Below are 144,179 nucleotides of genomic sequence, written 5' to 3'. Positions count from 1 at the left end.
ATTCATTAATGTTCTCAACCCCTGAGACTTCCGTCTTCAGTCTGCTTCAGTGACACAAAGGGTGGTACCACCTTAGACCTCAACCTCATCTGAAGTTGTTCCACCTTCAAGACCCAGTACTCTGAAATTTCCTTCTCTGGTCATCCTCCTGACCTCCCATAGCTGCACTCCTAAACCTGCTCTCTACTCTCATTGTGACGTCCAGCGTCTCAATCAATCCCTCACTATTCTCTCAGTCCATTAGTCCAGTTCTGGCTTTTAATCAGACTGAATTGTTAGATAGCTCATGATCTCATCCTCCCCTCTCCTGTCTGAATCAATCATGCCTGGAACACATTCCCTCCCAATCTTTCCTTTCCTTCAAGGCCCAACTCTGCTGCTACCACCTCCATGAACCTTTTCTTGATTCTACAGCCAAAAATGACCTGTCCCTTCTCGTGTTTTCTTGGATCTCTTCTTTGTCTCTGTCTACCTAATGCTCATTTGTATACGTGTTGTTTCACCTGTAGTAAACTGTAAGGTTTTTGAGGGCAGGGGCTATGTCATTTTCCATCTTTGTATTCCCAGCATACTTGTAGGAGCTTAATAAATGTTGTTGTATTATTTTTGCTTTATTTCCCTACAAATTCTAAGTAAAAGGGTGCCCAAGAGGAGACCCTCATCTGTGTCTTCCTTCTGCATAGGTAGTATATAGTGTTTTCCCATCATCATATGACTTTTGTTTCTCCTTGCATTGATCTTTCCCAAAATTTTCTCCAAAATGCTGTTTCCCTCTGGTTCTCAGAGTTCTTCACATGAGTATATTTTCTTAATCTAAAAACAATGCTGCTCCACTGTCCCTGTTGTATATTCTGTCCCTTTTGAATAAGACATACCCATTCAGTTATTTTCCAGTCACAGATCCCATCCTACCAAGTCTCAGGTTGTTTTGTTTTGGTTTTTACCCTATGTTTATTAATCTGAACAATTGCTACAGAATTCCACAACTGTTTCTACTTAGTTTTCTAAGCCAATTATTTTCTTCAGGAACAGTGTGATGGGCGAGATATTGTGAAATGATATTGTTTTCTTGATGGATCAGGGGAGGAGAGAATTACTGATGAAAAACAGTAGGGAAAATGGAATGGAAAACTAATGTCCCTGTAGCTCTCAGTAAGGGGGGAAAATAGTTGATGGAGAGCTAGTCTGGGACTGAGAAGTGTCTCTCAGTATTTATACCAGTTTAGCTCCCTTACATCCCAAACCCCAGTGAACCATTGCTTAGCAACTAGGACTAGTCCCTGCTCCTACTGCCCAGTAAGAGGAGGGGCAGAAAAGAAAGAGTCCCAAAATCTTGTTCCTAAATTCATTTTTACCATATAAGAGCCTGGATGTTCAGAAATTGTGTGATCCTGGAACTATTCTGCCATTCAGTAATACAGAAATAGTAGAATCTGGGTTAAAAGAATCCTAAGAGGTTATCTATTCCAACCTCGTAACACATGAATCTCCTTCTTAGTATTTCCAACAATAATTCATCCTGCCTCTACTTACTTATAATGATAGGGAATGCCCTCCTCCCCCAGGGCGTTCCATCTCCCACCAAAGCAGCTGCTTCCACTGTTGGCCAGCTCTTGTGGCTCACTAAATTTCAGAGTTGGAAGGGACGTCATTGGTTCGGTGAGTCTAACACTTATGTGAAAAGAAGACCCACTGTAACCATAAGTTCTTCCCTATATTGAATTGAAATCTGCTTCCCTACGGGCAGCTAGGTGGCACAGTGGATAGAGCACTGGCCCTGAAGTCAGGAGGACCTGAGTTCAAATCCGGCCTCAGACCAAACACTTGACACTTACTGGCTGTGTGACCCTGGGTAAGTCACTTAACCCCGATTGCCTAAAAATTAAAAAAATAAAAAGAAATGCAAAAAGAAAAAAGAAAGAAAGAAAGAAATCTGCTTCCCTGTTGGGGGCTATCTTCAGTTGTCCTGATCTTTATCTTGCCGCTGGACCCAGATGGCTCTGGAGGAGAAAGTGAGGCTGGTGACTTTGCACAGCCCTTCCTCACTTAAAATCCAACTCACTTGCAAGTCATGGCATCACCTTCCTGATGTCATGGTCCTCTTCGAGAAAGAAGGACAAAAAACAACAACAAGCTTCCGTATTATTTCCTCTTGTTGGTCCTAGACAGAGCTCTCCCTTGGGGCTACATAGAATGAGTTTAATCCCTCTTCTCATGATAGCCCTTCAGATGCTTGAAGAGATTGATCAGGTCCCACTTAGTCTTCTTTTCTACAGAAGAGGAAAGAAAAAAGACACCACCTTTGAAACTGAGAAATGAAACTGCTTATTTGTTCTAAGACAGATTGTCTCTTATAGGCAGCAAGTCCTCTTCAGCATTGCAGTTAGTTCTAATTATACTCATATATCCCCTGCCTTCTGTACCTTTAAATCTTTTTTCTAATGTGATTTTTTCATTCAGATACATACTAATGGCTTGTTTTTTCTGTTTATAGAACAGATGTGAGTAAGCGACTCTGTGCGCCCAATGGGGGAGAGAGAGATCAATTGATTTTGTCTAAGTGTGCGCAGTAGTATAGGCTTTTACACTCTCATCAGGGACTTCAGAAACTGCAGAGACAACATGATTTTGAAAAGAGCCTGAAAGACCCCAAACTCCTGGAGGGCCTTAGCATCCATTAGGGCTCCTGAAACGCCTCTACTGAGGATATACCCTCCTGAGGACTTGAGCCATCCAGCAGCCTTGAAACGTTTTATCAAAAGCAAAAGCTGCAGGCCTTTTAAATAAGCAAGGAAAAACAGAATTATAAAAAGCCTTCGGTCCCATCTAGGCCACTGATGAGGTGACTGACATACAGTCTCCTTGCTCTACTTGTAGCTTTTAAGGGTTCCAACCCTACTTTTCCCTGGACCTCAGCCTTCCTGAACCCTGGCCTTCTGACCTGATCTCTCAGATCAGACCCATGGGGCCTATACTTCATCATCTCTTGTCCTTCACCTACCAATTAAGTATCTCTCCATCCTAGCAAAGAGAACATGACACTGGGACCAGTGTTTTACTTATGAACAAGACAGCTTCTTATCTGTTCAGAGTCATAGAATCTTAGAATATTAAAATTAGAAGGGACATTATGCATAATATTAGCAAACCACCTCATTTTACACAAGAGGAAACTGAGACCTTTGGAGGTAAAGTATAAGCCAAAGGGAATGTCAGAGTCCCAAAACCTCTAACCCAGGTATAGCCCAGAGAACATGAGGATTCAAACAATCAACAAGCATTTATTAAATATTTTTATTAATTAAAATTTTGAATTAATCTATTAAATATCTACTCAGTGCCCATTCTGTGCTTGGCACTGGGGATACAAAGAAAAAAATTCAAAAGATGCTATTAAAGAGGAAGTTTTTGCTAACCTTATGATACAGTATGATTGCTGCCCAAAGGTTGCGTTCTCTTCATTCCAGACCTTAGGCAGCTCATGGTATGCCTAAGCTTACAAGATGTCTCCAGGAATACACAAAATGCAGAAGAACACAGACACATAGGAGGAAAAACAATCCAGAAACAACAGAGCCATACTCTGCCCTCTCCTCTCTCCTTTCTTGTCCTTTTCTCTTCTCTCTTCATCAGCCAAACAATCTACTTTTACCTGCTTTTGCCTCAGAAATGAAAAGAGGTTAATGCAGTCTTCAAGCCTCTTCCCCACAGCTTCTAATCAACATCCGTCATTATAGTGACCAGATTTTAAATACCCCCATGACGGTATGACTTACTATGGGAAGATAAGCCTGATGGATCTTTTGTCTGCAACTCTATAGAGATCTTCCAGGTGTCCAGAGGAGAAAGTGAGGCTGGTGACTTTGCCAGGGGTGAAGAGTTAGGGTGAGAGTTGGACTATTCAACCTAGAAAATGGGGGCGGGGCAATAAGGGTGGAAGAATGATGATAAACTTGGGTAAAGAAGGTAGTGTCAATTCAGAAAGGTGTATGGGGCTAACAGTAACATTCCTTTAAATCAGGGCATCTTAAACTTTTTCCACTCATGACCCCTTTTTACCAGAGAAAATTTTACGTGACCCAGAGTATGTAGGTATATAAAATAGGTATACAAATCAAACATTTACTGATAAAATCTTCAACATTTTTCAGAGTTGACTGACATTTTGATTTTATAATCATCAGTGCTGAGAATGCCACTTTGCATAAATACGTAGCACAAAATGGCAGAAATATGTTTAGGGTCATTTAAGAAATTGTTGGAAATTCTGTCCTAATTCCAAGCCAAAATCCATTTAATGATTTTGTACGTACAGTAAAAACACTGCAATTCACAACATATAATAGTCTCAAATCTGAGCCAAGGTATTTCTGGCAGCATTTGTTGGCATTGCGTGGTGTGACAGCATGCAGAGTGCACATGCTGTGTGTTCAGAACCAAAGCTGCAGTGAAGTTGCGTGATGCAGTACGGGCAAGCACTGCCAGAAACACCTTGAATTCATTACGTGTTTGATTTTGAATTAATTTTTGGTTATTGTGCATTCAGAAACCTTTTACTGTTACCAACTATTTCACAACCCCCACATTCATTTACACGACCCCTATATGCGGTCGCAACCCACAGTTTAAGAAGCACTGCTTTAGTTGATATGTAAGAGTTGTAGTTTAGAAAATAAAATTGGTTTTATTGGTAAAGAAAACCAGGAAGAGGTAAAAGTATGTCAATGAATGATAAGAAATCACAATCTGAAACTTTCTCCCCGCTCCCTTCAACCCCATACGGTATGCCTGCATTAGGGATACCCTTAGGGACAACTAGATGGCGCAGTGGATAGAGCACCAACCCTTAAGTCAGGAGGACCTGAGTTTGAATGTGGCCTTAGACCAAACACTTGACACTTACTAGCTGTGTGACCCTGGGCAAGTCACTTAACCCCAATTGGCAAAAAAAAAAAAAAAAGATACCGTTAGACAAGCTAGTAAAGACATTCTTCCACCATACCTTTTTCATCGGTGTTCAAGTGTCCCTCACGCAATGTTCACTGCAGAAAAACATTCATGTTTGCCTTTCCTAAGTAAGGAGAGAGGGAAGAAAACAAGCATTTATATAGAGCCTACTTTGTATCAGACACTATGCTAAGCACTTTTTGCAAATATTATTTCATTTGATCCTCATAATAAAATAACCCTGTGAGGTAAGTGTTATTGTCTCCATTTTGCAGTTGAGGAAACTGAGGTGAACAGCAGTTAGGTAAGTTGCTCAGAGTTATATAGTGAGTAAGTGTTTAAGGTCATATTTGGACTTAAGTATTCCTGGCTTCAGGCCCAGCCCTCTATCATCCACTGTGCCACCTAACTGCCTCTAAGTAATACTCTAGCTCTGAAACTTTCTCTCCTACCTTTTTTATCCAAATTCTTTTTTTTTAATAGGTAATTGGGGTTAAGTGACTTGCCCAGGGTCACATAGCTAGTAAGTGTTAAGTGTTTGGTCTGAGGTCAGATATGAATTCAGGTCCTCCTGACTTAAGGGCCGGTGTATCTAAATTCTTGTTCCCATGTGAAGATTAAAGAAACTTGAGGAGTCTTATATGAACTGTTTCAAAGTGATATAAGCAGAACTGAGAGAATAATATATGCAATAACAATATAATAAAGGAAAATAACACTAAAAGATATCAGAAAACAGATTAATGCATTGACCAATCTTGCCTCCAGAGGATCATACTTTTCTCTTCTAAATAGAGAAGTGATAGACTGTGTTGGAGAAAAAAATTTTAATACTAGTACTGTAACATTTAGGTAACATTTATAGGAATCTTGAATGAGGAAAAGATCCCTTTTTTTTAAAAAAATGCAATATAGATTAACATTCCGAAATTCGTTGAGTAACCAAGTCAGCATCCCATTCCCTCCTGAACTACTCACCTCATTCCTGGAGTTAAGGGACCTCCTCCGTTCCATAGATAACTTAATTTTTTTCTCAATAGAGAAGGGTGAATTCTATCACCCATCACTTCAGATGGATGAAGACACAATGAGAGAAGTAGACTAGAGATATTCTTTTTTATTACCTTTCAGCCTTTTCCCTAAGAAAAGAATTTCTTTCCTCAACCTATCACTCATTTTTCCAAGGGACTTTTCCTAACATCTTGGAAGGAGTTTTTTAGAGAAAAATATTACTTCTTAATATTTTCAGTTTTACTAAAAAGGATTTTTAATGTCTTTCTGCAACTACAAAATGCGGATTGAATAATATACTCTCAGACATGATAAATGTGCTGGTTTCTTTTGATTAATTATACTTCTTTGTTACAAGCAAGGATTCTTTTGGAGCAGGGGGCTGGGTACTGGCAAGTGACCAAAATATTTAAAAGTCAGTATCAATAAAATATTTTTAAAATTCTTATTCCCTCACCACCCTAATTTAGGTTTTCATCACTTTCACCTGAACTATTTCAGTAGCCTTACTGATTCCAGCTTCTCCAATCTATCCTCTGCTCAGCTGTCAAAATAGGCTTTCCATAGTGTAGGAGAGGTACGTCTTGTTGTTCATTCACTTCAGTTATGTTAGACTCTTTGTGATCCAATTTGGGGTTTTCTTGGTAAAGGTACTGGAGTAGTTTGCCATTTCCTTCTCCAGCTGATTTTTACAGATGAGGAAACTGAGGCAAATAGAGTTAAGTGACTTGTCCAGGGTCACATAGCTAAGAAGTGTCTGAGGCTGGATTTGAACTCAGGTCTTCCTGACTTCAGGCTTAGAACTGTGTACACTGTGCCACCTAGCTGCCCAGGAGAGGTAGCGTGGTGGCATTAATGGGAGAGACCTGTTCTTATAGTCAGGAAGACGTAAATTCATGTCTTGCCTCTAATGGATGCTGGTTGGGTGACCTCTTAGTGCCTCGGGCAACTTTCAGACTAGAAATCGCAGAAGTAGTGCCAGTCTCTTTGTAGAAGGAATTTCTAGCTACGCCAGTGAAATCACAGATTAAGTTCCCACCTTCTTCCCCCCTCTCTCTAATGCTTGTGTGACCAAAGGTTTCTCACCTTTTCAAGAATCCTTGGTGCCTTCCTGTTTCCTCAGTAATAAAATACAAACTGCTCAGATGGGTACATAAAATCTTAGACAGCCCAGCTCCTGGGTTCCTTTCCAGACTCATTTCACATTTCTCCCCTTTACACACTATTCCAGATTAACTTGCCCACTTGCTGTTCCCCTAACTTGATATTCCATCTCTTGCCTCTCTGCTTTTTTACTGGCTGTCCCCTGTGACTATAACACTCCCTCAGTCAATAAGCATTTATTAAGTGCCAAGTGCTGTGTTAAGATCAGGGGATACAAAAAAGAGGCAAAAGACAGCCCCCTGCCCTCAAAGAACTTATAATGGAAGGAACAACATGCAAACTAATATTTATAAATAAACTATATACAGAATAAATAGAAAGTAATCAACAGAAGAAAGGCACATGAAATTAAGAGGGTTGGGGAAGGCTTCCTGTAGAAAGTAGGATTTTAATTGGGACTTAAAGGAAGCCAGGGAGGTCTGTGGTTGGAATGAAGGAGGTAGAGTATTCCAGGCATGGGGAACAGCCAGAGAAGATGCCTTCAACTGAGAGATGGAGTGTGGTTTTTTTTGGAAACAGCCAGATGGCTTCCTTACTTAACACCTTTTAAAATCCTTAACTTTCTTCAAGACTCAGCTTACAAGCTACTTCATCCAGAAAATCTTTCCTGATCCCCCAGGTGTTAATACTGTCTGCCTTATTCAATGATCCTGCATTTGTTCATCTGTTTCCCTGTAATGTTACCCAACAGAATGTAAGCTCTTTGAAGTGAGGAACTGTTTTTGTTTGTCTTTATCCCTAATACCTAGTATAGTGTCTTGTATATAGTAGGCACCTGATGCTTGTTGAATTTAAGGGACTCAGTGTCCTGATCTTAGCTTGCTATATTAGAAGCCAACTGATAAACCAGTTCACACTAGGATATGTTATATTTTTTAAAACTCCACACTGGGATATTCTATTTATATATTTAAAACTTAGAGGTCATTGCTTTTGTACCAATGAATGTATTTCTAGTGGTAAAATTTCAGATACTGGGGATTGGGGAGGGGGAGGTGGATCCTTCTCCGTATCCAGCAAATCAGACTATGCAGGCATGAGGCCAGTCCTCTCCGGTCACTTTGCATCATCTCTTCCTCAGTTAAGGCTTATGTTTCTAGACTCAACAACACTATCTGCATGACATTTTGTCTTTGTCAGTCCAGGGAGTACTAAACCAGGGGAGCTCAGACTTGGGAGAGATTCCCAAGATGATCTAATTCAGCCTGCCATCTCCCACACAGCCTTCCTTTACAGCATAGCATCCCTGATGGATGGATACAAAGGCCAAAGTGGCCACACACATACTCTCTCTCTCCTCTCTCTCCCTCTCTCTCTCTCTCTCTCTCTCTCTCTCTCTCTCTCTCCCCCCCTCTCCCTCTCCCTCTCTCTCCATCCATCCATCTCTTGGCCCAGTGCCTTTGTACTGGCTCTATCCTCCCCCTTCAATGTGTTTTCTCCTTACTTCTGCCCCATAGCATCCCTTTCTTCTGTCTTCTCCTTGGAGTCTTTCCTGATCCTCTCATACTCTTTTGTATTTGGCTGCTAAATACAGAATAAACAGGAAATAATTAAAAGAGGAAAAGCATTGGCCTTAAGAGGGTTAGGGAAGGCATCCTGTAGAAGGTAAGATTTTAGTTGGGACTTAATGGAAGCCCAGGTAAATAATCAAAGCAGAGAAGGGAGAGCTTTCCAGGCCTGGGGAACAGCCTGAGAAAATGCCCCAAGGCAAGAAATGTCTTGTTTGTGGAATAACCAAGAGAGCAGTGTTACTGGATCAAAAAGTACATATTGGGGAGTAAGGTATAAGAAGACTGGAAAGGGAAGAGGGGTCTAGATTATGAAGGGCTTTGAATGCCAAATAGAGTGTTTTGTATTTGCCCTTGAGAGGAAAGAGGAAGGCTAAAGGGGAGAGATGGGGGGTGGGGGGGAATCAGTGCTTTTGGAAAATCACTTAAGTGACTATGGAATCATCCATGGATGAACGGATTGGAATGGGGAGAGACTTGGGGTAGGCAGACCCACCAGCAGGCTACTTGTAGTAATTGAGGCATGAGTCGAGGCTATAAGAGCCTGCACTAGAGTGGTAGCAGTGTCAGAAGAGAGGAGGGGGCTTATTGGAGAGTTGTTGCAAAGGTGAAATTGACAGTTTAGATATAGTGATAGACTATAGAGATAATGAGGAACCTAGTATGACTCCTAGGTTATGAGACTGAGTAACTGGGAGAATGGTGTTGCCCTCTATAGTAAGAGGGAAGGTCAGAGGTAGGGAAGGTTTATGGGAAATAATAATAAGTTCTGTTTTGGACCTAATGAGTTTAAGATGTCTACTGGATGTCCAGTTTGAGATGTCTGAAAAGCAGTTGGATTTGCAAGATTGGAGGTCAGCAAAGATATTGAGGCCAGAAAGGTAGATTTGAGAATCATCAGCATAGAGAATGTAATTAAATCCATGGGAGCAGATGAGATCACCAAGTGAAGTGGTACGTAAGGAGAAGAGAAGGCCTATGACAGAACCCAAAGGGGTGCCTGTGGTGAGAGGCCCTGATCTGGAAAAGGGTCCAGCAAAGAGGACAGAGAAGAAGTGGCTAGATAGGTAAGGGGAAAACCAGGAGAGAGTGGTATTCTGAAAACATAAAGGGAATTAAATATCGAGGAGGAGAGTGATCAATAGTATCAAAGGCTGTGTCTTATTTGTACATAGTTTTTGCATGTTGTTCCCCTGCCCCATGGTTAGACTGTGAACTCCTTAAGAGCAGGGACTGTTTTTTGCCTTTCTTTATTTCTACAGCACTTAGCACATCTGTCACGTGCTAGTTGACTGACTGACCTTCCCTGGAGGTTTTCAGACAAAGGCTGGTTGACCATTTGTTGAGTGTGTGATAATGGGTATTCCTCTCAAGTATAGGTTGGACTAGGTGGTTGCCAAGGAATCTTCCAACTCTCAAAATTCTGTGATTCTGTAATTTAACTTAGTAGGTTTGGGGTAAGCTGAGATACCTTCATCAATATTCCTGAAGTATAGGCTTAGGCCACCAAAACTGAGGCTTGAAATTGATATTTCTAAAACTTTTATCGGTGGGGAGACTTGGGAGAAAATATGTACCAAAAGGTATGTAATATACACTCATTCATTTTAATTATGAATATTGCTTATATAACCATGAGTAATTGCAAATGGCTTTATAAAAGCTGTCTTTTAAGCAAATGAGTACAGTAAACTAGTGTTTGGTAAATCCAAAGATTCCATCTATTGGGACAAGAGCTCACTATTTGGCAAAAACTGTTGGAAAAACTGAAAAGTAGTCTGGCAGAAGCTAGTCATAAACTAACATTTCATACCGTATACCAAGATAAGCTCAAAATGGGTACATGATTTAGACATTATAAACAAATTATTGGAATATAAAAGAAATTAGCTGTGGGTAGGTATGGATCTAAGAGTAGAGGAAGAGTTCGTGATCAAACAAGAGGTAGAAAAGTCCATGGGAGGTAAAATGGATAATTTTGATTACATAAAATTAAAGAGTTATTGCATAAACAAAACCAATGCTGACAAAATTAAAAGAAAAGCAAGAAACAGAGGAGAAATTTTACAGCAAGTCTCTCTGATAAAGATACAGGAAACTGAACCAAATTTATAAGAATAAGAGCCATTCCCCAATTGATAAATGATCAAGGGATATGAACAGGCAGTTTTCAGAAGAAGAAATCAAAACTATCAATAGTCATATGGAAAAAATGTTCTAAATCACTAATAATTAGAGAAATAAATATTAAAACAACTCTGAGGTACCACCTCACATCTATCAGATTGGCTAACTTGAATGAAAAAGAAAAGAACAAATGCTGGAGGGAATGTGGGAAAATAGGTACACTTGTACACTATTGGTAGAACTGTTATTAACTAGTTCAGCCATTCTGGACAGCAAATTGGAACTATGCCCCAAAAGCTACAAAACTGTGCACATTTGATGCAGCAATACTACTACTAGGTCTATACCCTGAGGTGATCAAAGCAAAATAAAAAAAAAAAAGGACCCATATGTCATATGTACGAAAGTATTTATAGCAGTTCTTTTTGTGGCAGAAGTTGGAAACTGAGGGGATGCCTGCAAATTAAGGAACGACTGAACAAGTTTTGCTATACAGATGTCATGGAATTCTATTGTGCTGTAAGAAGTTTTGAAGGGTACAGTCTCAGTAAAACCTGAGAGATGTATATGAATTTGTACCAGAACCAGGGGAGTATTTTCCACCATAACAAGCAATATTGTAAAGATAATCAATAATGAAAGACTTAGTAACTCTGATGAATACAGTGGTCTACCACAGTTCCAAAGAACTCGTGATGAAAAATACTATCTACATACGGATAGAGAACTGAGGGACTCAGAGTACAAATTGAAGCCTATTTTTTTCTCTTTCTTTTTTTCTTGTTTTTTTTGGGGGGGGGTGGCTAATATGGAAATATGATTTGCATGATTTTATCTGTATAATAAGTATCATATTTCTTGCCTTTTCAGTGGGTGGAAGAAAGGGTAGAGGCAGGAAGAGAATTTAGAATTGAAAATAAAATTGAATTAAAAAAAGAAAAAATAGGTTAAAAAGTTTTCTTTGTCATAATTATAAACAGTCATTTAGAAAAAAGGTAATATTCTGTTAAAGTAAGAAAATTTAAGAGTTACAGAGATGACAGTGGGTAAAGGGACAGTTTACTGTCTGCACCAATGTTATTATTAAGGTATGCTTAATTCTCTCTTTAAGGATAGACAATAGCTGTGTCAGTTTGTATTCACTGTATTCTTTACTATAAGTATATAATAATCATAAAGAGAGAATATAATAAAGACCCTGAAATGAGAAAGGATTGCAGAGGAATGAACAATTAACCCAAATAAATCAATGCAAATATGAAGTCTATTGAACTTGCTGGTAAAAAGGTAAACCATTCCCAGTTTTCCTTACAAATTAAGTCAAAGCTGAGATCACAGTGGAAGTTGCTGTCTCAGGAGAATAAAGGAAAGTTCTTTGGAATTTTCTCAAAGGCTTTTCAAAAATACTGTGTCATGTTTTAAAGTCAGGCACAGGCTAGTATCAAAAGGAATAACAATTGGATTTTGTTAATGATCCTCTGGAGAACACATTTTACTTTCTTAGTGTCATCATCTTTAAGATGCTTTTTTCAGGAGATGGCCAAAATGAAGATTCCTGTTTCCATGAGGAGAAACTAAAATAAAGAATGCTAAAGGGGCTTTCCTTGTTGTTTTTGTTTGTTTGTTTGTTTTTGGTGTTGATTTTTTTCATTTAATAGTATTTTATTTTTTTCCAATTACATGTAAAGATAATTTTTGTAAGATTTTTGAGTTCCAAATTTTTCTCCCTCCCTCTCTGATTCCCTCTCTGATCTCCCCCCTCCCCAAGACAGCAAACAATATGATACAGATTTTACATGTCCAGTCATGTTAAACATATTTCCACATTAGTCATGTTGTAAAAGAAGAATCTGAATGAAAGGGAAACACGATGAGAAAGAAAAAACAAAAACCAAAAAAAAAAGTGAAAATAGTAGGCTTTAATCTGCATTCAGACTCCATAGTTCTTTTTTTGGATGTGGATAGCATTTTCTATCATGAGTCTTTTGAAATTGTCTTAGATCATTGTATTGCTGAGAAGAGCTAAGTCTATCATAGTTGATCACCGCACAATGTTGTTGTGACTGTGTACAACGTTCTCCAGGTTCTGCTCACTTCACTCAGCATCAGTTCGTATAAGTCTTCCCAGGTTTTTCTGAAATCTGCCTGCTCATCATTTCTTATAGAACAATAGTATTTCATTACATTCATATGCCACAATTTGTTCAGCCCTTCCTCAATTGATGGGCTTTCCCTCAATTTCCAATTCTTGGCCACCACAAAAAGCTGCTATAAATATTTTTGTACTTGTGGGTCCTTTTCCCTTTTTTATGCTCTTTTTGGGATACAGACCTAGTAGTGGTATTGCTAGATCAAAGGGTATGCACAGTTTGATGGCCCTTTGGGTATAGTTTCATATTGCTCTCCTGAATGGTTGGATCAGTTCACAACTCTACCGAAAGTTCTTTAATAAATTCCAATTTTCCCACATCTTCTACATTTATCATTTTCTTTTTTTGTCATATTAGCCAATCTTATAGGTGTGATGTGGTACCTCAGACTTGTTTTAATTTGCATTTCTCTAATCAGTAGTAGTTTAGAGCATTTTTTCACATGACTCTAGATAGCTTTAATTTCTTTGTCTGAAAACTGCCTGTTCATATCCTTTGCCCATTTATCAATTGGGATAAAGGGGCTTCCTTTGAATTGGACAAGGAATTGCCTATCTTCATGGAATCATAGAACATGAGACTACAAGTGGTCATCATCATTGCCAATAACAGTTTCAATAAAATTTGTTGAGTCTACTCAGTAGGCTCAGTGCTAAGCACTTAAGAGGATCCAAAGAGGTAGGTATAAGATAGATCCTGCCCTCAAGGAGCTTACAACCAGCTAACTGCATCCTTGCTTTGCTAATGAATCCTAATTATAATAGAGAATGCCTTTCATAGGCACAAGCTGAGCCAACAAAGCCTAGACTTGTAACCCATCAAAAACAAATTATCTCATTAATCCCCAGGTATGTCATCTACCTATTCCAGCTATCCACTGACAGACAAAAGACCACTGGAATGTCTCCAAGGCATCTGCACTCTCCCAGAAAGAACCAACACTTTGAGGTCTGAATCTTATTGGGAAAAATCTCAGGGAGCTCTGCCTCCATGATAAACATCCAAATGATAATACAGTATGTTCTGGCTCTCTTAGAATAATTAGACCTATTTCAGAGATCTGCATTACTAAAACTCTGATGCTTTCTTTTAGAAGATGCTTTCAGTCAATTCCCTGAAGCTATAAAGGCTGGGCATGTTCACTGAGCAAATCCCAGACTGCTGACCTGTGTTCTTCCTGTTCTTGCATTTTCACTTACTGAGTTAGCTGATTGATCTCTGATGTTGTCATGGGTCCATGGCTACCTACCCCTTTTCTTCACAGAGTTATACCCAAGCAGCTAACATGGTCTACTTGATTGGAATTAGAGGTGGCTTGAATTTTTAGTAGTGGGCCACGTGATCAGAATTCCATTTGTCTGGAGGCTACATAGTGGTCCCAGCAGGCAGATGGTTAAGCCTTACTGGTTCTATTAATGTTATATATGCTAGCTTTTTCATTACATTAAAACATCTATTGGGGGATGGGAAGGGAAGAGGACATCATTGATTAGAGTATAACCTTCACTGATAGAGGTCACAAACGCTCAATAGTAGACAGTTTCATGAATTGCTGTAGTCAAGAAAGAAAATACTTCCCTAATAGCCAGCCTCTTAAGCTAAATTTGTCCTTGGACAACAGAAACACAGTCCATTACTGTGGACTGATAATTCAAAGTTTTTCCAGTCTGACCTGCCAGAGCTTGTACTGTATTGATAGAATCTTTAAGAACTCAGGATCAACAATGTATGGCCTTTATTGAAAGGCATCATTGCTAATTATATAAAAAGATTTTTGTTTAAGTTCTTTCAGGCAAGCCTCGAACACTTACTAGCTGTATGAACGACATATAATAAATCAAACTGTCAAGCAGTTTTCACACTTCAACTACATAAAAAATTAATAAACAGAAACACTGAGTAAATATAATGGGCAATTTTGGGTTTACCTTTATTAAAATTAATATACATAACCATTATTTCGTTTAGCATCTGGTAAATAATAGGGATACAGTTCCATAAACAACCATTTGTAACCACTTTTTATGTTGCTTTGTATAATAGTTTATGGAGTTTGGCTGTTTTTGTTTGTTGTTGTTGCCTGTTCTTTGGGTTTGTTAGGGAGAATTAAGTTCTTGTAAAGACAAAAGTATCAGGCAAACTATAACCCTGTTTCAAGTAGCCTTCATTGAGTCGTTTTTTGTTGTTCAGTCGTGTCCAGTTCTTCATGACCCCATATGGTGGTTTTCTTGGCAAAGAAACTGGAGTGGTTTGCCATTTCCTTCTCCAGCGTATTAAGGGCTTACTGTGTGCCAAGAACTGTGTTAGGCATTTGAGAAACAAAAACAAAAAACAGTCCCTTTCCTCAAGAAGCTTCCATGCTACTGGAGAGTATGGAAGAAGCAAGCAACGTGTACACAGAAAAGTAAATAGAAAATATATGTAAAGTAATTTTAGGGAGGAGACACTAAGAGCAGAGGATGGAAGAAAAAGTGTAGGAGATGAAGTGGAATTGAACCTTGAAGAGAGATGGAAAGAGCAAAAGGACCATATGTACAAAATATTTATAGTAGCTCTGTGTGGTGACAAAGAACTGGAAACTAAGGAGGTGCTGATCACTTGTGGAGTGACCGAGTACATATATTTCTTCATACCCCAGTTTGTTATACATGAATGGAATACTGTTGTTAAGAGATGATGAAGGAGGGGCAGCTAAGTGGTGCAGTGGATAGAGCACTGGCTCTGGATTCAGGCGAACCTGAGTTCAAATCCGGCCTCAGACACATAACACTCACTAGCTGTGTGACTTTGGCCAAGTCACTTAACCCCAGTTGCCTCACAAAAAAAAACAAAGAAACAAAAAAAAGAAATGATGAAGGAAATAGTTTCAGAGAACCCTGCAAAAGCATATATGAACTGATGAAAAAGGAAATGATCAGGACCAAGGAAACAATTTGTACTGTATAGATAGCATTGTGAAGACTAACAACTTTGAAAGACATAAGAACAGTGGTGAATGCAGTGACCAACCACAATTGTAGCAGACCAGTGATGAAACCTACTGCCCACCTCCTGACAGAGAGGTTATGGACTCAGGGTTCAGAATGAGACATCATTTTCTTACATAGTGCAAGAATTTGTTTTGCTTGTATATGCATGTGTGTTAACAAGGGTTTTGTTTTCCTATTTTCTTTCCTATAGGGAGGGGTGGTAAGATAAAGTCGTATTTTTTTTTTAATTGAAAAAAATTTTATTTTTTTTAAAGAGCCAGGGGTTCCAGCAGGCAGAAGGAGAATCATTATAGGATTGGGGTCAGCCTGTGTAGAAGCATGTGGCCAGAGGTAGAATGTTGTCTACAGGAGCAGCAAGAAGGGCAGGTTAGCTAGAGTATGGATTGTGAAGAGAAAGAATGTGAAATAAGCCTGTGAAGATGGATTAAAATAAGATTGTGAATGTGCTCTAAATGCCAAATACAGGTGTTTGTACATTATTCTAAGGGCAGTAAGGAGCCACCAGTGCTTTAGGAATATAAATTTGGAGAGGGGAAGTGAGGAGGGATGACAGTATGAGTAAAGATATGGAGATGAGGATGAGAGACGTTGAGGAGTTATTAACCTCCATTGGTTAGGGTATATGAGAGAAGAGTTGGGGATGGCTCTAGGGTTGTGAATCTTACTAAAACATTGGTGGTACCCTCAACAAAAATAGGGAGTTGGGGGGAAAGAGGGTTTAGTGGAGAATGATAAAGAATTCTGTTTTAAGACATGAGTTTGAGATACCTATGGGATATCCAGGTGGAGATGCCCATCTGGCAGTTATGATCTGATCAGAACTTGGGAGAAATATTGAGGCATACATAGATCCTGGAGTTATCTACATAGAGCATACCATTGAGCTCATGGGATCTCACGAAATCTCCAAGACACAACATAGAAGAAAATAAGACCATGACAGAACCTTAAGACATACCCATGTAGAAAGAAGCAGGACATGGATGATGATCCAGGAAGAAGCTTGAGAAGAACCAAGAGAGACAAATGTCACCAAAACCCAGGCAGGAGAGAGTGTCTTAGAAGGAGTAGTTAACATTGTTAGATGAGTAAAAATAAATTTTTTTTTAAATGTTAAATGAGGCCTAAAGGGTTTGGACTTTTTCCATGTAACTCCAGAATCTAGAACTTAGAAGAATGCATAGAAGGTTCAGAGAGGCACTGTTTAGCTCAGTGAACTAAAAGAACTTTGTAACATTTAGGATTGTCCAAACATAGCATGAGTTTAATAATGAAGAAATGGGTTTTTCATCATTTCTAGTATTCAGGAAGAGGCTGAAAGACCACTTCTTGAGACTGTTGTAGAAGGTATTCATATATCAGGTAAGGGTTTCTTCAGATCCCTTACAACTGTGAAATTCAATACAGTTAATCTCAAGGTACAGTCGTATTCTGTTACATTCTCTTTCCCTGGTAGTTCAGAATCCATCAGCCTCTAAGTATTTGAATTATTTTTCCTCAAGTGTAAATTTTACACTTAACCATGTTCTTACCATGATTTAAAATTCTCTACCAGTTTTTTAAAAAAAAAAAGACTCCTGAAAGACAAAATGTAATTTACATGACATAAGGGAAGACAAGTATTTCATAGAATCATAGGGTAGGAGGATAATTTTAAGAAGTTATCTTCCTCATCTGCCTGTCTTTAGGCAGGACTACATTGTCCCTGTCAGGTGAAAACTGATCTGTTTTTTAAGGTCCTTTAGACAAGGAGATTCTTATAACATGCCATGAAGACTCCCATTTGCAAAGGAAGGATAAAGAAACCAGTGTCCCAGGCACATAGTAAACTTTTTGTTTCCATATCCAGCATTCCCCAGGTGTGCAGCCTGCAGATGTGGAGGAAGTAGCCAAGAAGGGGGTCCAAACCCTGGTAATTGGCCGTGGAATGAGTGAAGCATTGAAGGTGTGTATCGGACATGGTGACGTGCCTCATGGCAGGCATCTCCAGGACCCTACTTTTCCCCCCTTGTTTTCTATTACTGTGGAGTATGTAGCTTTGTGAATTCTCTATCTCAGGGCTCCTGAACTAATACAGGACTTGCGTTAGGTGCACAGGGTATCAGAAAAAGGCCCAGTGCCTGTATCCTCTCCCTTCCATTGTACTATTCCATCTCTGGGTCTTTGATTTCTTTTCTTCCAGGAAGGGTCTAGTGGCGGTATTCCTGAACAACCTTGGCTATAAGCACTTTCTTGGCTATATATAATTGGCTTGTGTGTGTGTGTGTGTGTGTGTGTGTGTGTGTGTGTGTGTGTGCACATTACTTGGCTATATATACTATATATATATATATATACACACACACACTATATATATATATGTGTATGTATATATATGTGTGTGTGTGTGTATGTGTGTGTATATATATATATATATATATATATATATATATATAAATAAAATTGGCATATATATGCACATTACTTGGCTATAAGCACTCTCATAGAACTTTTTGTACAGGTACTTGTAATGCTTCACTCGAAACCTTCCCCAGAAAGGCATAGCCAGGAAGAGTGGAGGAAGCAGGGGAGAAAATTCACATCTATAAAGAAGTTACACCCAGTTTCTCTTTTTAAATAATCTTCAAAACACTATTAAAAGGAACATTGAGGCAACTATTATCCCAGTTGTCCAACAGTAGGAAATGGCTCCCATTTCTATAGCACTTTTTTTCTCACTAAAAAAGTAATTGGTAAGTGTTTTCATCCCCATTTTACTGATGAGAAAACTGAGGCTTAGAGAAGTTAAGTGACCTGTCCACAGTCACATAGCTGGGAAGTTTCAGATCAATAACTAGCCTTTTTACACATCAGTGCTCTTTTCCATGCTGTGCTGTTCATCTTTTATACCATAAATATATCTAGTGAGTCACCCAGTGCAAGCCACAGGCAAAAGACAAATAAAAAACTATTGATTGTGACTCATTTTTTCATACATTGGCTCAATGAGAACCGAATATAAGATCTGAGCTTATTTTCTCACACAAGCGAAATTTCTAGAAAACTGAAGTTTAGCCCCTTTAATTTTTAAATTGTAACTATTTTTGATGTTCTCCAGCATGTTCTTCACAGCCAGAGCCTAAACCAGTGGAGCACACCATCTGGCAGGTCCTGCCAGCCTGAAAGTCCTGAAGATAAAATATCACATGCCTGTTGTCAGAAGACCAGTCTAACCAAATGCATGCAGTTGGCCACTAAAGGGAGAATTGCATTTTGGCCACAGTAATTTATAAGACCATTTGCAAAAATATTTAAGATTTGTGATGCACATTTGTGGAGGAACTGCCCCTTCCAGTGAAGGCAGAGATGTATAGAAGCACTGGATGGAAGCTTTCTTTATGGTTAACGCAGTTCCCTGTCTTATTAAATATAGTAAATTGAATAGAACCAAATCCCTTCCTGATGACTTGGGATTATTGTTGACATTAATCTTTTTCCAGCTTGATAATATATTGCTACTCTCAGAGCTGAGACTGCCCCTGTACTAAGATACATTTAGATATTTGAGGGTTTTCTAGTTTTTGTTTGTTATGTTTTGTTTTTTTCTGTGTCTGCTGTTTATATCATTTAGCTTTTCTGGCTCTTCTCTCCCTGGCATGTTATCAGTTGTCACTTTTTATTGTTCTCAGGGTGTTTTTGTGTAGCTTGATAGTGCTCTCTGATTTACAGCTTCTAATCTGCTGCAGACTGGAAACTGAGATTAACAATCGATGTTAGAATTAATTTTAAAATAAGAATAAACATATAGGCTTGGAGCAGGGGCCTCTTATGAAGAGAGTTTTGATGCATAGACTTCATGACATCTATTTTAGCTGTTCAGACACCCTTTATACTTCCTTCTGGGTTTTCAGCTGTATTCCAAATAGTCAAAGTTGCTAGATAAGTGATGTTCCCATGAATGAGATGTTACCGTCATCAATGTTGTTGAGTAATGCCCTTATGTTTCCTAATGGTAATGAGAAAGGGGCCATTAACAGTAGCTGGGTCTTTAGGCTCAAGCTTTACTATCTTGTTTATCTCTTTCCCAGGTGCCAGCATCTACTGTGGACTACCTTAAGAGACAAGGGATAAATGTCCTGGTCCTCCAGACAGAACAGGCTGTGAAAGAATACAATGCTCTAGCTGCTCAAGGAGTCAAAGTGGGAGGTGTCTTCCACTCTACCTGCTGATGGCACCTTCCAAGTTTAGAGAAAAATAAAACAATGATTCATGAATGTGACTTATCACTTATACCCTCTCCTTTCACCCCAGTCAGTCATTAAACATTTATTAAGCACCAACTATGTCCCAACCAATGTGCTAAATGCTGCAGATTACAAATATGAAAAAGACATTCCTTGTCCACAAGAAGCTTAGTCTAACGGGAGAAGACAACACACAAAGGGAAAAGGGGATAGGAAGGGAAGATGTCTGGTGAGGGGTCATAATGGAGAAATCTCAAGCAGTGCAGCCAGGTGTGAAATGCAGAAATGGCTGGCCTAGACACAAGGGAGGGAGGGGCCCAAAGGCAGGACTGAGTGCCAGGGCTGATGGGATCTTCCAGAATGGTGAGGTTCCTGGGGTGCAAGGGAGAAGTCCAAAGGCGTGCAGTTGGTTGGGAAATGAAAAGGTCTCAGTAAGTCTAACTCAGGCTAAGTAAGAGCCTGGAGAATGAGGGACAGAGGAAAAATTTCACAACAGGACATTATTAGCAAGGTTTGATGATCTTTTTGTCAATGCTTGACCTCTTGGGCTTTTCTGTACCATTTCACACTTCTGACTCTTGAACAGTGTCTCTTCCTGTAATCACCATAAGACTGCTTTTTCCTACCTGTCTGACCACTCTGGTCCTACATAACTTTGCCTAGCATCCTCCAAAGCTTTGTCCTCTTTCAACACGCTTTCTGGATGGTGATTTTTCCATTCTAAAGACTTCATTTAACACCTGCCTTATTAAAGACAGTCTGCTATATGTAACGATACTAAATGACTTAAGGGTCATATTGTTATTCACAATATTATTATTCACCTCAATTATTACCCTGTCCCACAATCCAGCAGCACTCTCGGGCTACGTCTGTATTGAAGGATGTCTGTGTGGACTAAATGGCCTCAGGCTGACTCTTAACTTTTTATATGTCAGCCCCAATCTCTTCCCTTTACATCTCCCACTTATTATCCTGTTGGGACCTCAAGCTTGACCTTCCAAAACTGAACTTATCATTTTCCCTTAAATTAGCATCTCCTCCCAACTTCCATAATCTTATCAGTCACCAAGAATAGAAATGTTGTCTTTCTTCATCCTCACCCTCTCACCCCATTCAAGTCTTCCTCTATCAGTTTCATTCATCTCCTTTCCTCTCCACATTGCCAGTTCAGGGCTGTATCATCTTTCACCTGAACTATAAGAATAGTCCCCTAACTTATTTCTTCACCTATATTCTCTTCCCCATTTCAGTTCATCTTTCCCACACCTGCCAAAATAATCTTCCTAACATCTAGGCGTGACTCCCACTCCGAGACTTATAGTGGATCCTCATTGCGCGGGAGATAGGTGACTTACCTGACTTAAAAACTACTTTTCTAGCCTTCAGATCACTCCTCATATGCTCTCTGGTCAAATTAACATACTATTTATTTCCCAAACTGGATTCACCTGCTCTCTCAATAATATGGCTTCCAACCTCATTGCTGAACTGAAATGCCCTCTTCAAAGTTATTAGTGATCTCTTAATTGCCAAGTCTAATGGCCTTTACTAAGACCTCTGTAGCATTTTACATGATTAATCACCTTCTCCTGGATACTCTCTTATCTACAGGTTTTTGTAGCACTGCTCCCTCCTGGTTTTCCTATCTGTTTAATTACTAAATTCTCCTATGTTGGTTCTTCATCCATGTCATATGTACTGACAGTAGGTGTCCCCAGAGGCTCTTTCCTGGCCCTCATTCCCTTTTCATTTTATACTATTTCATTGGGTGATTACACCAAGGACCTGTGGGGTCATTTAACCTTTCTATGCAGATGATTCCTATATATCCAGCCCCAGCCTCTCACCTGAGCTAAAGTCATCTATTACCAACTGCCTTTTAGACATGTCAAATTCCCTAGAACTCAATATGTTACCCCTCAGTCCTCTTCTCTCCCAAACTTACCTATTACTGCTGTGGATACTGCCATCTTCTTAGTCACCTAAGGCCAGAACTTTGATGTCATCCTTACTCCCCTACTCTCACCCCACTTATCCAATCAGCTGTCAAATCTGTCGTTTCTACCCTCACATCATCTTTATGTCACCTCTACTTACACAGTCGCCACCCTAGTTCATGCCCTCATCACTTCTTACTTAGACTATTGCAACAGCCTTCTAATTAGTGCCCCAATCTCAAGTCTCTCTCCACACTAATCCATCTTCTGCTCAGCTGTCAAGATGATTTTCTTAAAGCCCAAGTTTGCCCATGTAACCCTCCTGCTCACAGAGCTCGAGGGATTCTGTATATCACTGCCAAGATCAAATATAAATTCCTCTGACATTTAAAGCTCTTCATATTCTGGCCTCTTGCTACCTTTTTAGTCTTAGTTTACTCCCTTCTATAAACTCTAAAATCTAGCTACACTGATCTGCTTGCTAATCCTATTGCATTCCCATATGCCTTTGCATAGTCTGTCCCCCCCGGACATGGAATGCTCTGCACCTTCACCTCTGTCTTTTAGTTTCCCTAGCTTTCTTGAAGACTCAGCTCAGTTTCTATTTTCTATAAGAAGCCTTCCCCAATCCCTCCAACTGCTAGTGCCTTCCCTTTTGAGATTACCTTCCATCAACTTTGTATATATTTCCTATGTTATATACATATTGGCTGTCCCATTAAATGTGCCAGGCAAGGAGGTGAAAGCCTATAATCCCAGTCTCAAGGGAGGCTTGAGGCTCTCTTGAGCTCAGGAGTTATTAGCTTCAGTGGGTTTAGACAATCAGATGTCAGAAATAGATTCAACATTAAGAAGGTAAGCCCTCATCTTGGGAGTGGGGAACCACCATATTGACTAAAGAGAGGCAAACCAGCCCAGGTCAGAAACAGAGTAAGTCAAAGCTCCCACGCCAGTAAGTAAGGGGATTAGGCCTGTAAGTTATCTCTGCCCTTCCAGCCTATGAAAGATGGAGGAGATCCAGTGTTTCATTTATTTTAATATTCATATAAATGTATATATATATACACATTATACATATATACATATATGTATATACATATATGTGTATATACAATCTCTCCATTAGGGAAGGAACTGTTTTTACTTTTCTTTTTATCTCCAGCACTTAATATAGTGCCCAGCATATAATGTTTAATAACTTTGTTGACATTTCTTCTTTAATGTTGCTTCCACTGATAAAACTATATCCATGTCTGATGTTGAACCATTTGGAAATGCCAAGCATTTCATTAATCAGAAAATTAACCACCCCTATCCTTGTTTTGAGTAACTGACTGTTGAGAAGGCAGGGCCTGTAGCCCATGCAGAAGCAGTTGCTAGGTTGCATCTCTGCAAAGTTTTATTCTCATATTGAGAACTGCAGAGGTTGGATTGGAATTAGGGCCAGCAATTTCTACCACACTGCTATTCCTAGGGCTGTGGGCTGTCTCCATCAGATTCTGTGGTAATCATTTTGACCCTCCACACTGGAAAATCAAAGTGGATTAAAATACATGTTGTTCAACTAGGAATGTTCAGCATGGAGAAGAGCACAGTCAGGCAAGTATGAGAGTTGGCTTTAAGTATGTGGAAAGGGGGTTGGACTTGTTCTTCGTATCAGAGGGCAGAACTAGAAGCAATGAAAGAAGATCCAAAGAGGCAAAATTAGGATAAACACAAGGAGAGCTATCCAAAAATGGAGCTATCCTCACTGAAGGTAATGATAGGGTTGGTATTCCCTCAATGGATGTCTTTGAGCAAGACCGTACGTCAGATATAGTTACTCCTTCTTCTCTGGGTTCCACTTAGGACTCTCTAGGCTTCTTTCTCTTATCATGACCCAGAAAAACTCACCGGGAAGATCACTCCTCCCCTATGGCTTCTTCAGTTCCATCCATAACTTCCATTTTAAGGAAAGTACCCCTGGCCAGTCACGTTCACTTCTTCATTCCTCTCTGGGATCCACGCCTCACTTTGAACTTTTATCTCCACTAGGCTTTCTCACAGGTACCTTCTCCTTTGCTTTTCCTGATCCCCAAGTTTTTCAGCTTCCTTTTATGTGATGTCTTACTTTATTAGGATGTAAGCTCCTTGAGGGCTATTTGTTTTTGCTTGTATTTATATTCCCAGAGGTTAGCACAATAAATGCTTGATAAAAGCTTGTTGACTGGATGTAGGGAGGATTCTTATTACGACAGAGGCAGGATTGTGCTGGAACCAGCTCTTGGATTGTTACATTTTTCAGTGAGCATTTATACCTCAAAAATAAAGCAAATGCTGTATATTAGGGCTAAATTTATTGTTTTGTTGATTATCTGAATTTTTAAAAGTGGAGAAAATGTTAATAATGTGGGTAAACCTTAAAGATGTGTTGTGTGTACATTTCCTCCCACTTGCACCCTGAGATTCTGGTGTTAAACATTTACCAGTATACCACTGGTTAGAAGCTGTACTAGATGGCCTCTTAGTTCCTGTCCAGCTCTATGATTCTGTGATTCTGGGAATTGAATTAATTTATGTATTTCCCACACAGGCATAGCAAATGGACAGCTGGATCCAGAATTAAATACGGGGAGGAAGTAAGTCTGGATTGCATTTGGGAAGTATAAAAATTATCTGATCCTAAACTGATCACAATTGTAAGAGCTCATGTCTAACACCAGGTGCTTTCAAAGATATAGATATAGATATATACATACATATATGTATCTGTATGTCTCATATATGCCTCAAATGTATATTGTATATATATATGTAATATTTCAAAGATACAGATACACACACAGCATCACTGTATGAATGTGAATCATGAAATACTGCAATCTTCCATTTATGCCAATTGCAACTCCTCAGCAGCTTTTCTTCCTTTGAGATTCTTGTCCCTATCTTTCTTTGAATCCTCCAGGGAAGCATAGAGAATTAACTAAACATCTTCAATGTCTCCCCCAATTCTTTTTTTTTTAAGTCTCATGTGTACTTGTACAGAAATAAAGCTATCCAGCTGCTCTATCTCATTCTAGTTCCATGACCAGTTCACCTTCTTGGTTATATATGTCCTTGAGGAGGTCTTTTGAGCCACTTTAAAACAAATAATTGTTAATAATGTGCTATAGCTTATTTACATCTACCACGTATCATCCATTCTATGATTCACATTTATACAAGTAATCATGTATTATCCTCATTTCACATGTGAAGAAATTTAGATTCATAAGATTTAAATGATTTACCCAAGGTTATACCATGAGGCTCACACCCAGTGCTTGCCAAGCCCAAACACTACATTGCCTCTTGAACATTTGCAAAAGAAAATAAAAATTTGCAAAATGCAAATGTACATTTGTAACAGGACTCTGAGGTAGACTCATTGTGCAGAGCCTAACTGTAAATCCTGGGCAGTAGTCCCTTGCTGCCATAGAGAGACTGAGGATATCATGAGCTCTGAGCCCAGGTGAGTGTCCTCCATGCTGGGGCTTTTAAAGCTGAATTGAATAAAGTAAAAAGTTTTGGAGAGAGATGGATGAAAGAAAACTGATGGAAGAGGAGGAGAAAGCAAGCAATTCAGATGAGTAGATCACAGGTATTTTGAATGGGGAATAAGACCAAACTTTTGGAAGTCAAACTATCTCTGCCCAGAAAAATCTCTGGCTGAGAGGTCCAGGAGACTGAGATAACTGGAAAAGTGCTTCAATTACCCTTTACCTCTACTACAGGTTGCAGATAGCAAGCATTTATCCAGAGTGTCTATTATTTGAGTCTGTTTATAACTCGATTTAATTCATGCCTTTAAAAGCATCCTACCCTTTACATAAAATTATGATCAATCTTAATAGCTTTATGATGCATGTATAGACATGCATAATTAATATATATTAATTATATGCAGGGAAAAGTGCAATGGAGGATTAGCTTGATTTACACACACACACACACACACATGCACACAGTCAGAGGATTTGACCTCTGGCCAGAATGCTAGGGGTTCCTGACTGGAGTGGTGGGAGGAGCAAGAAGGGCAACTTGATCATGAAAAAAGGTCATGATATTGAAAATTTTATTACCTCCTTCATAGCAGGGATAGATGACTCCTGTGAACTGGAATTGTTTCTCCCCTAAGCTAAAATAAGTCAATGTCATAAACAGAGCTACACGTGGCTTAAAACATGAGTGCCTCAGGGAAAAACTTCATCCTTTGACATAGAAGGGTGTGTAGTAGAGAAGGAAAGTCGTGCTTCTGGGGCTTCCTATTGAGAGAACTAGGAGGTTCAGAAGGAATCTATCCTGCCCCTCCTGCTATCCAGTGGGAGGAGGGACTAAGAACAAGTGCCTTTAAAAAATAAAATAGGGGCAGCTAGGTGGCGCAGTGGATGGAGCACCAGCCCCTGGAGTCAGGAGGACCTGAGTTCAAATCCAGCCTCAAACACTTGACACTTAGTAGCTGTGTGACCCTGGGCAAGTCACTTAACTCCATTGCCTAAAAAAACAAAATAAAAAAAAAAACCTAAAATAAAATTGGTTTCCCTGATACAAGGAAGAGAAGGAAGGGAATAAGCATTTATCTAACACCTACTATATATTAGGCATTGTGCTAAGTACTTTATTTTTTAAACTAATGAGGATCATTTGATCCTCACAACAACCCTGAAAAGTAGGTTTTTTATAGTTGAGGAAACTGAGGCAAACAGGTTAAGTGACTTGCCCAGAATCACAAAGCTACTAAATACCTGAGGCTGGATTTGAACTCATGTTTTCTGACTCCAGGCCTAGCACTTTGTGCACTGTACCACCAGCTGCCTCATACAGCCAAACTGCCTCACAGAAATACCTATTCATTATAGATGGGACTTATATCTGGGATATATGTACACTTTTACCTTAGTGTTTTGGGAATTGGTATTCTAATTTTTCTTTTTGTTTCTCTTGTGTAGCATTTTTTGGGCTACATTTGTTTTACTATAATTTTCATTTCTACTTTGTGAATTTAAAAAAAATTTTATGATAATTGACTTTTCTTTTATAGCTTGAATTTGAAGTTGAATTTAGCCCAACAGTTGCTACTTTTGAGGAAGATTATTGATTACTGAATTTTCTCTTTTATTTAATTCTAAATTTGAAATTTTTTTTCTATTTTTCTCAATTTTGATATGCAATTTTTTAAAAATAATTTTTATTTCCTTTTGTGATATTTTCTATCTCACTAAAGTTATCAGATGGATTATTTTTAATTTTGAATATGTTTTGGATTTGGTTGTTTTCTAATTTATTTTTTAGTGGCTTCCCTCCCCCCATCCACCTTTTCTATACATCTACCTTCCATTGTATTGAATCTATGCCTTGATATGTTGCAACTGAATATTAATGCTCATTATTTGGTGGTGCCAAAATGACTATTCTATATAACTTCTTATTGATGTGCAAGTTGAATACCTTTTCTATAATTTTTATTTTCATATTTTCCTTGCTGGTAATCTGCTGATAATTGATATATTGCTGATACTTGCTATTGCTATTATTGCTGCTGATTTGCATACTGCTAGGTATCTATAATCTTGGAGTTTGGCAATATTTTTGGTCATTTAGCGAAATTATCCATTTGGTAATTGGCTAAATATAAGCATTTTGAAACAATATTGTAAAAATGTGAATGGATACTTAGAGAATAGTGGCATTTTATGAATATTAACATTCAAAAGAAATTACTGACATTTGGAGTAAATCCTGTGTGCAGCTAAAGATATTATAAAAGTCTTGAAGGGGAAAGGAAGAATTTCTTTTTGTTGTTGTTATGGAGTCATTTTTCAGTCATGTCTGACTCTTTGTGACCCTATTTGGGATTTTCTAAGCAAAGATACTGGAATGGTTTGCCATTTCCTTCTCTAGTTCATTTTACAGATGAGAAACTGAGGCAAACGGGGCTAAGTGACTTGCCCAAGCTGTCCATCAATTGGGGAATGGCTGAACAAGCTGTGGTATATGATTGTAATATGTTATAATATGTAATAATAATATAATTGTGGTATATTATTGTGCTATAAGAAATGACAAGCAGAGATTAGAGAAAAGCCTGGAAAGACTTACATAAACTGATGCATAGTGAAGTGAACAGAACCAGGAGAATGTTGTACACAATAACAGCAATATTGTATGATGAAGAACTGTGAATAACTTAACTATTCTCAGCAACACAATGATCCAAGACAATCTTAAAGGACTAATGATGAAGCATACTACCTGCCTCTAGAGAAAGATCCAACATTGTTTGAATACAGACGGAAGCATGCTATTTTTCATTTTCTTTCTTTCATTCTTTTCCTTTTATGTGAGTCTTTTTGTACAAAATGACTAATATGGAAACATTTTACATAATTGCACATGTATAACCTATATCTGATTGCCTACCATCTCAGGGAGGAGGAGGAGAAGGAAGGAGGGACAGAATTTGGAACTCATATGAACTGATCCAATCATTCTGGAGAGCAATTTGTAACTATGCCCATAGAGCTATAAAAATGTGCATACATACCCTTTAATCCAGCAATACCACTACTAGGTCTCAAAGAGGTCATAAAAAAGAGAAAAGGACCCACAAGTACAAAAATATTCATAGCAGCTCTTTTTGTGGTGGCCAAGAATTGGAAATTGAGGGGATGCTCATCAATTGGGGAATGGCTGAACAAGTTGTCGTATATGAATGTAATGGAATACTATTTATCCATAAGACATGACGAGGAGGCAGATTTCAGAAAAACCTAGAAAGACTTACATGAACGAATGTTGAGTGAAGTGAGCAGAACCAGGAAAACATTGTACACAGTAACAGCAACATTGTGCGATGACCAACTTGGATAGACTTAGCTCTTCTCAGCAATGCAATGATCCAAGACAATTCCAAAAGACACATGATGGAAAATGCTATCCATATCCAGAGAAAGAACTATGGAGTCTGAATGCAGATCAAAGCATACTATTTTTTCTCTTTTTTTTCTTTCTCATGATTTTTTCCCTTTTGTTCTGATTCTTCTTTCACAACATGACTGGAAATATGTTTAACATGATTACACATGTATAGCCTATATCAGATTGCATGCCATTTTGGGGAAAGGGGAGAAGAAGGAGGGGTAAAATTTAGAACTCAAAATCTTATAAAAGTGAATGTTGAAAACTAAAAATAGATAAATTAAAAAATATTCTGTTCTAAAAAAAAGAATTTGGAATTCAAAACTTTAAATAAAAATGTTAATTTAAAAAAAAAGAGAGATGGGTCTAGAGTACAAGGTTACCCCAAGTCCAAACATTATATGTAATGGAAAATAATTAGGAGCCTTTCCAATTAGATCAGTGGTAAAGCAATGATTCCCATTATCATCACTAGTATTTAATATATTGCTAGCAATCCTAGCTATAGCTACAAGATAGGAAAAAAAATTCAAGAAATAAGTATAAGCAAAAAGAAAGTGAAATTATTGCCACCTGCAGATGGTAATACAGTGTTCTTTGAGAAAGCTAAAGAATCAACTAAAAATTAATTACAATAATTAATAATCACAGCAAAACTGTAAGATCTAAGATAAATCCATACCAAATAATTGGCATTCTCACATATGACCAATAAAACCCAGCAAGCAGAGCTAGAAAGAGAAATTTGATTCAAAATATCTACAGAAGCTATACAATACTTGAAAATGTTTCTTCCAAGGAAAGATCTAAATAATTGGAGAAATACCAACTGATTACGGGAAGGTCGACAATATAATAAAATGACAATATTATCTAAATTAGTTTGCTTGCTTGGTGCTATACCAACCCAACTCCCAAAAGAGACTTTCATAGTGCTAGAAAAAATGATTCAATTCATGTAGAAGAACAAAAGATAAAGAATCTCAAAGATGATGAAAAAAAATTGGGAAGAAAGAAATCAGTACCAGATCTCAAACTCTACCACAAAGCAATAATCATTAAACCAATTTGGTACTGGTTTAAAAAAAAAAGAGAAGTCAATAAGGGAACAGATTAGTCATACAACATACAGATGCAAACAAACAGTAGCATAGAGTTTAATAAAGCCAATGACCCCAGATACTTGGGGGAACACACACTATTAACAAAAAAATACTAGGAAAACTGAATAGCAGTCTGGCAGAGATCGGTTTGAGAGCAACTCCTCACACCATACACCAAGATAAGCTCCACATGGATAAAATGGCCTAGATATAAAGGGTCACATCATAAACAAACTAGAGGAGGATGAAATTACCTTTCAGCTCTACAGTTAGGGAAGAATTCTCAACTAAAAAAGGGATAGAAGATAAAGATAAAATGGACCATTTTGATTATATAAAATGAAAGGTTTTGCACCCTGAAGTCTAATGTAAAAATTAGAAGGGAAACAAATAAGCAACTGGAGAAAAGTCTTTGCAACAAGTTTCTCTATATTAGTTTCATATCAAAGATATATAAGGAACATATTCAAATATCTAAGAGCCATTCCTCTATAGAAAAATGGTCAAAGAATATGAACACACAGTTTTCAAAGAACTATTTACAGCCATATGAAAAAAATTCTCTAAATCAGTACTCTCTGCTCCTCTGATTGGAGGGTGGAGCCATAAAACTTCTCTGTTTAAGGACAGACATCTCTTTAAACATCTTATTTCAGCTACACTCATTTTGGATCTCTTTGTCTCCTTTGGCAGTACTCATTTTGAACTTCTTTGATTTCTCCAACATGACTATTCTAGGAGTACCTCCCCTCACTCCACCCACTTTTCAGTTATCTTTTACGTGTTGTCTTTCTATTAGATTGTAATGCTCCTTGACAGAAGGGATTCTTTTCCCTTCTTTTTTTTTCTTTTTTTTGTATTTGTATCTCCATCACTCAGCAGAGTACCTAGCACATAGTAGGTACTTAATAAATATGTATCGATTAAATCACCAACATTTATTTTTAAAGTTAATTATATTCTATTTTCCTCAATTAGCAAACATCTGTTCTCTCCTTCCCACTCCAACCTTTCCCCCAATTGAGAACAAAAGAAATCGAAACCCCTGTTATAAACATATATAGTCAAGAAAACAAATTTCTAAACCGGCCACATCCCAGACATTCTTCACCTATAAGGAGGTGGGTAGCACGTTTCATCATTAATCCTCTGGAATTGTAGTTGGTCATAATAATGATCGGAGTTCCTAATTCTATACAAGTTGATTCTCTTTACCATATTGTTGTCATTGTATAAATTGTTCTCTTCATTCTGCGTACTTCATTCTACATCAGCTAATATAAATCATTCCAGGTTTCTCTGAAGCCATCTTTGTTATCTTGCTTGGTTTACAGCATAATAGTATTTATTCCATGACATTCCCAACTAGTTTCAATGCTTTTGGGTTTCTTTGGACCTCTCCGGCATGCCTTCCTTCCCCAAGAAACACATCGTTGGGATATCTCATTATCCTGTTAGATTAAATCTGCCTGATACTCAAATCTCATCAATACCTTCTGCCTCTGACTGGAGAGCAGGACCATGGGCTCCAGGGCCTCTATTTAAAGAGGGGCTCACCACAATTTAATCCCCATCTTCCATCACACCAGCTACACCTCCTTTAGACTTCTTTGGACACCCTCCCCACCATACCTTCTTTTCAGCTACCTTATATGTATTGTCTTCCCCCATTAAATTGGAAGATCCTTGAGGCCAGGGACTGTCTGTTTTTATTTGTATTTGTATCCCCATCTCTTAGCACAGTGCCTGGCACTTAGTAAACAATAAACGTTTACTGACTACTGACTATTTACAACTTGTTCAGCCATTCTCCAAACTACTGTGGCACCCCTTCAGATTCTCATTCTTTGCCACCTCAAAGAGACCCATAAATATTTCTGCACATCCACAGTAAAAAATTTGTTTTGCTTGGGAATAATTTCTCCTTTAATGTTCCCTCTAATTCTCCCTTCCCCCTCCACTTTTTCCCTCTTATTTGCCTATTGGATGAAATGTATTTATATACCCAACTGTGCATGTGGGTGTGGGTGTATGTGTATTCTTCCCTCCTTTGACTGGTTCAGATGAAAGTGACATACAGTTGCTTCTCCCTCCACCCTCCTCCTTGTTTATACAGATGTCTCCTTGCACACCATGATTATATAAGAAACATTTCCCTAACCTTCTTTTCCTTTTAAAAATCATTAATATTTAGAGAAATGAAAAGTGAAGCAACTTTAAGGTGCCACCTATCAAACTGGCAAGAACAACAAAAGGGGAAAATGATAAATAATGATGGAAGGGGTGTGAGCAAACAGGTTGATTAGTGGGGGGAGCTGTGAATGTGTCCAACTACAATCTGGAACTATGCCCAGAAAGTTATTGAACTAAGCCTACCCTTTGACCCATCTATCCCACCTCTAGATCTACACTCCAGAGAAACTGTAAATGTACAAAAATATTTATAGTGGCTCTTTTTGTAGTGACAAAGGAAACACTAAAGGGGTGTTCAGTTGGGGAATAGGACAGCTAGGTGGTACAGTGGATACAATGCTGGGCCTGTAGTCAGGAAGACCTGAGTTCAAATCTGACCTCAGGCACTTACTAGCTGTGTGAGCCTGGGCAAGTCACTTAACTCTGCCTCAGTTTCCCCATCTGTAAAATGAGCAGAAGGAAATGACAAACCACTCCAGTATCCTTGCCAAGAAAACCCCAAATGGGGTCACAAAGAATCAGACATGACTGAAATGACCGAACAACAAAACGGATAGAGGCTCCACTGGAACCAAGATTATTTTACCTTGAGGCTAAATTGAAACTTTGTTGTAACCAAAGCCAGGCATGACTTAGAATAAGGGTGCCTTGGGAAAACTTCAGCTTCAGATATGAAGATGGTGGAACAGAGTGTAAAACAAAGGAAAATCATTCCTCTGAGGCCACTAGTGGAAGAAGAAAAATGTAATTCAAAAGGAGAAGCATATGTTCCCCTCTCCTGCCTCACTTTTTTTCCTTTTGAGGGCGCTTACATAGAAGCCAAACCTTGCCTCACAGCGACACCTGGTGGTTCCCTGTGTAAATGAACTTGTGAAAATTACACAGACTGAGCATAATGCCGCAGCTTCATAGATTCCCATATCTTCCCTCTTCATCCTCCTTGTAACTGTCTTCATTGCACTCCTTTTATTCATTAACTAGGTGTAGGAAGAGAATAGCATTAGTCTGGGAGGAAGAAGGATGTAGGTTGTTCTAATCCCGGCCCCACAAAGAACTCACTGTGGACAAATCACCCTGGACAAATCACTTCTTTCTGGCACAGAAAGTGGTGTATTATGGTGAAAAGGGCTGTGTTTGGAATCAGAGGACACAGGTTCAAATCAAGGCTCTGCCACTTTTTGCTTGTAAGGGCCTCAGTTTCCCATCTATGAAGTGAAAATATTAGACTGGATCTTAGGGTTGAAAATCTTACACTGAAAGGAAACTTAGAGATCATTGGTAGAGTCCCTTTGTTTTACACAGGAGGAGAATGAGACAGAAGTATAATGATTTATCCAAGGCCACATATGTAGTGGCACAGCTGGCATCACTCTTTCCCTTGGCTCCCCACAATCCTATGAGTCTATTAGATGGTCTCATGGGTCTCTTCTAGCACAGCTTGGAAACTCAAGCTCCTGTCCAAGAGATGATCACAGCCAGAATCTGTGCTGGCAGATGCACTCTTTCTTGTGGTCCGATATATTAGTAGTTCTAAGCCAATTTTCATGAACCCCAAACTCTAGCAAAGAGAGGTCAAGATTTAGACTCCCTGGGCAGCATAATCCCACTGGGATCTCCTGACTTCCCAGTGCAGGGGCCTTTGTATGTCACAAAGGAAGCTCATCTGGGACAAATTACAGATTGTCAGAACTCAGACCTCGCAGACCACCTAGTCTGAACACCCTCATTTTACAGGATTTCAAATTGAGGGTAAGAGAGATGGACGGTGTGGTGTGTGAGAAACCCCCTGGATTTAGTGTGCGAGAACCAGGTTTCTATCCCACTTCTGATACTTACTACATGTGTAACCCTGGTCCTTCATACCCTCATCAGTAAGGACTGGACTCTATGACTGTAAGATCTCTTAGAACAATGCTGAATATATATGACCCTACGATCTGCCCAAGGTCATACAGCTTATTCTCAGGAGGTAGCTAAGGCTTTAACATAAAAGACAAACTCCTTTGGTTGACATTAAAAGCCCTTCCCTATAGACTGGTCTAGGCTATCTTTTCAGACCGATTAACCTGTAAGGATGGCAATGCCCTCCAGAAATAAGAAATCTGAAGGGGGGTGGTAAGGGAAGGGAATGGTTGGGGATAAATATTATTTTGGACATGTAGCATTTTAGATACCTATAGGACATCCAAGTAGAGGTCTCCAGTTGACAGCTGATTATACAACAGAGCTTAAGTCTGGCTACATAGATCTGACAGTCATCTCAGAGGCGATTATTGGAACTATAGGAGCTAACAGGATCACCAAAGGAAAAAAGTGTAGAGAAAAGGCCTTGGCACATCCAAGCTTTGTGGGTAGGAGCAAAATGACAAAACTTTAAAAGAGACTGTCAGACAAGTAGGAAAAGTAAAAGAGCCAATGGAGGTGGTATATGAGGGCTTCAACAATGTCAAGAGTTATGGAGACATCAAGTGTAAGGGCTGAAGAAAAGCCATTGGACTGACATCATGGGTAACCTTGGAGAGGTTTCAGTCAAACAATGGATTAGGAAACCAGACTGCAAAGCACTGAAGGTGAGGAAACAGAGTCAGAGTGTAAGCTTTTTGGGGAGTTTGGCTCCAAGAGACGTGATCTAGGACACTAGCTTGAAGTGATTGTATGATCAAATGAAGGCCTTTAAAGAACAGGGAATGGAGCCACTGGATAGGGAGACTAAAGATTAAGAGTGAATGATTAAGGGGAAAAGCTGCTGGAGGAGACAAAAGGGCATCGGATGAATGTGAGTGGAGAGGTTGGCTTTAACAAGGCTACTTGTTCATCAGACTGGAACAAAGGAGAGAATGGGAAATGATGAAGAGAGGTTTCCAAGTATGGAGGACAGGAAGCTTGAGATAAACACCTCCATTTTTTTTTTTAAGTAATGTAGGAGGCAAAGTCCTCTGTTCAGAGGGAGAAAGGAAGTGGTGATTTAAGAGGTCTGAAACAGGTGCTTGGGATAGTCATTGTAGAGTTGTAGAGCCGAAGTGAAGCAGGGCCCAGGTGAGATTACATAACATAAATTCTTAGTCAATCTAATCAGTCCTGTGGACTTTCTCCTGAAGCACTCCAGTTAAGAGCAGAGAAGGTAGATGGAGGGGCGGGAGAGGGAAGAGATAACCCAGGGTTTGAGGGGTACAGAGGAACTGGTGATTGATAGGAGAAAAGATGGGATCCAAGGCTGAATTGGTAAACCACTGGGAAAAGAGTGAGACCAGAGCAGGGGGGTGAATTACATTAGAAGAGGGATGGGCAGAGATAAAGATGAACAATCAGTTTAGAAGCGAGGCAGAGGGATACCCTGAAGGACAGGAAGTTGTGGTTAGAGGATGATTTATGTAGGGAAATTTCCAGCTGTGACGAAGACCCTGGCTGTGTACACTTGGGCACATCATATATCCATCCCTGTGACCAACCTCCTCAAAGGCTAGATTCTGGGGCTTAGCAGAGTGTTGCACAGAGTGAGAACCCAGCCAATTTCCTCCCTCCCTTTCCCTTCTCTCTGGAGGGAGGATGGAGATAGGAAGACCCCACTTCAAATTCTCAGACACACACTTGCTGTGTGATATCCCTTGCCTGCCTCAGTTTCCTCAACAGTAAAATGGGGATAGTAATAGCACCCACCTCCAAGGGTTGTCGTGAGGATCAAATGAGAACTGTAAAGTGCTTAGCTCTGTGCCTGGCACTTTGCACTTTACAGGTGCTTGTTCGTCTCTCCTCTATCTACCCGCCTAACCATCATCTCTATCTACCTGGTGATTGTTATCTATGGACCCCCAACCTTAACTTTTCTACTCCATCTCAACTGCACACAGGGATGGCCCTACCTTTATCCTGCCATCACCCACAAATGTTCCACTTCCATGATCAAGAATGCTGGAATTCTTTTGTCCGATCATAACCTCCTATCATTCCAACCCTTTCATTCCCAGAACTAATGCCCTAGGCCCCACTGTCCTAGTGGGCATGTCAGTCCCTAATCTTTGGACTTCTTACCAACTCCCATTCCTGTACCCACCTCTACAGTTAAGGAGCCATGGTCAAATGAATTCTGACGTTGCTCCTGGAAGGGGTGCAGCAGTCTACTTCCCTCTGACGCTACTCACTGCTCCTGTAACTCATGAGACCGAAGTGGTCCTCTTCTGGACATTCCTCTTCTACACTGTGCTCCCTCTAAGCTTGTCGTTCAGTCTCGTCGACATTCTCCCTGTACTTGAGCCCTCTTGTGTACGTTTCTAAATGTTAAAACGTGAGCTCTTTGATGGCACAATTTGCCATCTTTTTCTACTGGCACCTCCAGTGCTTGGCACACTGTAAGGACTTATGTGCCTTTTCATTCATTCATTGTCCTAAGGCCAAATCCCAACCCTAGATTATTCCCACAATCCATCTCCTAGGCTCCCATGCTGACAATCAGTCAGTGAGGCCTTCTAGGTACTCCTCATACACAGCCCCCCATTTCCTGACTTCATGCCTTTGGCTGATTCCCCAACCAGAATGTATGCCCTCACCTCCAGCTCGGCATCCCTTATTTCCTTCAAGACTCAAGTACAAGCTTCTGCGTGAAACCTTTCCTGATTCTGTAGCTGCTGGTAGACCTGGTACATTTTGTCAGGTGTAGAAGTAGCATCTCTGAAAAAAATCCAAGTTCCTCAATGCCTGGCACAGAGTGGGACATAGCAGGACTTAATAAATGCTCAATTGATTCCCCTATTTTTTGGTTCATTTTCATAATATACATTACCTCAACCAATTAAATCACAGGTCCCCATAAACAGGCAAGCAAACATATGTAAAGCAAACGCATGGCAAAACTAACCAATTCTTGTCAGGAAGAGATTGGAGGGTAGATTAAAAAAAAAAAATGGGTTTTATGCTGAATATCTGAGGAAAGCAAACATTTTCTAATGTGAATGCAAATCCCTACAAACACAGAATTACGTTTTTAAGACAAAAACAGATTTGAGATTTTCTCAATATTTATTATAAAAAAAAGTAGACTTGAAATTTTTTGGTTGTTTTAATGTAAAATTATTTACCCTGTGCTTTGAACTGGGCAAAACAAGAGTCTTAGTGCACCAGTCCTTGAGGAAAACTATAACAATCCAGCCTTAGTGTATGGGAACTTCTGGCTGCTGCTAACCCTGGGAGTCCCATGGCATCCCTGTCCATTCACTGCAGCGAGGTGGTCAGCCTATCCTGAGCATACAGCAACACAAGTCTGAATTAGCCAGGTATAATAACACGGGCTGCTGCTCAGTGACAGAATTAAGAAAAGGTCACCTCTCCGCCCAGAGAGGTGAAGGACAGGGCGGCCAGAGTCAATCTCCTGGTAGCCCTGGGATGCTGCTTTACACAGGAAGAGCTCAGAGATGGGGAGAGTTCAGCGTCGAGCTGGTTTAGGCATGATATAAACCTTGACAGGTTTGCTAAAAGGGATGGTTCCTTCAATACTGTTCTCTACCAGCGGCAAGGCTTCTGCGCTGTCCAAACAAGCAGGTCTGGAGATTCGGGTAGAGGAATCATAGGCCAACAGCAGTCTCACTTCAATCTGACATGGCTCTGAAAAGAAGAGAGAGACAGCCCTTGTGAATTTAAGGCCCTCCACACAGTAAGATACTTAATTGAGCAGCTTTGGGAAATCTGAATGAAATATCAAGACAAATCAATTGCAAAAATGCACTTTAGGAACAAATTTCATTTCTCCATTGTTGCTGTTCAGTCGTTTCAGTCATGTCTGACTCTTCCTGACCCCATTTGGGGTTTTCTTGGCAGAGATCTTACAATGGTTTGCAACTTCCTTCTCTACCTCATTTTACAAATGAGGAAACTGAGGCAAACAGGGTTAAGTGACTTGCAGGGTCACCCAGCTAAGTAAGTGTCTGAGGCCAGATTTGAACTCAGGAAGATGAGTCTTCCTGACGGCAGACGCAGCACTCTATCCACTTGGCCACCTAGCTGCCCATTTCTGGATTAGTCTGTAGTGTTAACTTACTGGGGATACAAAAAGGGGCAAAAGACAGTCCCTGCCCTCCAGGAACTCACAATCTAAGCGGGAGACAATAAGCAAATGAATACTACAAACAAGTATTTTACATAATGCTTTCTTTAACACAACTCTAAAAGGAAAGCAGTGTAAACATCATTATCCCAATTTTTACACATTTAGACCTTTGAGGCTTCAGAGAGCTTAAGTGATTTAAATTCCAGTGAAAGCTGGGATTTAAATCTAGGTCCCTAGACTCTAAGGTGCAGAGGCTCTTATCTCTGTCCTGGGCTCTCTTGGAATCTGGGGATCTGAGGTGCCCAGATTTATTTATTAAATCTGTAAAATTTTAGTACTGAGCACTCCTTGTAGAGCTTCAATTTAAAAGGACAAGAAATAAGATATAAGAAAAAGAGATTGACTTTGTCAAGATCAGTGCAAAACCTGGTTCTAGAACCCAGGCCTCCTGACTTTCTAGCTCTATCTGCTCTAAATGTCTTTTCCACTAAAAATACCTTCAACAATTACAGGCTACTTGAAAGGTAGTGGTTGTGTCAAATACAACCTACTAGGAAATGGGCAACAGTCACAAAGCCCCAAACTTAAGAGCCCAGACTGAGCCCCATGAAAGCATCAGCTTTCCACTCCTCCTCCTGCTTCTTTTCCCCAGCCTCCAGAAGAGCTTCTGTCTCTGCAGGACTGAGCAGGAGCTGGCTGCTTTTCAACCAGGCTTCCTACACCTCAGGGAGGCTTTGGGAAAAAGGGAAGAGACTCAGTCTGGCACTGAGGAAAATAGAATTTGTGGGCCATGCACCCTCAGCATACTGATGACCCTGAGGCTCTGGATGTCTTGCTCTCCTGCATGGTGCACATGCACGCACACGCACACACGTGCACACACACACACACACACACACAGGTGGGGGGTGGGAAAGCAAAACACTTAGGCCTTGCAAAGCTTCCTGGGAGGGTAATAACTCATCAAGGCTCTCAGAATCCCTTACTTGAGAAATGCACAGATCTCTTGCAGAACAATTCACTTATCCCTGCCAAATACAACAGCTGAGTCATCAACTCAAGGAAGATTAAGGGAAAAAAATGGGCTCTGATCTTCAGGAAAATTGCAACCACCACCCACTCCATTCACCAAGGCAACCTTCTCCAACAAAATTTCCTCTAGTCTCTTTTTCCAGGGAACTCTCAGCATTCCAGCCCTAACCCCTGCCCACAGTGGTTCACTTCCCAACCGTGAGGGCCACCATCCCCCAGTGAAGCCAGTGATAGGCTGGTGTGCTGCCTTTAATCCTCACTGGGTCTCCTAGCTTGTCTTGTCACCATAGCTACCAGGCAGATAATCCCCAAAGGCAATGGATACAGGGGGCAAAAGAGGCCTCCCAGGGTAGGCATAGCCAGACAGGGATATGGGATAACCAAGAGGACCATTCTTTTACACAATGTTGAGTCTCAATATTTTATTTAGGAAGGTTATTTTAAGGCTCAAATGAGAAAATGTCGTACTCTGGCATAGCAGTGCAGTACTTATTTGTGCTGCTAAAGGATAAGGGACTGGATTGGTACAGGGAAGTTCCAAGCAAATAAATTCCCCCTAGCAATGCAGGTTGTAACCTTCTCTATGACTGATACTGTAAATGACAGGGTATGGGCCCAAGCCGAGACCATAGCCCTTTATTCCCAAAAGAATTTGGGTCCCATTTGTCTACAGGCCCTAGAAAACCCCACCGTGGACTCTGCTTGAACTCTCCCACTTGGTCAAGGTTCACCTGAGGCTATAATCCTATCAACTGGCCTTTCATCATCACCTCCACCTAATCTCTCAATTCTGTTACCCTTAACCTAGCCTAGCCCTCCATTGTCTGTTATCCAGCTACTTCCCACCCTTGATCCTATCTAGACACAGTTCTATCTCCTAGTGACTCCCATCAAGATCCTCCCTAGACCCCTCCTACAATCTCCCCAAATTACTGGGCCACTCCTAGATCCCCCCCACAGTCTTTCTGTATATAAGGTCCAGCTGGCCTCCATTAAAATGCTCAGATTCTTAGAATCTAGCCAATGGCTGAGATTTACTCTAGACAGCTTGCCAATACTAGCATCACAAATTTCAATATGGCAGATCTTTAATACACCTTGTCTTTGGCTGAAAGAAGGCTTGGGTTGAATTCATTTGGGCAGGACCTGCGTGTCGCTATTTCGCAGTCCCAAAACCCCTAAACCTCAACACATGGTTCCCCGAACCTCAACATAAAGAGTCTAGAGCATTGTAAGAAGTCAAGTGACTTGCCCAGGGTCACAGCGCCAGGAGATACAAGAGGGCAGGCTTGAACCCAGGTTTTCTCTACCCACTATGCCCTGCTGCCTCTCTGTGGATAAATCATATAGCATCAATATTTACTATTGTTACTGCCATTACATAAGACCTTTTCTACTGTTATTTTCCTTCTATTTTTAAAAACAAAAACGATACCTTATGGTGGCAGACCTGTGTAAGAGAACAGTACAAATATCTACTGGTTATTTTGGGAACATGAAGTTCAGTCTCTAGCAGAGAAAAAGAAGCCTTGAAAAGAGAAAATGAGAAGGAATATATCTTCTAATCTCTTTCTAACAGATAGTTCTGGGGAGGAGGGCCCATAGTCCTTTCAGCTGACCCCACAGAAGAGAGTGAGGCCCAAGGAGAGCTGGGCAGGGAGTGGGATAAGGGTAGGGGTGTATCCACAGAGTGCTGGGTTTATACTTAGGAGACTCACATTGGAGTTTGTACCTGGTCATTTACTAGGTATTACCCTGGGCAAAGCTCTTCTTGTCTCTGAACCTCAGTTCATCTCTAAAGTGAGAAGGCTGGACTTCATCCTTATCTAAGGCTCCTTCGACCTCTAAATCCTATGATCCTATGATTTTGAAGGGAACGAAGGACTCTGAAACAATCAGAACTCTCAAAAACTGAGCTACCCTGGGAAGTAGAGAGTTCTTGGTCACTAGTATTCAAGCACTGTCTAGACGGCCATTTGTCACGAATGTGGTAGAAGGCGTCCTTGCTTCTGGGAGAGGCTGGATTCTGAGGGGGTCTCTGCTGTCACTTCCAGTTCTGAGACTGGGAGATTCCACCCTTAATTCTTCTACTGTGCATAAAGGCAAATCCCTGGGAGAGGCAGGAAATTAGCTCCATCAGAAAATTTTCTTATTTTGGAAGCACCATATTTCCCTTGCACACTCTCCCCTCACCTGAGGATTGAGGGACCCAAGAGTGCCCAGGAAGCCAGACTCACGGTTCCTCACCTGTCCAGGCACCATGGGAGAGGTAAACCTGAGTTATCAGCCTGTGTCTTCCAGGCCCAGGATTTCGGAAGTCTGAAGGTTTGGGATGGATTATCTGGGCCTGACCATCAGGATATAATACCTAAGAAGAGAAACAAATCAGGAATGTAAGGAAGCAAACACCACTTTTGGCATGAAATGTACTTGTCCAGAATATTCTAATTTCATCTTCAAGGATTAATAATACCATCCATGTGGGTACCTTAGGAGAAAATTTCATGAGTTGTAGAGATAAAAAAAAAAAATCAATCTCTTGGTATCCAATTCTTTGGTAATGAGGTTTCCACTCTTCACCAGGCGGGTGCCTGAGATGATGGACATGAGACAGTCATGACCAGGCCTTTACTCAAGTTCTTCCAGCTTGGAAACAACAGTCAAGACTGTGCTCCACTGAGATGGCTTTTTGAGAAGCCAAGGTCACTCTATGCCAAGAGGAGATATTGAAAAAAAAGAGGAGATGGCCTTTGAAAAGGCAAGGTCACTCTATGCCAAGAGGAGATATTACAGTGGAAGTCACTGTAAGACAATTAGTTTCACCCATCTGATGTTGATATTTAAACAAAACAGAGAAAAGACACAGATTCTGAATCAAGGAAGCTGCTGGTATTTCTGCCAATTTTATCTGTAAAGCCACTCCCTCTGCATCTATCACTCTGCAGTACCCAGAAAGAGCCAGGCAAACACAACTTATCTTTTGATTCATTAGAGGCAGTGTGAACAATACAGAAGAAATGGTGGGACTAAACAAGAGAGATGAGATAGGGAAAAGAGGAAGAGATGGCATATGGAGTCAAGACACCTTGTCCAGCTTTGCAACTAAATCACTGTATGACCTTGGGTAAACCAACTAACTTCTCTACATGTCCTTCAAGTTTCTCATTTATAAAATGGGCATAATAAACTTGCACTACCTCCCTCATAACGTGGTTGTAAGGAAGGTTTTCGGTCAACCTTACAACTACATAAATGTGAAATGTTCTTATTGTTATGATGATGATGAGAAGCAGCATGGCCCAGGGGATAGAGGTCTGCTCACATAGTCATAAGTCCCAGGCTCAAGCCCCACCTCTGACCCCCTACTGGGCTGTGTGTCTCCAGACCAAGCCCCTTTATCTTTCAGAGCTCCAGGGAACCCTTTCAAGACTTGAATTTGCAGAAGAGATGCCAATCTGCATTGCAAGAGGGAGTTTCCCACACCAGTGAAATTATGGTGGGGCCAAAAGAAATTCTTATGCTTCAAAATCATAGCAAGGTGAAAAACAGAACAACCCTATAGGTCCTTCCCCAGGGTAAGACTTCTAACAATTTAGACTTGTATTGGGCCTTACTGCTGGGGCACTAATGATGGACGCCTAAAATGCCCTGGTCTTTCCCACAAGGCCCTGGCCCAGGTCCCTGGTGTTGGGCCTGGGGCACCTAGCCCTTCCCAGTACCAATTCTGTTACCACTAACCCAGTCCAGCCCTCATTGTCTGCACCTGGCTCCACCCTAGACCACCACTCCTTGATTCCATCTAGACCCGGCTCCAGGACCACTGTATACAAGGATCCATTTTGCCCCTATTAAATCACTCAGATTCCTTAAGAGTCTGGCCCTGTTGTATTCCCATGACAAATGCTCAGATTCTTAAAATCTGAGTTTTATTATAAAGCAGTATTTTAATAAACTGTGTCTCTCACTGAAAGAAGGCTTGAGTCAAATTCTTTTGAGGCAGAACCCATGTCTTCTGCCCTTGAATTTCGGGGTTTACAGCACCCCTACACCTCAACATTACCAACGACAAAGCACTTACATATCCATTATCTCATCTGATCCCCACTACAGCCCCATCAAGAGATTATTAGGAGCAGGGATTATCATTTCTATTTACTGATGAAGAAACTAAGGCCCACAAGAGTTTAAATGACTCAGAATCACAGAATTTTTGTTCCAAATGCCTAATTTTATAGACTAAAAAAAAAAAATGAGGTCAAAAGAGACTAAGTGATTTGTTCAAGGTCACAAAGGAAAAAAAAAAAAGGCAAAGTCAGAACTCGAACAGAGATCAGTAGCCTCTGCCCACTTCAGGTAAGTGAACTGAAGACAGGTAATATGCCTTTCACTTTTTGGTACCTCCAGAACACTCAGCACATAGTATCCCCATGACTGCATTCATATGAGACCTGTTCAGACCACAACATGGATGGCAGTGGTGGCCAATGTAATGAGCTGCTGGGGCCATCCCAGTCTGTTTCTTGGCTTGCCCTGGCAGCATTTCTGTCTTTGAAGCACTTGCCAGCACTTTAAGCTTAAGCTCTGCAGGCAAAGCTTTAAAAAATGCAAAGAAAAGCCTTTAGGAGACATGCAAATACACGCTGAATTGACTGGCTACAGGCTGTCTTCCTTACCTAACTCAGAACCCAGATTTCTTATAACATCTCATAGCCTTCATACTGCCTTTCTCTCAATGGAAGGGAGGGAATACAAGCATTCTCAGTCCCATTTTACAAAGAGGAAATTTTGGCTCAGATGGGTTGAATGACTTGTCTCAGGTCACAAATGTATCATGAATGAGGTCTTTTGCTTTTGTTCCCACAACCCTGTTTTGGCTCAGTTCTGGAGGGATATTTCAACCGTGATTCTAGTTTTAAACGTCAAACCCATTAAACTTCAGCTTCCCATTGTAATGGTGATGAAAATCACCCCCTCCTTTCTATCATTTCATGTTCTTTATGAAGAGTTTAAAAAGAAATCAAGGCTACTGTTGTGGTGCAAAGTCTCTGAGGTAATCATCATCATTCAAGAATAACAACTTATATTAGTATAATGCTTAGAGATCTGAATTCTTCACAACAACCGTATTTGGTAGGCAGTGACATGAACCCCATTTTACAGAGAAGTAAACTGAAGCGCCGAGAAGGTTACTTGTGCATGGTCAGAACTATTAAGTAACCTAGATCTCCTGCCTCCAATGGCAGTACTCATCCCACTCTGCTCTGCTGCCTCAGCATTTGTCTCTAATAACGATTTCTTTTACTGAGAAAGCAGCAATTGGGGAATGGCTAAGCATGTCGTGGTATATGATTGTGATGGAATACTACTGCACTGTAAGAAATAAAGAGCAGGATGTTCTCAGAAAAACCTGGAAGACTTAAATGAATTGCTGCAAAGTGAAGTAAGCAGAACCAGAAGAACATTGTATACAGTAACAGCAATACTGTACTATGATCAACTGTGAATGACTTAGCTATTCTCAGCAATACAATGATTCAAAATGATTTTGAAGGACTCATGATGAAAAAATGCAATTCACCTCTAGGGAAAGAATTGATAAGAGTCTGAATGCAGATCAAAGCATACTTTTTTGACTTTATTTTTCATGTGTGTGTGTGTTCGTGTGTGTGTGCGTTCTCTTTAGCAACGTGGCTAATATGGAAATATGTTTTGCATGACTGCACACGTATAATCTATATCAAAGTGCTTGCCTTCTCAAGAACAGTGGAGAAGGGAAGGAAGAAGGGAAGTTAGAACTCAAAAATTATAAAACAAGAATGTTAAAAAATTTTACATGTAACTGAGAAAAAATAAATAAAAACATTCTTTAAAAAGAAAGAAGCAACAGCAAATGTGGTATTTGTCAGCAGAGGAACAAACATTTTTTAAATTTATGTGACTTGGAAGCATCCACAGTGAAGGTTTTTTTCCTTCCCTTAATATGTTCATTTGTGAATTTCCAGAGGGCTCCAAAATAGTAACTCTTTAGCTTCCTCACATGCATGCCTCTGTACTCATGACCTGCAATTAGGATCTTAGCGATCCTCCAAAGGCAGGGTAAATGTAAAAATTGTGCTACAAAGGTTCTTACCCCACCCCAGAATGCCTGTTGGCCACACTCACACTTCCAAGTTTGTTTGCCACCTAATACCAGTGTTTTCTAACATCTTTCCTATCACTTTATCAAATACGTAAACAATCACCTAGAATCATCTCCAAAACTTCTGTATGAAAATTACCAAGGCAGGGTCTGTGTCCATCTGCCCAGACTTTCCTCTTACCATGTGTCCTCCATGGCACAGTTCAGCCCCAAAAGGGATTCATGTGTAGTTAACTATAACACTCATATGGAGGAAATTTTATGTGATTGTTGGAAAGCTGTGAGTGTTTTCCCTCTCCCTGAAATTACTGTGCATTTACCCCGTAGATATTTTGTATTTACTTCTCTGTGTACATACTGTTTCCTACTAAAGGATATAAGCTCTCCAAGGAAACGGACTGTTCCATTTGTGTCTTGGCATCTACAATGCTTGGCATACAGTAGATGCTCAATAAAGGCTTCCTGAATTGAATAATGTTATATTTTTAAAAAATCTGATCAGTGAAAATCTCTTTAAAATATTAACTGCAGAGATTAAAACTCACCCCAGAATTCACTTCCTAAAATGGAATATGCCTAATTAAACTATTTCTAAAGAATTATGAATATACAAAATTTGTTCTATAAACTACAGTTTTCAGATAGGCAATAATGGATTCTCAACCATACTTGTACTTTTGTCTATGAACAGACTCATTACATGACTAAATCACAGGAGTCCCAAGTAGCATTCTGACTAAATCTGAGTTACCCCAAACACACTCAAATCATTTTAGACCTTAGTCTCGTAAATACTTCACGTGGACAGACCTGCACTTTGACAATGGTCTGAGGATCCTGTACATGCTCCAGTGTTGCGTCAACGTCCAGTGCCACCACCAGCCCAGAGGTAAACCTCAGAGGGTTGTCTGACTCACCAGCCGGCTCAATAATTGTGGCCGACGCTCTGTGGATCTGCAGGGCAGAGAAGCACACAGTGATGGAAGGGACAAAATGGCCTTGGGAAGTAAAGGATGGTACAAGAGATACAAGTACAAACAAGGAAAATCTTCACAATGAGCTTATATCCCAGGGCCTGTATGCTTAGTTTAATGAGATTCCCCATTCCAACCACTACAATTATTCATGGGCCAAATATATATAATATATATAATATACATATTAATATATATAATAATATAATAATAATACTCCATGTTTTTAAACAGCTTTAAGTCTTAACAAGCTCTGGCAGCCAGCTAGTATATGAGTTATACTTTCTTTCCACTTTACAAATAAGGGAATTGTGGTCCAGAGGCAGGAAAATGACCTGCTTATTGAGTTATTTATATATTATTATTAAGTTCAACATTTTTCTCACTCTTTCATGTTGTTGAAGTTATAGGCGAACGAGGGCAGTACTGAAATGTCTGGATTTCTCTGGTTCACTTGTTCCTATTACTACCAAATATTTCATCTGTGTACACTTACCCACCCCCCTGATTTTAGTCTCTTGTTCCCCAAACCGTATGGCTGACAGTACCAGATATAGCTTCCTAAAAGTCCTGTTCTGACCACATGACTCTCCTGCTCCAAACTTTTCATATCTCCCCATGACCTACAGGACTCAAAGATATGCCTCCTTCTACAAGGCACCCTGTACACCGCGCTCTCGCTCCCCCTACTCTGCTCCTAAAGTTCCCTTCACCACCCCCAGCTCCACTTATCCCTAGTGCTCTTTTCCTTCAAGCCCAGATCCAATGCCACACCCTCAATGAAGCCTTTTCTAATTCCTCCAGCCCACAGCGAACTCATCTCTGAAATCTCAACTTTTTGTCGGTACTGATAGGGTTGGGATCCAGACCCCAAAAAGGAAAAACTCTGGACTTTCCCACTTGTCCAGATCTCTGGCATTTGCCTGAGGCTATAATCCCATCAACTGGCCTTTCATTGTGACTACACCCAATCTCCCAATTCTGTGGCCTTTAACCTAGCCTGGCCTTCGTTTTACCTCCCAATGTATGGCCCCTGGCCATTTCCCACCTTTAATCCTAGCTAGGCTCCATTCTCCCTTGGCCACAAGGTCCAGGTCCCAGGAGTTCCTTTCACCCCAGCTTACTGGCCACTCCTAGGTCCCTTCCACAGTCTTTCTGTATATAAGGTCCATCTTGTCTCCATTAAGATGCTCAGATTCTTATAATCTAGCCAATACCTTACTAATGTTCAGACTCCTTAAGAGTCTGCCCTTATGATGGATGTTCTAATAAACCTTGTCTTTGGCTGAAAGAAGGCTTGGGTCGAATTCTTTTGGGCAGGACCCACGTATTGTGATTTTGGGGTCATAGTACCCCTGAACCCCTAACCCGCATCAGTACCTCTTTCAAAGGCACTTCCATATTACAGTGTGTGCTGATATCTCCTTTCGTGTGTATCAGCCGATAGCTCCTCAAGGGCAGAGACTATGTCTGGCTGGCAGTCTTTGCCTTCCTCCCCACCAAGCACAAGCTTTACACACAACACTCAGCAAATATCCACTGAATTGTTGACCATGCACACGGAAACAGACCTGATCTGGCAGAGGAAGGTGAAGGAAAGTACTCTGTCGAAGAGTGGCCTGCAGAATCTTTACTACTTCTGAAGGTTTGGAAGTCATCAGTCGAGGCATGAGATCTAGAAGTTTGTCCACAAAGCTGTCCTGCAAGTGAGGCAACTCGGTGATGAAACATCTGATTGGGAAGACACACATGGAAATCACTGACCATGCAGCTGTTGTTCACAATATTCCTAGAAATCACTCACACCTTTTTAATGCTGGGATAATAACTACTTCTATCAAACTCAGAGCTAACAAAGCCCCCAACTACCTTGTCTGATCCTTACAAAAACCTTTTTTTTTTTTTTTTTTTGGTTAGGCAATGGGGTTCGGTGACTTGCCCAGGGTCACAAAGCTAGTTATGTGTCTGAGGCTGGATTTGAACTCAGGTCCTCCTGAATCCAGGGCCAGTGCTCTATCCATTGTGCCACCTAGCTGCTAAAAATCTTGTAAGAAAGGTGGTGCAATCCAGAAAAAGAACCATGGAGTCTGAATGCAGATCAAAGTATATTATTTGCTCTTTTTCTTTTTTTGTTTGTTTTCTTCTTTCTCGTGGTTTCTCCCATTGGTTCTGATTCTTCTTTACAACACAACTTATGTGAAAATAGGTTCAATATGAATGCATATGTAGAGCCTATATCAAATTGCACACCATCTTGGGGTGGGGGAGGGAAGAAAATTTGGAATTCAAAATCTTATGGAAGTGAATGCTGAAAACTAAAAGCAAACAAATAAATAAATAAATAAATGAAGGGTGGTACAAATGTTATTGCACTTTTTTCATTTTTTTTTTTTTATTTTTGGGCAATTAGGGTTAAGTGACTTGCCCAGGGTCACTCAGCTAGTACGTGTTAAGCGTTTGGTCTGAGGCTGGATTTGAACTCAGGTCCTCCTGACTTCAGGGCCGTGCTCTATCAACTGCGCCACCAAGCTGCCCCTATTGTACTTTTAATAGGGGATGAAACCATGCCTCAGAAAAGTAACTAGAGTGACCAGCTGGGAATAAACTGCATCTTCTGATTAATTCTCTGTGCTATATCATACTATTTCATGTTTTAGATCACCTAAATCCAGTGTTTATTCTGGGAATCACTCCAAAAACTACTTAAAATTGTCATGAAAGTATAGAATTTCAAACTTACAGATTTCTATGTACAAAAATAGGCATTAATTCCTTAACTGATCCAAATCAATAAATTTCAGGAATTCTGGACTAAAATACATAATGTCTGGTGAAGCACGATGGCATGGCATAGCTTCATAAGAAGTTGCAAACATTCAGCAAAATGGGGAAGAAGAACTAGTTCTGGGAACTGTGTCAAAAAGGAGGCGGTTAACGCTGTGGTATAGTACACAGGGCATTAAATTTGGAAGACTAGATTTTGAATCTCGGCTCTGCCCCTGACCAGCCTGCCCAACATATCCTACCTAAGGATAGGTCACAATTTCTTTCGAGCCTCAGTTGTCTCAGGTGTAATAATATTTATGTTGCCAACTTCACTAGATTATTGTAGGACATTAAGAGCACTACGTTAGTGTTACATCTGATATTTAGGACTAGACCTGTGATGTGATTGGCACAGGGAACTCCCAGTGAAGAAATTTCCTCTACCTATGAAGATCAGCATCTAGTCTTGGAGAGCTGCTCACAGCACTAAGAAGTGACGCTCCCAGGGTCACAAGGCCAATAGAGGGACTTGAATTCAGGTCTTCCCAATCCCAGGGCCAGCTCTTAAATGCTACCTAAATGATACCTCTCAAGGTATCACATAAATGTAAGATACTACTAGGCATGGGGATGACGACAAGAATCAACAGCAGTAATGGAAACCACGGTACTATGAAGGAACACGCATAAGGAGCCCCAGAACGATGATATGTACGTGACAGAAGGTCAAAGAAGGGCTTGCCTGGAGCTGCGCAGGCAGGCCCTGGTAGACAGCAGGCACTTAACCCAGGACACCCTTCCTGAGGGCCTCCTCAGAGATGCTACACGCGCCCAATCTATTCAACAAATGGTTTTCCTTTTCAGTGGAGCCATGCTCCTTGTCCCAACGCAGATGCTAGCCTTCCCACACCTGCCTGCCCATCTTGTGGGATTCCTAGCCACTTCTTCCTATAAACCCTTAATAGAGGAAGCATGCAACATGCTGGAGGCTGCTTCTAGGTCTTTGAGCATCTCCAGAATACCAATGGAGTTGTCGGGTGCAACCAGCCACTGTCTTGTCTTCTTGTCACTTCACCAGCTTTTCCTGATCAGAAATGTCCTTGCTGATGGTTCAAAGCACTTCTCCTAAGCATTTAATTGATGGTACTATGTGGCAACCTTATGTCCACCATAAGCCTTTACACTACTCTTGGAGCAAATAGTAATTTCAGTTTTGAGACATTACAGTGTTTCTGACTTGCTGCCCTACAGCATCAAAAGGAGCTAATACTGTTAGAGAAGCTTTGGGGGAAATGAGCAGTTTGGCACCACTGAAAATACTGCACAATTTCCCAAATAAAATAACCTGATTTTTTTCCAATTCAATTTTAGGCCCACTTTATTGTCCAGCTATAGATCTGTGCTACTCATTCAAATCTCATTCATTCCTTTATCTCTCTACTCATCTATCTGCCCAGGTGCTGCACTGATGCCCACAAATATTAAAAGACTAATCAAACAGGCTGCCCACCTAGCTGTACATCATGTCTAGGCAACATGCATTTTTCATTCACTTTGTTCTTCCAATGTGTTTAGATCTTCAGTTGCTGTCGATTTCCCTGAGGAAACCTGTAATGTTCAATATAATTAGCAGAATGTTATCCGTGGATGAGGCAGTCCGAGAAATTTGGTTTCAATAGGAAATCTATTTCTTTGGATGCTACACAGAACACAGTATCATAACATCAGAAGACAGAAGGGATTTCAGACATCATCCAGGACTTCATTTAGCAATCAAGGAATCCCAGGAGGTAAAATAACACATAGGTTGTTAATGGTATAACAGGGCACTGATGAATGCTTGGGTCATACCCAAATTTATGGCAATTCTCAGCACGTCCCTGAACATGGTCCTTTCTATAACTGCCATGTGTCAGAGGCTTATCTGCAAAAGCCTGGCTGTTCCCTTCCAAGCTTTTCATCAAGGATGTGCAGATCATTCTCAATGATTTTATAAAAATGAGAGATCAAGTAGAGAGATCAACTCAGGAGTTGATGTTGGCCTCTCCCTTGCTAAAGTACCCCTCAGTGATCTTCTGTCCTCTTCTGAATTCCCTGGAGCCCTTTGAGCTATGCTGACAACCATCCAAGTACTGCTATAAACTGGGTCATCTCCAGCCTGGGTTTTCTTCTGGGCCCTTCTGGTCAGGGTCAGCTGCTCTTCCTTGACCTCATCTTAAGAGCCATCTTCTTCATGCAATATACTGGATACCTCAGGGGTAGGATCCAAACGTGGAGGTCTTAGCATAGCTAATAAAAATAGGTCAGTGGTAACAACATGGGCAGGCCCGTCCCAGTTTCCCTCTGTTAGCTGGCTTAGGTGATCTCAGACCAAGCTGCCTACAAGGTTACTTCTCCAGTGTGCCCATGCTGTTTTGTGACGATACCACTACGATCCTCCTCTGCAACCTTCTACAGATGAGCCTCTGCCTTACATTCAGGGGTGCCTTGAGGTAGAGACTGTGTGCAGGGAGAGGTAAGAGATCCCCAGTTGTGGGATGTGGGCTCCTCGGGGGTGGAGCTCCTCTCCTGGCTGGGGAAGAAGACCGATGTCTTCTACTTTACTTTTTGGTGTAGTCCCTGATGTCTACTATACACACGCTAGAACCATACGTACTGTCATGCCAAGAAATAAGCCTAACAGAACAATTAACAGCAACATCGCACTAGCATTCTAGGTGGAAGAGTTAGAGTTACAGGACTCAACCTGGTCTTCTGTGTAGGCTAATAGGCAGTGTCAGAGGAAGCAGAGAAAATCCCCTCCACTTGATAGTATTTTATTTTTTCCAATTACATGTAAAGATAGTTTTCAACATTCTTTTTTTTTTTTTGAGGTAATCGGAGTTAAATGACTTGTTCAGGGTCACAGAGCTTGTAAGTATCTAAGGTTAGATTGTAACTCAGGTCCTCCTGACTCCATGGTGAGTGCTGTAACCACTGTGCTACTTAGCTGTCTCTCAACATTCATTTTTGCAAGATTTTGAGTTCCAAATTTTTCTCCCTCCCTCCCTTACCTCCGCCCTCCCCTAGACAGCAAGCAATCTGATATAGGTTATACATATTTCCACGTTAGTCATGTTGTGAAAAAAGAATCAGAACAAAAGCGGAAAACCATGAGAAAGACAAAATTAAAAAAAAAAAACACATGAAAATAGGATGCCTTGATGTACATTCAGACTCCAAAGTTCTTTCTCTGGATGTGAATAGTATTTCCATCATAAGTCTTTTGGAATTGTCTTGGATCGCTGTATTGCTGAAAAGAGCTAAGTCTATCATAGTTGATCACTGTACAATGTTGCTGTTTCTGTGTACAATGTTCTGGTTCTGCTCATTCACTCAGCATCAGTTCACATAAGTCTTTCCAGATTTTTCTGAAATTCGCCTACTCATCATTTAAAAAAAATTTTTTTTAATTAATTAACTTACTTTTAGTTTTGAACATTCACTTCCATAAGCTGTTGAGTTTAAATTTTCCCCTCCTCCCTCCGCAAGATGGTGTGCAATCTGATATAGGCTCTACATATACATTCCTATTAAACATATTTTCACATTAGTCATGTTTTAAAGAAGAATTAGAAGCAATAGGAGAAACCATAAGAAAGAAGAAACAAAACAAAACAGAAGAAAAAAAGAGCAAATAGTATGCTTCAATCTGTATTCAGACTCCATAGTTCTTTCTCTGGATGTGGACAGCATTTTCCATCATGAGACTTTTGAGATGTCTTAGATCCCTACTCATCATTTCTCATAGCACAATAGTATTCCATTACATTCATACACCACAAGTTGTTCAGCCATTCCCCAATTGATGGGCATCTTCTCAATTTCCAATTCTTGGCCACCACAAAAAGTGCTACTATGAATATTTCTGTACATGTGGGTCCTTTTCCCATCTGTATGATCTCTTTGGAATACAGACCTAGTAGTGGTATTGCTGGATCAAAGGGTATGCACATTTTTATAGTCCTATGGGCATAGTTCCAAATTGCTCTCTAGAATGGCTGGATCAGTTCACAGCTCCACCAACAATGCATTAGTGTTCTAATGGGAGAATGTTTTGAGAAGCGTCATGCCCATCATGCCACAACTTGCCAGAAGAGCCATCTACTATCTTGGGACAACTAGCTAGCACAGAGGATAGAGTGCTGGGCCTGTAGTCAGGAAGACCTAACTTCAAAACCTACCTCAGACATTTACTAGCTGCTTGACCTTGGGCAAGTCACTTAACCTATGTCTGCCTCAGTGTGGAAATGGAAAGAATAATACCTACCTCCTAGGGTTACTATTACGACCAAATGGAATAACACATGTAAAACGCTTTGTAAAACTTAAAGCATTATATACATGTTAGCTATTGTTCTTTTTATTTTCTAGGTATAAGTCATGGCACGGACTGCGGTCATGAGCCCTTCCACAATGCCTGAATCGTAATGGATGACCTTGGTCAGGAAAGCCAAGCAGTTGGTAGTGCAGAAGTCATCAGTGATAGCATTTTTTATGTTTCATGCCTATCATGAATACAGGATCATCAGCAAAAGGGACACAGAGGATGACAGACTTAGTTCCATCTCAAGTCAACCATAGTCTTTTCCCAAGTGGAAAAGACACCAATGGACTCAGCTGCAATATTTCCCCACTTAATACTGGTGGAATCATCCATCTGGAAGGTAGTAATGGCTCCTTCACTGACCAACAGCTCTCATCCCCAGCCTTGACAATGCCACTGAACCTGCCATGGGATAGAATCATACTGGAACATATAGAACATGTAGTCAAGGTCAATGAAGGGTTCACTGATGGCCACGACCTCCACTCTGCTCATCAGGTGCCCAATACAGCCAAATCCATTGATTCCAACTTTCATTATCTTGGCTTAGGGATACAACTGCAACAATGGACAATGGCACCAAGCTTGGGAGAAAAAATGAGTCTGTCATTCTTTAAAGCCAGAAGGATGTTTATGATTGGAAAAATGGCCATGCTGAAAGCACAGGAATAAATCAGACAGAAGACACTTTAGCATTCACAGATTTTAGTCAGTGAACCAAGAGTTTGGTAGACTCTTAGTATAAAAGAATATCAAAATCCTCAACAAGTTGTTATCCAGATTCCACTTGAATACTTCCAGGGATGGGAGTCTTACTACCTTAAGAACCAAGTCCATTCCATTATTGGATAGCTCTGATTGCTAAGAAATCCTTATATATATTCAGCCAAGATCAGACTTCCTGTAACTTCTACCTATTATTTCTAGCTCTGCTTTCTGAGAAGTTAGGAGAAAACCACTTCTGGCTCAGTGACATCCAACCCAATCCTATAAACAGCCTCCAACATTCCTGATAACTATAATACATTACATTTATATGGAAACTTCAAACTGAGAATCACTTTTACATCCCTCTTCCCATCTAGTACTTAAAATAGCCCTACCTCACAATACTGACGTGGGTAGTATAAAAATATTTGTATCCTCAATTTACAGATAAGGAAACTGAGGCTCAGTGAGGTGAAGTAATTTGGTAAAGGTCATAATAAAGCAATAAAGTCCATAACTGAGATCTTAATTTTTTTTTTTTAAATTTTGGAGGCATTAGGGGTTAAGTAACTTGCCCTGGGTCACACAGCTAGCCAGTAAGTGTCTGAGGCTGGATTTGAACTCAGCTCCTTCTGACTCCATGGCTGGTGCACTATCCACTGAGCCACCCAGCTGCCCCTGAGACCTGAATTCTGGTCCTTTAACTCCGAGGGTAGTATGAGGACTAAGATGATTAGAATTACATGGAAAGTAAAGCCAAATAAGGGGGCAGCTAGGTGGTGCAGTGGATAGAGCTCTAATCTTGGAGTCAGGAGGACCTGAGGTCAAATCTGGCCTCAGACACTTGACACTTACTAGCTATGTGACCCTGGGCAAGTCACTTAACCCCGATTGCCCCACCAAAAAGCAAAAAACAAAACAAAACAAAACACCACACACACACACACACACACACACACACAGACACACACACAGACACACACAGACACACAGACACACAGACACACAGACACACAGACACACACACACACACACACACCCCCACCACCCAAATGAGCGTCTGAAAAGCTCTTTAACTAAAAGTCATGGTGTATGAGTTTTAGTATTAAGGACTTAGGGTCATAAATAGGCCAGGCTGAATAGATTAGGAAATGATGTGGTAGAAAGGAAACAGGACTGGAATGGAGGTGAAGAGAAAACTATGTACAAATCCTGTCTTTAGGAATGCCAAGCATCACTCTCCTTATCAGTAAAATGGGGATTGCCCACCAGGATAGTATAAGGTTAAGAACTTGGAAAATTTAAAGTGACATAGAAATGTGAGTGGTCATCATTAGTCTAAAGAAAAGACGACTTATGAGAGACATGACTGACATCTTTGATTATGTTACAGGCCACCATGGATGGCGGCAACATGGAGTAGTGGTTAGAGCCCTGGACATGGAGTCAGAAGACTGGATTCAAGTCCTGCCTCAGTTACTTCATCTCTCTGTGCCTCAGTTTCCTGATCATGTGAAATGAGGGAGTTGGACTCAGTGGCCTCTAAGGTCCCTTCCAGCTCACAACCCATGACCTTCTGACCCTATGTGGAAGAGGGAACAGAATGCTTGACCCCAGAATGCAGAACTAGGACCGATGATTTAAAGTTACAGTAGAAAAAATTTTAAAATCCAGAGAAAACTATGGAGTCTGAATACAGATTGAAGCATACCATTTGCTCTTTTTTTCCTTCTGTTTTGTTTTGTTTCCTCTTTCTTGTGGTTCCTCCCATTGGTTCTAATTCTTCCTTACAACATCACTAATGTGAAAATATGTTTAATAGGAATGAATACGTAGAGCCTATATCAGACTGTGTGCTGTCTTGGGGAGGGAGGTGAGGAGAAAGGAGGAGAAAAATTTAAAACTCAAAAGTGTATGGAAGTGATTATTGAAAACTAAAAATAAATTAATAAAAAAAAGAAAAATTTTAGCGCAACATAAAGAAAAAACTAATAACCTGTTATTTCTGATAATAATTTTAAAATCTAATATTCAATGGAATGTTCTCTTTCTTAAGGTAGTGGGCTCCCTTTCAATGGAGGTCTTCAAGTATAGGCCAGAAAATCACAGTTAGGAATGCTGTAAAGGGTATTCTGCTTAGTTACAGGCTGCACTTTGATGTCCTTTGAGGTGTCTTCCAGTCTTAAGATCCTGCCATTTTCATCCTGGCTATGCACAGAACCAGATTTGGTGATAGGACATTTTGGTTCAAGTCTTACCTCTACCCCTTCTAGCTATGCGACTTGGAGCAAGTCACTTCAATTAACTTTAGTTTGCCATCTGTAAAATAAGAGGTGACTGCAAAGTACATTGAGGAAACTGAAAGAAAACCATGAAGGGCTTACCTCTGAAATAAGTCCACTTCTTGTAAAAATTTTTCACACATTCCAAAAAGGGGCTCCATCCTATAAGGGAGAAGAACAAGATAGCAATACAAATGAAGCAATAAAGCATTTATTAAACACTTACTACATGCAAAGCTCCGCACTAAGTGGTGTGGACACAAATCAAAAGGCTCACATTCTATTGGAAGAGACAACACACATGGAAGGCTTTCAGTTCTAAGCCAGATGAAAAGCTCCCATGGTCCTTAGGGTGCAGAGAGAAAGCAGACAGCAATGCATCCTTGTAACAGCATCTCCATTGATAAAACGGTATCAATTTCTGATGTTAAATCATTTGACAGTGCCATAGACTTCAGTGGCAAGCACTTGTTTTCAAATCTAAAAAAGCAAAACCTGTCTTCTGTGTATGAAATCTGCATATGAAAGTTAGAAGGCTCAAGGTCCAAATTATACAGTAATGAACATATTTACACTATAAAAATAATCTCTAATAAAGAGACAACACCTAAGAGATTCAGGAGAATCTTTGAATGAAGCAAGGCCAAAGGGCACATATCTAGGTTTCTTTGTTTAGTAACATATAAGGTACGTGCCTAACCAGTCGGTTTCCAATCAAAAACTATATTTTCATTCTGATCTATTCATCTTATTTTTTAATTGATATTTTAAAACTCAGCAATGATCAGCGATAAAAAACTAACTTGTTAAAAACTACTTATAGTTAAATTTAAGTTTAATGCATAAAGTATTACCTGTTTCAGTAAATATCTTTTAAGTCCCCACCAAAATTTGTTGTACATTCATTCTCATTTACTTTTCCTCATATGATCACAAGATGTGTATACACTATTCTCCTAATTCTGCTTCAGTCTGGATTTCGCATTATTTCTTAAGTCTTTCCAGATGTCTATTTCTTCTACTTGTTGGTCTTCCTTGTACTACAGCAGTGATGTACTTGTCTCTACTGGCTGCTGCTTATGCAAGACCCTTTTCTGTCGGTCCCAAATTTATCTTTTATCCAATGGGACACGTGTAAATCTTGTCAGAGTCAAGATGATACAGCAGAAAGACTAGAAAACCAAAGAACAGTGCTGATCCTGCTTTATCTACTGCTTCCTTCACTTTTGCCTTCAAACACCCTTATCTTTAAAAATCCTTCACTAAGCCCTACTGTCCCCTCAGCCTACCATCAGCTATCTAAAGCTGTCTACACTTACTGCTTTCACTCCTTCTCACCTCCTTGCAGTCTACCTTACCAATTCTTCACTTGATTCAAACAGCTCTTCCCAAAGTCAGCAATACTGCCAAATCTGATGGTTTTTCTGCAGTCCTCATCCTTCTAGACCCACCTGCTGCCCCGGACACTGGTGACCACTCTTTCTGTCCTGGAGACTCTCTCTTCTCTGGGCTGTAGTGACATTATTCTCCCCTGGCTGTCCACCCTTCCCATCTGATCACTCAGACTTTTTTCTTTCTTTCTTTTTTTTTTTTTTTACTGATTTATCATCATTCAGATCATGCCTTTCTCCATCACTCCACCTCTCTATGTTCCTCAAGGTTCCATGCTAGATCCCCCACTCTTCTATTCTATGCTATTTTGCTCGGCGACTTTATCAACTCACATAGGTTTTGTTATTTTCTCTATGTGGATGACACACATCTACACATAGACCCCCAGTCTCTCCCCTTAGCCTTTTTCTTGCATCACCAATTACCTAGCTGAGTTACAACTGGCTGTCCCGAAAATATTTCAAACTCAGTATTTCCAAAATAGGCCTTATTATTTCCTTCTCCCACATCCCTCATCCCGAACCCCCAATTCCAAACTTCCTTATTGTTGCAAAAGGCATCACCATTCTGGTCTCTTTCTAAATATGGCATTATACTCAAATATTCACTAATTCTCACCTCATATAGCCAATCAGTTGCCAAATCTCGCCATTTCTGTCTCTACAACATTCTGTTCATTCCCATAGGCACCACCTCAGCTCAGGTCCTTGTCACCTCTCACCAAGATGATCACAAAGATCTCCTAAGTGGTCTCTCAACACTATTATTGCCAGAGTAATTTTCCTTTAGCACTTATTTGACCCCGTCACTCTTACTCAACCAATTTCAGTGGCTTTCTATTGCTTTTTAGGACGCAATATAAACTCTTCTGTTCAGTTTTTAAAGCCATTCTCATCCTTGCCCCAGTCTGTGTTTGTAGCCTTGTAGTACATGGTATCCCATCATGTATTCTCTGAGCCAGCCTGAAAGACCTCCTCCAACTCCTTCTGCTTCTTGCGCAGGAGACTTCCACTCCATTTTGTGCCTTCCCACTGGCCATCCCCCATGCCTGGAATGGGCGTCCTCCTCACCTCTGCTTCATAAAACCCCTTTCTTCTTTCAACACAAAGTTTGGATCACATGAAGCCTTTTCTGATCCCCTCAACTACTTGTCAGTCAATAAACATTTATTAAGTGTCTATTATGTGCTAGGCAACGTGCTAAGCATTGGGGATACAAAAAAGAGGTGAAAGACAATGCTTGACTTTAAGGGGCTCACAATCTAATGGGGGCAACAAAAGCAAACAAATATGTACAAACAAGTTATATGAAGAATAAATAGGAAATATTTAACAAGGGGGTTAGGGAAGGTTTCCAGTGGAAGGTGGGATTTTAGTTAGGACTTAAAGAAAGCCAAGGAAGTCAGCAGATGAAGCAGAGGAGGAAGAGCATTCTAGACATGGGTAACATCCAGAGAAAATGCCCAGAGTTAAGAGATGGAGTGTCCTGTTCATGGAACAACAAGGAGCCCAGTGCCATCGGATTTAAAAAGTACCCGGCAGGGAGTAAGATGTAAAAAGACTGAAAAGATAGGAAGGGGGTCAGGTTATGAAGGGCTTTGATCATTAAACAGAGGATTTTGCATTTGACCCTGGAGGAAAATAGAGAACCACAGCGACAGCGGTGTGACATGGTCAAACTTATGCTTCAGGAAAACACTTTGGTGGGTGCACTCAAGAGATGTTGCAAAATCAACAGGCCTTGGCAATGGATGGGATAGATGGGTAAGAGACAGTGTAAAGTTGAGGATGACACCTAGGCTGGGAAGATAGTGTTGCCCCTGACAGAAATAGGAAAATCAAAGGTCTAGCGGCAAAAATAATGAGTTCAGTTTTGATCACGTAGAGTTTAAGATGCCTACAGGACATCCATCCCTTTCCCCTCCCCCTGGAGGATGATACACTGAGCTTTGCAGGGTAAGCTATTCATGGCTGGACGCCTGTATCTTTTGCCTTCTGCACTGCTGTATTCCAAGATCTCTTATTTAGAGTAGAAACTGGCAGGTCTTATGTGATCCTGACTGTTGTCCTTTGGTATCTGAACAGCTTTTTTCTGCACGCTTGCAGCAGCTTTTCTTTGAAGAAGCAGCTATGGATTTGGGCTATGACATTCTTGGGATTTTTCCTTTTAGAGTGTCTCTCAGGAGGTAAGTGGCAGATTTTTTCTATCTTCTCTTTGTGCTTTGGTTCTAATAGATCTGGGCAGCTTTCACATATGACTTTTGAAATATAATGTACAGGCTTTTATTTTCTTTTAAATCATGGTTTTCAGAGAGTCCAATGATTCTTAAATTCTTTCTCCCTGACTTTCGGTCTATTCTGCTTTTCAGGGAATCATTTTGGGGGTAAGCTTTACCTTTTCTCTTCTAAGTTACTTACTCTTCCAATTCTTTCCTCTAAAGGATTATTTAATTTTAAATCTCTTGCTTCATTTCTCCTAAGTATTCATGTAATCCTTATGAAAAACCCATTTTCCCCCCTTGAGTCTTTTGTTCACAGTTGTTAGTCACTTGTGCCTCTTTTGGGGAAATCTCTAGATCTACAATAATTTTTCATTAATAGTTGATGTTTTGTTTAATTTATTTTTCTTTTATCTTTAGTTTCTGAATTGGGGTTTTACACCCAGGTCAGGTTTCACTCACTATTGGTCCTTTTGCATGGGATGGTTGGCACTGTTTGGCCTCTCCTTGGGTTCTCTTGGTTTCTGCACTGATCTCCCCCTCCCAGGATTAGTCCCCCTAGATCTTTGATGTTCAAGGTTCTCTATGGCATTTCAGGACAGAGTTCTAGAGATCTCCAGGCACTTGGGCCTGGGTTGTCCTGGTTTGAATACTGTTAGGCAGCTTTGGTCTCTCCCCCTCTCTAGGACTAAGATCCCTAACCTAGAGAATTCTAACCACGTGGGGTTTTACTGGGGCTGAGAGAGAGGTGTATTCTACTTTTGATGCCTCCAGAGACAAAGCCTTCTGGCATAAATGTGTCTTTGGCTTGTCCCTGGTGACAATGGTAGGCCAATAGCTTGTTATCTCTGTGCTGGCTTTGCTGGTGGCCCCATTTCCTACTGTGTGGACTTCTGGATGACTTTTTGTGCAATTCTGAGGCAGAAGAATCACTGAATGTAATTTCTCACTGGATTTCTTAATCATCATTCAATCTGGGGCAAATTTTAGGTTTTTGCTGGAGTATGTGGGAATAAAGCAGTCTGCCTCCATTCAAATTGATTATTTTTAAGCCCTTGCGTACATACTTAAATTTTATAGCCACAGGATGCTAGAATATCAGAGCACTGGGATTGGAGTCAAGAAGACCTGAGTTTAAACCTCATCCCAGACACTAGCTGTATGACCCTGGGCAAATCATTTAACTTCTCTGGACCTCAGCTTCCTTCTATGCAAATGAGGAGGGTTGGATTTGATGACCTTCAAGGTCCCTTCTACCTCTAAATCTAGAATTCTTTGATCCAATGGACTCATCTAGGAACCATCTAATCCAGCCTTCTCATTTTAATGGGAAAAATGGGAAGCTGAGGTCCACAGAGGGAAAATTGACTTTCTGAAGGTGATGCAGCAAACTGAAAGTAGTCAAATTCTGAACTGAGGTTTCCTGACTTTTACTCCAGCACCTTCTTATGTATTACACTTAAGGGAGCTTCATCTCAAGAGTATTTTCTCCCTTCCTGTCACTTATTGATGCAAAAATTCAATCCCTCCTACTTGCAAGGAATCACTCACCCTCTAGTGGTTCGGGCTGTTACTATAAGCTGCAGTGCCTTGGCTTGCAACCTCATGTGGTGAATGATCACCACTTGTCTGCTTTCCACTCCACTGTACATGAATTCCATCTTGTAGGTTTCTTCCATGATCTAGAAACAAAATGGCATTGCCTAGTAATGACAACAGCAATCCCACACAATATTTACAAATATTAAAGCACTAAAGAAATGAGAGTTCATTACTGTTATCAGTGCTGTTCAAAATGTAAATATTGCTTCTAAGCATATTCCAAAATATCAAGGTAATACTCAAATAGCCTTACCTTTGAATAATTCAGAGAAATAGTAAATAAACAATAACAGCTAATTATAGATTGTATTAGACATATATAGAAATGTTCAGTTGTGTCTGACTCTTTGTAACCCCATGGACCATACCACGGTCCTTTCTATCCTCCATCATCTCTCAAAGCCTGTTCAAGCTCATGTTTTTTGCTTCCGTGACACTATCCATCTCATCCTCTGCCATCACCTTTTTCCTTTTGCCTTCAATCTTTCCCAACATCAGGGTCTCTTCCAATGGGTCCTATCTTCTCATTATGTGGCCAAAGCATTTAAGCTTCAGCTTCAGTATTTGATCTTCCAATGAACAGTCTAAATTAAAATTTTAAAGTATCGACTGATTTGATCTCCTTGCTGTCCAAGGGATTTTCAAATGTCTTCTCCAGCACCACAACTCGAGTGCTGATCTGCAGTGTTCAGCTTTCCTTACAATCCAACTCTCATAGCCATACATTGCTACTGGAAAAATCATAGCTTTGACATATATGTGTTCACACACACACACACACACACACACACACACACACACAGCAGTAGATACAGTGATGGGCCTGGAACCATGCACATCTGAGTTTAAATGTGGCCTGAGACATTTACTGGCTGAGTGAAGTTGGGCAAGTAACTTAAACTATGTGCCTTGATTTCCTTAATTGTAAAATGGGGATAATAATAGCACCTACCTCCCCAGGTTATTGTGAGGATCAAAATAGATAATATTTGTAAAACACTAAGAATAGTTCCTGGCACATAGTAAATGCTATGTAAATGATAACTAATACATACATATTATATATTATTAATTATAGTATTAATATATTAACTATACAGCTATAGATATCTTTAAGGTTTACAAAGCACTTTACATGTTATCTCATTTAAACTTCAAACAATCCTGTGAAGAAAATGTATTTTTATTTTCATTTTATATATGAGGAAACTGAGTCTCAGAGGTTAAGTGACATGCCCAGGAGTTACAGAGCTAGTAAGTGTCTGAGGCAGGATTCAAACTCAGGTCTGGCATTCCATTCCATACATTACCTTAATGCCTAATAGGCTATGGATCAGGAATGATAGTGCTCTAAGTGTGTAAAGAGCTTTACACATATTATCTCAACTCTTTCATTAAAAGTTGGGACAATCTACACATCCGACCCAGTCAGCCAGTTTCTGGTTCGAGCTAGTCTGTGTCTGAGGAGCTATCGGTCCAAACTCACCTGCTTAGCGGCAGCTGATGCCATGTCACTCTGCTTTAGATAGAGTGGGGCGGCCATGTTCCACAGTTTTTCCTGCAAGGCCTGCAAAGAAAGGAACCATGAGGCAGCAGCCCATCAATGAAATAACATCTAGAAAGACTTCATGGTGCTCAGCACAGTGCCTGGCATAAATGTTTATTGATTAACTGTGCAGTTTCACAGGGTTTAGAAATACTAAAAGAGTCCATTTAGGTCAGGGAGTATATCTTATTGGACTAATGAAAAGTCCCCAGGAGACTAGGTAGTAGGGAATAGTAAATGATGGGGGATAAATACTTTTAAATAAATCATTATACTTATTAATTGCACTATATTAAGTACTAGATGCTGTAAAATACACAGTCCCTGTCTTCAAGGAGTTTAGATTTGAATAGAAGGATAATAGCTATATACAAACTAGAATGTAAGTGTATTTAAAAAAAATACAGAGCTCTCTGAGGTCAGGTGAAAGAGCTAAGAAACTTTGCAAAGGCCTTATTTATAGGAGAGACAACACCTGTACTGGGCCTTGAAGGATGAGCAGGATACCAAGAGGAAGAGGCCAGGAGTGATTCAGAAAAGAGACTTCAGTCTCTAGGCCTGTCAGAGTCCTAGCTGTGGTGTAACGGCTAAGGCCCCAGACCAGAATCCTAACTCCAAAACTTACTACCTGAGTGACTTTCTGCAAGTTATCTCATCTCTCTGGGCATTAGTTTCTTTAACTCAAAAATGAGAGAATTGGATTAGATGATCTCTAAAGTCCTTTCTGGCTTTAAATTTTATGATCTATTTTTGATCTTAAGTCTCAATTCAATCAAATTTATTATCAAGGCCAGTATTTAACACAGAAAACTGCACAGTAGGAGTTTAAAATAACATTTGCTGCACTGAAGGCCTCTGCCTATTGCTGGCAATAAGGAGGCAAGACAGCTGACTCATTAGAAGATGTGCAGAGGAGGTGGCTGGATAAGTTTCTAGCAATTGCTTTTTCACTACCATTTAAATTTCATTCACAGAATTTCGGAGCTAAGGGATTTTGAAGTGGAGAATGCTAGAGTTGGAAGGGCCTTTAGGACAAAGACTAACAGTGCTAGTGATTTTAACGTACAGAATGTTAGTACACATGATATAGAATCTTAAAGCATCAAATGACAGAGCTGGAAGGGACCTGTGTTATCATGTAGTCCAACTACCTTTGGGGTAGCTAGGTGGAACAGTGCACAGAGCACCAGCCCTGGAGTCAGGAGGACCCAAGTTCACATCCAGCCTCAGACACTTCACACTTACTAGCTGTGTGACCTGGGCAAGTCAATTAACCCCACTGCCTAGCAAAAAAACAAAACAAAACAAAAAAACAAAAAAACAAAAAAACAAAAACTACTTTCTTTCTTACAGAGATGGAAACAAGTTCAGACAAAGAAATGGTATTTCCAGGGATAAACAGTAAAATAGTAACAAAAGTACTAGTTCAAAGTCTCCTGACTCTCAGGCTAGTGTTACTGACACCATGCATTTTGTAGCCAGGAAGAACTATAATAAAACCTATTATCAATGTTAGGCAAGGCAAGGCATTATTATCCATACTTTACAAATAAGGAAACTGAGGCTGAAAGAAAATAAGAAAATGAATTAAGTGGCAGAGTTGGGACTCAAACCCAGTGTTCTTTTATAATACACTGGCATGCTAATAGAGAAAATAGCCTCTGAAAATCTTCTTGGTCTCTCTTGCCAACTCTCATTTATTCTGACCTTAGCGAAAACATCATTAATCATTTTTGACGCTAAAAAGATTCAGGCTAAAAGTGGACTATGATTGCTGCACAGACTTATCAACTGGGAATATCTCTTAAGGTGTCCCCTAAATACTACGCGCTGGTTTATTGTATAGAAAACTCCTGAAGATACCAAGCATTTGGCTAGCCTAACCAGTCTAACTCTGCTGACCTAAAATAGCTTCTTGGATCACAATCCTGTATGCCAATATTCATTGGCGAGCCAAGATGAAATGTCAATAAGGGTTGCTTTGAAGAGCAAAGAAAAGTAGGGCTGTTTTTTAAAACTTTAATAAAATGACTTGTGCCTCCACAAAGAATACCAAGAAAATTTAAGCAAGTCCTTTGTCATTCAACTTTTACATTTCCAACAAAAGAATGATTTCCTTGGGATCCTGATATAAACACATCCCTTGGCAAGACATCTTAAATACATAAACACATCTCCCTGGCTGCCTGATGTGCTGACGTCTTACATTCACAAAACTGTAAGTCTTTACCAACTACACCAAAGGATCAGAAAAAGAATTTATTTCCTAGAAGAGATATTATTTCTTTAATTAAAGGGCAAATATAATTATACTGGTAAACATGTGGTATCTGTAAGAGGACAAGTTTCTCCCTGTAAATATTAACAACAAATAACTGCTAATTCTCACATTTCTATGGGACTTCAAGGCTCACAATGACTTTTCACTGAAACTCCATGACCCAGGCAGTATTGGGCATTATTATCCCCCTTTTACAAAAGAAAAGTACTGAGGCTCAGAGGAGGTCAGTCTATGTCCTGATCACAAAGCTAGTCAGTGTGTCAGAACTGAGTTCCAAACCTCTCTTATTCCAAGGCCAGCACTGTTCCTACCACACTATGTGGTTTCTAAGACTTGCCCCAAGGCTTAAAAATGTCATTACATCATAACTACCACAACCCCAAGACAGGGCCCAACCTTGATGAGAAGCAGCTGACACCGAAGATAAGTGGCGGAAAAGTCTGCTACTCCTGCCAGGTCAGACTGAAGTTCTCCAAGTCTCTGCAGGTCACTGCAAGATAGAAAACCCAGAAGCAAATGTAGATGGGGAATACACAGAAATAAAAATCACCTCATGAGACTAAAAACCTTAAAACACTGAGTCTCAGAACTAGAAGGAACCTCAAAGGTCTTAGATTCATACATACTGAAGATGAAAAGGAGCCTTGGAAATCATATACTATGACACCTTTCTTTTATAGATAGAAAAGTGGGGCTCAGAGCAGGAGACCTATGAGTTTCATGCCCAAGGCCACATTGGCAGTGAGTGGCAGAGTCAGGCCTATAATCCAATTTTCTTAATTCACAGATCATAGAATTTGGAGTCGAAAGGAACCTGACAGGGATATAGTCCAATTCACTCATTTTTACAGAGTCAAAAACTGATCTCCTGAGAGGTGAAAGGACCTATGCTAAAGTCGCACCAGGTGAGTATGTAGGACAGCTGGTCAGCAGACACAGCTGTTGTTCAGTCATTTTTCATTCATATCCAACTCTTTGTGACCCAATTTGGGGTTTTCTTAGCAGGGGTGGTTTGCCATTTCCTTCTCCAGCTCATTTTACAGATGAGGAACTAAGGCAAAAAGGGTTAAGTGACTTGCCCAGACACAAACTGCTGGTAAGTGTCTGAGGCCAGATTTGAATTCACCAAGATGAGTCTTCCCGACTCCAGACCCAGCACTCTATCCACTGTACCATGTAGCTGCCTGAAACACTGCTTTTGTGAAAGCCAGGCATAGACTAACTCCTCTCTGAAGAATGAATCCCCTTTGATGACATTCCCTGAAAGTGTCATCTAGATTTTACCTAAAAACCCTAACTAGCTCACAGTGGAGTCCCTACTCTTCATGGGTGCTTCCTTGACCCAGCTCTCCTTTGCTCTCCTGCTAGATTTTTCGCCATGTGAGAGATGCCGAAACAGCTGTGCAGCTGACTGGACTTGGGCACCTGCCAAATTCATCCTACTCTTTGTTGGCTGGCTAGCACAGCAGACCCTGCAGCAAGTCATTCATTATGGTACATGACTCCAGACTACTGAGAAACCTACTGATGTCACACTCTCTACAATGGATGCAATCACCTATAATTTGGACAGAATACCAAGGAACACATTTCCATTCAACTGAGGGAAATGCTAACTAGCAGAGCTCACAAAAATAGGAGGGTTGGGGGAGAGGAATATATATGTATAGCCTATATCAGATTGGCATCGTTTTGGGGAGGGAGGGTGGGAGGCAGGGGGAGAAAAATTTAAAACTCAAAAGCTTATGGAAGTGATTGTTGATAAATCAAAATAAATTAATTAAAAAAAAAGAAATAGAGGTTGATCAATGGAGCAGATTAATTAAACAAAACACAGAAGCAAACAAAACCGGTAACCTAATATTTGAATAATTCAAAGACCCCAGCTTCTGAAACAAGAACTTACTCTTCAACAAAAACTACTGGGTAACCTGGGAAGAAGTCTGGCAGAAACTAGGTGCAGGCTGACACCTTCTGTCTTACAGCAAGTTCTTTATGACTCAGACATAAAAGATGACATTCTAAACAAATTAGAGGAGCAAGGAAAAAGTTACATCTATGGATGGGGAAGACTTCATGATCAAACAAGAGACAGTATGGATCACAAAAGAGAAAATGAACAGTTTTAATTATATTAATGATAGAGGTCACAGACTCAGCATGTCCACTGAAACATATTTTTTGGATATGGCCGATGTTGGAATTCATTTTGCTTGAATATGCATATTTGTTACAAAGATTTCATTTTGCTTCCCTCCCCACCCAATTTTGGGGTGTGGGAGGCTGGGTATATATTTTTTGTTAATTAAAAAATAAATTAAAAATACAAAAGGCAAATCTTACACCAACTCTTACAGCACTTAGAATAACACAATATGTTCTATAATTTAACTTGTCTTTTGTTTCTATAATTAGATTGGAAGTTCTCTGAAGGCAATGCTCCTGTACCACTCTCCATGAATCCAACAATTAATCAACTGATATTATTCATTTACTGATCAGGTATCTATGAGAACAAGAGTCAAAACGGAAAAAAAAAATAATACTGATTTCAAGACAGACATAAGGAACCACAAGAAAACACAGCAAAATCTGGTAAAGAGAAATAGTCCATCCCATTCCCATCCCTATTCCAAATAGGAGGCACCTCAGCAGAACTGAGTCCATATGAAGGTGGAAATATTTTTCAAACATTTAAAAATACACTTGCTATGCTTGATGAGTTGCACAAACAATATAACAGATTAAATCCATTAATTTTTAAAAATCATCCTTGTTTCTGTTAAAATTCATGGATAAAACCAGTGACAAAAATTAAATGCTGATTAAATTGTTAAACCAAATGTTATTTATGCAAATATTTCTCTGTCTCTGAGAATATCTAAACCCTGAATTTACTATTAATTCCACTTACAGGCTTACATAGTAACAAGGTATGTTAGAAAGATCAAAATAAGAACAAGAGTTTTGGTGATTTTTCAAAAGCTATTTTCAACTCTGCTCCCAGATGATTACAGATTATAAACATTCCCTTTGCACCTCACTCTTTTCTGAAATAGTTCCCAGATTAGAAAACATGTGCAGCTCTAGGGAGACTTCCAAAGCTGGGTGGCAGCATATTGTTTCAAAGGACACAACCACACCACACATAGACAGAAGCTGATAGGTAAAACATTCCTAAGAGAAAACACAAGATGCACTTTATACAAATTACTATTACTTCTAAGCAAACTAAGCATACCATCTGTTTCACACTCTGCCCCAGAAGAACTACACACATACTCAAACTCCATTCATGGAATCTCTGAAAGGGAAGAAGCCATAGAAACTGAAGACACCGCATGACAGCCTTTTGAGTATTTGGTTCAGGCCTTCATCTCTTTTTATCTAGACTCCTCTAACAGTCTCTCTCTCTCCCTCTCTTTTGTGAGGCAATCAGGGTTAAGTGACTTGCCCAGGGTGACACAGCTAGTAAATGTCAAGTGTCTGAGGCAGAATTTGATCTCAGGTCCTCCTGATTCCAGAGCCTGTGCTCTATCCACAGTACCACCTAGCTGCCCCCACCACAGTCTCTTAAACAGTCCTTCCTTTCTGCAGTCTATCTCCTTTCCAATCCATTCCTTCAGAACACTGGCCAAGTAGTTTTTTAATGGACTGCTCCGCTCATGTCACTCCTATATAATAATTTATAGAATGCTTTTTGGTTTGCAAAGCCCTTTACAAATATTACCTCATTTGATCCTCACAACCACCTTAAGATGCATGTGCTATCATTGTCGCCATTTTATAACCTCAATTCTGAGGACATGGAAGCAGAATGACTTGCCCAAGATCACACAGCTAATAAATATTGGAGGCCAGATTTGAACTTGGGTCTTCCTGTCCCTAGGACCAGAGCTCTATCCACAATGCCACCTAGCTGCTTCTATGTTAAAAAATCTTCAGTCTTGCTCTCAATTGCCTACTGAGAAAAGCATAAACCGCAGGCTGTGGTATTCAAGTCCCTCTACAACCTTGCTCCAATACACCTTTCCGGTCTTGCCTCATACTATTTTCTTTCACATACTCCTATTTTCATCCTGCCCTCTCCTGTCTCTGTGTCTTTGTTCATCCAATTCCTATATGAAACGGACTATGCGGCCTCAGACCCCTCTCCCTTCGAGGACTACCTAGGTGTCACCTCCCACATAAAAGCCTCCTGACCATTACCCTCAGGTGGAGGTGATCTGTTGCTCCTCACAGCACTTTGGCTGGACCTTACCTTCGCACTTAGCTCACTCTCCCTTTTATCATATTTATATACATGTCTTTCTCTCTGCACTGATCTTGACAAAGTCTCTCACTCATTTACTAGTTATCTATATATCTATTGTTATATGTTTTATTCATATTACTTTTGCTACTGTAAAAGGTGTGACAATTTATTGCCCTAATGCTACCTCTGATGGTGAATACCAGACTGCCAAAGCTGAAGCTCTGACCACAATTCCCTCCCATCCACTTCCATGCCAGGTTCATCCTTTCAGCATCTCTATCCCCCTTTCTAACCTTTCGTCATGCCCTCGAGAACTTCTGTTCTATTAGTAACAAACTGACCTTCATATTAGACCCACGGGCTTCTTCTGGAAATGACTTCATACATATATTTTGTATTTGTACATGTAACTATTGTTTCCTCCCTATCCTCAACAGAAGGAAAACTCCTTGAGGGCAAAGACTGTTTTATTCTGTCTTTGTAGCCCTAACAAGCAACACAATGGCTGGAACACAGAAGGTGCTTAATAAATGTTTGCTGAAATGAACAGCCTGCCAGTATCTAAGGTCCATGGGAGTAGGGACCATCTGTTACCTAAACATTTTATCCTCTTTGGCACCCAGAACAGTGCTCTGAATATAGCAGGCACTTAACATGTTCATCAAGGGAAATTAAGCTGGCCTATGGAATTGCTTCGGTTCTCTCTAGCTCTGAGGTTCTAGAATTCTCAGGGATCCTATAAAAGGGGTACAGTAACACATACTCTAATAACAGGCACATTTTCATTACACGTATCTATTACTCTGGAATACAGACAACTTATTTCAAGAAGCCTAAATTTTCATCATTAAAACTTATGACCTCTGATAAAGAGCAACTTGGAGTGATACAGAGAATTATAGTTTACAAAGGGTTTACAACAATCCTGTGAGGCAGGCAGAGTCAACATTACCTTCCCTATTTTAGAGGAGAAAGCTTAAGTAACCTGTTAGGTATCATATACAGCTGCTAGCAGAGATGGGACGTAAACTCAGGTTTTCTAATTCCTGGTTTTACAACTGTACTGTGCTACTGCAGTCATTGTAGGGGGCACACTGAGGTAGGTATAAGCCAAATTTCCAAACCAAGGAATTATGTGCTCATTCACTAAGGTCAGGCCTCGTATCAGGGTCTAGCTTACAATACATAGCTGCTGCTACCAAAATGGAAGGAGATGGTATACATAAGAATACATCATTAGGTTTAGCTTAATTAGGGTTTTTCACAAAAGAATTGTGGAACCTCATCTAGATCTCTCTTACAAACTTATCACACTGTACTCTGTTCTGGTTATTTGGGTCCTTGTCACATCCTCAAAGACATAAGGAAGATTCTAAGCCCCTTGAAAGTAGGAGCTGGCTTGTCTTGGTATCTCCCTGGCATCTAGTACTCGGCTCTCTAATACTAGGAAATGCTCATTGGGTGTTGGTTAAAAGTGAATTTTTTCAGACCTGCTATCTTCACAGAGAAGGTGATGCAAAGGCATACGATGCACGTGCAGAAGCTGTAAGACACAACCAATGAAGAACTCCAAAGAACAAGAATAGCAGATGCTATCAAGGAACTATATGTGGGCAGAAAGAGAAAATACTCTGGACAAATGAGAGTGATGGATGAGAGGTGAGCAATGTCAGGAACAAGCAGGAGAAAACTCCATGCCACTGGGCGGACACTGCTGTGACAAACTTTTAGGAGTTCGTGGATGACAATGCACAGGACAGCAGGCAGGGATAAGGCGCAATCTGCAAAGGAATTTCCAAATCGATGAGAACACATATCCATTCGATTATTTTATTTTCTTTAGATCAAAATCACAGAATCTTTAAGATCGAAGGGAATTTTAACATTATCTATTCCAAAATCCCAACCACTCAGTAATGCCTCTTACAGCATTTCTGAGAGACAGTCGTCTAGAAACCAACTGAATAGTTACCCGGAGCTCTCGATCTCGGATAAAAGAGAAATATCCAGTGTTGGATAGTTCCTAGTAATGAGGAGATTCTTTCTTATGTTAAGCCAAAATCTACTCCCCTGTAGCTTCCACCTCTTTGTTAGAGTTCTGATTTCTGAAAAATCACAGATCATGTCTGTGCTATCTTCCATGAAACAGTCCAGATATTAGTAGGCAGCTTTATCACCCTCTAGTCTCTTCTCTGGGCTAAACCTGTGCAGAATTCCTGGTCTGAAGTGGTTTCCTGAATTCATACTATCTCAGTCACTCTTAAGTTTGCCACTTCCTGGCAATCTTTAAACCGTGCTGTCCACAGGCCTGCTTCCTCCTTCTGTCCTCCTCCTAGCAGATCTCCCTCCCCTGGGATGAAGTTCTGAATGGTGAGCTTCCACTTGGTTGTGGGCCCATCATCTCCCTTCCTAGCTACCTTCAAGGGAGGCTGCCACATGCACACCATGTGCCAAACCCTCCCTCCTAACCTCTGCTTTGCCACTCCTGCTCCCCTATATTTGCTCTTCCCCTTTTAGAAGGTGAACTTCCTCGAAGGAAGGAACTGTCTTGCTTGCTTCTTTAATTATCTGTAGCACTCAGCACCTGATATGTCGTAAATGCTTACTAAATGTTTTTCACATTATAATGCTTTGCCTACAGCTGAACCCAGTACTGCAGAAGGTATCTGACCAATGTGGTGTATGGCGGGGCTCTGGCATTTACTGACTGTGGGAGTCTGGGAAAAGCATCCAACTGCTCTGAGCCTCAGCTCGTGTGGCCAATAAATGGCGATAATACAAACCCTCACTACCTTCAAAGGAGTTGTGAAGGAGGGGCTTTGTAAATCTTAGAGCAATATTGAAATGCCAGTCGATGCATTTTGTGATCTCAGCATGAGACTTCACGCAGCCTACAAGTACAGTAAGTGCTGTCTCTTTTTAAGTACCCATCACCTACATTCGTTCTGCCCTCACTCCAGGTCTGGATCTAGACGCTCATGGGTGTTTCAGAAAGCGCTTGACTAGTAAGGGTCATTGAGCCAGTATGTGTCAAAGGGGAGGTTTGAACCCAGGTCTTCTCCATCCACAGACCATGTCATGCTGCCTCTCCCTCAGAGGATGAACAGAAGGATCATCTTTATTCCAGTAGGGCTGAGAAAATGGACACCGCAAGCTGTGTTTTCACTGAACCTAAGGAAGCTCCTCTTTCCTCTATTGTTCCTAAAATTTTCTTGTAATCGCTACCCATTCTCTCCTTCCTTTGCCAGGGTCCCTCTCCTGTATCTGGTACAATGGACTACACAGAGCAAAAGGGTTTAAATAAATACTCCTTTTGTGAAAGTTGTATTCCAACGCCTTCAGGTAGAAGCATTTTTCAAGGCAATTCAGAAGCAGTTCAGACAACAAAAACAAATGAAAGCCACAAAAAGGTTAAGATCAAAGTCTCAAAACCTTTTATATTCCTCTTGCCCCAAAGGCCCACAGCTAGGTCCCATATCAATCCACCTAGGGGTAATGCTAACCCCCATGGCCCCAGATTTCCACCACAACTTTCAAATAGCCACAGTCCAGGCTGGTTTTGTGGAAGCCAGGGAAGTTAGTTCACATCTTTCAAGTTCCTGGCCCATACCATGTTGTGCAGCAGGAGGAAAGCTATTTAGCTCTACCTGTAAGCATCTGCTCCTGCTCTGACTCCAATACTCTTTACCCCTCCCTCAGCTTACTGAATTCATCCCCCTCACTCAAAAAGCTACCCACTTCAGGAAGCCTTTTTGACCCTCTTCCCACCCTTACAGCTCACAAAGTATCCTGTCTACATCTCTTTTATGTAGTCCCACAGTATCTTACAGATGTCATACTCTCCAATTAGACTATAAACTTCATCAAGAGCAGTGAGTTTTACCTAAACTTCGGTATCCTCCAGTCCTCTACACAGGCACTGAATAAATGTCTGTTGAATTGTTGCTGAAATGGTAGAAGACAGGGAATAATGGAGAGATTTTTGCTGTTATTAGTTTACTAAAATGTTTTTTACTGAAAATAAGTCTTAACATGTTCATATGTTTTATAAGTTTTACTTACAGTAAAAACTATGAAAAAGAAAGCTAACTGAAAGGGTCAGATTAAATGGTCTCAGAGCTGATATTCAGTTAGACATTGTGCTTTATATCTAGAATTTTTGTAGTTTTCTGGGGGCCTATTACAACATCTGGCACAGTGTTTAATAAATGTTAAATGAATGAATTTCTAAGAATTTCTTCTACTCTCTCAATTTTTAATTCTATAATTCTTCATATGAGTATTATCTCCAATCTCATACTTTCCGGCAAAGGAAGGTTAAGAATTGAACCGTATACTTCTTTGTATCCCCTCACACAGGGGCTTGGATATAACAGGAACAGCAGAAATATCTGATTAACTGTGAATCAAGAAAAGTTAAAAAAAAAAAAAAAGGAACAAACAATTATCAAATTTTAAATCCCATCACATTAACAAAATAATGGCTGGCACCAGGAATCCTTGAGGGCAAGAGAAGTGATCCCCCTAAACCACAAGTAAAAAATGGTAGGTACTGTTTTACTGTCCATTAAAATCAAAATTCGACATAAGCTGTGAAATTTTGATAACCAGACTTGTCTTTTGAACGTCATTTTAAAAAATTTCTATTCCTTTCATTTTCACTTAAATTCCCTTTACAAGGAGTCAAACCACAAAGAACTTCTCTCTAACAGATTCTATGTCTTCAGTCTTCACTAACCATCAATCAGGCCAAGATCTGATAAGGGGGAAAAAGGCAAGGAACTTAAAAAAAAAAAAGTCTCACACTTAGATCATAAGAACAAAACAATTAGCCTAATAAATTCATTCGCTCAAACAAAATACTTATTAAGTGTCTACTACACACATGATATGGTCCTTTTTTAAAAAACTGATTTTATAGGTTCTTATCCTCTAAAAGCTTTTAATCTAGTAGGGAAAATAAGACAGGAGGGAGTAAAGAAGACAGGGAGGAAGAGGAGAAAAACGGGTAACAAGTCTTCTCAATCCTTATTTGTACTACTTACCTCCCAGGACTGTTGAAACAAAAATACTCTGTATACTATAAATAACATCAAGATTATCAATATTATTAAGAATAAACTATGCTATTTTAGTTAAAATATAATCAACTCTAAGAATGAAATCTTTCATCTGAAAGAAGTTTACAAAACATAAAAACCTAAACTAGAACATGCATAGAAAGATACCTAAGTGTCTCTGCCAGGCTGGCTATGCCTACCCTAAGCAAAAAGGATACAGGCAGAAGTAAGGGAGAAGAAGGACAAATGTTGGGGGGAAGAGAAAAAGGAAGGAGGAGAGGGAACAAGAGAGAAAAAGAGACAAAGAGAGAAAGGGAGAAAGAGAAGGGAGAGGAAAAAAAGGGGCAGAGAGAGAAGGGAAAAGGGGGGGATATATAGAAGAAATGGAAACAGACAGCCAAATAAGGTGCCATGGGGTAGCTAGGTGGTGCAGTGGATAGAGCACTGGCCCTGAAGTCAGGGCCTCAAACCAATCACTTGACATTTACTAGCTGTGTGACTGGGCAAGTCACTTTACCCCAATTGCCTAAAGAGGAGAAAAAAAAAAAAAAGAACAAATGATGTGCCAATAGAGCTCAGGGAGGCAGGAGATCACTTTTGGTTTGGGGGGGGAAATCAGGAAGTCTTCATAAAGGACATGCCATTTGAATTGGACTTTGAAAGCTTAGAAGAATTTAAACAAAGATTTCTAGAAACGAAGTGGCAAAGGAAGGAGAGTTTTTAAGGTACAGGTAACAGTGAGAATGAAAGCATAGGGTTAAGAAAGTACAAGACAGGGTTGGCAAAAATGGTGACTAGTCTAGTTTGGCTGGATTGCACAGTAAATAAAAACAAGACACTGAAACAATCCAGTTAGAAAGCTCATAAGTATTACTACGTTAAAGGAATGAGTCCTTGGAAAGGAATTTCCAAGAAGATCACCTTACCGGATTGTAAACTGAAGCAGCTCCTGAGTGCCCTGAGGATCAAGGTGCTGAAGATTATATACCCTTTCTAGGCTTTGCTGTAGAAACTGTTGGGAAGGGTCTTCATGTGGTGTGATGCTTGGGGAAACAGGTGATGACAGTAGTTTTCTACCTGGTAACTAAGCAAACAAACATAATGGAGTGATGCCACTATCCATATAATAGTGGATTAAGCTAGAAAAGACCTCAGAGATCATCTAAGAGTTCAAATTTCTCATTCTACAGGTAATAAACCTGGTTCAGAGAGGTGAATTTACCTGCCAAAGGTTAAGAGATAGCAAACAGCAGAGCTAGGATTCAAAACCAGGTCTGAGTCCAAATCTGGTCTTCATTCACTATATGCTATCGCTTCTGTGTAGTTCTGGGAACCATTCTCTTTTACCAACTAAATCAGGGGAAGGGCAAAGTGAAAAGAGGCCAGATTCTAGTCTGCTCTTTAAAGAAATGCCCTGAAAATTATGATCACCTATTCCCACAGTAACTGACTTGTGCTTTATAAAAAGGACTGATACAGAAATGGATTACAAGTTCGGTAGTGACTCACATCAACAGCCCTTCCATGTCTTAGGAGATAGCTTAATGAGTTGTTGCCTAAAAAAAAAAAAATCACCTTGTGATCAGGCTTCTCTGAATTTAGCTCATTTGGTCTTTGGATAACACAGTCCATCACTAGGCTCTGCTTCAAGCTTTTCCAGCTTGGTAAGACCAGCGAGAGCTTGTGATTTCTGGCTGAACCTCTGAGACCCAAGGGTCACCTCCATAACACAAGGAAGCAGACGAGAGATTTAGGGAGACTCGCACTTAATATTACTATGATGTTTATTAAAAATAAAAATATGTCCCAAGAGGCAGCATGATTGTGGTGGAAAGCTGGCCTTGGAGTCAGGAAGACCTAGGCCCATGCCCTGCCTTGGACAGGCCACAGGACCCTGGGCAAGTGATTCACTTCACCTCCCAGGGCCCCAAACAGCTCTCTACGATAACAATTGCAGAAGAGCTGCTGATCTGCTTTGGTAGAAGAAGTCTGGGTCCTGGGAGCTCAAACAATAATGAAACCAATTTCATGCGGACAAAGTTATTCCTAATCACCATCATATTTTCATATGTCCATTCCTTCTCCCTATCATCATCATTTTACATTTTGTTTTATTTTTTCACTTTATCTGAGTGATTTACTCCTAACTTTGAGTCTGAAACAAGATACAAAGAATAGTGTCAGATGAGGACAATCAGAAGTCTTTGCTGTAATAAGCCATGATGTAATTCAGAGCCTAAAATACCATCAATACACACAGACCTCTTACTCACCCTCCATAATATCAAATAAAGAACAGTGTAGCAAAAGGAAAGTATTTTTTCTTTAAAAATAAACTGGCTTTCATCTGAGACTAAGTATGATTTTGCTTTTTCCTATTTCCTTAAAAGGCAACCAAAGAACCCAAAATTGACCCAAGGAGATTTTTAGCATACTCTCAAAGCAGGAACAAGGTGAGAAAGACTGTCACGGAGGTAAGCATAGTGTCTGAAGGTATGATCTGAGAACAGAGCAGGCATGGTGGGGCAGGTTTCGGCGGCATTGAAGATAAGAACCAACACAGCAATATCTGACATAGTCAGGTAGTTAAGTAAAAATCCTTCAACGTCATAAAGGAAAAGTGAAGACAAGTTTGGCAGGCATCTATCAAAAGGGCGTAGTAAAAACCTGACTTACATAATCTTTGAAAGAAACACTCCCCGTTAATTATCAAATAAGCACATTTTAAAATTATATCGGGGCTACAGATTTCTTAGTTCTTGATTGTATCATGCAAAGTAAATTAAACTACCATCAAAGTAATATTATTAGCAGTGACAACTGCCATCAGATCTCAGATACATATCTAGAAGGGCCCGTCAGACCAAGTCATCCCGCCCTCTCATTTTGAAGGTTAAGGAAACTGAGGCTTACTGCAATACTGCTTGAAGGCTTTAAAAAGTTCTTTCTTCAAAACAATCCCATGAGAGAGGGAATGCACGGAGTACTATCCTCATTTTCTAGATGAGGAAGCCAAGATTCAAAGAAGTTAAACAACTTGCCAAAAATTACACAGTTGGTTAAGTGGAAGAACCCCACCTGAGCCAGGTCCTCCATCTCTAAATCCAGCGATCTCACCTCTCGCCACATCGTGCTGCATGCCAAGCACTATTACAAAAACCCTGTAGTTAGCATTACAGAACACTAAGACTGATGAGGACCTCAGAAGTCAGCTGATCTCTGCCTGAGAAGTCACCATCCAGCTTTTGTGTGAATACTCCCAGTCTTCCTTGATGGCAGTTTTACAAAGCTGAAGTTCTGGCACCCCCTGAAGGAAGGCCAAACTGTGGTTGTAGCCAAAGTACAGTTGAGTCCCAAATGGCCATTATGCTCATTATGATTACACCATTTAAAATTCCCTGAGCTATACAAATACAGTAAGAGGGCAGTCAGTTCTGGTGTTTCAAATCCACCTTGATGCTAAGGTTTAATGTCTTCTTTCTACACATGAAGAAACTGAGGCCGTGTTAAGTGAAGTGACTAGCTAGGGTCACACAGGTACTAAGCAGCAGAATCAGGATGGTGGTGGGTCCAGGGCCTATGAAGCCTGTTAGAATTTTTCTGCACTCTTCACTCTTCTCATAAATATATCCTTGTAGCTAAAAGGGAGACCAGATCAGATACAACGGATACATCAAGGCAAGCCGATTTCCAATGCTCTAATGATGGCATATTATTACTATAGCTCTTGTTTAACATGCGAGTGGATGTTTGACTTAACCCTACTACCACACTCAATGAAGCGACATGGTAGAGGGGAAAAGACACTAAACTCATGTTGAGAGATCCAAGTTCACATCTCAGCTCTAATACTTACTAGGTACGTGACCATGGGCAAATCTCAAGCTCTCTGGATCCTTACTTTCCTCATCTGTAAAAAGGACTAATACTTGCACTATCTACTTCACAGAATTACAAGGAAATGGTAAAGCACAAGGGATGCTATCATTATTATTACTATTATTAAAAATAAATTATACTTTTTGTTAAACTACATAACCCCTAGGAATGAAGATGCTTTTGGGGTTTTTTTTTGGTGAGGCAATTGGGGTTAAGTGATTTGCCTAGGGTCACACAGCTAGTAAGTGTCAAGTGTTTGGTCTGAGGCTGGATTTGAACTCAGGTCCTCCTGACTTCAGGGCCAGTGCTCTATCCATTGTACTACCTAGTTACCCCCTAGGAATGAAGAGGAAAGACATTTTCTCATCTGAAGAAATAAAAAACAACCAAAACAAAAGACAAACTCTCTGATTTATGCGGCATGCAGAGATATGCAGGAATCCCTGCCAAGTCAGCAGTGCCTGCCATAAGCACAAAGGATACAGGCTGGGTCATCCATGTCAGGCTCAGCAGTATCAAAGAATGGATGTGTGCTCAGGAGGTCTGGGACGAGGGGAAGCACCAGCGTTGGATGTCGACCTCCCAGAAACTTCAAGCACCTGAAAAATACATGGATAATGGTCCACTATAATCAACAAATATTCATTAGGCACCTACAAGTAGGACTGAGAATTGTCCTAGGAATAACCGAGGCCACAAAGGATAAAACACTGTCCCTGTCTGTAAGAAGTCTGCAATTCAGTTATGGAGACAGACGGCAAGGTTGTCAGTTTTGAGATGGAAGGCACCTCAGGAATCAGTTAGTCCAACTTCTTCATTCTACTAATGAAGAAACCATTAAGTGACTTGCTCAGGGTCACACATGCAGTAAAAGAATCAACATTTGCAACCAAGTGTTGTGACTCCAAATCTAATACTTCTTGGTCCAAGTCAGGACTACATTCCATTCTATCCTCCCCAACCTTTAATTCTGGTTTGTCATAAAATGACCATGGCCTACAATGAGAGAAAAGATAATGGTAACACGAAGCAGCAAGTGCTAGATGAACAGTAGAGAATAGACTCCACAGGTATTCAGAGAAGGGAGAGATATCACTGTGCGTTGGACTAGTCATGAGACTTGGAACACCTGCAGGATAAATAAGAATCAAAAATACAGAGAGTAGTGGGGAATGGCACGGTCTAAAGCTTGGAGGGAGACAACTGAAGTCTATTCAATTAAGATGTAAAAACAAATTGTCACTTCTGGGTTCTTCATTCAGTGGCACTTGGGTCACACAGCAAGTGTCTGAGGCCAGATTTGAACTCAGGTCCTCCTGACTCCAGGGCTAGTGCTCTATCCACCATGACACCTAGCTGCCCCTATTTATCTATTTTTATTAATTTATTTTGATTTATCAACAATCACTTCCACAAGCTTTTGAGTTTTAAATTTTTCTCCCCCTCCCTCCCCAAGATGGCACGCAATCTGATATAGGCTATATATATACATTCCCATTAAATGTATTTTCACATTAGTGATGTTGTAAGGAAGAATTAGAACCAATAGGAGGAACCACAAGAAAGAAAAAAGAAAAAAAAATAGCAAATAGTATGCTTCGATCTGCATTCAAACTCCATAGTTCTTTCTTTGGATGTGGATGGCATTTTCCACCATGAGGCCTTTGGAGAGGTCTTAGATCCTTGCATTTCTGAGAAGGGCTAAGTCTATCAACATTAGTCATCTCACAACGAGGCTGTTACTGTGTATATTTTTAATGAATCTGCAATCGTTACCAGGGAACAACCTCTTTTACCCACTCTAGACTATCAGAGATGGAAGAGACTGCCCCTTCCAGAAGTCACTTAATTTAACCCTCACCTAAATTCAACCCTCACCTCATAGCTCATTTCTCCGATGGGTAACTCTATAAGGAAGTTCTTTCTTACAATAAGCCCAAAACTACCTTCTTGTAATTTATGTCTACTTAATCTACTTAATTCCTTTGGGGCCAAGCAGAATAAACCTAGTCCTCACCCTGCCAAATGACAACCCTTTAAATATTGTTGATCATGATTATATCCCATCTCAGGAGTTCCTTCAACTGATTGTCAAATGTCATTGTTTCAAGATTCTCTCCCAATTCTGGTTGCTCTCTAACCCATCAACACTGCTCATAAAATATGAAACTCAGAACTGACTGTCATATTCCAGATGTAGCTTATTTATCCTACATTTTATACAATATGCTTTTATTCATAAGAAAAGATGAAAATTAAATAGAAGAGTTATCAAAAGTATTCGTTGATGGCAGTATGCTTAAGAAATTTCAGTTTAATGGCTATCTTCACTGAAACAGACTCAGATCAAGTACCTACATAAGTTTTATTCTGTGCATGGGAGAAACAGGAATATAGGCAGAATAACCAGAAGCCAGATACCAAAATGTTACCCTAAAGTCACTGACTCATTTTCTCTTGGTATTTTTAGATTTCAACCTTTGAAACTTATATTTTATACAACACTCTTTTAATTTTTAGCACCAAATTTTTATTTAAAAAAAAAAAAGAAAAAAAATGAAGCCTTTGTGACCTTTTATAGAAACCTCATTTAAGTATTTAAGGAGGGAGACCATACATTTTATATCTAAAAGGATCTGAAACATGAAGTGCTAAAATTGTGAACCTCTGTCATGCCTGGTGGTAACAATACTCCAATCTGCCCTCTCCTTTCTACTCTTACCCTATCCTGAAGCCCTCATGATCTCTCACCTGGACTATAGTAACAGCCTCTTTGCTGGTCTCTGTGCCTCTAGTCTCTGTCCAATCTATCCTTCATTTAGCTGACAAAACAATCTTCCTAATGCCCACGGCACTGACCGTGTCATTTCTCTACTTACAAACCTTCACTAGCTCCCCACTGTACATAACAGAACATAAACTCCACAGTCGAACATGTTTAAGACCCTATGCAATCTGACTCCAACCTTACTTCAATTACTCCCCTTAACAACTTCTTATTGGAGACAAAAGAAGCTTCTTAACATCCACCATGCTGCCTTGTCCTGTTTTCTGGCCTGTGTGGGAATACTGGGAATTGAGTAAACCACCCTGACTCCATCTTGTGACTCAATTCTGGATCTAGCTCAATTTTCTTTCTATTTAATTATGAGTCTAGTCCAATTTCTGTCTTGTGAGAAAATGTCATTGTATTGTTTGAACCTAGCCCTGCATGGTTGGGAAACTGGACCACCTCTAACCTTAACTAAGAGACCCTTAACTAAGGACCTAGGTTATCCTGACCAGAAATCCAGTCAGATCCAAAGACTGATGTAAGGAATTTTCTCACAACTATACATCTCAAGTAATCTACACATCTTATCTAAAAATTGATCCCATACTGGACAATCAGTTACCGTTTCCTTGTTCCTTTGATTTAATACAGACACTTGGGGGAGTGACACCTCTTTTTCTGATTTCAGGGGCCTGCACCTGTCTATTCTCCCCCTTCCAACTTGGTATGTCCCTAATCTTTCTCCCAATTATAAATCAGATTATCTAATTTTGTATCCTGGTTTATATCCTGTTAATTGTTTTCTTTTAGTGCACAAAAGTCTGTCTCCCCCTGTATTGAGGGTCTAATGCCAAGCTGGAGGTCTGGTCTGACTGTGTTATACAATTGGCATGCACTGCTTACTAAATAAATATGCTCAGAAGCTCGAACCTTTGTTTCCTCGGTCACTTCAATCAATTCTCATGTCACACCTGTTACTTTTTGAAATGGATTCCATTCCATCGATGTCTGTTCAAATCATTCTCTTCCTTCAAGGACCAATTCAGATTACAGTTCTTTCATGAAGCCTTCCTTAATTCTCCCTAAGTAAATTGATCTGTCTTTTCTTGAATTTTTCATGACAAATTGTACAGACATCTCTTCTGTACCTAATTCATCTTACAGGTATGTGTACATGTATCTTCCTCCTCCTCCTGAACTTTGAGCTTTTTAAGGGCAGGGATTGTGTTTAATTTCATATTTGTATGACTGCTTACCATGTTACCCAGAGTAAGTTTAACTAATCTTAGAGTATATCAGTTTGGTCATCTGTAAAATTACTCTAATATTTGTAAACTAGGTCAAAAGGTTGTTGTGAAAAAGAGTGCTTTGTAAACCTTAAAAAGACATAGAAATGTAATATATTATTTGAAAGGAAAAATAGGGAAACACTGAAATATAATACCCATTACAGTTACATTCAGATTTTACATAAACAAGATTTGGTTGGAAAAGTGAACCCTCTACTTGGACCACTATGGTAAACTAGAGGTGATTTTATCTCAAGTGAACAAATCCAAAAAAGAAAAATGGACTTACTTCCATATAGATTCTCTGTCTGTTGGGTACTTAGCTAAATTCTTTAGGAGCTCAACCAGTGCAAGATGGATTCCTTCTTTGGTTGACACATTTGTATAACACAGTAGTTCATGAAGAGCCTCTCGAATATCTCGTGAGGAATCCTTTTTAAAAGATGAATGTAAATTTAAAGACACTCATGTTAAACCAGATGCCCACATAGTATTATAGGCTCATAAATTCCAAGCTGTATTCATGTCTATTTCTAGGCCAGAAAATAAGAGGATAGCTAACTTCTTAAAAGGCTAGGCAAAACCATCTCTCAGGTCCCTTCCAGCTTTAAATCTATGATCCTATAATCAATGAAGAGGGACCTCAAAAGTCATCTGGTCCAATTCACCATACCAGAAATGTGAAAGTTCCAACAATCACAAATATTCAGAGCTGGAAGTGGCCTGAAAGTTGTTTTTCTTTATATAATTTTGTTCATCATTTAAGATATTCTTCCAGTTTTGCTTATTAGACTCTGTATCAGTTCGCACGAGTCTACCCAAGTTTTTCTGAATTCTTCATACTTACCATTTTGTTTAGCACAATAATATTACGTTACATCCACATACTGTTATTCTCCAACCGATAGATAATCCCCTTTTGTTTCCAATTCTTTGGAACAACAAAAAATTTCCCTATAAATATTTTGCATATCTATATATCTATATATATATATCTATGTTTTGCATATCTATATATGCAAAATATTTATAGGGGAATTTTTTGTTGTCCTTTCCCCTTTGTTTCTGACATTGGTGCAACAGGGCATCTTTGATGTGTTGTATGTGTGTGTGTGTATATGTATATATGCATATATGCCTAGCAGAAACACTGGTAAAACCTTCTTATGTTACTTTAGAAGCCAATCTCCAAAGTTTTGACTAACAACATTTTACAAAGGCAGCACTTTGAAGTAGAAAAGGGTAGTATGCTTGACATAGACCTGGGTTCAAATGGCAGCTCTTTTCTTTTTACTAGCTGTGATCATGGACAAATCATTTAATAACTCACCCACCCCATCCCCAGTTTCCTCATCTGTAATATAGCAATAGTAATATTAATGATGTAGCAATACTTACAGTATCTACTTCACATAACTGCTATGAGGAAAATATTTTTTAAAACTTAAGAGTGTTATAAAAATGGGAGCTACTATCCTACAATGAATAAATGAAAACTTAATTAAAAAATAGTAATGTTCTTATATGAATGATGGTGGCTTAAAACTAACTATATCAGAACAACTCTGAAAGACTTAAGAAATCTGATAAATACAATGACTAACCATGATTCCAGAGGACTAGCAATGAAACATTCCACCTACCCACCTCCTGAAAGAGAGGTGATGGTCTCAGGACACTGAATGAGACCTATCTGTCTTCTCAGCCAATCAGGGAATTTGTTTTGCTTGATTATAACTATTTGTTACAAAGCTTTGTTTTTCTTTTCCAAGGAGGGAGGCAAGGAGATGTAGGAGAGAGAGAAGGCAGATTTTGATTAATTGAAAAAAATAAAAATTTAATTTAAAGAGAAAAAGAGACAGCAGAACAACAACAACAAAAAAAAAACAACTGTTACTGGGCATCTCTAAGGATTTTCCCATCTTCAACAGAAATAAATTTTCTCAAGGAAAAAATAAGCAAATAAAAGAAGCTCAAAAAATAAAAACCAAAACCAAAACAAGCCTCTTCTCAATCTCATCTTGTCCTCTGATATCTCCATTCATTTATGAAGGCTATTCCCTAAACCTGGAAGAAACTCCCTGCCCATCTGTGGCTCCTGAAATTCTCTTATTTCAATGACCAGGTGAGATGCCATCTCTTCCAGGAAGCCTTCTTGGGTTCCAACTCCATTCCCCGAGCAAGAAGCGAAACCTCTCCTTGATTTCCTCATTTCTCTAGCTGAAACCCTGCTGTGCATTTGTTGTTCATTTTTGCATCCCTGCAACTAAGTAAAGTGTCTTACACAAAGCTGATGTTTAAAAAATATTTCTTGAATTTAGCTGAATCAGTGTCATGCACTATCTAAACCATTACCCCACTCCTACCCCATCCCACTCCCAGGCCCAGCCCACTCCAAACTAGAAGGAAATGTATTTGGGAGGCAATGCAAAGCTGAATTCTCTAAGTGATGTTACGACTAAGATGATATTATGATTATTATAACTGAGACATTCTTTTCCTTTTTGCTTTTGGATCCTATTCAAGCTCAAGGGCAGTACTAGAGCTATTACAATCCATCATTTCTGTCTCTGGACTTAAATTACTGCAAAGATTTATAAGATCCAAATGACAGGCTGGGGTGAAGCCAATAAGATGAAATTTAACAGGGATCAATGTAAAATCTTACAATGGAATTCAAGAAATCAACTTTATACAAGTTTAAGATAGAAAAGACATAGCCAGACAGCAACCTGTTCGAAAAAAGAGGGTCTTTATGGACTGCAACCTAAATGACACCACAGTGTGAGCTCATGCATGAAGAGAAATGGGCGACGAGGAACAGGAAGCTCTCCTTGGACCTAATTATAACACGCCTGGTGGACTGTGTTCCCTCAAGACAATCAAGCAAAAAGGGTCTCGAGCTGAAGGATCCAGGCAGCAGCCTGGAAAGGCGCAGACTGGGGCACTGTGAGACTGGTCCTCAAGCGTCTGAAGGGCTATCACCCAGAGGAGATGTCAGGCTCACTCTGCTTGGCCTTACAGTGGCGGACTACAAGCAATGGTTCCAAGAGGCAGAGAAGCCGACTTAGGATCTGTGTGACGACCAACTCCTTAAGACCTCTCTCCACAAGGAGCCGGGGTGAGCGGCCCCCTCCCTGGAGGACACTTTTCAAGTACGTTGTTTTAGTGATTCCTGTCAGGGGAGGGACGGGCCCAGAAGGCCTTTGAGATTCTGGGATACCACCAGCATGTGTACACTCTCCAGAGCTGCAAACCACAGCCCCTCCACACTTCAGGAGCCAGTTTCATGGGTTCTTATAGTCAGAAAATTGTTGTCAACTTGTGACCAAATGACAGGGGACCACAGATCTTCTACGTTTCCACTGAAGCCCTCTGCAGCTTGGGATGGGCCTCGGTCCACAGCCAGCACTAGAGCAGATGCTCTTCCTCTCCGCTGGGTACAGGTCTCCTCAGGCAGTCAGTCTGGGGAAGCCCAGGGCTCCCTTCTCAGAATCGTGGTTTTTTTTTTTATTCTATTTTATTTACTTATTTACTTACTTATTTATCTGAGACAATTGGGGTTAAGTGACTTGTCCAGAATTACACAGCTAGTAAGTGTCAAATGTCTGGTCTGAGGCCAGATTTAAACTCAGGTCCTCCTGACTCCAGGGCCAGTGCTCTATCCACTGTGCCACCTAGCTGCCCCTTAGAATCATGTTTTTAAAAGACATAAAATAAAATGTATAGGGTTACAAAATAAACAAATTATAGTGAAATAAAGATGTGATTTTTTCCCCCTATCCAAGTTCATAGACCTCTTGAAGGAAGATCTGTGGACTTCAGTGCAAGAACCTTGCACTAGAGGAAGATTTTAGTGGAGATAAATGTTTTGTTAAAAAATAAAATAAGGAAAAAGGATTTGTTTATACCTCTTACTGTGCTTACATTTGAAATAAAGCTATTTGTAAACATGTCTTCTCTCTCCTACTAAACCACATATTCCCTGGAGAGCAACGATGGTATCTTATTTATTTCTGCCTCTTCTAAGATGCCTAGCATGGGACCTTGCACAGTCACAGGTACCATAACAATAAAGATTGGTTGGATTAATTAATAAATAGCTGAAAGATCCAAAGCCCCTACTTTGGAAGCCCAATACGACCAATGGAAGCAGAGTTACTGCTAGCTGAAGTCAAACCCTGAAGAGATGATAGAAGGCGTGGAGGGAGTGCCCTACTCACCTCTAAGACAGCCAGCACAGTATCGAGCTGATCCTCTCGGAGGGTAATGTTATTAGAGATCTTTCTCATAGTGTGTATTGACTGGAGGCGTACCTCTTCAATTTCATCATTGAACATATCTACTAAAAAATCAAGGCACTTCTCTGCAAAAGAGGGCGAAGACTGTGCCAGCATGCAAAGAGCCTCTACTGCGGCAATCCGGACCTCTGTGGAGAGAAAGGGAGAACCGCACCCTGAGTGATTCCATCTACGAGCCTCTCCAAGTCTCACTCACCAGTGCTCTGCCAAATAAGCACAAATGGCGCTGTGGGAAGAGCTCGAGATTTGTACAAACCCAGATGGGCTTCAACCCTGGCTCCACCACAAGCTTATGAGAAGCCTTGAGCAAGTCACCTGCCCTCTCTTTGCCAGTTTGCTGTCCTGTAAAATGGGAATATAAACACTTGCACTACTCACCTTACAGACCTGTTAGTGCTCTGTACACAGTAAAGTCTTTAAGAAATGTGACATGTGTGTCAATAGTACCTGTCTAATGTGCTCAAGGAGAAGATGGTCAAGAGCCTTTCCTATAAATCTGCAGTTTGGATCTTATGAGCAAAAATCTCAAATAATTAAAAGGCATTTTACAATCATAAAAACATGTTTAATAATTTTTTATCTAAATGATGCCAGTCCTGGAGTGTTGGGGTGAGAGATTCTGGGCTGCTGCTTAGCAGAGGGACCAGATTTTCAGAATAAAAACCTTATCAGGCCAAGTCCTTAAATACACAAGTTCCAAAATGAGGTCAGTAGAACCAGAACTGCATTCACATCGATTTTAATTCAGAAAAAGAGAAAACAAAGCCAAAGGCAGCAGAACTTTAGATGGACTTGAAAAAACACAGGATGAACCTATTTCTTGTTTGATGTATTTGATTTTACTTAAAGTTTTAAGGGTTTTACGCAAAATTTTATTCCTTATCTTTATGCTTGTTTATGCTATGTCTGTTGATAGCTGTTAATTTTAAGAACTTAGCCAAGGGTAAGTAGCTAATAAATGTTGGTGGAATCAAAAAAGGTTGAGGAAGCTGAGAACTCAGGAAGGTTAAGTGACTTACCAATGGTCACACAGCTAGGAAGCATCAGAGCTGGGATTCTAACCTATGTCTGCAGACTCAAAGTCCATTCTTTCTACTACAACACACAATTTTTTTTTAGCAATTCTTTCCACTGTCTAAAAGATAAAGTATTTTCTTGAATTCTGAGGCAAATAAATTGAATACAAGATAATGAACACATTAATGAACTTACCAAATATTACAGAGAAATTCAGGGACAAAGTCAGGCTCCGAACATGCAAACAGTTGGCTAATTTTTCCACCTATTTTAAGCCTGCAATGTCTTTCCATGAGCCCTGAAAACATCATTAATTTGACAAACCCAACACCCTAAAGTAAATCTCAACTGGATAGCAAGAGAAAGAAAGAAAGAAACTAGAATATTATATTCTCTACCTACTGCTTATGATGCATTGGAATAGAATTTTCTGATCTTGGTTTAACTGAAGCTCAGCCAGGCTGTCCTTATACATTCTTCTAATTAAGCCAAGCCCTGCGTCAGTAGGGAAATAGTGCCATCCGGGTTGTAATAAAGGTCACATAATTATATATCAATAATAGCTTATATTTAGAAAATGTTCTCAGGCACCTTATGTTCATCATCTCAAATGATCATTACCACAGCTCTGTGGGGAGAACTCATCTGGCACTCAGCATATGCTATAGACTATATTGTTAGCCAACTTATGCCCTGAATCAACTGCATACCCATTGAGAGAGGTATAGATCATGTTTTTTATTACTCTGTATACTCAGCATGAGGGAGATATACAAGTACTATAATCCCCATTTTATAGTAATAGAAACTGAGGTTCAGTGAAGTTCAATAACTGACCCAAGATCTTCCAACTCCAAATGTAGCCCTTTGCACTGCAGTATGATGCCTTTCAGTGAATGGGGATCTTAATAGCGATCCCACTTAGACTGTAACCTCCTGTTAAGAGGATGGCATTTTGGAATCCTTAAAAGCCCTATGTGTGAGTTTTTATCATTATCCTAGTTGAGGCTCTGCTATTAAGGTCATTTCTAGGACCACCTTTCTCTGTTTTCCTGGCCAAGAAGGCTTTGGGGTAGTACTTACCATACATTTCATCTTCCAACCCATGGACAAAGGCTCCGCAAGCTCCAGATTCAATCAAGTTAACAGCACCTGTGTCGACTTCCTCTTTGGGGGCATCATCACCCCATTTTCTGCCGCTAGAAAACTCACCTGAGCTGTACAGTTCTTTGGCACGCTCATGCGCTGTACGCTTCCTCTGCAAAGACCAACATTAAAATTAACATTCATAGAAAATACTCACAAAAGTCTATTTACAATAAAATTAAAAATGATTTTTCCCCCTAGCTCCCACCAAAGTAACAGAGGAGTCAGGAGATTTTTCTAGTTACAGCTTAATCCTACCAAAAAAGAATTTTGTGAAGAATTTTGAAGAAAGTGAAGCTTCCATGGCTACCAAGTAGAACTACTGCTGAAAATGGGCTGCAAGATATTATATACAACAGCGTGTCAAACACCACAACTGAATCATTCTGCTTCAATCAAATGAGGCTTAGTAAAGCCAAGAGACTTTCCATGTTAAATCTTCCTCTTTTTAAAGTGAGACTTATTATCCACACTGATTTTTTGATGACTCCTCTTCCTCCTACTATACAATGAATACTTATGAAGTAATTTGTTATTTAGTTTTTCAGTTCCAAAGTGTTAATCAGCTAACCACTCACTAGACGTCTCAAGAAAGGGATAAAACTGAAAAGTGTTTTAGATTGACTCAGCATATACCCAAACAAGGAATATTAGTTACAAAAGTCTAGATAATGTGAAGAAATACCAGTTTACCCTGAGATCCGACATGAGCTTCTTATCAAGGGTCTGCTCCAAAAAATGGGAACTGACTTGCCCCATGGAACCCTGTAAAATGATGAATCAATTAAGTACTTAAAATAGCTTCTATGCTTTGAAGATGGTCTTACAATTCACATCTTGTAGTTTATTAACAAATACTGTAGTAGCTCAAATGCCTATAGTTCTTCATAATTTAAAAGTGTTTTTAATCACAACAGTCCTGTGATAAAAAATGGAGGGTAAGTATTGAATCTTAGAGTCAGACTAACTTCCAACCTTTCAGAATTTGTATAAAACATGATAAACAATGCCTGAATAAGAATCTCTTCTCCAACACTTCTGACAAGTATCAGGTCATCCAGTCTGTTAGAAAACTCCTAGTAATAGGGAATCTATTTCCTCCTGAGACAGTCCCATCCTACATTGGATCTGATCTAATTCTTATTTTAAAGTTTTTCCTTACGTGGAGATTAAATGTGCTCTTTTGCCATTTTTAACCACTACTAATTGTTCTGCCCCCCTAGGGCTAATGAGAAGGAAAAAAAAAAGACTGTCCTCCAAATACTGGACCACACCCACCTAAGTCTTCTTTTCTCCAAATGAAACTTCCCAACCAACCCTCCTTATTGCATGGTCTCCAATTCCTTTCCCATCCTGGCTGCCCTACTCTAGATCTGTTCCAGTTTATCACTATCCACTCTAAAATGTGATACCTAGAAATAAACATAATACTCCGGATATGTTCTCACAGGGCTGAGCGCTATAAAGACTACATTTGAAATGCTGTATTTGATGGACATCTTTCTATAGCATGATTTCTAGTCCTCTCACCACCCCAACTGACTATCCACAGATGGATGTAATCCAGCTTATCCCTATTTACCGATGAAACTGAGATTCAAACAGTATCATCCAGGTAAGATTCTATATATCCTGATATTAAGTCTTGTGTGCTCTTCTCATTATGTCACCTGCTTATGTTATTACCTATAAGTATTATTTTATATTACATATATATATAACCTACTTACATTACCTACATATATTACCTACTTCATGTAGGTAAAGTCCCTAAAAACAACACATACACACAAACACACACACACACCCTTCATTCACCTACTCCCCCTCCAAAAAAAAAAAACACAACCAAAAACACCCAACTGAGTTCTCATCCACTTTAATAGGAGCAAATGCACACAAATTAGGTTTTCCCTCAAACTGCAGTACCACCATTATTTATCACATTTTAGAATGAGCCTAAATTTACCAGCACTGAAGAAAAGCATTTGGCAGTAGAGTTCACATACAGATATGCATCTCTGTAATTCTGAAAAGTCTTTTATTTATGAAGTGCTTCTTTCTTGATGTCAGAATGAAGAACGTGCTTGCCACCCTCCCTGTCTCTGCAGATCTGTTCCTTAATGTCCAGAGCATTCCCTCTCCCTCTTCACCTGTTCAATTCCTTTCAATCCATATGCAACTACTTCTATGGAAGCCTTCCCTATCCCTTTCCTGTCAGGATAACAGTTTCTTCCCCTCGGACTTCACATATTCCTTTGTTTTATAATTGTATAATGAAATAATCATATAGTTGACTAAGTTTAGCAAACATTTATTAGTTTGGGCAAAAACACTGATACTACATAATACACATGTATTATGAAGTAATTTGTTATTTAGTTTTTCAGTTCCAAAGTGTTAATCAGCTAACCACTCACTAGATGTCTCAAGAAAGGTGTGCAAAATGTGCAAAAATCTGATTTCTTTCTCACGGCAACAATGAATATAACAAAAATATCACCTGTCCTCAGGAAGTTCACAGTCTACTGAGTGGAAGGGTCGACACAATATACACAGATAAGCTTAATATAGGGCAGGGAATGATGGGTCTTAAAGAGAAGGCTCATAAAGTTATTCCAAAGTAACTAGTTATCTCTTAATGGCCAAATCTAATGGCCTTTTCTCAGTCCTCACTCTACTTGACCTCTCTGCAGCCTCTGACACTGTCAATCACTGTCTTTTCCTTGATGCCTAATAGACATCTCAGACTGGATGTTCCACTGACATCCTAAACCCGACATGTCCAAAACTGAACTTGTTATCTTTCCCCCACCATTCTCCCAGTCACCCAGGCTCACAACCCAGGTGCCAGAAGAGTCTCTTTCTCACTTCTCATATTTAATTAGTTGTCAAGGCCTATTTAAATACCTTCATAACATCTCTCATACATGTCTCCTTCTCTCCTAGGACACTGCAATTATTCTCATGCAAGCCGGTAATGCTTGGATTATTATAAGAGTCTGGAAATTTGTCTCCCTGCCTTTTTTTGGGGGTGAGGCAGTTAGGGTTCAGTGACTTGCCCAGGGTCACATACCCAGTAAGTGTCAAGTGTCTGAGGCTGGATTTGAACTCAGGTCCTCCTGACTCCAGGGCCTGTGCTCTATCCACTGTAGCACCTAGCTGCCCCTCCCTGCCTTGTTCTCACCTCTCCAATCCATCCTCTACTCAGCTGTCAAATTAATCTTCCCAAAGCACAGGTCTGATCACATCATCTCCTGTTCAATAATCTCCATTCGTTTTCTGTTACCTCTAGGATCAAATATAAAATCTTCTCTTTGGCTTTTAAAGTCCTTCATCATCTGGCCCATTCCTACCTTTCCAGTTGTCTCCCGTCCATGCATTCGGTGATCCAGAGTTCAAACAAGGATCCTTCCCATCCTGACTCAGTGAATTCTCCCTAGCTGTCTCCCATGCCTGGAACATGATCTCTCCTCATCTCTGCCTCCTACTTGTCTTGGCTTCCTTCAAATGCCAGCTAAAGTCCCACCTTCTACAAAAAGTCTCTCCCAATCCTCCTTTATCTCAGTGCCTTCTCTCTGAGATTACCTCCAATTTAACCTGTATAAATCTTGTTTGTACATAGCTGTTTACATGTTATCTCCCCCATTAGCCTGTGAACTCCTTGAAGTAGAGACTGTTTGCTTTTCCTTGTATCTCCAGCACTTAGCACAATGCCTGACACATATTAAGTGTTTAATAAATAATAGTTGCCTGAATGATGAAGTGGAAAACCCACACCTCTGCAGATTATTTCAGCTCATTTCACTCTCCAGCTCCATGACTTCATCATGCTCCCCCCATTCCCATAACCTCTTTCTCCCGTTCTCTGCCCCTACCTCCCACTTTTCAGCTTTTTATGTAGTCTCCCTCATTAGACTGTCAGTTCCTTGAAGGCAGAGACTGTCCTGTGCCTTTCTTTGTATCCCCAGCACTTAGCCCAGTGTCTGGCATGTAGAAGGTGCTTAATAAATATTAACTGGTTCTGACTCTTCTAGGAATATTTGAGAAGGGTGAAAACACTATTTGTTGGGGGGAGGGTATGATGGAAGGGAGGGAGGTAGGAAATTGGGGAAGGCTAACTGCAGTAAGTCACACCTGAGCTGATTCTTGAAGAATAAGGAATCTAAAAGGGGAAGATGTGCATGTTACACATTCCCAAGCAGAGCGAAAGCTTCATGAAGTACAGAACACATCTGAAGTCAGCCTTTTCTCTCTGCAAGCACCAGAGCCAAGATTTTGGCATAAAGAAGATACTTGATAAATATATGAAATTAACTTTTAATAAATCTAGAACTCTAACAGCAATTTTTCACACTGGTTTAAAGCTTTTAGGTACCATCTATTTGGTAAATATTAAATGAAAAACCCATTAAAAAATCTATAATTCTTATACATTTTCAGTGCTAGAGAACATGCGAACAAAAATTTGCCTCAAGGGAAACTGACCCCTAAGAGAGAAGAGGAAGCCTCTCCTGATTTACACGCCCCCCCCATCTCTCCACGCCAGGGCAATGTTCTGCATCCACTTATTGACCTACACACAGTTCCTCTCAACGAACAAAAGCTTCTCAAGGGGTTTTCATTTCTGTCTTCCTGACCCAACACAGCACAGTGCCTGGCCAACACAGCAGGTACTTAATAAATGCGTGCTACTTGACTGACAACTTCCAGGAAGCAAAGAAGATCAGAGTTGGAAGTTACCTTAAACATAACCTAGTCTAACTCCTTCATTTTGTAGATGACAGAAGCAGAGCAGTGTTCACTTAAGCCCCCTGAGCCTGGTTCCTCATCTGTCAAAAAGAGATACTTTAAAAAAAGAAATAGAAGGCAGGAGACAGACAGAGAGAGAGAGAGAGAGAGAGAGAGAGAGAGAGAGAGAGACAGACAGACAGACAGACAGACAGACAGACAGACAGACAGACACACTAATGCTTAGTCTATCTACTTCATAGTGGCATATGAAAATGGTAAAGCACAAAAGAAATAGGAATTATTACCATTAATACCAATGAGGAAACTGAGGCCTTAAGAGTTTATAGACTTTGCCCAATGTCACATGGATAGAAAGCACCAGAGCCAAGGCTACAACTAAAGTCACCTAAGTCCGAGGAGAATGCTTTTTTCTACCATCTGACAGCAACATTTTCATTTTTAAATCTTAGGAAATTTTCAAACATATTTTTAAGTCCTTTTGCAGAAAAGTAACAACTCAAAAAAGTAAATAAAAGTAAAAGGACTTCAAAAGGACCTTAAAATGTTTAAATTAGTAAATACAACAACGATCTGTTTCAGTTACAGAGAAAGCTGAAGGAAGATCACAGTAAATGCCAATGAATTGACTTGATTCTCTGGAGTATCCCCATGACAGTTAAGGGAGACTGGCAGTTAAGAGAGGAAAAAAGAGAAAGAGGGTCAAGATCAATCAATCAATCAATCAACATTTAGTAAGTGCCCACTATGTGCCAGGTACTGTGTTAAACACTGCGGATATAAAAAGAGGCAAAAGACAGTCCCTGCCTTCAAGAAGCTTACAATCTAATGAGAAAAAGAGAAGGATAACTGGTTGTTTTTTGTCTTTTGTTTTCAAAGATCACCACAGGGTGATGCCTTGACTTGTTTGCAAACTGGATTTAAATGAGGCAGAGTTGCACCAAGTCGTGGCCTCGCTTTCTTTTCCAGAGTCATTGAAGTCCAGCAGCAGGACAAAAGTCAAGACAACTGGAGATAGCCTAGGATGAAGTGGACGATCCTGGCATCTCTGGCTAAGTAATAACAACACAGCACTTTCACATCCTTCCATCATGTGAACCTTGTACATTCCCATTGAGTTCTGTTTTATTTTTGACATAATTTCTAACACTCTCAGGAGAGCCTATGCCTACCTAACCTGAGTAAAAAGAGTTTCTGCTACTATTTCAGGGCTAGATGGCTTCAAAGGACACCTTTTTGAAATACCCGGCCGAAGTGAAGCAACCATATATGGTGTGTTATTTTCTAGACCAATACATATACTAGATTTTGAAAAGTGATTTGCATTTTATTATCTAAAGTAGAAAACACATGGTAAGACCTAATCTCATCATTTCTCTCAATGTACCCTGCTTTTTGGAAGGGCAATAGTTGGATCAGGGCTGCAGTGTTCTCACTAAGGGAGGATCAAATATGATAATTATTTTGGGTTTTCCAATGTAGCTACAAGGCAGTATGGTACCCCAAATAAAGGGCTAACTTCCAAGTCCTGAATTCAAGTCCAATTTCTGACACATACTGGCTGTGTGACCTTGGGCAAGTCATTTAGTTGCAGACCAGTGGCAACTTAGTAAACTTTCTTAGTAAAGAAAGTATATCTTCATTGAGAGCTTGATGCAAAGTTTAATTCACAGGGCAGGAGCACTAATCAATCAATCATGCAGCCATGTGCCTCTTAAATATAGCCTGATATCATTACATTACTTTACATAAGGTATCACACACAAGAAGGGTTAGGTAATCTTTTTCAAGGTCACATCACTGGTTACTGAGAGAGCTAGGACATGAATGCTTTCATTCAGTGCCTTGTTTTATAGGAGTTATGCAATCCTGAACAGTTGTATACAAATTATATCATGCTGAAATGAACTAGGCAAGCGTACTATTTAAAGAGTAAATTCTATCATTACATTAATTACCCCCTAAATACACATGTTCAATGTTTTTCATAAATTCTCTCTCCCTCCCAACCAAACCCTACATCTAATATTGGCAGGGAGAAAAAAATGAATATGGCTTACCAAAAGCTTTGCCGCTTGGACTCGAACTACCCAAGAACCATCGCTGACCATGTGACAAATTTTTCCAAAAGCATCATCAACTAAGCGAATTTCCTCATTAGAAGAAGGAATGGGGACAATGCTAAAAAAAAGAAAAAAGAAAAAAGAAAAAAAAAAGCACGATCCAAAACATGAATTCTCAGGTTTGGAATCAACATAATAAAAATGATTGTAATATAGATGGGAACATTAAAAATAAGCCTAGTCTGACAGCAAGTAAATATTTTCACTTTTGGAATATGAAGCAACGTAAAATCAGTCTAGTTATGGCACTGGGAAACATGACGATTTAGTGTTCTGAAACAGGCGGTCATTTATAATTATTTGGTTCAGTAATAATTACATAGCACTTTCACATCCTTTCATTATGTGAACCTTGTACATTCCCAGTGAATTCTGTTGGGGTTTTATGAGTGGGAAGAAAAAAAATTGTTTGATGATGAACAGAAGTTTCTTTTCACCCCCATACTGACCTTTCAGGATAGAGCTGACTAAGAACCCAAATCAACTGGACAGCAGCACTGCGTACTTGTTCATAATCATCAGAGAGCAGTTTACAGGCCTGTAATGAAAGTTTCCAATAACACTTTAATTATATATTCCTCTTTCATTCCCCAAAGTGATTTTCAAACTGTTTTTGAAAAGAAGAAAAGATAGCTAGGTTAGGGCTATTAAAATATAGCTGGGCCATTAGAATAAATAACTTTATTTTATAATTCTTTAATCTATTTACATTGTAATATTATCATCTTAATCTCTAACATAACTTATAAGTGCCATTTCTGATCTAAAACTTTTATTTCCCTCACACTGTGCATAGTGCCCGCTTAATAAACATTTGTTGTTATAGATTTTGGATGTGGAATCTTTGGCCTTTGGTGATCCTTAGGCAGCCTTCTTGCATACTTGTCTGAAAAAAACAAAGATGGGGATGGGATTTGGATAAGATAGTAAATAGAAACTTACAGCTGAGTAAAATAATTCTGATTTTTCTAGTATTTCATCTAACAACTATAGAATTGCTTACTTACCCCTTATCACCAAAGCCACTGTAGTTGTAGTAACACAATCACACAAACTTTGGGAATATTGTTTCACTATTTTAAGTGGGTGTCATGCCACATAAAAGTCCTGTGGCAAACCAGTATTTTCACAGGCCTTGGGCCACAAGGTGCCTATAATCTCACATGACTGATGCTCACTACAGTATCAAAAACAAGCCAAAGAGCATCAATGAAAAAGTGAGGAAAGAAGGAAACAAATATTTAGTAAGCACCTACTATGTACCAGGCACTGTGCTAAGTGCTTTACAAATATCTCATTTGGCCTCACAACAACTCTGGAGGGTAGGTGCTGTTATTGTCCCTATTTTATGTTTTGGTTTTTTTTTTTTTTTGGTGAGGCAATTGGGCTTAAGTGACTTGCCCAGGGTCACACAGCTAGTAAGTGTCAAGTGTCTGAGGTCCCATTTGAACTCAGGTCCTCCTGACTCCAAGGCCAGTGCTCTATCCACTGCACCACCTAGTTGCCCCTATTGTCCCTATTTTAAAGATGAAGAAAGGGGCAGTTAGGTGGTAGTGGATAGAGCTCTGGCCTTGGAGACAGGAGGACCTGAGTTCAAATGGGACCTCAGACACTTGACACTTACTAGCTGTGTGACCCTGGGCAAGTCACTTAAGCCCAATTGCCTCACCAAAAAAAACAAACAAAAAAAAGAATTAAAACAAGGCCAATAAAGGTTGTTTGACTTGCTCAGGGCCACACAACTAAGTAACTGAGGCTAGATTTAAATTCAAGTCTTCTTGACTCCTGGTCCACCCCATCCACTGCACAACATTACTATTTGCAGATGGCAACATACAAATTGTTTTAAAACCTGGAACCCTATAGAAGCTCCTCAGAGAAACCCACAGCAATATGAAAGATTATTATCATCCACACTCGGGGGTGAAGGGGGGTAAAAGAACCTTGGATGAAAAAACGTATTGCCCAGATTACACTATGCAGCCAGACAAGACATCCAGTTAGTCTACTAATAAGCACAACTTCAATAATGATTTATGTAGCACTTTAAGATTTACAAAGTTCTTTACGTGTTATCTCATTTAATCCAATAATCACCCTGCGAAGCAGGTATTGTTCTTATTATCCCCATTTTATAGAGGAGGAAATTGAGACTGAAAAAGTTTAAGTGGCCTGTGGGTCACATAGGTAGTAAGGGTCTGAAGCAGGACTCAAACCCAGGTCTTTCTGGACTCCAAGTCTCGTGCCACCTAGCTGCTTCTATTCAACAAATCATAAAGATGGATAATGAGCTGGGGCCAAATTGAAGAGGAAATGATAAGACTAAAATGGATTTGGGAAATTCTGTAATACTTTCAATGATCACAAGTCTATAAAAACTCAATCTTTTTAATACTACACATTGTGCCAAATATGACTGTGAATCATAGAACATCATGACCACAAAAGAGTTACTGCAAATGCCTCAAAGGACAACTGAACATAAATGATGGATATAAATGGCTGCAGAGTGCTACCAACAATGAGTTGTGATAGAAGAGCAGCAAAAATGACATAAAGTAGACAATGAACTGAGTGTACATTTAAACAGACTTAAAAAGACCAAATTAGGAACCCTAAAACAAGTATAAAAGGAAAAATCTTGAATTTTAAGAGGAGAAACAAATTCAAAAGCAAAAAAATCCCACAGAACAGATGAAGAGTTGGTTTTTTAAAAGACTTAACAAAATCAACAAAACATAGCCAACATAATCAAGAAAAAGAAAATAAACAAGGTAAATTCATAACATAAAGGAAAAGAATTATCAAAAATTACTACACATGATTATATGCCAATAAAACCAAGAATTTAAAGTTAATTTATGGGTATTGAGAAAAATATAAAATACTCCAACTAAAAAAACCAAGGAATACAGATCCTAACCCACTCCTAAAAAAAAGAAATCAAGAATGCCAGAAATGAATGGCCAAAGAAAATGAACATAATTCAAACAGATTTATGACTGAATTCTATCAAACACCTAAAGAGCAATTAATATCTATGCTAAAAGTTATTCTCAAATATAGAGACAAAAAGCATCCTATGAAACTCCTTTCATGAAACAAATATCATCCATCCTGATAACCAAATCAGGAAAAGTCAAGGTAGAGAAAGAGAAATATAGACTAATCTCACCAATAAATATTGATGCAAAAATTTTAAATAAAACCCTCACAAGGATACTTGTATGTATTTATGCATATGTGTAAATAACTTGAATATAATTTATTATAACCAAGTTTGATCCATACCAGGGATACAAGGATACAAAAAACAATTAGTATGATCAATCATATAAACAAAATAACAATGAAAGGCATTATGGAGAATGTGTTTGACCAGAACAGGAAGTAGGCCATTAACGTATGAGAATGCGTATAAACAGATAGACCAGCACTCCTAAGACCCTAACAGAACAAGAATAAGGCCTCCCAAGCGCAATGATGTATTAGAAAATTTAGGACAAAGGGCAGCTAGGTGGTGCAGTGGATAGAGCACCGGCTCTGGAGTCAGGAGGACCCGAGTTCAAATCCAGCCTCAGACACATAAAAACTCACTAGCTGCGTGACTCTGGGCAAGTTACTTAACCCCAACTGCCTCACTAAAAAAAAAAAAACAAAAAACAAAAAAAAAGAAAGAAAATATGGACAAAAAATTTCATAGAACAAGGAATATGGGCAGATTGCAATTCGCATCAGTGGAGGGAGTACTCAAAATGATAAGATCACAAATCCATGCACATGCAATATACTTTGTTAGGCACTGAGGAAGATAACAAAATTAGATAAACTATGTTGCTATCTTCTAGGAGCTTGGAATACAATAGGGGAGATAAGATATATACAATTAAACTAGAACATGATCAGAGCTCAGGGAAATAACATGCTATGAGATCAGATTGGAAGAAATCACCTCTGTGTAATGAGATTAAGAAGGGCTTCTTCTAGGAAATAGCATTTGAGATAGGCCTTGAAAGATGGAAGGATGCCACTGGGCAGAGGTGGGAGACAAGGGAAGGAAGATTCCACAACTGGGAACATTATAAGAAGCAATGATAAGTCAGTGGAGTACAGGACATAACTGGGGACAGAAAGTAATACAGTGTGGCTAGAACACAGTGTACATGAGGAAAGTAGATGAGGTAAGATCTGGAGGGGTTGCAGGCATAGTATGCCAGAGACAGCACACAAAAATTATCGCATTGCCTGGCATGTGTCCTAGAAGAGGCTGGTGGTGGATCAGGGTATTGCCCTCATACTAAAAATGCCTTTTATTTTCACATTAACCCTGACAACCAAACAGAGCAGCTTTCTGATTCAATGAACAGTACATGAAAGATTCCAGAACTTTTAGCAAGAGGGATTACTTTCATGCTTCCAGTCATAAAGAGCTGGAATGGCTGGTTGTTTTGTTTTTCTCCTAAAACCCACCTGCTCTGCGGAACCCTGATAAAAACCTCCCATCATCCAAAGCCAACAACTTTCACTTGTTTGTTGGCCTCAGAAATAAAAAGCCTCCCCAACCCCCATGACAAAAGTCATTAAGTTACCTGGTTATAAATCGTTTGATGTAATTTCAGTCCTCTTTCATGGAGCTGCAACTAGAGAAAAAAGAAATGGCAACTTTAACATTTGGACAGCATGTTTATCCAATATTAACATAACACTATTGACATTTCCAAGGTACCTCATAGTCTGCACAGTGCTTTCCTCCCAACAACTCTGGGGAGTGGATAATGGAAATACCACTTCCATTGAACAGATGAGGAAAATAAAATTAAGAGGTGGACTAACTTGGTCAAGATCACAAGGACGGACCCAAGACATACACCCAAGTACTCTTTCCCTCAGTATCAGAGCTACACAATCAAAGAACATGATGAAATATTTCATGAGAACTTTTCGTTGAAGATGTCAAACAAATAAGGCAAACTCAGGGAATCCTGACATCAACCTCTCAGTTCTCAGATACGGCTCTGAGAAAAATTTGGTAATATTAACAAGAAGCCTGAGGGGAAATATGGGAAAACTTACCTAAACTGAGGCAGAGAGAAAAAAATCTATACTAGCACAACCAAACAGGCAGGAAAAAGAAAAGTGAACGTTGTACAGTTTTAAAAACAGGGCTTGGCCTTAGAGGAGAAATAAAAAACAGTTTCTCTATGCTTTCCTTGGAGAGGTGAGGGACTACAGGTGTGGAATGGTGCATATGTTGTTAGAAAGTGGTTACTGTGCTGGCCAATCTTATTGATCCCTTTTTCCTTTTTTTTTTGTTGTTAAAAGGAAGGAGAAGTAAGAGGGGTATATTCAGAAATGAATGAGATACAAGTGGGAAAGGCAGCAATAAAACTAACAAAAAAGGCTATCTGAGGAAGAACTAAAGGAAAAAAAAATTCATTTCACCTACATTTCAAAAGCAGGAAAAAAAATCCCAAACACTTATCAAGCATTAGGCCTTCAACCCCCACAGTATTAAAAGCCAGTTAATACTTGAATCAGTCGTAGGTGCTATGTACAAACCCAGAGGAACTTTCATTAAGGCATAACAAAGCACACAAACAGAAAACATTCCATCACAGACACTCAATCACATGCTCACACACAGATACGTGTAAAATCTCGGAGAATGAATAACCTGAGCACAGAAGGCATCAGATCGAATTGTAACTGAACAAAAATTCCTTCCCCACCAAGCCATACATAGTCCAGCCTTTTCTCAAACCCCTTCAATGAAGGGAACGCTACCTTCTGAGGCAGCCCACTGTACTTGGGGCTCAGTCTAATGTTCAGGAAGGTTTTCCTTACATCAGCCTTCAATGTCTTTGTACAACTTCCACCCTCTGCGGCCAAGCAGAACAAGTCTAATCCTCTTTCCAAATGGCAGCCCTTCAAACACTCCATCACAGGATCACAGGGCTAGAGATAAAAGGGACCCCAGAGACCATCAACTCCAATCCTCTCATTTTATAAAGAAGAAAATGAAAGCCCTAGCAGAGTGAAGGGACCTGCCCAAGGTCACACAAGTGGTGTGCAGAGGCAGTTGAGCCCTGGCCTCTGAAGTATTCAGAAATTCTGAAATCCCCCCATCCAGTCATCATCTATTGGCTTTGCACCTCTCCCCAACTTCCCTTACCAAATTCTGCTTGTTGTCCACACTGTGACCTCCAAACAGTTCTCTCCCAGGCCGTGTAGCCTAGACTGGCCCCCTCTCCTCCTTTCCCCATACTGACCCTTGGTGAACCAGTTCAGATGTACACCATTCTGTTACTAAGTCCCTTATTCTCATATCATTTCACTGATTGTGGCTCGCCAAGCCTCAACCTTCTTTCTCCATCTTATTTATAATCAGAACATAAGTAAATCTATCACACATTTTATTGAAACCTAAATTTATAATCTAGATGGCAACTCATCATCAGCCAGTCTGATTATCCTGTCAAAGAGGGACATGAGGTTAATCTGATAGGAACTGGTCTGTATGAAGACATGCTAACTTTTAGTGATGATTTCTATTTCTAATCACACTCACCTGGGCACATACACATAGACCTTACAGAAGTATGTACACAAGGCACATATCAAATTGTGCATACTCTCAGACTCACTCAGAGGTGCACAGATGCAGACATATTTAGAATCACACACATGAAAATGCACTTTGGCAGACAGACTTAATATATACATGTGATGTATATATAACAGACACAGAAACACTAGAACACACCCACAACCACACACATCTCGAAACATGCCAAAAGACACCACACATTCTATAAACATTTACCAAATACTCATTATAGTGGGCATTGTAAGGGGCACAAAGATTAAAAAACAAACAAACAAACAAAACACAGGTCTCGACCTCAAGGAGTCCAGGTTCATACAGAATCATAAAGTCTAATCACAGTATATAAGAATCCATGTCTTTCACTTCTAGCAAATCTTTAGTTCTGAAACTAAATCTGAAGGCCCTGCCATACAAGGGCACATGATACATTAACAATAGTTTGACCCAAATTCAAAACAAAACAAAACAAAAAACACAATTGTCCCTAATTCATTTTGACAACTTTATTTACCATTGCTTTTATAGCTGCTGTCCGAACACGCGGGTCCTGATCCACAAAATAATCCCCTATAATCTTCTGGACATCTTTGGTAGTCTGGCCTTCAGCATCCTTGGCAACATTTTTCTCCAAAGAGCCCAGATTGCCTAGTAACTGCAGGCATTTGTTTCTTACACCATGGGAGGTGTCAGTGAGATGCTACAACAGGAAAAAGAAACCAAAAGATGCTACTGAGGTTAATTTTTTTAAAAAGTTTTAATGCAATTTTACATTACTTTCAGTTCAGTATTCTTTCCCTCCCTACCTCCTTCCACCCCTCACCCCAATGAGAAAGTAAGAAAAACAAAACCAACCCCCGTTGCAAATGGATAGTTGAGCAAAACCAATTCTCAAGTTGGTCATGTCCAAGAAAGTGTTTCAATCAGCACTCTGAGTTCATCACCTCTTAATGGAAGGGGCAAGGTTTCATCACGAATTCTTTGAACTATGGTTGGTCTCTGAGTTGACTATACTAGTTCTTAAGTCCTTTCAAAGTTGCTTGTCTTTACAAAATGTTGTTATTGAATAAACCAGGCCAGCACAACCTGTGGCCTGGGGGCCGCTTGTGGCACACCAAAGGATTTCTGGCAGTCCATGAAAAATGTAGAGGAAAACATCCTCTCATCTACATTTTTCCGGGCGCCAACTGAAAAACTTTGGCATGCCCATGAGACATAAGCGCCTGACAGGCCGCAGTTTGTGCAGGCCTAGTATAAATTATTCATCCATCTTCCAATTTATGATCATTCTCTCAGTTTCCAATTCTTTGCCACGACAAAGAAGAGCTTCTAGAAATATTTTTCTACATATGGGTCCTTTTCTTTTTTTTTTTAATCTCTTTGGGGTACGGACCTAGCTGTACAGACCTATCACTGGGTCTAAGGGGCATAGGCAATTTGGTAACTTTTTAAACACAGTTCCACCTTGCTTTCCAAAACGGCCCGGACCAATTCACAGTTCCACCAGCAGTACATTAATGTACTCATTTTCCCACAGCCCCTCCAACATCTGGTAAGCATGAGATGGTACCTCAGAGTTGTTTTAATTTGTATTATTAGTGATTTAGAGCATTCTTTCATAAGGCTATGGATAGTTTGGATTTCTTCCTTTGAAAACTACCTATTCATAAGCTTTGACCAATTGTTAATTGGGAAATGGCTTTTATTCCTATGAATCTGAAACAGTTCCCTATATATCTTAGAAATTAGACCTTTATCAGAGAAAACTGCTTGCAAAGATTTTTCTTATTTATCTGTTCCCCTTCCATTTTTTAGTCACATTGGTTTTGTTTATGCAAAACCTTTTCAATTTTATGGAATCAAAATTGTCCATTTTACCTTCTGTAATTCATACTCTCTCTCATTTGGTCATAAACTCTTCCCCTCTCCATAGATCTCACAGGCAATTTCTTCCTCACTCTACTAATCTGGTTTATGTCATGTACCCATTTGGGGCTTATTTTGGAATGTGGTATGAGATACTAGTTTATACCCAAAATTTCTGTCTGTCTGCTTTCCAGTTTTCCCAACAGTTTTTGTCAAAGAGTGAGTTCCAGCTCCAGTAGCTGGGATTTTTTAGTTTGTCAAACACTAGTTTTGATAAACTTTGGAATTTATCACACAAAATGAGCTTCCTACTGTGTTTGTTTGCTTCCATATATTGTGTACCTAACATGTTCCACTGATCAATTTCTATTTCTTAACCTACCAAATTGGCTTGATAATTCAATAATTAACAATGAAAACTATAATGTCAACCTAAGATGAATTTTAAATGCTAGAAGCACATTTCATCTGAAATTATATTCAAGACCCCACAAGAAATTCTTTAATGTCTTTTTTTTTTTTGCAATTGGGGTTAAGTGATTTGCCCAGGGTTGCACTGCTAGTAATTGTCAAGTGTTTGGTCTGAGGCCAAATTTGAACTCAGGTCCTCCTGACTTCAGGGCCAATGCTCTATACCAACACCTTTGCACAGTCTTCTAAAATCAGTGATAATAGCTGCCCCTTCAATGGCATTTAAACAAACTACCTGCCATCTTCCCCTTACATGCCTTGTCTAGCTCTAAAGAAATCAAAGTAGAAAAATTATAAAACTTCTAAAAATTCATGTTTTAGATTTAACATGAAAGTAATAATAGCAGCTCACATTCCTATGTTTCACGGTTAACAAAGTGTTTTCCTCATAACACTTCCATAAGGCATATATTGTAAACATAATCATCCTTCTTCCAGATATTGGCATTGACGCTCTAAGGAATGAAGGAGAATCATGCCTATATATATTGAATTATTAAACAGCAAGGCCAGAACTAAAACTCAGGTCTTCTAACTTCTAAGCCCACTGTTCTGTATACTATAATACAACATGGGTCAAACTTAAATTAAAATTACCTAGATTTCACAAAGAACACAAGAGCCAGCAAGGCTTCATTAAGAAGAGGTCACGGCCCAGTCCTAAAGGGATCTATTCCCTTCCTGAAAGATTCAAGGACAGATTCAATATGTAGGAGAAGAAATACATTTTTGGACATGGCCAGTGGGTGGATTGGTTTTATGACCATGTTTTTTTGTTATACAATTTTTGTTTCTTTTTTTCCAATATGGAGGACATGGGGAGAATGTGATACCAGCCTTAATCTGTCCAAAAAAAAAAAAAAAAAAGAGCCTTGAAACATTTTAAATAAAATGCACAGAGGAGAAGAGAGGTTCAGAAGCAAAGACAGATAAAGTAGGATAGCCAAGAAGTAAAGAATTTATTATATACCTTTAAAAAAAAACCAAATTATACATAACAGAAATTTGTGGACTCATATGATCACTTTTCCCCCCTGTTCCATGTATGTGGAAATGTTAATTTTTTTCTTTTGATGTTTGCTAGGTGTAGAATAAAATAAAATTTTAAAAATGAATAAAAGAACAGTCTGTTAGTCTGCCAGACTGATCTAATTTCCTTCTCTGATAAGATTAGAGGCCTACTGTAGACCTGAAATTCAGCAAAGTTTGAATTCAACAAAGTCTCTCATGATACTCATATAGACAATGTGGAGAAATAGAAGAGTCTTCCATTAGGTAGTTTGGGGATTGGTTGAATAACTAAATCCAAGGAATAAGGAGAATAAAGTTAAACATAGCGTGACAAATGCCACAGATTTTGTGAGAACCGGTCTCAAAGAGATTAGTGAGAATATCACGGCCTAAAATTTTATAGAAGTTAACCCAGCTTTCTGAATGCACAATGAGAAACAATTTTTAAAAGAATGAAAAGAGGGAGTTGCCTAAGGAGATCAATGGAGGCCCAGAGAATGCATTTACCAATCCAGATTTTTAAAAAGTATATATGTTAGATAGAACCAAGGAATCCCTTGTGATAGTATGACTACAAATGCATGGTAAGGTCTGTAATAACTTCATTAGGATTACTAAGGCTCAGGCTAAGAATAACAAAAAGGGTTTTGTTTTACTTTTTAAGCTCTATTAGAGAGGGGGGACAAAAGGACAAATAAACAACAGTAGCACAGCCCAAAGGAGCTAGGACAATGGACAGTGGAGAGAAGCAAGCACTAGTTGCTCTTATTTTGCTTCTGTTTTCTCTACCAAGAAGAATGATCTTTGTTTTTGAAAGGAAAGAACAAGAATGACTAATAGAAATAGAGATTCAAGATAAACAGAATGATAGTAAGTGAGGTTAGGGGTATCACCCCATCCCCAAAGAGAAGGTGAATAGTGGAGAGAGAATATCCCCATCTCCTCTGTCAGTGGAAGAAGTGGTACCTATTTGCCTTTGATGAGTTCAAGTCACCAGAACCCAACAACCAGACACCAGGATAATGAAAACTCTTGCAGGGGTGACTGATGAGCCATTATCACTGATTTTTAAAGACCGTGCAAAGGTGCTGGCATATTGTAGGAAAACCGATGTTCTGATTTTCAAAAAAAGGGAAGACATTCTAGTGTACAAACTTCAGCCCAATATGTCTGACTACAATTCCTGATAGAATTCTAAAATGTATTATAATAAAGGGATAATTGGTGGATTTCTAGACAAGGACTTACATTAGTAATCGCCAGAAGTCTGTATAGTTTCTTGAAGAAAAGATCATAACATGACCAAATAAGAGATAGAGAGAATCATGGGAGGTAAAATGGATAATTTTGATAAAATTAAATATAAAAGTTTTGTACAAACAAAACCAATGTGGTCAAAATTAGAAGGAAAGCAGGAATCTGGGCAAAAATCTACAGCAAATTTCTCTGATAAAGATCTCATTTCTCATATATATAGGGTACGAAGCCAAATTTATAAAAATAAGAGCCATTTTCCAATTGATAAATGGTCAAAGGATATGAACATGAAGTTTTCAGAAGAAATCAAAGCTATCAATAAATATGAAAAAATGTTCTAAATCACTAATAATTAGAGAAATGAAAATTAAAACAATTCTGAGGTATTACTTCACTCCTATCAGATTAACTAATAGACAGAAAAAGAAAATGACAAATGCTGGAGGGGAATATGAAAAAATTACTAATGCACTGTGCAACCAAACTGTCCAACCATTCTGAAAAATAATTTGGAACTTTACCCAAAGGGCTACAAAACTGTGCATATCCTCTGATACCGATACAAGTCTGTATCCCAAAGAGATCAAAGAATAAGGAAAAGAATCCATATGTACAAAAATATTTACAGCAGCTCTTTTTTTTGTAATGGCAAAGAACTGGAAACTGAGGAGATGTCCATCAGTTGGGGAATGGCTAAATGTGTAATGGTATATGGAAGTGACGGAATACTATTATGCTGTAAGAAATGAAGAGTGGATGATTTCAGAAATACCTGGGAAGACTTAAATGAACTGATACAAAGTGGAGTGAGAAGAATAAGAATACTGTACCTAGTAACAGCAATATTAGAACAATGATCAACTGTGACAGATTTAGCTCATCTCCTCAATACAATGATCCTTGACAATTACAAAGAACTCATGATAAAAAATGCTATCCACACCTCCAGAACTTTGAACTCAGAGCGCAAGACTGAAGCATTTTTCTTAGTTTTTTTTCCCCAGAACATGGTTAACATGGAAACATGTTTTGCATAACTTTATCTGTATAATGGGTACATTGCTTGCTTTCTCAATAAATGGAGAAGGGAGTAGAAGAAAGAAGAGAATTTGGACCTAAAAATAAAAATAACAAAATTACAAATAAAAGGGGAAAAAAAGGTCATGACAAACCAACCTAATTTCCTTAATTGACGTGATTAGTAGAGAAGCAGATGAAAGGAACAGCCCTGTAAAAAGGAGAGTTCAGTTTTTGGAGGCCAGGAAGATCTGACTTTCTTTCCCACCTTTGACAATTTAAATGACTTGTTCATATGACCATATTAGACCAGTGGTCTCCAAAGTGGAGTGCACAAGAAAATCGACTGGTGGAGATAAAGAAATTATTAGAACTGAGGAAGTAGCACAGCTAAACAGTGTGCTCACAGCCCCCACATTCCTCCGCTGCACCCCCCCATCCACAGCCTCCTACTCACATGCTTCTCCTCAGAAAGGCAGTTAGTTATTCCTTACCTGGCCCCTGGCCCGGGAGTACCCTTTTGTCTCCCTCCTCTGCCCTTATTGCAGAAACACAAACTTTCTGAGACCTCTGGCTCAAGCAAAAAGGTTTTTTGTACTATTAATAGAATGAAAAATAATTTTTTAAAAAGCTCATTTCGTCTCACCTTTTCTAATTTCTATTTTGTGAATGTTTTATAATGTACATATTAGTACAGTAGTTATTATAAATATATATCATTGGGGCTCCATGCTCAAAATTTTTTTACTTTTAGGGTGTGTACTCAAAAAAGTTTAGAAATTACTAGGCTCAACACGAGAAAGTTAAGTGCATATGGGAATATTCAAATGGTCAAACCCAGAGAGTAGCCACTCCTGGTTTGATGTCAAATTAGAGAGAGGTTTCTAGTGGAATACTCCAAAGATCTGTCCTTGGCCCTGTGATAATTAAAATAGTACCACACATTCAGAGCTAAAAGAGAACTTAAAGCTCATCTAGCCCAAACTCTTCATTTTGTAGATGAGGGAACTAAGATCCAGAGAAATTAAGGACTTGCCTAAGGTCATACAGATGGGAAGGGTCAGAGCCAGGATTTGAAACTAGGTCCTCTGACCCAAAATCCAGTGCTTAGCAATAACTTAAATAAAGATATAGATTGAATCCTTATCAAAAATTGTGGATAAAGACAAAGCTGGGAGGTATGAGCAATGGGTAAAAATTGCAGGGAGGCAGATTTATGCTCAATGAAAAGAAAAAAGTTTAACAATTAGAGCCACCCAGAAGTGGATGGTCTGCCTCTGGAGAGAGTGGTTTTCCCTTCGCCAGAGGCTTTGAGCAAAGCCCAATGACCATTTGTTGGACACGCTATAAAATGAAACCTTATTCCTGTATAGATTATATTGGGTGGCCTGTCAGGTCCCTTCCAAGTCTGAGGAGTCTGTGAGTAGGCAATAATGAATCAAAGTCAATCTAGAATGGGTGTCTAATGGAAAGTCCTCCACCCCCCCAGATCTAGTCTGGGCGTCATGTCATTTAACATTTTTTTTCCAACGACTTAGCAGGAAAGGAATAAATATCAAGTTTTTCAAACTGGAATATGACAAAAATTTGACACAAATTTGACAGAAAATAGAATTATACCATTATTTCTATGTGATACACAACAAAAAAAATTCCAAAAGGTTCAAACACCTAAAATTTTTTAAAAAAGCTATATCACAGAAATTAGAGAATAAGTTTTATAATTTTATAAAAGAGGAAAAGAGGGGGAAATCGTAACAAGTCACAATTCAAAGAAAGTTATAAAAACAAAAAACACGATTTCAATGATAAAAAATTAATAACAATGCAACCAAAATAAGAAGGAAAAATATGAACTGGGGAAAAAAATCTTTACATTAGGTATTTCTGATCAAAATCTAATTGTTTCAAATCTATATGAAATTTATACAAGATTGTAAAGCTCCTGGAGAATAAGGATTGTTTCTTTCTCTGTATTTGTATCCTCAGCACCTAGCATAGAATCTGTCACATAGAAGGCTGCTTGCTTATTGGACTGGCTAAGAATAATTTTCTAATAGTTTAGTAGTCAAAGCATATTATTAAAAAAAAAACTGTACTTAAAAGCAGAAATGCAAACTATTGACAGACAATTGAAAACGCATCCAAAATCACTAATAAAACTAAAACAACTCTTGAGTTACCCACCATATATCTAAAAATGGTAAAAGACAAAAATTTTTTTTAAAAAAATGGGAAAATAGGTATGCTAATTCACCGCTGGTGGAGCTATGAATTGCTTCTACTATTATTGGAAACAATTTGAAATTATACAGTAAAAGTTGCAAAAAACATTCATACCCCTTGAGGTAGCAATTTTACTTTTACAAATTTATACCCTAAGGAAGTTGTTAAAATGAAAATGCACCTGCATAAAAATATTGCAGCACTTTCTTAAATAAGAAAAAACTGAAAATAAACTATGTGTCTAATGACTAAACAATGGTTAAGTAAATTGTTGTGTGTGAATTTAATGAAATATTATTGCACTAAAAAGAATGATGAAGTTGATGAATAGTAAGATATATGTGAAGACTTATATAAAATGTCAACACAGAAAAAAAGTGGAAACAAACAGAGCATTGTCAATGAACAGAAAGGCTGCATTTCATAGTAAGAGCCAGACTCAAATACTGCTTCTGACACAGTAAGTAGCTGAGTAGCCACAGGCAGGGCATTTAACCTCTCAATATTCCAGCCAATTCTCTATGAGTATAAAGTTACAGGTGAGTTGCTGGTCTGTTCCATGGAAAGGAACTTCTAAATAGAATTAACCGTGCTAATGAAATCACAAATTACGATTTAGAAAAAAATGAAGACAGTAGTAAGACACACAGCAAATAAAAAACAAGTATATGTTGTATGCTAAGATAAGTCCTCATTACATGCCAATGAACAATTCTAAAGGTAATCACTGGAAATAAACAGGGACAGTGGAGCATAGAGAAGAAAAAGTATAAGAGATTAAATGAGGGAAATAAACAATTAACTATCACAATTCTGAATATGAATTAGATGAACTCATAAAATGGAAGGGGTTGGCAGAATGGATTAGAAGACAAAATCTAACAACATGTTGTTTATAAGAAACATACATGAAACATAAAGACTGACACAGAGTTAAAATAAAGGGTTGGAACAAAATCTATTATTTTGATTCTAATAAGCACTCCTAACAGATCACAGATAATTCCCCCTCAAAATATTCTACAGTTATTATCATTTATGCAGAATGACTGGAAAATGGAGTGCCCCTGCTGAACTTCCACCATATATATGCTACAGATTACACAATTTAAAAAAAATTAGAATACTGTTAAGATGTACTAAGTCTCAGTTTCCTGCTGGTAAATTAGAGATAACACATGCAGTGTCTACACCTCACTGATGTCATAAAGATTAAATGAAATAATGTATGTAAAACGGGTGTCAAACAGTCTAGCAAAACTGCCAGAACCAGATTAAAATGCAATTGGGATACGTTTGAAAAATTAATTTATGGTTTTTTAAGTCAATATGCACTGCAGGGATCTACTTTTATTTGAGTTTGAAACCCCTGATATAAAGCACTTTGCAAACCTTAAAGTCCTACATAAATATTAGCAATTAATTATTTACCTACCTCATGGGCTTTTGTGAGGAAAGCACTTTATAAAGCTCAGAGTTTGAATTATCCTAATCACTATCATGCTAGAGTAACAACAAAAAAGTATTATTTGAATTTTCTGGGTAGCTAAATTCTTCAAATTCATATAACTTTCTCTTCACAAACTGTACAAGTCATTCATTCTTTCAACATTTGTTAAGCATTTGCTATGTGCAAAACATTTGACTAGATGTTGATTTAGATGTTTTTCCAATTTAAAAAGTTCAAAATATCAATCTGAAAAATATATACTTAAATCCAAAAAATGGAAAAAGGTGATTCATGATAGTTCACTATGCCTATGCTTTATGACCCTTTCTAGCTTGTGATTCTGTGGCCACAAAGGATACTGCATTTGCATGCCTCCAAGTGCCCAGGAAGCACTTAATAAATGACTTGAACAAATGAGTAAGTTAAATACCCAGAATTCCTTACCACTTGTTCTACAATTAAAGGTCTGTGCTACTGGGCTCATTTTCTTTGAAACAAGATTTCTAACAGTTCACAGATAAAACATAACACAAAGAAAGACCATTTCACTTACTGTGATTAAGAAAATTATCACTAATCAATAACAATTGCTGAAACCCCAACAATCCTACCAAATACTACAGATGAAAGGATTGCCTTGTACTATTAAAAATCACTTTAGAAGCAAAGGTCTTCAGTCTTCTATACAACAAAGAGGCAAATCCAAAACCCATATTAAGGATGGTTAAAAGCTCCCACCACTACTGACCAACACCATCTGATAACACACAAGCTACCTACAGAACTCAAACTAGAATGAAATCACTGCTGGAAAGGACCAAATCTTCAGCTTTAAAATAATTTTTTAGAATGAAGTCATTTTATTACTATCCTCAAAGGTATTTAAAAAGGAATGAATCAATCAAGTCCCAGAAATCAAAAATAGCTACCTAATTTCACACCTATTTTGATTCTTTTTCTTCCGAATCTCAAAACAATCTTTTGAAAAGGTATTTACGAAGCACTCAGTGCATGAAGTGTTATGTAAATGCTATGCATAAAAGAAGGCTGATTAGGAACCAACACTAAACTAGAAGAATAAGAGTTCCTATTTATAAAACATCCTATGGTTTCCCAAACACTCTCTTTCCACTGGCCCTACAGAGTAGGTTAACAGAAAGTCATTATTCCCCTTTTGAAAGGGAGGAAGTTGGGCTCAGATTAAACCACAAGATCGAGGGTCAAGCCCTGGCTCTATTCCATCCTGGCCGTGTGATCTTGGGTACTTCACCTAACGGTAATGCTCACACTACAAATCTCACAGGGATGCTGTGAGGAAACTAAAGGGTACAACACAGAAGGGAAATCAAGTCTCCTGATTCCTTGACTAATACGCATGATAACTCCAAGAATGTACGCTACTTGTTTTTCCTTTCAAAGTTAAATTATTTCATTCCTGAGATAACTATCAATCATAAACTACAGTTTCAAAGAGAAAAAAAGGCATTAGAGAAAACATGTGGAAAAAAATCCGAGAATTCTTACTCTGACACTTAATAATTATGTGATGGCAGGTACCTCTCTGAGCCTCAGTTTCCTCATATGTAAAATTCGGATAATACAGGCACTATCTACTTCATAAGGCTGTTGTGAAGAAAGTAAACACTTTATAAACATGAGTTGATTAGAGAATATCTACAAACAATCCAGGGACCTATGATTTTCCAAGTCAAGGTTTTCTAAACATCTTTGTTTTTGTTTTTCCAGGAGAGTTTTGATTATCTACCTATGTAAAAAGCTAGTTAGCATCTTCCTCAACTGAACACAAAGTAAAAAGGAAGTACTGTTTTACAGATTATAAAAAAATGGATTCGGTAACTTCATGCTTGAAAATATAAGACACAGAGACCAACTTTATCTGAATCAGAGCTATGGAAAACACCACCATATGAGATAATGCAAAATAATATATTAAAGAATAATTTTTTAAAACTCATACTCTCTTACCTTGCAGGCAACATCAATCAGTCGTGCTTGAACAGCTGGATTCTCTGGAAGTTTAGTACCAATTGCTAATAGTGTGTCCAGAAGCTGAGCAAGGACTTGATGAGATTCTAGAAGCAAAGTGGAATTACAGAATATGAAAATGAGACAAGAGCATATGTCTTCTTGGTTATGAAAGTTTGGGAGTTGGAGTCTTGTCTCTCCAAATAAAATGTAAGCAGCGTGAGGGTAGAGACAATATCAAATTATCCTAGTCTTCCTTGCACCCATCCATGCTAAACACGTAGCATGGATTCCATAAATACTTCTAAATTGACTGATTTTAACCAAATGAAGCCTTCCAGGACAGGCAGCATGGTTAGAATATAGAACTTGGCCTCAAAGCCAGGAAGATCCAGGACTCTCAAGTCCTCCCTCTGCCACACACTGGCTTTGAAACTCTGGGCAAGTCAGTTGTCCTCTTAGTTCTTTGGGCTGCTCTCTATGAGCCTCAACTGCAGAGAACAGGATGGTCTGAACTGGTAAATGGACTTTCCTCTCCTCAAAGTTCCCTAAGCCAATGAAATCATATGTTCATCCCCATCCAAAGACTAAGCACATATCTGTGAAGCCAGATTCTCTGGGTGCCATAATCACATCTCAGTAGAATGTTACACATGTTCAGAGCACTGTGCAAATTCATGCACAGTGGATTTAGAGTCAGAAGATTTTGATTGCCATCCTAGCTTTACCACAAATTTACTAGCGCCGCTGCACATGGATCCCTTATCACACATGTGAGAAAACATTCCCAGATTGAATTATACGATGTCCATTTCCTTCCAGCTTCATGAGCCCACTGTTGATTTGCCTTCCCACTCAAATTCTATTACTCCATGAATCCAGTGCAGGGATAATATTAGCGGGAAAGAAATGAGACCATTAAGGAGAGCACTACAATGGAAATACATTCAAGGAGAATCAGCTTTTCCTGCTACAAATAATATAAAGTTCTTGTCCTGTTTAAGAGACAGGATAGGACCTGCACCACATTATTTTTTTTTCCTTGTGAATACATTTTCTAGGAAAAAAAATTTATTTAAAACACAGTAAGTAGAAAGAGTCTTGATTGGGTTCTAGTCACAGCCCAGCTCCTACATCTTTCAGCCCTCAGTTTCCTCACCTGAAAAAGGTTAGATTAGATGAGCTGAGATCACAACCTATAACTGTAAGAACCTTATGCTCTTATTCTTCTCCACCTCCACATGTAAAATTCACTCAATCTCAACCATATTTTTCTTTATGAAAAAGATATTTCCTGTACCTGGACAATGAATACATCCATTATTTAAAAAAAATTTCCTCAATGTTTAATAAATATTTCCATGGAGGCTATAAAATACACCTGAGTACCAATGTTATTACAGTGTAACTTTAGTATAAGAAAAAAATTCCAATAAGCACTTATAAATACTTATTGATGGGACTGACTTCTCTCTTACTATTGAAGATACCACCATTCTCTCATTGAACTAGGCCCTTATATAACCACCTTCACTTGCCCTCACCCCACTTATCCAACCTACTGGATTTCACATCTCTCATCCATGTTCCCCTCTCACCAATTACACAGCCACCACCCTAGTTCAGGTCCATAACACCACTTGCCTGGATTACTGAAGTAGTCTTCTAACTGATCCCCCTGCCTCAAGTCTCTCCCCATGCCAATCCAGCCTCCATAGAGCTACCTTCCATAGGAGTCTGAGTTTTAAATTTTCTCCCCATCCCTTCCCACCTCCCTCCCCAAGACGACATGCAATCTGATATAGGCTCTACATATACACTCCTATTAAACATAATCCATAGAGCTACCAAAATGATTTTCTAAAAGTGGAGGTCTGACCATGTGATCCCCTCCCCATACCCTTCCTCCCCCCCAAGCAATGAATTCAAGTAGTTCCCTATTCACTCCAGGGTTAAATATAAAGTCCTCTGCATCTTAACCACCTGGCCCTTCCTACTTTTCTAGTCCTCTTAGACTTTATACCTGTCTGCAGAGTCAACAATCTGGCTACACTGGCCTACCAGCAATTTTTCAGACATGTCACTTCATCTCTTACTGTCTCCTATGGCTGAGATGGTTGCTCTCCTCACTCTCACGTCCTATGTTCCCTGGTTTCCTTCAAGACTCAGCTCAAATCCCACCTTCTCTAAAGGGGGCTTTCCCCTAGTCCCTCCAGCCCCTAGACCCTTCCCCTCTAAAACCATCTTGTAACAACTCTGAAAATATATCCTCCATGTACCTAGAGATTTACATGCTGTCTCTCCCAACAGAATGTGGGAACTTTGAGCACAGAGACAGCTTTTGCATTTTTGAATCCCCAGGCTTATCACAGTGTCTGGCACATAGAAAGAGCATAATAAGTGCTTGTTTACTGACAGAATGGCTCACTTTTCCAGATAACACTTCATACAACAAATCATTATAATAGATAAATTTGCATATTCACCAGAGTTTATTTGTCAGCCTTCTCATTCTTCATCTTTAAATGTTTCCTGAACATTCCTGGATTACTAGAAATAGAGCTATTCTATTCAACTACAATAAACCTTAAGTATGTCAAATAAATAAAAGTTCACACTTCTTCCCCCACTGCTAATTGTTTTAATCTCGATTAAATTTTTTACTTTTAAAGGACATGTCCTTGTACTTTATCTCCTGAGAATTACTATATAACTCTACTGATATCTTTGTATGTTACAGATGCTTTTTCCCAAGACACCTGGCTTAGTAGGTATCTGTAAATGTTTTTCTCCCTCCTCTTTTTTTTCAGGTTAATTCTCTCAATCATGTTTTAAAGACTGAAGGCATCTATATTTTTACCAGTCCTTAGTGCTATACTTTATCTCTAATAGTCCATCATTCCTATAGTTTAAGCTGTGGTCCAGAAATCCAAAACCCAATTTCAAACACAATCTTTTTAAATACCTGTTTACTTCCCAAATCTCCATCTTTCTTCTGAAATGCCTGCCTTCCAACACCAACAGTGAGGAAAACACCACCTCTGTCCTTTACCTCTTTAGTTTCTTACTTTGGACTTCATAATCCTTAGTACTGGTTTTTTTTTTTTTTAAATTAACTTATTTTTAGTTTTCAACATTCATTTCCATAAGCTTTTGAGTAAAAGTTGACACTTCTCAAAAAACATTGGAAGAAATAGCTATTTTTAAAATCTAAAACTTAATATTAAGATAATCATTTCACTAACCGATTATACCTAAAATATCTTGTTTAGAACTAACCTATATACAAGACAGATAAGCAAGCAACACATCAAATTGCTTCCCACTCTCCTTCAGAACAAAGAATTTTCAGCAGGCAGAAGCAAAAAGAATAAGAGGGAAATAAATCCTGCATTAAGGTAGATGCCATTAAATGGAACCAAAATTAAAACTGATGCTTTTTACCATGACAGCTCCTGTAACTGTGACCAAATTTCAACTAAGGAATATGCATTCCTCTTATCAATTCTGTTACCATCTAAAACTTAGTATAAAAGCAATGAAAGGTCTCTGCCCTGGATATTGCTTTTAAAAACTGTAACTTACTTTCATTCTGAAGGGTGTTAATGGCATCATCCATGATACAGTCTGGTGAAAATCCTGCTGTCTTTGAAAGCAAACCCAGCAATGAAGCTATTTTCAGTCTCACAGATGCATCATTTTCCTGGAACAAAAGAAGTGATTGTTACCTTCACACTCTTCTTTCTTTCTTTCTCTTAGGCAATTGGGGTTAAGTGACTTGCCCAGGTTCACACAGCTAGTAAGTGTCAAGTGTTTGGTCTGAGGCCGCATTTGAACTCAGATCCTCCTGACTATCCACTCTATCCACTGTGCCACCTAGCTGCCTCCTACACTCTTCTTTCAACGAATCATAAACCAACAGACTAAAGGAAGCAAAATGTTAGAAGAGACTTGGTGAACTATGTCATCCAGGAATTCCGTTCAGAACCACTGCTTTTGCTATTCTGGGAGAGGAGAGAGCTGGGGCTTTCCACCCACTCCACCACCTAGCTGCCCAATAAAATGGCACACAGCCAAAAAGAGAAGGTCAGAGCTTTGGGCTACACAATGCTATATCCAATTTATCAATACTTAAGGATTTGGAACTTTGTTAACATGGGTACTCCACCAGAGAATCACAATAGTCCTCTAACTTGGTACATCATCTTCAAGAGCTGCTATGGATGAAACATTCATCATCTCACAGGCAACACTGATAGGTCTCTCCAATTCTCAGCCTTCCTTATACTAATAAAATGTGAGCTTGTTGAGGGCACAGACTAGCTCTCTATTCTATTTGGCCTAACACTGCCTGACACATAGTAGGCACTTAATAAATATTTATAAAGACAAGGTAGTGGTTAGAGTACTTGACTTGAAAGTCAGGAAGACCTAAATTCAAATCCCGCCTCAGTTGCTAACTAGCTATGTGACCCTGGACAAGTCATTAAACCACGGACCTGGAACTTGGTAGGTACTTAATAAATGCTGATGGACTAACTTAACCTCTCTGTTTCAGTTTTCTCATCTGTACAATGGGGACAAGTCCTGAAGACTGAATATGAAACATGCCACTCACCTCCTGCTAGATAAGTTGAGGGAAAGAGGAAACAAGCATTTATTGAGTGACTACTATATGCCACAGGGCAGCTAGTCAGTACAGTGGATAGAGTGCTTAGCTTGGAATGAGGAATACACATCTTCCCAAATCGAAATACGATCTCAGACACTTATTAGCTAGGCAAGTTACTTATCCCTGTTTGGCTCAGATTCCTCTGAGCTAGAGAAGGAAATGGCAAACCACTCCAGTATCTCTGCCAAGAAAACTCCAAATAGGATCACAAAGAGTCAGACATGACTGAAAACAACTGAACAACAGCAATAACAACTACATGCCAGGCACTTTACAAACATTATCTCATTTGATCCTTACAACAACCCTGGGGAGGTAGGGGCTATTATTATCCCCATTTTACAATGGAGGAAACTGAGGGGGACAAATAGGTTAAGTGACTTGTCTATAGTCATACAGATATTAAGTATCTGAGGCAGGATTTGAACCCAGGTATTCCTGACTCCAGGTCCAGCACTCTAATCACTGTGCCATCTCATCGTGAGAGGCATAAGACTGCATCAGTCTGCAGGAGGAAGACCAAAAGAAGACATTTCACACTTACATATACAATTTATAGCATGAATTTGCTACTATCTTCTGGTACTACACAGACATTATGTCTTGCCCCGATATTGATGGCTGCTGACTGATCAAGGTGATGGTTGTTGAAGGTTGGGGTGGCTGTTGCAATTTCTTAAAATGAGGCAACAACGAAATCTGCCATATTAATTCTCTTTTCCTTTCACCCTAAAGCTTAGTGGCCATAGCAGGGTCATTAATTGGCCTAATTTCAATATTGTTGTGTCTTGGGGATTGGGGAGGCCCAAGGAGGGGGACAGATCGCTGGTTGGTGGAGCAGAACATTTATTAAGTTCACTGTCTTCCAAGGGTACAGTTTCTCTTGCCCCTTTCCCCCAAACAACTATAATAGTAACATCAAAAATCAATGAACACAGATCACCCTAACAGACATAATAATAATGAAAAAGTTTGAAATATTGCAAGAATTAACAAAATGTGACACAGAGACATGATGTGAGCACATGCTGCTGGGAAAACTGTGCAGACAGACTTGCTCAACTACAGGGTTGCCATGAACCTTCAATTTATTAAAAAAAAAAAAAGCAATATCTGTGAATCAAAACAAAGCAAAGTACAATAAGATGAGGTATGCCTGTAGTCTGTAAACTCCTTGATGAGGGATGTGTCTTACTTATCACCCCCAGCACCCAGCCAAGTAGTTTTATAACACAGTATGAGTACTCAGTATCTGTTAAGACCTCTTTCTTTTACACTGTCATTTCCTCTAGTTCTCTCCTACATCCAATCTACAATTTAGTCAAATTATCTTAAGCAAGTCTAGATTGGCATGCTCTTCCAGAGGCTTACCACTCTTCTGACTTTGAGAACCCAGAATCCCCACAATGAGGCATCACAGGAGGACTTCAATGGTAGTCTCCTCACCTTGTAATAATGTTCCAAGAGAATTCTGACGACTCCCTCCACACTCTCTGCCTCCACTGGTTTCCGAGCAAACTGAAGGAGATACTGCAAGGCATCTGCTGGTGAAGTGGCTTTGCAGAGATCTATGTGGAGTGCTGCTGATTTACTTGGTTTTGTCAGTCGGAGCTTCTTGGTTGCAATTTCTTCATGCTGCTGCTGCAATGGATTAAAGCAGATTATCTTGGTGAAGCAAAATAAGAAAATAAAAAATACCTCCAGGCAATTCTCTAAAACCAAATTACACATGAGTTGCCAAGTTCTATAGACTGTATCTCCAGTGATTAGCAATGCCTGGCACACCCAAGAAAGGCTTGTTAACTAATTCCATGGGACTGACCTCCCCACCTCAGACCTCACACTGCACTTTGTTTTACATTTCTCTAAAAGAGATATTCAGCATCGAGGTGAAGTACATAGAACTCGGGGTGTGGAGTCAGGAAGATCTGAGTTCAAATCCAGTCTCACACACTTACTAGCAGTGTGACCCTGGGCAAATTACTTAATACTGTTTGCCTCAGTTTCCTCATTTGTAAAAATGAGCTAGAGAAGGAATTGACAAACCATTCCAGTATTTCTGTCAAGAAAATCCCAAAAAGGATCACAGAGAGTCAGATATAACTAAAAAAATAAACTTATGCACTGCTTAAAATTTAGAACACAACAGGTCTGTATTAGCATCATTGACTTACTCTTAACTCCTCCCTTTCTTTCACCTTGACATTATCCAATTAGCTAACAAATCTTGCTGATTCTACCTCTACATCTCTACCACTTGTCTCATTCTCTTCACGCACCCAACTAGTTCGGACCCTCATATCCTTTCGTCTATACTATGGGTAAATCTTATTGGTGTACCTACATTCAAACTCTTTGTTCTCTAATTCTCTTCCAAACAACTACCAAATCGGTATTCCTAAAGCACAGTCTTTAGGATATCTTGTAGTTACATAGTTGTTTGAATGTCATCTCCCTCATCAGACTGTGAACTCCTTAATGGAATGGGCTGATTTTGCCTTTCTTGTATTCCCAGCACTTTCTATGGCCAGCTAACTCACCCATTTTTAACCTCCTCATCCTTTCACAGCTTCAGCGGCTCCTTCCTGCTTCTTGGATAAAATGCAGACACCTCTATTTGGCTTTTAAAGTTCTTAACAATTTGGTAGTACCCTGTCTTTAGGGCTGATTATATGTCACGCCCCCTCCCCAATACAACCCAGCCAAACTGCCCTCATGGCTGCTCATACACCACACTCCATTCAGAGTCACCACATCTTTACACAACTTGTCCCCCTATGCCTGGAATGCTCTACTCCCTCACCTTGACCCTTCCAGGTCTGCAATCAAGAGCCACTTTCTACAAGAGGCCTTTTCTGCTCCTTCTAGGCCACAACCTGGGAAATTAACGTTCCATTTATTTTACATATACTTTTATCTACTATTCCGTGTACTGTTCTTTTCCCCCAATAAAATGAAACTTCCCTAAAACTTTCAGGACACCTTGTATAGTTCTCTGATAGCAGAGGCCATGCTTTGGTCTTTGTATACAAGGTGCTTATAAATAAACGCCTCTAGAATTGTGTCCTCCGTCCAACCAGCCCATTGCAGAGATGAGCTGACCGAGGCCCAAAGAGTTTATGTGGCTGTCACATTTCTCTACTACAGAGTGAGTTCCTAGGTGGGAGGGAGAGTGCCTTAGGCTCCCGTTATCTTCTCCTAGGACTACAATGTTGGTTGATTTCAAATACAGGTTGGGGCCAGAACAAAAGCAGAAAGGCAAAGTGGAGGGGGCCAGAACTTCCGAACAATCAGAGCTCCGGGGGCGGGGGCGGAACCTGCGCTCAGGGACGTGCTGGGCTAGATGGCCTCTGAACTCCCAACTCGGTGGATCCTCGCTCATTACAGCCCTAACCAGAAGGCAAAGAGATCACTGTGCCCATTTTATAGAGGAGGAAACTGAGGCCCTGAGAGAGAAGGGATCGACGGGATAGATGCGGAACTAGGACCCAAGTGTTTTGACTACCCCGGCTGGCCTGGCCTGGAGAGAACCCCTCGGAGGTCGCGCCCCGGGACCCAGGATCCTGCTCCCCGGCCGCTCCCGCGGTCCCCCAGACCGAAGGCAGTTTACCTGCACGACTTTGGTGAACTCTTCATACACCCGCTTCTTTAAGTGCGCGGCCATGGCGGCAGCTGGGGCAAACAGCACCTCCACTACCGCCTTTCTCTTCCGGGCCGGCCCTTCCCGGCCGCCGTAGCCTCGACCGAGCCCCCCACCCCCTCCAGCCGCGGAGAGCCCCGCTGAGCGCGGGCGGGGAAGGGAAGCGGAGGTCGGAGATGGAACTGGGACGCCAGTATCCCACAATGCAGCGGGGAAGGAGGTGAGGCGTGGGTAACGTGCTCTTTCCCTCCCTCCCCCCAAGGCGCCCGGTCTCCCGCGCCCACCCCCACTCCCCCCGCGGCGGATGAGCCTCGTGCGACTCCGAGAATGAAAACAAGAGGAAAGACGGGACAGGGGAAGAGGTGGCGAGCAAGAGGAGGGGGCGGGGCTTAGGCGGGCAGGTAGCCAGTGAGCGAGTGCGGACGGCCGCAGCGCGTGGTAATTGGGTGAGAGCTCGTGGAGGAGTAGGGGCGTGGAAGGGCGGGGCTGAACTTGGAGCGAGCGGAAAAACGCGGAGCCGGATTTGGGCCTGGAGCTGGGGGGGAGGAGCTGCGGTAGAGTGAACGAGACGCTGGGTGGGGGCGGGCCCGGGGTGACTGAGGAGAGTTTGCCAACTAATTTGCTCAGAGTTTTTGTGAAGGGGAGGGAAGGAGAGAGGTGTGGGGAAATGTATGAAAAGGGAGAATGTCTGAAGGAGAAGAGGGAGATAAGAGAGGGAATGAGGGGTGGAGAATGGGAGGGACTGGAGGGCTGGGGGATGGCGGGGGAGGGAAGGCTCGTGTGAGGGCTGGGGAGAAGGAGGAAGTCAGGGATGGTAGAAAGTGGGGGGATTGTGGGGATGGGGGAGGGGAGATGTGTGAAGGGAGGGGGAGAAGGTGGGGGGATAAGAGAAGGGGTAGGGAGTGAGAGATGAAAGAGGGAGTAGGGGATGTGGGGGATGGGATGGGGGAGGGGTGTGAGTGGGGGGCTGGGAGGAAAGGAGGAGGGAATGTGAAGGGAGGAGATGGAGGAGGGGAGAGTGGGTAGGGAGAAAGAAGGAGGAAATTGTAAGAGGGAGAGGAAGAGGATGTGAGTGGGAGATGTAATGTGCTGGGGAGTGGGGAGAAAGGGTGGAGGGTGGGGGATAGCTGATGGGGAAGTGGGGGACAGGAGAGGGAAAGGGATATGTGAAGAATAGGGAGGAAGGGTGAGGGGATAGGGATTTGTAAGGGGAGGGGTGGGAAGGTGTGAGGACATGCAAGAAAGGATATGTGAGGCGTCAAGGCACAGAGAAAGGGAGTGGAAGTATGTGTGAGGGAAATGGGGGTGAGGAGTCCAGGAGAGAGGATTATGTGAGAATCTGTGAGTTGGAAGGGGATTTGGGGAGGTAGCCTTAGTAGAAGATAAATATCCTCCTGATAATTTATCATGGGTTCTTGAAGATTTTGCCCGAAGAACACAAGCTGATTCATATCTTGCAGCTGGATCCAGATGACTCTGAAGGAGAGAGAGAGGCTGGTGACTTTGCAGGGCCCTCCCTCACTTAAATCCAGTTCACTTGCAAGTCCTGGCATTACCTTCTTGACCATGGCCCTCTTCAAAAACAAAGGATAAACAACAATAACAGGAAGCTCTGGCAGACCCTACCTAGCTGCAGAGGTTTCTAGAATTGGCTTATCAGTGAATAGTGTCATTTGAGAACCAGATTGGCCCCATCACTGGCAGGGGTGCCCACATGATGAGATAAGTCTTTTCTGGAGTATCTATATCAGCATCTTTTCTGAAGTAATCTTCTGAAGATTGGTCAGGAGAGAGATCAAAGAAAGGAATCTAGTTAGAGGCTATGTATGACATCAATCCGTGACAGAGGCGAAAGAGGACACCAGCCTAGGGTGGTAGCAAGAGACAGCAGTGTAGCTCGGCATGGTAGTAAAAACACTAGTCTGGGGTTCCAATCCTGCCTCTGATGCTTATTATTAGGGTAACCGTAGCCAAGCCTCTTAACTTCAATGACCTTGATTTCTTCATTTGTAAAATGAGAGTTGGACTACATGGCTTCTGAAGGCCCTTCTAGCTCTAGATTTAGCAATTCTCTAGCATTTCAAAGTAGTAGGAGCTCAGTGTTGCAGGAAGTTAAAGAAGGGGGGCGGGGAAGCTTGGTGGCACAGTGGACAGAGTACTGGCCTTGGAGTAATGAGGACCTGAGTTCAAATATGACCTCAGACAGATAACACTCACTAGCTGTGTTACTCTGGGCAAGTCATTAAACCCCAATTGCCCCACAGAAAGAAAAAAAAAAAAGGAGAGGGAGATCAACAAGACTTAAAAGATCATAAATCTAGAGCTGGAAGGTATATAGAGACAGTCTAGTCCAACTGCCTTATTTTACAAATGAAGAAACAGAATATGGCAGTTAGATGACCAAGATCAAAAAAGGTAATAATCTCCGATTTGAACTCAGACTTGACTCTGTGGTTTTGAGTTGATGTGAGTGGGATATTAAAAATGCCATTAAAAGAGAGGGAGAAGTCAGGAGGTCAATAGGTTGGGATAAGGTTGTGAATTCAGGATGATATGTTAAGTTGAAAGGGAATTTGGGGCTTGGAGAAGAGGGAAGAGAAAGTCTTGGGAGTCATCTTCATAGAAGCAGTAATTGAGGTTGTGAGAGTATGTGCATGTGGTCTCTTAAGAAATGTATTGAGAGAAGAGTAGGCGTGTAATGATTGAATTTTAGTGATTCAATTAGGCAGCAAGAGAAAATGTTAGAGAAGGATAAGAGGATAGGCCAAAGGTGTATAGAAGCCAAGAATTTCAAGGAGGAGAATCTTTGCCATCCTTACCCCCATGAGATATCTGGAAAAGCAGTAAGGGAGCAATTAGTCTGCAGGCTAATGTCTCTAGCCTTGGGAATGTCATGGGGAATAAAGTCCCTGATTTTCTCTTATTCATAAGAGTTCCCATCAGCTTTACTAATTCCCCTAAGCTACCCACACTTTGTGATCAGTACTTTAACAGGTAATTGTATGAAAATAAAACTTGCATTTTAACTGTTGTCTAGGACTGTTATTAACAACCTGTTCTAAATCATAGGATCTTGTATAAACTACTTTTATATAGACTGACTTGTGAAAGAGTTTGGGGTTAGAAAAAATTTAATTTATATCAGAATTAAACTTTCAAAATATATTTAAAGGAAAACTGTTGGTGTGAGTTAACAAGGAGCTAGGGTCCTCATTGTCCTCCTAATAAAGAGCAATAGAAACATTAAAAAGAAACAAAAATTCTACAAGAAAATGAGAACTGACTGAAAAGACAATAAACTGAAGAAAATTCTGATATAATTTTTTCCCTTAATTTATTTTTAGTTTTCAACATTCACTTCCATAAGCTTTTGAGTTTTAAATGTTCTTCCCCTCCCTTCCCACCTCCCTCCCCAAGATGGTGTGCAATCTGATATAGGCTCTACCTACATATATAGTCCTATTAAACATTCTAATACAATTTTTAAAAAACATCATTGAAAGAAGGGAGAAATGTCAGGAAGAAGGCACACTGAAACAATGTCAGAAGTTATATTTGAAACAACACAAAGAATCCTTAGAGATATGCTCATGTGGATCATAGACATATTCAAGGAATTAAAAGAATCAAACTTAGAAAAAAAGATTCCTAGAGGAAATAAAAGAAGAATTGAATGCAGCTAAGAATCCCTGGAAAATTGATAAAACTAGGAAATAGCGGACTTGAAAATTTCACTGGATGCAGTCAAAAGCAGAATTAATGCAGTAGAGCAAAGAGCAGCAAGAGAATAAAATTGAAGTAGAAAAGCAAGTTAAAAAAATAACCCGTCTTGTGAACCGATCCAACTATTCTGGAGAGCAATTTGAAACTATGCCCAAAGGGCTATAAAACTGTGCATATCCTTTGATCCAGCAATTTCACTGCTCCCAAAAACATCCCCAGAAAGGGAAAAGGACCTGTTTGTACAAAAATATTTATAGCAGCTCTTTTTATGGTGGCTAAGAATTGGAAATCAAAGGGATGCCCATCAATTGGGGAATAGCTAAACAAGCTGTGGTATGATACTGTAATGGAATAATATTGTGCTATAAGAAATGACAAGCAGGATGATTTCAGAAAAACCTGGGAATACATTAACTGATGCATAGTGAAGTGAACCGAACCAGGAGAATGTTGTACAAAGTAACAGCAATATTGTTCAATGAAGAATTGTGAACGACTTACCTATTCTCAGCAATACAATGATCTAAGACAATCGCAAAGGACTAATGATGAGATGTGCTATCCGTGTCCAGAGAACTGATATTGACTGAATACAGACTAAAATATGCTATTTTTTACTGTCTTTCATTTTTTCCTTTTATTTGACTCTTCTTGTACAGAATGACTAATATGTTTTACACAATTGCACATATATAACCTGTATCTGCTTACTGTCTAAGGGAGGGGGAAGGAAATGGATAGAATTTGGAACTCAAAACTAAGTAAAAATGTTAAAACATTAAAAAAAATTCATCTGTGAAAAGATGTAAGCATTGCAGAATAATGTTATAGATTCGGAGGATTAATTAAGGAAAGGGAACCTCAGAATTATTAGCATCCCAAAACACATTAAAAAATAAAATAATCAGGTTACCTATTTCAGAAAATTAATCAAGAAAGTTCCCCAGAACTATCTGTAATAGTACCATTAAAATGGAAAATATGAAGAATATAAAGATATTCAAAATAGAGCAATGTGAAGAAAGTAGATTTAGAACAGCAGCACATATTTTTGAATACTTACTTCAAGGATCCATGATTTCGCCAGTGTGAATGTACTCCATTGACGCCTGTCACCACAATCCCCTCCGTGCCATAATAGAAAGTTTCATGATTTGCTATGACTAAAAAGAATTTGTTACTTTGTGGTCAACCTACTAATTGATGAACCTTTCCAAACTTAGCTAGGCTGATCCTTGAATAATAAATGTAGTCAGTTTCCAGACCCATATTAAAGCTTTTTCAGAACTTGCACTTCCCAACATAGTCCTCAAGAACTCAGGGTGACCATGCCATGAGGAGATGACAACCACTACAAAACTTCAGAGATAGAAAAGGACCCAGAGTTATTCTTATTTTATTAAAATGTATTCTTTTAAAAATGTAAATAACTCAGTTACATGGCTTTCATTTAGTTTTAAATTATTTGTTTTTGTTTGCATTTGCTGAGATTGTTGAGTTTATAATTTTAAAAGAAAACAATACATATAGATAATTTAACACTGATTTTTAAACATATGCAAAAATCGATTTGCCATACAAGGTCTTGTGCTTTCCAGCAGTCAAATGAGGCTTATAGATTGGGTGTCAAAAACCACATTTCTCTACCCACCTTGTCCTTGATGATCCCTGACAGGATTTTTCTCAATAATTTGGGCCCCCAAAGATCACTAAGATGTAGAAGGCCTCTCCATCTTACAATTGTCCCCACCTGTAAAGATTTTCATTTTATAAATAAATAAAAATTTGTTCATTTGAATATATGTTTCTTTGAGGAAAAACTTGGTGTCATCAGGAACCATTTTAAGTCATGAGATATGATGTCATCACTAAGCTAGACCCCAAATACCACTTCCCAAGAACCTGCTTGCCACATCCATGTTGAACCTAGTATTGTGGCACATCCTTTTTTCTGACTGTAGTTTCATCATCTACCTATTTCCGAGGGACAAGTTGAGTCTTATATGTGTAGGGTAGACATGTAATGGTAATAATAGTTGACATTTCTATAGCTGATGATAGTTGACATTTAAGGTTTACAAAGGACTTTCTTCACAATGCTGAGATTAGTGTTGAAAGTTTTATCCCTGCTTTACTGATAAGGAAACATACTCCAACAAGGGAAATGATTTGCCCAGAGTCATAGCTAGTAAATGTCAATAGTACAGAGTTGAACCTAAGTCCAATGCTTTTTCCATTGCAACATGATCTCTTTCTTTTTTAAAATCACATTTGAGTTAACCATTAAACAACAAATTGGCTAGCATTCATGTTTTTCTGAACTGTCACAATTTCTCAGTATGAGCAAAAGATATCAGTGACTCCTGAATGTAAATATGGTTGCTAGATTCTGTACACACTGTGCTTAAACTTCTATTTCTTTCTTTTTTTTTTCTGGTAAGGCAATTGGAGTTAAGTGACTTGCCTACAGTCACACAGCTAGTGAGTGTTATGTGTCTGAGGCAGGATTTGAACTCAGGTCCTCCTGACTCCAGGGCCTGTGCTCTATCCACTGTACCACCTAGCTGCCCCTAAACTTCTATTTCTACCTTCTTTATGAGACTTACTAGGGCTACTTGGCAATTCCTAGAAAGCTGAGATTTTTGTCAATGTCATGCTTCTCCAAGTACAGAGTCAGTGTCTGGCAGAGCCATCACTGGTACTTAATGACTCCATCTACTGGTGGCTCAGTTGACCATCAGAGCAGCTAGAGTATTGGCTTGTGTCTCAATAGTTTATGTCTATCTTGGGAAGAACCCTGAATTTGCAGTTGGGAGACCTGGTTGTATCAACTCTCCATCTTATGTGATCCTCAGCTAGTCACTTCTTCTTTTTAAAAAAAAAAGTTAATTATTTTTAGTTTTCAACATTCACTTCCATAAGATTTTGAGTTTTAAATTTTCTCCCCGTCCCACTTCTTCCTACCCAAGATGGCATATAATCTGATATGGGCTCTGCTTATTCATTTATATTAAACATATTTTCCCATTAGTCATGATGTAAGGAACAATCAGAATTAATGGGAGGAACCACAAGAATGAAGCAATAAAACAAAACAAAGGAAAAGGAGAGCAAATAGTATGCTTCCACCTGCATTCAGACTCTATATTTCTTTCTCTGGGTGTGGATAGCGATTTCCATCATGAATCTTTTGGAGTTGTCCTATATTCTTGTGTTACTGTGAAGAGCCAAGTCTGTCAAAGTCACTCATCCCATAACGTGGCTGTTACTGTATACAACATTTTCCTGAGTCTGCTCATTTCACTTTGTTTCAGTTCATGTAAGTCTTTCCCAGTTTTTTTGAAGTCTGCCTGCTCATCATTTCTTATAACACAATAGTATTCCATTACATTTATATACCACAACTTGCTCAGCCATTCCCCAGTTGATGGGCATCCTCTCAATTTCCAATTCTTTGCCACCACGAAAAGAATATTTTTGTACATGTGGATCCTTTTCCCATTTTTATAATCTCTTTGGGATACAGACCTAAAAATGGTATCGCTAGGTTGAAGGATATGCACAATTTTATAGCCCTTTGGGTATAGTTCCAAATTGCTCTCCAAAATGGTTGGATCATTTCACAACTCCACCAACAATGTATTAGTGTTCCAATTTTCCCACATCTTCAACATTTTTCATTGTCCTGTTTTGTCATGTTAGTCAATCTGATAGGTGTGATGCAGTACCTCAGAGTAGTTTTGATTTTCATTTCTCTGATCAATAGTGATTTAGAACATTTTTTCATATGACTATAGATAGCTTTAGTTTCTTCCTCTGAAAACTTCCTGTTTATATCCTTTGACCATTTATGAATTGGGGAATGACTTGTATTTTTATAAATTTGACTCGGTTCTCTATATATTTTAGAAATGAGGCCTTTATCAGAAACACTGGTTGTAAAAATTCTTTCCCAGTTTTCTGCTTCTCTCCTAATCTTAGATGCATTGGCTTTATTTGTGCAAAAACTTTTCAATTTCATGTAATCAAAATTGTCCATTTTACCTTTCATAATGTTCTCTATCTCTTGTTGATCATAAATTCTTCCCTTCTCCATAAATCTGAAAAGTAAACTATTTCTTGCTCTTCTAGTTTGTTTATAGCATCAGTCTTTATATCTAAATTGTGTACCCATTTTGACTTTATCTTGGTATAGGGTGTAAGATGTTGTTCTATGCCCAGTTTCTGCCATGCATTTTTCCAGTTTTCCCAGCAGTTTTTGCTAAATAATGATTTCTTATCCCAGAATCTGGAGTCTTTGGACTTATGAAATAGTAGATTACTATAGTCATTGACTGTTGTGTCTTGCATACCTAATCTATTCCACTGATCCACCACTCTATTTCTTAGCAAGTACCAAGTAATTTTGATGATTGCTGCTTTTAATTGCATGCCCAATTCATTGATCTCTTCTTTCTCTATTTTATTCACATAAGCATTTAGGGATATAAAACTTCCCCTAGGGACTGCTTTTGCTGCATCCCATAAGTTTTGGTATGTTGTCTCATTATTTTCATTCTCTTGGATGATGGTATTGATTGTTTCTATGATTTGTTGTTTGACCCACTCATTCTTCAGGATTAGATTATTTAGTTTCCAATTAATTTTTAGTCTATCTTTCCATGGCCCCTTATTATGTATAATTTTATTGCATCATGATCTGAAAAAGATGCATCTAATATTTCTGCCTTTCTGCTTTGAATTGTAAGATTTTTATGCCCTAGTCCATGGTCAATTTTTGTGTAGGTGCCATGTACCACCAAGAAAAAGGTATATTCCTTTCTGTTCCCATTCAGTTTTCTCCAGAGGTCAACCATATTTAACTTTTCTAAGATTCTATTGATCTCCTTAACTTATTTCTTGTTTATTTTGTGGTTAAATTTATGTAGTTCTGAGAGAGATTGAGGTCCCCCATTAGTATTGTTTTGCTGTCTATTTCTTCCTGTATGTCCCTTAGCTTCTTCTTCAAGCATCTGGCTGCTATACCATTTGGTGCATATATGTTTAGTAATGATATTACTTCATTATCTATGATAACTTTTACCAGGATGCAGTTTCCTTCCTTATCTCTTTTGATAAGATCTATTTTTGCTTTTGCTTTGTCTGAGATCAGGATTGCTACCCCTGCTTTTTTTTTTACTTCAGCTGAAGCATAATATATTCTGCTCCAGCCTTTTACCTTTACTCTATGTGTATCCTTCTGCTTCAAATGTGTTTCCTGTAAACAACATAATGTAGGATTGTGGTTCTTAATCCATTCTGCTTTCTGGTTCCATTTTATGGGAGAGTTCATCCCATTCACATTCACAGTTAGGATTACTATTTGTGTCTTCTTCTACATCCTATTCCTCTCCCCCCTCCTCGTTTAAGCTTTTTTCTCTCCTTTTTCCCTTTCCCCCCTCAGTAAGTTTTGCTTTTGACCACCACCTCCCTCAGTCTGCCCTCCCTTCTATTAGCCCCCCTTCCTTTTCTTTTCCCTTTATCCTTTCTACTTCCTATAGGGTAAATTAGATTTCTATACCTGATTATGTTATTCCCTTTTTGAACCAAATCTAATGAGAGTAAGGTTCGAACAATGCTCACCTCTCTCCTTTCTTTCCCTCTACTATATTTGGTTTTTGTGCCTTTTCATGTGATATATTTTATCCTTGTCTGCCTCCTCCTTTTTTCTTCTCCCAATACAATCCCTTTTCACCACTTAATTAGGTTTTTACCATCACACCAAAGTCAATTTAAACCCACACCCTCTGTCTAAGTATACTTCCTTTTAAATGTCATAATGACATTACAGTTCTTAAGAGTTACAAGTGTCAAGTCATTCCCCAATTGAGAAATGGTTAAAGGATAAACAGGCAGTTCTCAGATGAAGAAATTAAAGCCATCTATAGTCATATGAAAAAATGCTCTAAATCACTACTGATTAGAGAAATGCAAATTAAAACAACTCTGAAGTACCACATCACACCTATCAGATTGGCCAACATGACAAAACAGGAAAATGATAAATGTTGGAGAAGATGTGGGAAAATTGGAACACAGATCCATTGTTGGTGGAGTTGTGAAATGATCCAACCATTTTGGAGAGCAATTTGGAACTATGCCCAAAGGGCTATAAAAATGTATATACCCTTTGACCTAGCAATTCCACTTTTAGGTCTCTATCCCAAAGAGATTATAAAAACGGGAAAAGGAACTACATGTACAAAAATATTCATAGCAGCTCTTTTCGTGGCAGCAAAGAGTTGGAAATTGAGAGGATGCCCATCAATTGGAGAATAGCTGAGCAAGTTGTGGTATATGAATGTAATGGAATACTATTGTGCTACAAGAAATGGTGAACAGGCTGACTTCAGAAAAACCTGGAAAGACTTGTATGGTCTGATGCTGAGTGAAGTGAGCAGAACCAAGAGAACGTTATACACAATAACAACCATGTTGTATGATGACTAATATTGCTAAACTTAACCGTTCCCAGCAATGCAAAGATATAAGACATCTCCAAAAGCCTCATGATGGAAAATGCTATCCACATCCAAAGAAAGAACTATGGAATTTGAATTGCTATTTTTTTTCTTTTCTGTTGAGTTTTATTTCCTCTTTCTGGTAGTTCTTTCTATTGTTTCTAATTTTTACTTACAATATCACTAATGTGAAAATATGTTTAATAGGAATGTATATGTATAGCCTATATCAGATTGTGCACCGTCTTGGGGAGGCTGGTGGGGAGAAAGGGGGAGGAAAGTTTTAAACTCAAAAGCATATGGAAGTGATTGTTGATAAATCAAAATAAATTAATAAAAAATAAAAAAACAAACATAAAAAAAGAGTTACAAGTGTCATCTTCCCTGGTTGGGATATAAACAGTTTGTCCTTATTAATAATATGTTTTTTTTTCTTTCCTGTTTACCTTTTTATGCCTCTTTCGAGTCTTATATTTGAAGGTCAAATTTTCTGTTGAACTCTGATCTTTTCATCAGGAAGGTTTGGAAGTCCCCTATTTCATTGAATATCTGTCTCCTCCCCTGAAAGATTATACTTGGTTTTGCTGGGTATTTGATCCTTGGTTGTAATCCAAGCTCCTTTGCCTTACGGAATATTGTATTTCACACCCTCCAATCTTTTAATGTAGAAGCTGCAAGGTCCTGCGTAATCTTAACTGTGGTTCCATGATATTTAAATTGTTTTGTTTTTTTTTTTCTGGCTGTTTGCAGTATTTTCTCTTTGATCTGGTAATTTTGGAATTTAGTTGTTATATTCCTCGGCATTTTCAATTTGGGATCTCTTTCAGGAGGTGATCGGTGGATTCTTTTGATGACTAATTTACCCTGTGGTCCTAGGACATCAGGGCAGTTTTCTTTGATGATTTCCTGAAGGATGTTGTCCAGGCTCTTTTTTTTTATCATGGTTTTTAGTTAAACCAATCCTGGATCTACTTTACAGGTCAGTTGTTTTACCAATGAGGTATTTTATGTTTTCTTGTATTTTTTCATTCTTTTGTTTCTGTTTGACTGATTTTTGCTCTCATAGAGTCATTAGCTTCCATTTGCTGCTTTATAATTTTTTTTTTTAAAGGCAGTTGGAGTTAAGTGACTTGCCCAAGGTCACACAGCTAGTAAGTGTCAAGTGTTTGGTCTGAGGCTGGATTTGAACTCGGGTCTTCCTGACAGGGCCGGTGCTCTATCCACTGCACCACCTAGCTGCCCATTGCTTTCTAATTTTTAAGGAGACGTTTTCTTCTATTAGATTTTGTACCTCCTTTTCCATTTGGCCCATTTTACTTTTTAAGGAGTTCTCTTCAGTGAGTTTTTGTGCCTCCTTTTCCATTTGGCCAATTCTACTTTTTAAGGACTTGTTTTCCACAATTAATTTTTGTCCTTCCTTTTCCAAGCTATTGACTCTCTCTTGAAAACTTCTCATTTCTTTTCCCAATTTTTTCTTCTACCTCTTTTATTTAGCTTTTAAAATCCTTCTTTCAGACCAAACACTTGACATGTACTAGCTGTGTGACCTTGGGCAAGTCACTTAACCCCAATTGCCTTACCAAAAATAAATAAACAAATAAATCCTTCTTGAGCTCTTCAAAGAAGGCTTTTTGGGCTTGAGATCATTTCATATGTGGGTATATTAATAAAGTTGTCCTCTTCTGAATTTGTGCCTTGATCTTCCCTTTCTCAAAAATAAGAATCTATGGTCATTTTCTGTTTCTGCTTTTTGTTCATGGTGTTTGCCTATTTCTTGACTTAAAAAAACAAAAATGTTGAGTTCTCCTGCTGGAGTGAAGGGGACACTTACCCAAGCTTCTTTTCCTGATCACTGGGGCCTCAAACTTGAATGTTTGGCTCCTGCTGGTTCAGGTCTTGCACAGGGATGTTTCGATGCTGATGGATTTCTGTCAGCCTGGAGTTTTGCCTTCTGGAGTTGTGCTTCCCAGAGTTGTGGTGAGGCACCGGTGATTTTGCTGCTAGAGAACTCCATTGCCCATGATGTTTTTCTGATCTGGTGTCTACCAGTTTCCCTTCCTGTATTGAGGCTCTCGGGGGTTCTGGTATTGGCACTTGCCTGCTCTCCAACCTGGGTCTCAGGACCTCCCCCTGGTATGCTGAGGTGGGGCTTGCCACTGGCTTGCTGGGACACCTCCAGTCCTATACGGGAGGTATAGAGGCCGCTCCCCCAGAACAAGAGGAGCCTTTCCCATTAATCCCCCAAGCTTCCTGGGATACAAGACTGCTGTGCCCTGTCTTTTTGCTGGCTCAGGGTTTTTCCTGGAGTGATATTTTCTGGACTTTCAGAGGTTAATGAGGGAGGGTGAGAGCGACTTACTTCTTACTCCTGAAAGTGGAACCCAAGTCACTTCACTTCTAAACCTCAATTTTCTTATGCATGAAATGCAAATAATCTTTTCATCATTGCAGAGTTTTTGGAAGTATACTCTGAATCTCAAAGCATTATAGAAATGGGAAACAGCTGTTGGTACAATCTACTCTTTCCAGCATAAGAAAGGTAATTGTGGCAGGTTGTTTTCAATTATAGGTGCGTCCCTAGAAAAGTTTTATTTAATTGGCAAATAAAAGTGTATCTCTCCAGATATACAAAGTTATATTGCTAGAATCTTCATCATTGTTAAACAATTTGGCTGGACCTTTCCTTTACTCTTAGCTGATTTTTCTTTGTATCATAATTATTTGTGTATTTGTTCTCCCTATTATGTCATAAGTTGCTTGAAAACAGAATCCAAATCCTATCTTTGTAGCCTTTTCACTTAGCTCATTATTCTGCCTGTGGAAGGCATTTCATGCTTGATGAGTGATTGAAATCAACACGCATCTATTAATTGCTTATTGTGTGCAATGGAACTATGGATAAAAAACAAAATATGAAACAGTCATGTTCTGTGAATGAAGCAGATATGCCTCCATGATGTTACGTAAAGAGCAGCCAACTTAGGGGTTAGAGTGGAGTAGGAGAGAGCAACCCCTTCTCCAATCTTCAGCTCCTGTGTCTTGTAGGAAGGAGTAATAAACGGCATCTCGCTTAATCCAAATCAAGGGTACACGAGTCCCAATTGGAGATAGAGTCAGGAACATCTGGTACTTCCTCCTCTACTGTTTCCCCAAACTAGTTTCTCACACAATACAAATGCATTAGTCCTCATGAGTCCAGTTATGCATCCAGTGGTCATACCCAAAAGAACAAGGACCTGGATCTGTTTTCCTATGGAAAGTTGAGTTACTCCTTATAGGGGGAAAATTTGGCAGGAAAAGTAGTATATCAGATTTACTCATAGGTTCTACGTTGCAGAGGTGCACCGTCACTCCAAGAATCTCCATTAGAATTCTTCCCCACAAAAGCATATTCCCTTGATGAGTGACCATCTGCCTTGCTTCATTGCTGGCCAGAAATGAAATACTAACTGACCATGTATTTTCTCACCCTATTCAAATGTGAGCTCTTTGAGAGGATCTACCTTGATTTTTCTGTTTCTGTCCTTAGCTCTTAACGCAGTGTTCAACACATAGTGAGCACTTAATAATTTTTTTTTTCTAATGGGTATGTACAAAATAGGATCCTGGTTAGAGCTGCAAAACAAAAATGTGTATCAGAGGATATTGACATTGAACAAGATCTTAGAAATATACAATTCAATCCTCTCAGTTTAGAAGAAATAGACCTGGTAACCGTTTGTGAGACTTATCCAAAGCCTCTTACTAGTAGGCCTAGAACTGTCAGGTTTGACCATGTGAAGATAAAGCAATGTTTTCTGGTAACTGAAGTTAAAATTTCTATTCTGGATACCCTGAAAGTTGGCTTTTCTTGATCTTTTGAAAATTTTCTCCTTTATTATTCTTGATACAGATTCCTGACACAGTCAAGAGATGAGAAAAAGATGATGAGAAAGAGGAATTATAACATTTCTATAGCATTTTATAATTTGAAAGTCATTTTACATACATTATTCAACAAGCATTTGTTATTAAGCACTTAAAATGTGCCAGGCACTCTACTAGGCCCAGAGGGTACAATACAAAAATTAATAGTCTCTAGCCTAAAGGAACTTACAGTCTACCAGAGGAAACAACATATACAAAGATATGTAAGTGTGTGTGTGTGTGTGTGTGTGTGTGTGTGTGTGTGTGTGTGAGATAATGCAATTTCCAGAGGAGAGGGCACTGGCAACTTTATTTGGAGTATCTGTTCTTCTGTAGGAGGTGGTGTTTGAGATGAGCCTTGAAGGAAGATAGGGATTATAAGAGGCAGAAATGAAGGAGTACATTCCAGGCATAGGGAACCAACTGTACAAAGCCATGGCTCTGTTGCTATCTGTATCATAACTTTTTCTCAGTCTTTGCTACATTTTCATCCAAGTTATTTCCACTAACTATATTGCAACCCAAGGCTGTGTCCTGGAGTCTCTTTGCTCGCCATACTATCTCACTTGATGATCTCATCACCTTCCATAGATTTAATTATTTATGTAGATGATTACCAGATAGATAGATCCAGTCCCAATCTCTGTTTTGAGTTCCAGGCTCACATTGCTAACTGTCCATTGAACATTTCAAACTGGATATCCTATAAATCTCTTAAACATAAACATTTCCAAAGCAACTCATTCTTTCCTTCTCACACTCCTTTTCTCAACTTCCCTATTGCTCTTGAGGGTACCACCACTCCAGTTACCCATACCCATAACCTCAGTGTCATCCTCAACTCTTCACCCTCACCCCACATATTTAATTACTTGTCAAATTTTGTCATTTTTACCTTCACAACCTCTTCACTCACACAGCTACCACCCTAGTTCAGGTAAATACCTCTCACCTAGACTATTGCAATAGTCTTCTAATTGGTTTCCCTACTCCAATCCAGCCTCCACAGAGTTACCAAGGGGATTTCCCTAAGGCATAGGTCTTAACAAGTTACTCCACTCAAACTCTAGTGGTTCCCTAATACCTATAGGAGCAAATATGAAATCCAGTGTTTAGCATTTAAAGCTCTGCACACCCTGGCCCTTACCTACCTTTTCATTCTTCTTAGACTTTACTTCCCTCCATTTATTCTATAATTTAGCTGTACTAGTTAACTTAATGTTCCACAGACAGGACAAATACTACTCTTATCTCCTGCATTTGCCTTGAGTATGAAAATCCTTCACTTCCTTAAAGACCAAATTCAAATGTCACTTTCTTTTGGGGGCCTTTACTTGTCTCCCCTCCTACTGGAATCCTCCCCTTTAAAGTTTCCTTCCATCTACTCTTTATGTATCTTGTATACACCTATTTATTTGCGTATTATCTTCCTAAGAATGTAAGCAGTACATAAAGCAGAGGTGGGAGGAAAAGCCAGAGAGGAGAGTGTATACTGGACCAAGGGGTCAAGGAGGAGGTCAACATTTTCAAGATGCAAAGAGGTCAAAAAAGTTGAGGACTAAAAATGCCATGGATTTGACAATTAAGAGATCACTCATAACTTAGAGAGGGCTATTTTAGTTGAGTGCTGAGGGCAGAAGTTATATTGCAAAGGGTTGAGAACTGAATGAAAGTGCAGACAACTTGTGGAGTGGAATTTTCCATGAGTTTGACTGAAAAAGTGAGGAGAGATAAAGGATGTTAGCTTGAAGGAATGGAACTTCACAATAAACCTGTTAGGTACTACAGGTACTATCACCATTTTAAGGAAAATACTGAGACTTAGAGTTGTTAAGTGACTTCCCCATGGCTAGTTAGGGATGGAGGCAAGTTTTGGTCAGTCAGTAAGCAAGCATTTTTGCTGAGGATGCAAAGAAAAGCAAAAAAGACTCATCTTTAAGGACGTACTTTCTAATGGGGGAGATAACATGTAAATAAGTACATAATATAGTAAGAGCTAGCATTTATATACTGCTTTAAGGTTTGCAAAGCATTTTACATCTGTTATCTCATTTGACCCTCACAACAACCCTGTAAAGTAGGTGCTATTAAGAAGTTAAATGATTTGTCCAGGGCCACACAGCTAATAAGTGTCTGAGGTAGGATTTGAACTTGGGTTTTCCTGGCTCCAAGCCAAATACACTGCACCACTTAGCTTCTCAGTGAGATGGTATAGAACAAAAAGAGAAAGTTAGAGCCTTAGGGTTCACAGGGGTTAGTGAACACACCATGAGTGAAGAACCTGCAAAAGAAATTGAGGAATAGTCAGACACATAGGAAGAGAACCCAAAGCCAAGAAAACCCAAGAACCTCAGGTCTTCCCAATTCCAGGACCAGCACTTTTATCCACTAATTCCAAGTTGCTTTTCTACTGTTACTAGGAAAATGTTTTGTACTTTAAAGAACTATGAGCTATTATTATTATAACACTCTTATGAGTGAGGGAGTATGTTATTTTATAGATGCAGAAATAGATTTAGACAGGTTAAGGTGACTTGTTCCAGGTGACACAGTACTTAGCAGAGCCAGGACTAGAACCCAGTTTTCCCAGGTCCACCAAGCTGTGTCATCTCTTGTGGTTTTGAGGAAAGAACTTTATAAACCTTAAATACTATATGAATGTAAGCCATTATTGTTGTCATCAACACTCCAGCTATTTAACTATATTAACAAAAAAAGAGAATATCAAAAGAAAACCAATAAAGCAGAATGAATAACCCCCAACACAGTCACAATTACTGAATAGTAATATGCTATAAACAACCCTATTACATAATCACTGTGAGCAATCAGAGATTTTAATTTGAAAGACCACCATCCTTTATCAATTTTTATTCCTCAAAATCTACAGTTAACGGTACCACGAGTAAGTAATCAGTTGTCTTGAACTGGTATTATTTTCAGAGTTCAGCAATTTTTAAAATGAATTTGTAGACTTAAAACTGCCAACACCAATATCAAGCTGCTGTGGTTAAAAACAGAATTTTTGAATTTTCATTAAGTCACGTATGCTCAAGATAAGCTCAAATATTGCTCTACTTTTGAGTTTTGCTTTACAGTGAAGTCAATAGTCAGAAAATGATCTTTCAAGGAATCCTTTTGTGATGTGGCTGCTCCATCACACAAATGTGTGTGGAAATGGGTTTGGGAAATGGGTCACTGTTCTCATTACCTGTTGGTCTAAAGTGCTTGCAGCCTTTCTGTTTCTTAGAACAAGATCAAAGACAGTATTTCTGAGCTGAAACCTGCCTGGCCATTCTTAGAAGCAGTATTGATTCCATACTACTGGCAAAGTAAGACGTGTTTTGCTCCAGGGAAAAGAGGGAGACAATTAAGAAGCTTTCAGCAGTCATTTCATAGAGAACAAAACAAAACAAAGCTAAATGAGGAGAGAAATCCTCTTTTTACTGTCCACTTCAAAAAGGCTAGCGATATAAAGAGGATTTTGGTATTTTATATTTATCATTCACATAGGACCTTTCTCTGGTGAACTATAAGTATTTAAAAATATTAGAATCATAGTATGTCAGAGATGTAAGAGACTTTAAATCACATAATATTGGAAAGCAGAACACAGAACATCAGAATTGGAAAAGATCTTAGAGACAATCCAGTCCAATTCTTTCTCATTTGTCCTCACCATATTTTGTGTATGTAAACATATACAATTGGATTATATGGATATATGTATGTGTATACATATATATATAATATACATACTCATATTTTTATAGAGGAAAAAAAAAGTACAGAGAATTGGAGAAATATGCCCAATGTTACAGACAAAATCAGAAAGAGGGCCCAGGCCTACTCACCTACTTTTCCTACTTCTCTAGTGCTGACTACCAACTACATTGTCTCCTCTTTGTCATGAAAAAATTCAGAATGTTTATGCTATAGTTTTTATTTAATTTATTTCACTTAAATGTTTTAACACTTTCTTTTTCTATAAGCACCCATCTCTAGTCAAAAGTATCAATCCTTAGACCACTGAGGGGTCACCACCAGGTGAAAGTGAATTTATAAAAGTAATCAGAGGACTTGATTCGGAATCCCTTCTCAGTCACACAGGGCTGGTAAGAAACACAGTACCCCTGAGCTTCAATGTCCATTTTGACACAATCCAACAAGTCAGTGATGGCTGGCGATGCCTTCCAGGGCCCGAACTTGACCACTGATCTCTTGTCTGTCTCCAGAGTCTGTAAGGTATCAAGGCAGCGAGCGGCATCCTCCTCGGTCCGCACTGCACATACCATTACACCAGAACATCGAGCTGCCACAGCCTCTGCTCTGGCAATCCGGATCATGAGCTCAAGGTTCTCATTGTATCCTGGTACTCGGAGCAAGAACTGCTTCCTGGCTACCTGCTCACCAAAGATCTGGGGTGTCTCCTCTAGGAGCTTAACCAGGGGTTGGATCTCATAATACTGGGCTTCTCTATATACCTCTGGGATGCTCTGTGTAGGCAGCTGCCCACTGCGGAGATATTCTAGGATGGGCCGAAAATGGGTGCCTGGTCGATCAATGAAGATTCTGCCTTGGGAGTCAGGCCGAGGAGGCTTGGCTGTGTTGAACATTTCTGCCAGCTTGGAGCCTGGGAATTTTTTCAGGGTGCCCACAGTGGTGGTGTACAGTTCGCCCCCCACATTCAGTTCAACAACAAGTGACATCTGTAGATAATCAGAGAGGATTATTAGCACCTTGATTTCACCCAATGATTTCATGACATTTCCTTTTTTATTTGCAAAATATAATCTATAGTGTGGCAGAATGAGCACTAATCTTTGAGTTCAAGTATAAGATTCTAGCTGGGAGTATATAAAGTATAAACATCCTGGGGAAATCACCCAATCTCTCTGATTCTCTGTCCCATAATTTGTTGGATTTTTAAAAAGAAACTAGGAAGAATAATAAAATGAAATTTAATAGGGATTGATGTAAAGTCTTACACTTTGATTACCAAAAAATCAAGTTCACAAGTGTTAAGAAGAAGGAGGTATAGCTAGCTAGAAATAATTTGAAAAAGATCTTGGGGTCTTAGTGAACTGGAAACTCAATAAAAGTCAACAGTGTGATATGGCAGCAAGGAAATTAATGCAATCTGAGGCTATGCTTAGAGAGGCATAGTGTCCTAAACTAGGCAGTTTATGTGGTCCTCCTTTATACAATCTGCCTCAGTCAGACTACATCTAGAGTATTGTGTTCAGTTCTGGGTATCACATTTTAGAACATACATTGACAAGCTGATATGTGAACAGAGGAGGATGATTAGGATGTTTATAATGTCTTAGAAGGATCAGTTAAAGGAATTAGGGATATTTAACTTGGAGAATAATGATGAGGGGAGAACTCATAGCTATCTTCAAGTATTTCAAGTACTGTGATATGGAAGAAAGAATAGTCTTTTTCTGCTTGGCCCTAGAGGGCAGAACTATGAGTAAAGGATGGACGTAGCAAAGAGAGAAATTTAGATTTAGCATAAGGGAGAACTTCCTAACAATTAGGGCTATCAAAAAGCTGGACTGGTTGCCCCAGGAGGTAATAGCATCATAGGTCTGGAGCTAAAGTTGACCTCAGAGACCATCTCTAGTGTAATCTCATACAAATGAGGAAAATGAGGCCCAAGGAGGTTAAATGACTTGTTTAAGGTCACACAGGTAGTTTCAAAAACAGGGTTTGAACTCAGGTCCTCTGACTCCAGAATCTCTTTCCACTGTTCCACAATTCATGAGTTCCTCCTTACTGGAAGTCTAAAGTCAAAGACTGGAAGAAGTATGTATGGTATAAAGAGTATATGGTATATGGAGAGTATCTATAGAGAGTGTGTGGTATGTGGATTATACTAGAAAACCTCAGAGAACCTTTCCCATTTTTAACTTCTGTGATTCTGAGATAATTATACTACCTACTTCATAGGAATGTGATGAGGAAAGGACCTTTATCACTTTTTTTTTCTTTTTTGGTGTGAGGCAATTGGGGTTAAGTGACTCGTCCAAAGTCACACAGCTAGTTAAGTGTCAAGTGTTTGAGATCATATTTGAACTCAGGTCCTCTTGACTCCAAGGCCAGAGCTTTATCCACTGCGCCATCCAGCTGCCCCAACCTTTATCACTCTTAAAGCACTATAAATGTAGGCCATATAAGCTATAAACCTAGGTACTGATTTATAAGTAGATTATCAGTAGGAACAGGCACCATGCTCATTAGCATGGGAAAAAGAGACCCAGAGACAAAATGAGTCACTTAGGCTTCCATAGCAAGACAGCTGTGAAACCAGGACCAGAATCTAGTTCCTGAGATCCCCTCCTGAGGGTACCTCCATTTATATTCCTGGTCAAAAATAGAGTCCCTCAGTCACCAAGAATCATTCTCAAGTGAAAGGGAACTTGTAGAAATAGACATAGGACTTTATTTGGAATGCCTTGTCTTGGTGCAGAGTTAAGAACCAAACTTTGTGGAATGTCCAAAGTCTGGGGCCAAAAGGAGATAAATGAGCCAGGAAACCAATCAGAGAGAGGAGAAAAACCAGGGAAGTGTTGTATCAGGGGAAACCAAAAGAGGAGGGATTTTCACCAAAAAGGAGGTGACAATGTCACACATATGGAAGAGAGCAAGCAGAAGAAAGGCCCAGGATTTAAGATGTTCCAAGACCAGACAAAACTTGAAGCCATTGCTAAACAAGTATCTACTACACTCACATGAAATTAGAATAACAGGAAATACTGGGGCTTGTTTTTTTTTTTTAAACTTGTGCTCTCAGCTTAGGGCCAATGAATATTTTCCTTGAGAATGAAAAGTTGAAATTCAGAATTAATATTAGCTCGGAAAAGCAAGCATATAAAATTTAGGAAATGAATCATATATGAACTTGTACAAATGATCACAGCAAGGATGTTCTTCTAATAGGAATACGGGAGGTGTCCCATGAATGTTTCAGGAGGAGGTAGGTAAATGCCTTGTTCCCCTTCTGCCTTCTTGACAAGGTGTCTGAGTCCTGGACAGCTGGGTAATTGGAGCACTGGACTTGGAATCAGGAAAATCTGGCCTCAGACACTTACTAGCGTGTAACCCTAGATAAGTCACTTAACCTCTGTTTGTCTCAGTTTCCTCAACTGTAAAATGGAGATAATAATAGCACATACCTCCTAGGGTTGCTGTGAGGATCAAATGAAATAATATTTCTAAAACACTTTGTACCGTTCCTGGCACATAGGTGTTTAGTAAATGCATGTTCCCTCCTTCTGTGTTGCCCATTAGCATGGTCTGCTCTGGTCTTAACTCAAGTTCTTAGGTTCTGAGTTAGCTGACATGACACTGATGATGAAAATCACATCTGATAGAGGCCTTAGTCTTGGCCTTTAAAAGAGAGGTCATCTCAGGAAAGGAGGAACCAGTGCCAGATGGAGGTATAGACAATGTGGCGATACAATCCCATGCAGAATCAGAGACAAGAATCTGGAAGAAGGTTAGTGCATCCACGTAGCCCCACTCCAGGAGAAGAGGAGCCAGCAACAGGGATGCAGAAGGACAGAAGGAGTCATTGCCAAACAAAGACATAAAAGGAGGGGCCGCTAGGTGGTC

The 144,179-nt window shown here is 39.5% G+C and overlaps 3 protein-coding genes across 5 annotated transcripts in view; 1 reads left to right on the top strand and 2 right to left on the bottom strand.

The window, feature by feature from the left end:
* Nucleotides 1–20,155, top strand: part of AAMDC (adipogenesis associated Mth938 domain containing) — a 38,426-nt gene extending 18,271 nt beyond the window's left edge. For both annotated transcript variants that reach the window (XM_027848043.1, XM_027848042.1), the window contains exons 3-4: nt 17,747–17,842; nt 19,965–20,155. In XM_027848043.1, the coding sequence (XP_027703844.1) occupies nt 17,747–17,842; nt 19,965–20,105 (237 nt within the window). In that variant the 3' untranslated portion in view covers nt 20,106–20,155. The remainder of the gene's footprint in view (nt 1–17,746; nt 17,843–19,964) is intronic.
* Nucleotides 20,156–37,326: 17,171 nt separating this feature from the next.
* Nucleotides 37,327–122,631, bottom strand: INTS4 (integrator complex subunit 4). Of its 2 annotated transcripts, none has more exons than XM_027848170.1 (23): nt 122,401–122,631; nt 120,237–120,431; nt 117,704–117,821; nt 114,119–114,225; nt 103,349–103,534; nt 100,820–100,870; nt 96,680–96,768; nt 96,168–96,288; nt 90,049–90,120; nt 89,293–89,467; nt 87,115–87,320; nt 83,181–83,323; nt 79,313–79,428; nt 77,386–77,519; nt 75,877–76,034; nt 66,032–66,125; nt 63,295–63,375; nt 61,758–61,888; nt 56,699–56,758; nt 48,046–48,205; nt 46,311–46,454; nt 41,609–41,729; nt 37,327–37,887 (listed from the first exon to the last, which is right to left on the bottom strand). In XM_027848170.1, exons 1-23 carry the CDS (start codon nt 122,452–122,454, stop codon nt 37,709–37,711), a joined length of 2,895 nt encoding a protein of 964 aa, XP_027703971.1. In that variant the 5' UTR covers nt 122,455–122,631; the 3' UTR covers nt 37,327–37,708. The 2 variants fall into 2 exon arrangements, with proteins under 2 accessions (XP_027703971.1, XP_027703972.1); XM_027848171.1 differs by having other exon boundaries at nt 120,237–120,428.
* A 17,744-nt stretch (nt 122,632–140,375) lies between these two features.
* The window catches only part of KCTD14 (potassium channel tetramerization domain containing 14), a 10,365-nt gene continuing 6,561 nt past the window's right edge, over nt 140,376–144,179 (bottom strand). The window contains exon 2 of the mRNA XM_027848350.1: nt 140,376–141,268. Coding sequence (XP_027704151.1) covers nt 140,597–141,268 — 672 coding nt within the window. The 3' untranslated portion in view covers nt 140,376–140,596. The remainder of the gene's footprint in view (nt 141,269–144,179) is intronic.

The sequence above is a fragment of the Vombatus ursinus genome, unplaced genomic scaffold, assembly GCF_900497805.2.
Source record: "Vombatus ursinus unplaced genomic scaffold, bare-nosed wombat genome assembly UNPS02005659.1, whole genome shotgun sequence".
In the NCBI taxonomy this organism is placed as follows: Eukaryota; Metazoa; Chordata; class Mammalia; order Diprotodontia; family Vombatidae; genus Vombatus; species Vombatus ursinus.
Note: the sequence above shows the minus strand (reverse complement) of the source record. Positions and strands in the feature narration are given on the sequence as shown.

Coding starts and splice junctions, on each gene's coding strand:
- INTS4 (XM_027848170.1), bottom strand. CDS start 122,454: ATGGCCGCGCACTTAAAGAAGCGGGTGTATGAAGAGTTCACCAAAGTC. Junction 120,432..122,400: donor AGTTCACCAAAGTCGTGCAG/GTAAACTGCCTT, acceptor AATCCATTGCAG/CAGCAGCATGAAGAAATTGC. Junction 76,035..77,385: donor ACCTTGTTCCTGCTTTGAGA/GTATGCTAAAAA, acceptor TTGTTTGCTTAG/TTACCAGGTAGAAAACTACT.